At 48.2% G+C, this 108810-nt stretch overlaps 1 protein-coding gene across 4 annotated transcripts; it reads right to left on the reverse strand.

Moving 5' to 3' along the window:
* Positions 1-25159: 25159 nt before the first annotated feature.
* CLDN19 (claudin 19) lies at positions 25160-103152 on the reverse strand. 4 transcript variants are annotated; one of them, XM_043531849.1, is made up of 7 exons: positions 102523-103152; positions 93161-93325; positions 47416-47537; positions 46202-46304; positions 44162-44326; positions 29592-29783; positions 25160-25563 (listed from the first exon to the last, which is right to left on the reverse strand). In XM_043531849.1, the coding sequence occupies exons 1-7, from the start codon at positions 102743-102745 to the stop codon at positions 25472-25474; spliced, it is 1062 nt and encodes a 353-aa protein (XP_043387784.1). In that variant the 5' UTR covers positions 102746-103152; the 3' UTR covers positions 25160-25471. The 4 variants fall into 4 exon arrangements, with proteins under 4 accessions (XP_043387784.1, XP_037737340.1, XP_037737339.1 ...); XM_037881412.2 differs by lacking the exons at positions 25160-25563; positions 29592-29783; positions 44162-44326; positions 46202-46304; positions 47416-47537 and adding exons at positions 84764-85185; positions 87640-87681; positions 88862-89014; positions 90117-90201 and having other exon boundaries at positions 102523-103020; XM_037881411.2 differs by lacking the exons at positions 25160-25563; positions 29592-29783; positions 44162-44326; positions 46202-46304; positions 47416-47537 and adding exons at positions 84764-85185; positions 88862-89014; positions 90117-90201 and having other exon boundaries at positions 102523-103019.
* Between the last annotated feature and the right edge of the window lie 5658 nt (positions 103153-108810).

Genomic DNA, 108810 nt, shown 5'->3' on the forward strand with positions numbered 1-108810 from the left:
CGCTCAGCTCCAGCTCAGCATTCCTCAGCTCCAGCTCGTCCCCATAACTCTTTGTTTGTTCAGTTGTACCTGTACTCAGTTAGCTAACTCAGTTAGTTTGATCCTGGGCCGGGACATTCCCCGCACCCCAGGCTTTAAGTCATGCAGCTCTTGTAGGCAATCTATGCCAAGGAGCGACACACACGCGGATTGTCTGCGCTGCTTGGGAGAAATCCCTGTCAGCGAAAGTGCACGAGCTGCAAGTCTTTCAAGCCCTGGATTAAAAAAGAAAGGGATATTAGGCTCCGGGCCATCATGATAGAGTCAGTGCTGGCCCCCAACCCGGCACGCCGCTCTGAACCTGTACCCGGCACCGCAGTGGTACCATCATCCAGTCGGCACTGCTCTGCATCCATGGGGCACTCCAAGAGGACCGGAAAGACTCTCTCTTCGCAATTCACAGAGGGAATTCTGGGACAGAGGCTAGGCCTATGTCGTGTAGTTCCCTATCCCCACAGTGCCTAGCCTTCTGATTCACATTGAGTGGAGTAGCCCGGCCCCTTTGGAGCAGGCCAGATGGCCAGATGCTGTCTGCGCCCGAAGCCCTCCAGGCAGCCAGGGACGTCACGTCCATGCCGGTGCCCGGAGCTCCGCCCATGCTGGCCCCACACTCCAGAGGCAAGCCGCCACTGGGATCACCACAGCCGCCACCGGCCCAGTACAAGTCTCAGTGGAGGTAACGTTCCCGACACCACTCACCGCCGAGTGACCGTTCATGGCTCAGTCCATGTGGATCGCCCTGGATGCCGGCCAGACTGTCCTGGTGGGTGCCGTCCAACCGGAACTCCTGGCTCCGTGCATCTTCACGATGTGAATATCGACAGGACCATGGCGGACATCGCCAACGGTCCTCGTCCCGCAGGAGATACCGCGGTCGGTCACAGCACGTTCATCAACGCTGTTCCCACTCGGACTCCTGTTCCAAGTCTCCACTAAGGCATCATAAGCCCTGGGTTTCGATCGCCGGTGTCTCACCGACATGGGTCCACCTGTCGAGGCCATTCGCGAACAGCTAGTAGGGTCCGTGCCACTGCTCCGCGTCGAGATGGCAGTCCCATGGCCGACATAGATCATGGAACCGCCGATACTCCTGGTCCAGAGGCAGCTGTGGATCATACATCTGCTCGTCGTCCCCTCACAACCGCCCGTCTACAGGTCAAGCTAGCCAGCCCGAACAGCTGGTCCCACCGGTGCCTTAGCAATTGCAATGGCACCAGGCGTCGTGGCTGCCCCAGTAGTACCAGAGGGCACCATGGCCTCCGGTGCAGCCCCCAGTGGGGGCTCGCTCTGTGGCTGGGGCCTCGGAAGCACCGTCGGAGTCCATCTTTAGATGGCCAGAAAAAAGGTCAGTGGGACCTGTGCCCTGGGTACCGTGCCTGGAGTTCGACCAGGTGGTGGATCCCCGGAGCCGGACGACACTCAAAGCACCACACCGGCCTAGCCCCTTGCGGAGGAGCTGATTGCGGCCCTACCCTGCTCCTTGCCGCAAGAGGACTACCGGGCCCATCAAGACCTCCTAAAAAGGGTGGCAGCGAGCCTCCACCTCCAGGCTGAGGAGATGAGGGCAGATACCTCAGAGCCCCTGTTTAATGTGCTGTCCCATTCAGCACTGGGCAGGGTGGCCTTGCCGCTCCATGAAGGGGTGGCAAGAATTTCAAATGCCCTGTAGCAAACACCAGCCTCGTTGGCTCCCATCTCTAAAAAGGCAGAGCGCAAGTACTTAGTACCCACGAAGGGACACGAGTATCTGTATACCCAGCTGGCGCCCAACTCCTTCGTGGTCGAGTTGGTCAACCACAGGGAGCGGCAGGGGCAACCAGCCCCGGCCCCCAAGAACAAAGACTCTCGGAGGCTGGATACTTTCAAGAGAAAGGTTTTTTCGTCGTCAAGCTTTCAGGTACGAGTAGCAAACCATCAGGTTCTCCTGGGTCACTAAGAGTTTAACCTCTGGCAATCCCTCCCCAAGTTTCAGGGCTCCCTCCAGGAGCACGATAAGAAGGACTTTAAGGCACTCGTGGCAGGGACGGCGGCCTCAGTCCATGTACTATGGGCGTCATAGTTTCTGTTCTCTGGGCTCTCCAGCGAAATGCAGGATCTTCATTGCAGCGTCGTTGTTTTTGTCGAAGGTGTTTGAGTCGGTTTCTCTTTGACGTGGACTATCATTGTCCCAGTTTTGGAAAGCCTCATTTTTTTCTTTCAAGAGAACTGTGATTTCCTCATCGTTTTCGTCAAGCCAGTCGCGGTGAACCCTTTTCTGCCTTCCAAGCTATTTTGTACGGGTGCTTTGAATTCCTCCATGAGACAGTTCTTACCAAGTTATTAGTAGATTTTCTCAAAGGGATGCATGGTTTAATTTAGCAATATCAGGAGACATCTTGATTGTTTTGGGGCATTTCTGGCACGTGGATACAATATGTACATTCACTATTGACCTAATCATTCTATGATCTGTCCAGCATTCTACTCCACGCATGGCTCTGCTGATCCTGACATTCCTTATGTCACATTATTGGACAATGGAGTAAATCTGGTAGATGACATTGTCCGGATCTGCGGTGCAGCCATGTAGTTTTATATTTTTATGCCTGTCTGAAGACGGTATTTTAATTGTCAGGCTGTCTTGCACACTTACTTAAGAGCAGGAGATCATTTTCATTCATTTTTCTAATGCCATTTTTTCCAAACACACCTTGCCACTTGTTATCTTTACCTACTCTTGCATTGAACTCTCTGAGGATGATGAGTTTGTCACTTTGCTATGTTGACTTGATGAGAGATCCGCGTAGAACCGTTCGTTAACGTCGTCAGGGCTTGTTAAGGTGGGCCATGCACTGATGATGGTAGCAAATCGCGACTTATTTAGAGATAGTCGACGTTTCATGAGTCTCTTCTTGATGACTGATCGGAATTCTTTAAGACATTGCAGCAATTCCCATTCCATTGATTCTATCTTCATGTGTTTCTTTTCCCTTCCAAAAGAAGATGTAGCCCCCACCCCACCCCTCCAGCCGGTTCTGTAATAAAGCCCTTGTCTGCCAATCTGGTTTCACTGAGCCCTGCAATGTCAATATCATACTGGGCTAGCTCTTTTGAAAGGAGAGCTGTTGTTCTTTCAAATCGAGAAGTATCGTCTTTGTTTATCATAGTCCCGATGTTCCAAGTAGTGGTGCTTTTTTAGTTATCTTTGGTTTCCGACCGCGCTGGGGGTGATCCACCAGCCATGGTAAGCCCAGGGTCTTGCTCAGCTTCCCTGATGCCAATGGGTCAGGGATGAGCAAACAATGTCGCAGGTGGCCTGCATTGCAGGCTTGTGACTATGACTGCCAGGAATCATCTTCACCTATCTCTTTGCCACTCCCCCGTAGTCACAGGACTTTTGAAGCGAGATGTGCATGAATGACATGTCCTTGAGCTTGATTAAAATGGGAGAGTCTTTGCAGTGGGACAATCTCATTCTCTCGGCTCCTGAAGCTTGGCCCAGTGACACAAAGACGGTGACAACTGGAGCCTTCTTTAGCTGCAGTGGATAGCCATGACTTCTGTCGTGCCCCATCATGCCTTTCGCCTGCCACAATGCATTGCTACACTGTTTTTCAAGCTGTTGGACTAATATATGGCTCTTCTGCCTTGGCTATCAGAAAAGTCTTCATATGTATGGGAGGAAAATCCCTAAATCACCGTCACTAGCGATTATCTTCCCCTGGTTTTGCCCGCCGGCCGAGGTGGTTTACCAGGCTGTGGCCACTGTTGCAAATTTACAGCTACTTGGAGCCACAAGTGAGAACTGTTTGTCCACTGAGGACCAGAGAGGAAAGGAACCACTCAAGGAGTGTGGCAGTTTGAATCACCCCATACACCCAATATTTTTATCTATGAGGTGGAAAAGGGGGTGGAGAGTAAGGTGGCTAAATTTGCAGATTACACAATATTGTTTCAGTTAAGCAAGACGAGAGAGGACTGTGAGGAGCTTCGGAGGGTCTGAACCACAGGGAATATGATGGCAGATGAAGCCTGGTAGTGCTCATGCATGTTGCTTGGTTGTGAATTAGTTTTAACTGCTCATGTAAAGAACCCAGATGCGACTGTGGCCAGCTCAGTAAAGACGGCTGTTCCATGTGCAGACAAAACAATTAAATTGCCTAAGAAATGGGGTAGAAAATAATGCCGAAAATATTATTTCATTATATCCATCAATGTTTCCCAGTTACCTGGATTACAGTGTTTCAGTTCTGGGTCCCTATTTGCCAGAGTTCAGAACAGCACTGGTGTTCAGAAATGGATGATGTGTAGCGGCATGGAAAAACTTCCAGAGGAGGAGAGATTAAAAAGATTGGGATTCAGCGGAGATAACAGAATAATGAAAGGTACAGCAAAAGCAAATCTGGTCCTTCCATTTACCTTCTCATAATACAAGAACCAGGGGACAGCCAATGAAATTGAAAGGTAACAAATTTCAAGTTGATAAGTATTTTTCACAGTAGGCATAATTAGTCTGTGGAATTCATTGCTACCAGATATCAGTGAGGCTGAGAGAAACTTGCTGGGATTAGGGTATAGTTATGGCAGAAGGGTAACCACAATTTGTCCTGGTCCACAGTGATCCTGGTCAGCATTGTGCCAGCTAACTTGGACTGTTCACAACGGGGATAAAAATGATCGTGTATTCTGGCGCAGACAAGGGGTGAAATATTTCAAAGCATTTAAGAAGTTGAGAAATGTAAGACTCATTTTTTAAAAAGTGACTTACTTCACTTAGGACCCCAAGTACAACTTAAATGAGAATTAGATTTCTAAAGGCCAAACTTAATGAGATTTACAAAAGCACCAAAACAGATTAGGATTCTAACTCCTGTTTAAACCAATGGGAACTGGACTGTCATATAGCTTCTCCTACTCATTCTCCCTGTGATGTTTTGGGTCCCAAACGAGCTAAGCCCTTGCCCCTGTAGGAGGAAATGGAGGATTATGTTGAATAGCTGAGCAGATGCCATGCTATGGCTCGCATTGCCTTGTAAAATAAGAAGAGTTGTCATGACAACACTCAGCCATGAAAGCCAGCAGCTGGGGACAGTCACGCTTGTTAAACTGTGGAAATGTCACAGGCACTTCTATCCCCTCTCGAAGAAACGTTCTGAGTAAACCAACATTCCTGAGCCCTGTAACCTCCAGAAACTGCCAAGGGAGGGTCTCGTCAGCTGTCACAAGGATTTCACCAACATAAACTCCCACTGACTTCAAAATGGCAAAACTCTTCTTGACTTTAATGGGTTCCGGGCCTACATAGCCCATGGCCTCTGTATAGGGCCCTGCTGCACGGCTCACTGCACTCTGGGCCGGAACGAAACAGCACTGACTCCAGTTATAACATCCACAGCTGGCTTGTCCAGTCCCTCTCTCCAGAGCCAGTGCAGGAATAAAGGCAACGGGCAAATGATGCGGCTGCCATGGAGCTCAGGGCAACAGGACTTTGCTCTGAGGCATCCACCAGTGGGCTCTAATGCACCACTTTGTCCTCAGACCAATCAGCCTCTGCACGTGCTGTTCTGCCTAATCACCTATTTCCACCTTCTTCCCAGTCCATATCCGGTGCCGTGGCTTCACTTCTGACCTTGTTGCTTCCTGCAACCTACAGCCCCTAAATTCCTTTCACTGCAGGCACCACAGGTAACAGACCAAGAGACATACAGTGGGGAATACAGGCTTCTGTGGGGCTACTTCAGAGTACAGGGCTCCCTGTGGGCACCTCCCTTCCCAACTGCCTCTGTTCCTGCTTCAGCAATCCCAGCAACAAATAGGGAGGCCTTCTTAGCTGGGAGACAGGGCTGGTTTCCGAAGCGGGTTGTGTTTATTGGATGTCGGATGTAGCGCGGTTCCATTCAGCACTAAGGCACCTCCTCCTGGCTGTTGTGGTGATTAGCTTTTTCCACGTCTGATGCCTCTTCTGCTCCTTGTTATGCCTCCTGCTGCAACGCCCTGTGTCTCAGAGTGCTTTCTCTTCGTGCCTTGGCTCTGCTCCTTTCCCCCCCTTTCGGGATAACAATCTCTTTCTGTAGCAACTCACCAGCACAAACACAGTCTGTGTAAAACAAAACAAAACTGTTATTAAAGGAAGATGGAACTCAGCATTTATTTGGGAAAACACAACAATAATTAGTCTATAATATGTAAATCTTAAGTAAACACCCAACCCACAGTGTCTTGGAAGGAGTATTTTGCCTCAGTTTCCCACTTTGTAATGTGAAAGACAAACATCCACCCCTGCGGGTGGTGGTGGGGGAGAAGGCTGTCAAGCAATGCCTCTAGTTGTGATACCACATCCCACATCCCAGTTCTTAGTGATTATGTGGGGCTCTGGTGAACCTCACTGGTGCTGTATTCCCTGTATTATCTTTCACCCCAATGCTGTTCCCACACTCGGTCTACAACTCAGTCCTTAAATGATTTCATCTTTAGCAGTGACTGAGCAGATACACTCTCCACTAAATCTGATGAGTTCTGTCTTTAAACACTGAAGGAGTAAATTCAAACAGCTCCTTACCACTCCTTAAACAAGTCCGTCCATCCACCTAAATTGCAACAGCTTACCGCTCACTTACTCTTGTCTTCTGCTTGAATTTGGCATCCCTACTTCATGCTTAGCAAGTGAGTGTCCACTGCATTAGTACAGTTCTTCTGCCATTTTGTCATACAATAAGAACATTTTATTACTCTTGCATCCCAGACTAAACTGAATTTTAACCCAAAAAGGCCAAAATTCATCCCTTTGGCAAAGCAGATCTGTCTTCTCATGACCTAGACAAAGTAGGTGTCTCTATGCAAATGCTATCTGCTCCTAAGGTCTTTACCCTCAGTCCGTCACTCGATGGCAGGGGAGAGTTCATTCAGTTCCTGCCAGTGTGTGAATCCCACAATCTCTGTTTTCAGCACTGGTATGACAGCAGGCAGCTTGATATCGTAATTTCCTGCCTTGGTATTATTATGATTGGTTATTTATTATTGATTTCTATTACATTAGTCACTGACCAGGTCCTCACTGTACTAACTGCTGTACAAACACAGAACAAACAGAACTTGCAATATGAGTAAACTAAGCAGAAGAAAGCTTCTGAGTGTGTCTCTTTCATTTCACTTGTGGTGCTAGGTACAGAATGAATAAATGCTGAGAATCTGTTTCTTTCCACAGAATTCACTCGCTGCTCTTCCATCACAGCCCTTCACCCTAGACATATTTACCAGCATCAACTTGCCAGGGGCAGGAAGGCAGATAGACCCTCTCCCTCTCACTGGCATGAATGGGAAGGACAGAAATGGTGCCCAACCCTTAGATGAACTATTTTATTTTCTTCTGCAGCAAGATGCCAAAGACCCACATTCTTCAGTGGGTCTGAGCGCCAGGTGCCGGGGGCTGTGGAGTGAGTGTGTGTTTGATAATATGGCCAACCTCTGGACCTGCGACATCCCCATCTCCTATCTCAGTGAGCAGTCTGGTGAGTAAAAGTTCACTTTGGTGCTGTGTTACTGCATGAATCAGGGCAGCATGGGAAGCCGGGTGACTTTGTCCAGCATTTTAATTTAGAACACAAGAAGTATGCAGTCCAACATGTGAGTGTTTTTCTCGAAGGGCCCCATCCCCACAGGATTGCCAGGCTTGGGATCCATGCAAGGCCAGAAGCGTTCTCTAACTCTCATGATTTGGGGCTCTCTGAGATACTGCTAACCACATCCAGAACCTCATGGTAAGGTTGGTCCCCTCTTTGGTGAGGGGACTATCTTTTCAGTATACACATGGACAGCACCTCGCACTATGAGCCCTGATCTTCCTAGGATCTACAGCAATTTAAATAATAATACAGTGAATTTCTTTCTTGCCGCTGAGAGCCAGAGCTTTCCTGCTGAGCAGCAAACCCTTTTCTTGGTCTATCTCTCAGCTAGCCCAGCCCTGTCAACCAAATCATTCCCTGTCGTCATTTAATGTTAGCCTTGGTTTTTGGTTTTTTTCACTGGATGCCCGAGCGACTTGAGCCTAGTGTAACCAATCTCTGCAAATCTTCCCATGTATGTGCAACTGTGTTTTCCAAGCCCCCTGCAAGCATCCACCCTGCAGGGCTACACATATCCACCCACGCACTGGCAGTGAAGTTACGTGAGTTTGGTGCTAGGATTTCTGGAGACATACCCTGGGGAATCTTAGCATCTCACAAACTGGAGCTGATCTAGGAACTAGTTTGCAATGTATTGTGGGAGAACTTGTCTGTCCTTGCCAGGCCTCTGTGTAGAAGCCTGCCCAGCAAATTTAGCTGAGGCACTTTCATCTCTGCACCCTCCTCGCTTCTGTCTCTTTCGGCAGGGCTCCAGTCTCCAACCTCCGCTGTCCTTTCGGAGGTTCCATGGCTTTCTGGTGCCAGCTTTGATGGAATCTGATATGACTGGGGCTTGTTACCATCAAAGAACAAAGAGCTGAGTATGAATGTGGACAGCCCAATGAAGCCCTCTTCTCCATGTACAGCAGCAGACAAAAAACAAACAGACTACGAATGGGATGGAAAATGATCATCATAGTGTTATTATATAAATCAATGATTTGTTCTCCCCTGGAATGCTGTGGGCCGTACCGGTCACCCCATCTCAAAAAAGATATAGCAGAAAGAGAGGAGCTCAGAGACTGATGACAAGAATGATTAGAGGCACAAAGAAAATTCCATATAAGGAGAGATTGAAAAGATTGGGACTATTGATCTTAGAAAGGGAAATAATAGTGGACATTTTCGAACTATACAAAATAAAGAATGGTCTAGAGTAGGTAGATCACGTACTGTTATTTACTTTCACAATAAAAGAACAAAGGGACATTCAATGAAACTGAACGGCAGCATATTTAAAAATGATAAATTCACATCCTTTTTACCTAATGCATAGCTAACCGGTGGAACTAATTGCCACCAGGACTTGCTGAGTACAAGAGTCTAGTAACGGTTAAAAAAAAAAGGATTAGATGCTTATACAGGTAATGATAACAGTGGCCTTAGATGGCCCAGTTTGTTTAGGTTCTCAGCATACATGATACATTAGTATGCCAAGCTCCATAGCTAGGCACACACGTTTAAAAGTGTCACCTTTATCTTGCAGCTAACTTTCCTATGCACAGTGGTGGGTACACATGAATGTGTATTGTCCCCTCCTCTGCCTTGTCTTCAGAAGATGTGAGCTTGTTACAGGCAACTTTACCTCAAGCTGTAGCTGCTCATGCTTTTGGCTCTACAGGTTCAATTTGTGGTACGTCAGCCAAGAGACCATTGCTCAAGCACACTCAAAGTCTTGGTTGTCAAGTATGAGATGGCTCCAACAAGCCAAAACTCATTTTGTCCAAGACCAGGGTCGGCACAGCTCACCAGGAGAGCTATTCCTGTTCCAGATTTCACCCTTCAACTCTCAGCATTTCTATCTGGAGGTTTGTTAAAAAAGCAAAAAAGCCCAATTTTTGACAATATATTTTTTCTACTTTTTCACAGTGCTCTTATTCCAACAGGGCGGAAACGCTATGGCTCCAAGTTTTGTTTCTTTTTAAAATTCAGTTCAGCTGGGGATGAAGGCTGGAAAATTTCAGCCTTAAAAGTGAACTATTCATAAAGCTCTGAGTGTCGGAAAACAGAGGCTTATAATGGAAACATTATGCAACCTTGGCTGCATTGGCTACACGTTGTGCTCTGCTACAGTGCATAGCTTGGCTCTGCCAGCATTTCATGGCTTTTTGCTGTCTAGGCATAAAGTGGTGACCTACACCTAATGTTGGCATTCGCCTAGCAGACATAACTAGTTGTAGCAGCTGTACACTGTGTCACTCTTGTCTTTCCAGCTGTCCTGGTGATTACTCGTGCTTTGGTGATTCTGACTGGCATCCTCTGCCTTGGTGCGGTGCCCTGTTTAATCACAGGAATGAAATGCACCAAGCTGATCAGTGAGCAGGTCCATCAGAAATACAAATTCTCCCTTGCTGCTGGGACCCTTTTCTTTCTGGGAGGTAAAACCAATGTTTTTATTTAATGCAAGCATAGTATAAATAGTACTGGATCTGCATTTATACACTCATCAAAGGGGCTTCAGTATGGTAACTCTAGGGCTGCATCAGGGCACTGTCTGAGGTTCACTCCTGGATATTGACTCAGGGTCCTGGGGTGGGATTTGAAAAGCACAAGGCACTGGCTTCACTCTGCCCCAAGGAATGTCAATTGAAGTTTTGACATTGACTTCAGTAAGAGTGCCACAGGACTCTTTGCCGCTCTTTCTGTAAGAGCGGCATTCAGCCAGCGCGGAAGGCTTTTGAAAACCCCACCCATTGCCTGTAGGCAGGGCTCTGTAGCGCCCTACGGCCTCGTGACAATCCCAGCCCTATCGCAGTCATGGCAAAACTCCTATTGACGTCAAATGAGCCTGGATTTAACAGTAGTGTAAGTCATAGTATCAGTCCATGCCACTTTGTGGGTGTCAATAGGTGTAGCTAGCATGCCAGGAAGGTGGAAAGGTAGCTGGAAAGCAGCCAACTGATGCTTTTCAGACGGTCCCTGCTATTTGATCTTACACCTTCTGACACTCTCTTATTGGTTGCTCTCCTGCTGTCACCCTACCATCATCAGGCCGTGTTAGTTAAACCAATTTACCCCCACTTCCTGGCGCAGAACTCGCACCACCGTTTCTGACTTTGGCCCTGTATCTCTTGGCTCCGTGTGGTCTCTTGAGGGTTTTCGGCTCTTGGGTGGTGCTTATTTACTCTGCTTCACATTTCTTCTCACTCCCTAGAGGCAACACTGCTGTATGAAAACCCAGTGCCACAGTGTAGCTGTGACCGGTTTGTATGTGACAGGTGCTTAGAGCTTCTCTACACTGGTAGTTATTCGGGAATAGTTATTCCTGATTAACTCCATGTCTGGATGCTTTTATTCCAGAACATGAATTAAGTTAATTTGGAATAAGGCACTTGTAAGGGGGTGCAACAGGCATGTGTTGCCAACGAGCAGAAGCCCTGGTGCCTTGGTCCACCCCACCCGATGAAGCAGACCTTTTGGAAAAGAAGTGCAGTTTGGAACTCCATGGAGTTAATCAGGAATAACCAGCTTTCAATTCACACCCAACTTTATTCCAGTTTAATTTTCAGGTATAGACAAGCCGTTATCTAACTGGGAACAATCTCCAGCTATTGCATCTGCGTAGTCCCCAAAGTTGCAAAATGCATCTCAGACACTGGGCTAAGTCAACCCACTGGTGCAATTTGTCTGCTGGGTGTTTTAGAGGCTTTTCTGTTGCTATGGATAAGAAATATGTTTTTCCAAGATCTTTTCAAGGACACATTGCCGGCTGTGCTGACTGGCTACTGCTCCCCCCACAGACGCGGCTGCATTTCAGTGGTGCTGTAAATAGGATAGATAGATCACTAGAATTTCTGCACCAGCTATGCAGCACTCAGCACCTGTCCAGGCTTGGGGCACAAGTGGCAGTAAACGAGGTACATCCCAGTGCCTGGCGCAAGTTTGTCTTGCAACAGCTGCCAGCAGCCCTCGTGGGCATTTGAGTAACCAGGATTGGCTAGATACAGGGTGCCCTGGCCATTTGCTCTTTTCTCTCAGCCACATCTCCTCTGTCCGAGGCCAGGTTGGCATGACGCAGGGGGTTACTTACCATGGTGGTTCTGCACCAGTTCCTTAGGCTCGGGAATCCTCAAGCAACTGCATCTGCCAATCTTAGGGGTGGATTCTGTGAGTTGCTAAGAGTTCTGTGGACATGGGACCATGGTTTGTAAGCTTGGTCAGGTTTACACTGCTACTTTATCAGCTGAGTCTGCAAAGAAATCAGATGAGCCAGTGGCTACAATTAGGTTTACCATATTTCAAGTTCCCAAGTAGCGGACACTGCCAGGAGTGGGGGAGCTGGAGAGGGAGTACAGTGGAGGGGTGCTGCAGGAGCTATTTGGGATGAGCGGGAAGTGGTATTGCGGTGTGCGGGAAGGGTGTGTGTACTGAGAGAGGGCTTTGGGGGGGCTTTCCTGGGCTCAGACTGGAATGATCCAGCTGTCCTCTCCTTTCCTAGTCTCTCTCTCTCTCTGTAGATGGACCCACAACAGCTCTTGCTCCTTTCTCCTGTCTCTCCCTGCTGCATATGTCCAATAAAGCTCCTTCCAAACCTTCCTAGCTGTGACAGTTTTTAACACCCCTCAGCCCTGGGAACAACAATATCCAGAATTCCACCAACTGTGCACTGAAACCAGTACCAGGACAGAGCTGGGCCCGCAGCCTGCGTTAGAGAGGAAGCACACCCTCTTCCAGGTTCCGTGCTAGTTTCCCCCTATGTTTTGGAGAAATATCCCATGTTAAAGTGCATTTCCTACTGTACAGAAATGCAAAGCATCAGTCTAGCATCTATTGGGGTGCAACCTTTTTCCCAGGGGGGTAATGACTGCTTTCTTTTGCAGGGCTGTCAGGAGCAATCGCAGTTCTCTGCTATGCGGTAGACACTGTTCAGAAGTATAGGCTAGAGGTGAGTTTTGAGCTTGGAAGAAGCATAAGAACATAAGGACGGCCACACTGGGTCAGACTAAAGGTCCATCTAGCCCAGTATCCTGTCTTCCAACAGTGGCCAATGCCAAGTGCCCCAGGGGGAATGAACAGAACAGATAATCAAGTGCTCCATCCCCTGTTGTCCATTCCCAGCTTCTGGCAAACAGAGGCTAGGGACACCATCCTTGCCCATCCTGTCTAATGGATGGATCTATCCTCCATAAACTTATCTAGTTTTTCTTTGAACCCTGTTTTCGTCCTTGTAGGAGCATGTTGTGAAGGCCAAGAGTTTCACAGGATGACTGTGCGCTGTGTGAAAAAATACTTCCTTTTGTTTGTTTTAAATCTGCTGCCTATTAATTTACTAATTAATAAAGCAGCCACAAATGTAAAATTATAAACAGAAAGAAAGAAAGGTGAGAGTTAAAATTGGTTAAAGGAATCAATTACATACAATAAAAGCAACATTCTTGGTTCAGGCCTGTAGCAGTGATGAAATAAACTGGTGACTTAAGTCAAGTCTCTGGAGTACATCTACAGCTTGGATGGATCATTCACTCTTGTTCAGAGCTTCAGTTTGTAGCAAAAAGAAGCAGGATTGAAGGCAAAATGGAGCTGTTTCCAGGGTCTTTTATAGCTTTTGCCATGTGGAGGACATCCCATTATTCTTACTGTGGAAAATTTCAGCAACATGCTGGATTTTGGAGTCACATGGGCAAGTCACATGTTCATGCCCAATTTCCCTTAGTCATTGGAGGAAGCCTACATTACCTACACTCCAGACAGCGTGGACAGCGTAGTCCACTCAATGTAGATGGGCATCTCCCATGGTCCATTGTCAACAAAGGATTTCTTGCTTGAACCACTTAATACGAACAATTCCTCCAAGCTACCTTGTGGGCGACCCCCAGGAGCAAATATTTGTAATCCAAGTATAGAACCAATACTTATAACTTCAAATACAGAAATGACAGGATACATGTATACAGATACATGATTCATGTATACAGATAGTATAATCATCACCACCTCACTCGACAACCATTGTACAATATTTGCTGCAAATATATAACAGTGGTTGCAACAATCATCTATATGGTCATATTTTAATCAGATCACATCACAGCTCATGAAGCATCTCTGTTTCCTGGGACTGGCACTGGGCTGTGCTCAGAGGCGTCAGTTACAAGGAAAGGATGAGGCAGGAAAAGACAGCCTGAGATTGTCCAAGTTGCCTGAAGCCTCTGGATGCCAATTCCCATTCGGAGGGGTGGGAAGGGTGGTCTAGTGACTAGGGAGACCTGGATTCAGTTCCTGGCACAGGTTCCCTGTGTGACCATGGACAAGTCATTTAATCTGCCCGGACCCTCAGTTTCCCATTTGTGAAATGGGGATGCCCTTTCCTTACCGTGCACTTGTGTGAGGATAACTGCATTACGAGGCCATGAGACACTGCCGTGATAAGGGTCATATAGGTATGGATTGTTGTAAAATGTCAGCATTACTGCGCCCAATTGTCTCCTTCTGGAAAACAGGGCACAAAGATGCGGAGCCATGGGCAACCCCGGGAAGCTTCTTCAGAGCCTTGGCATTCCAAAGGGACAAACAATGTTCAGCTACTGCGGCTGTTTGCCACTTACTGTGTTGGTAGGGGTTAGACAGAGTGTTTATTCTGAGGACCAAATAATTAATCATGACAAGATCTAATGGCTGGAAGTTGAACTCAACAAAGTTCAATCTGGAAATAGGGTGCAAGAAAAGTTACGCTAATCAAGCATTGAAACAGAATGCTAAGGGAGGTAGTCACGTCTCTGTCACTTGAAGTCTTTAAATTAAAAATGGATTGCGCGCCAAAAGATATGCTCTAGCTTGATGATAAATTGTTGGGCTGGATGCAGGAGTCACTGGGTGAGGGTTCCTGGCCTGTGCTAAGCAGGGAGTCAGCCTGCATGGTCATTATGGCCCCATCTGGCCTTAAATCCATGAATCGATGAAAAAGGCCAGCAAGGCGGGTCTGGGCAGCACATTGACATGTGGGCTCTGGAGCTGCACCTTGGACTCACCTGCAGCTTTTGGTGCTTTGCAGTGTGGAACTATTCTGCTTTCCCTGGTGTCACAGATCCGCAGGATAGGTGCTCTGCTCCTACCCTTGGAACTGTCTCTTGGAGGAACCCTGTGATGTGCCAGATCCCAACAGATCTGACACTTCCTTTGTCCACTGCCTCCTGCAACTGAACTTCTGGGGCTTCGTGTCGTGAGCGCTGTTCCGTGTGTCCACAGACAGACTTGTGGTAGAGACTTGTTCCCTCTTCAGGAATTTGCTCACATTACCAAGTATTTACAGTGATACTCAAGCAGTGCTTTCAACACAGTTGGGTTTATTAGTCAACTGGAAGACAGCATTGGAAGTTCTTAGGTTATCATAGAGAAATGAAGATTAAAACATAGACCATCCTGGTTAGCAAGAGCACCAGCCAAATTGTAGTAAACTCCATTTTCAGACTCTCTGTCTCTCTCTCTGATGTCCTTCCTTAGTACCTGCATGTGACCATTGCAGAACTAACAGAGTACCACAACACAAAGTACCTTTAATAAGAACACCAGGCCTACCAGCCAGGCCTTGGAAGAGACTAGCTGCAGGTTTATGTGAATTCAGAGGACATTATCTGGTCATAGTGGACTATTTTGGTCAGTGAGCCCAGAGTCCTTTCGGAAGCCAACCTTTTATTCCCCCACCTCGTACCTTCCAGTCCTTTGTTCTCAAGCTGGAGTTTCTGCTCAGCTTCTTTGCTGAGAGGTGCGGGAATCTATGAGTCATTGGAGCTTGCATTGTCTCTCTGGCCTCCTTGTTTGTCTGCGTCGGTTTCAAGTAGTTCCATAACGACTCTTCATTCCACCCAGAAGGGAGATGTCCTTTAGCTTTCCCTAAGAGCAAACGTAGTATTCCTCCCTGCCCGGGTAGCCATGCAAAGTATAAGGGAAACTGAGGCAAATGTAGGATTCATAAAAATATTATAAAAAATTCCCATTTCATCACACCTGGCTAATCTTGATTTATGGCTATTGATTTGCAATATTTGAATATAAGAGCTGGCACACTGGTACAGGCCAATTGTCCGATCTCTGAGCATGACAGATTCTTCAGTGAATCCCCACTAATCCCTCTGGTCAATTTTGCAATGCTATCCCAAGGAAGACCATTTCCTTTTGAGGGTGGCCGAAGATAATGGCATGTTCTCTTATAATTTGTCTTACCATAGCACCAAAAGGCCCTCTTCTCCCCTCTCAGGAGTGTGGCTTTTCTGTGTTATGGCAAGTCACACCCAGATCACAGCTGATGTCATCTTTCTGGCCCAGTACTTTACATATAGTTCTTTTCTTCTTCTTTCCTGATGGCAATATTTATAGGAAAACAGCTCCTTTGTTTCTGAAGCTTCATTTTAGCCCAGCTAGTCAGTAAAATACCAGCCAGTTTTGGTTAAAAGCATGAAGCTTATCAGTCTGGTTATCGGTCTAGTTTGGGCATTTTTTATACTATCCGGGTGACAGACATGGAGCTCATATATAATGTTATGAGTGCTAAGACATGATCATTTTATGGACACTCTGTGTGAGTAGGTCAGTCAAAGTTCCTCCAAGCCAATGGCTTGTCAGGCTGATGTGATTAAAAGTACATCAGTTTCATTGTCAACAGTACATAAGGGAGTGAGGTAGCCAGCAATACATCAGACCTCCTCAACCTGATGGTTCAGGTACACAGTTTGCAGCTGGATGAACTGGAAAGGACCTTTCAGTGCGAGATCAAGTGAGATGCAAATCCATATCCTGTAGGATTGTAGTCAAGCACCATAACCATTCAGCCACTGCACCTCAAGAAAGTGGGTGAGTGAGAAGTTATTGTGTATTGATTATTAGAATTTCCTGTATGACTGTAGGGCTCTAAATTTAATTGTCCGAAGTGGAACGTTTAGTATATGCCGTGACATGCCGGGGTATAATCCAGAGCAGTGAGGGGCTGTTGCACCTTCCTTGTAACTTGGGGGGCTTGCTGTTGTAGCTTCCAACCTAGGCTGTTCACAACCAGCCATCAGCATGCAGGCCATTCCCCAGATGTGTTTGTGTAACTGCAGCCTGCCAGTCACACCCTGGCTCTCACCAGCCATGGTTAAATTGCAAGGTGACCACCACACACTCCCAGTCCGGGACTTTCCCCCCAGAAATGTATGTTCTGCACTGTCCAGCCTTGGGACAGACCAGAAATATAAATTTCCTTAAACACACTAGATTAGGTGAAACAAGAAAACAAGTTTATTAACTACATGAAGATAGCTTTTAAATGAGTAAAACTAATGAGGCATAAAAGTCAGAAATGGTTAGAAGAAAAATAAAAATAAAAGACTTTCTAGTGCCTAATATAACAAACTATATTAGATTCAAACAAAATTTTTCACTACATGCTTCCAGCCAAACTCGTCAGGTCAGGACATTTCCCCCCAAAGTCTGTTTCCTTTGTTTTCTTATGTGCGATAGCGGAGGCAGACAGGATGAGAGGAGAGGGATGTTTATTGTTTTTTATAGTTCCAGTCCTCTAGAAAAATATTTCCAACTGGGAATGGTGAAAAAAAGAGTCTGTTGGATTTTTTTTCCACCTGTTTGAGCTTCCTTTGTTTCCCTTTCCTGCTTGATGAATCTGTTTATTGCTTAAACGCAAATTAGGGCAAACATACATTTCTTTAAAAAGAAAAGGAGTACTTGTGGCACCTTAGAGACTAACCAATTTATTTGAGCATAAGCTTTCAAGCTTATGCTCAAATAAATTGGTTAGTCTCTAAGGTGCCACAAGTACTCCTTTTCTTTTTGCGAATACAGACTAACACGGCTGTTACTCTGAAACCATACATTTCTTTGTTCAAGATAGGCCTGTTTGACCAGTTTGGTGCTACATGAGTTTTGAACATGAACTTTTAACATCATACAGAGAAATCTTATAACTTCACATACAATGTTGCCACACATATTCTATAAAGACAATACTGACAAATTATGAGTTTTCAGATGGTACCTCAAAAATCAGACCATGTACAAAGGTTATTACAACAGCGCATAGGGTGTATTCCGTCACACATACCTACTATAATGCTCGAATTCAGTGGGGTCTGTAAGGGAAGGCAGCACCATGACTTCCCAGAGACGAATGCCCAAGCACGCACTTGAAAGGCAACAGAATCCTGGCACTGAGGAAGATGCCAGCTTGTTTTCCAAAACTGGAGGTTACCAGAGCAAAGGCTTACCAGAGCAAAGTGTGTTGATCCATGCACAGAGGAGCTGACACTCTCCAGGAGCTGCATGGGTGTTGTCTGTGAGCTCAGACACAGAGACAAGCTGCTCCAGGGAGAGGCTTTGCAGAAGAGGCTGTCAGGAATTAGTCCTGCTAAGATTCCAGGGTGGGAGACTGCCAGACCCCTGGTAAGCTGGAGATGTGCATAGTGCGTTTTACAATAAATATGTTTTCTGCTAAAGGCATTTATTCTAAATAAGCACAACTTTGCTTGAAGAAGCCTGTTTTGGTCACTGCTTACCACTGTCATTGCATGGCTCAAGCTTTCTCCCTGCTGCCTTGGAGTGGCTTTTCATCTCAGGTGTCTGAGTCCTAAGTTCTGTATCTTAGTACCTGGTGCCTCTACCCAAGGGGGCCCCTCCCAATGCCTGGGACACAAGGGATGCTGGCCCTTGGGGAATTGTTTACTAACAAATAATACACAAGGAGTATACTCCAATAGACAAGGAATAAAACAATTACCACAGTCCCCAGAGTAGCTATACAACAAGAGGGGAAACAGAGAACAAAGGATTAGGGATAAGGAAAGAATAGGAGTAACTAGAATAATAAAATAGCAACAGTACTTTAAACCTTCCACCTCTCAACATTTACAACAGGCCCAAACAACCCAGCTCCCTCCCAGCACCTGCCTAGGCAGACAGTGGATTGAGTGGGTGATGAAATGCTGTAATTATTAGGCAGCTTAAACCTCACCAGCAAAATAAATAGACATAGGATTTCTTACAAGCTCTTCACACCTCCCCCTGAGGCTTCCTGCTCTGGAGCCCAATGGAAAAGGATGCTGACACGGGGCCCTGGTCTGGAATCGCTCCTCAGGCTCCTGGCTTGCGGGTCTCTGTTGAGTTCAAAGCTTCCTTTCAGAGAGGAATGGGAAGTTTAATGGGGACCTCCCAGGCTGCAATGCTTCTCTCTCCACCCCACGGCAACAACACCCAAACCTGGGAGTGAAGCTTATATTTGGCTCTGGGAGTAGCGGCACACTGGACTCTCGGCATTCCAGGAAACGGAGTCCTGCGCCTCTGTAGCCATTGCTGCTGTAGTCCAGGGGCCAATTCCTTAGAAGCTTGGCATAATATGTCAGGAACAACCATCTCCAGAGCGGGTTACCCATTCAACCCAGTGTCTGGTCTCAGAGTGGGAGAAATGCATGAGTCCACCCCAAGAGACATGTGACAGCCCAAGGTCTGAGACTTTGAAGGGATGCACACGGAGTCACCAGGAGATGCCCGAGATTCCAAGGGCAGAAGGGAGGATTGTGCTCCTCCAATCTGACTTCCTGTGTAGCACAGCCAGAGAACTGCCCCACAAGAACTCTGAGAGCATTTATCCCAGTAAACGTACCAGACCCTTCTGAAAAATTCACTTTGGTGCTTATAGCCAGCTCCTTGTGTCCCACCCAGCTCACTGTCTACCTTCCCTTTCAGGTCAGTCTTGGGATCCCAGGGGTGACCTATGAACTGGGCTATTCTTACTGGATGGCTGCAGCGGGCACCATCTGCACCTGTGTGACGGGGATCCTGCTCATTGTTGCCAGCTGTGCCAGCACCCGGACACCAAGACGGTGGAGGAGACATCCACGGGTCTGCCTGCCACCTGCCTCCCAGAGGAAAGGCACCTACCTGTGAGGCTGGAGCTGAGCACTCCACTCCCTGCTAACCACTGGCCTTTGCTTTAGTGCAGGATGCTCTGGAAAACTTAGATGAAATTTTCTTTTTGTCAATGTTTACTGTCCCCCCCCCACCCCCATTTTTGACCAGCTCTGCTATACCCCAGTGCTGTGAGAAGCCCCTCACTCCCTTGGGTGAGCAGTCACATGTACACTGACATCAATGGGGCTACTTGTGCAAGTCCCAGAGTAGTGAAGGGTTTGCACTCTGGTCCAGGGTCAGGGTCAGGATGGCCTGGGGACAGAAGGCAGTGCCAGCCACACTGGGCTCTTTGCTCATTGCTCTTTATGTGCGCGCACGCGCTTGTGTGTGTGTGCAAATGGGAGTACTAGAATCTAGATATCAGTGTCTCAGCAATGAACCGATCAGCCCTTAGATAAGAGCAGTTAGAGTAGTGTGAATAAGCAGCAGTAATTCATTCCTGTTTGCTCTAGCAAGAATTAGACATTCCTTTGTTTTCCGCTCATTTCAGCTCTTTTTTCATATTCATCTATTAAAATGACACATTACTACAGTGGAGGAAACTTCCTATTTACTAGAAGAAAGCATCAAATGGTGCTATTTAAACAAGGCGGTGGAAAGTCCTACAAATGGAGCGCTTAGGAATGACAGCAAATAACTTCTTTTTACACAAAACGTGGAGAAAAAAATCACTGTGCCAGTGATCTCAGGGCAAAGAAAGACTGGAACTGGGAAACATCACAGTATAAATGATACGGGACCGTAGTACTCTGTTGTGCATAGTCTGTATTATTGCAAAATAATTATTAAAATATTGCACTGAATTGCAAAAGCTCTGTAAGAATATTCCACCTGGTTGTGGGCAATAGAACAGCTTGTATGGAAATGCTCCTCCATTGTGAATTGCCAGGTACTAATTTAATAGAAACAGCCAGCTGGGCTCCTCATGTTTCTGCTAGAAGCAGAATGTAATAGGGATCCAGGCTTGTTTTAGGAATAGGAAGAGATTAATATTGTTGGCCTGACTCTGCTCCCCCTTACAGCACTGAGATTTTGGGCTAGGGTTTTCCAAGTAGCCCCTCAAGGGAGTTAAGAACGGGAATCCCATTGGGAACGTAACTCCCTTAGGCTCTTTTGAACATCCTGGCCTTTACCCAGGGGGATTTGGGAGTTGTGGTGGATATCAGCTGAACTTGAGCTCCTAGTGTGACAGTGTGGCCAAAAGGACTAATGAGATTGCGGGCTGCATAAACAAAGGAGTCTCGAATAGGAGTAGAGAGGTTATTTTATCTCTGTATTTGGCACTTGTGCGACTGGAAAGAGATGATCAGACAGGCTGCCAGTCCCTCCTGCCAACTTGTGCGACTGCTGCTGGAATTCTGTGTCCAGTTATAGGGCCCACAACTCAAGAAGGATGTTGATAAATTGGAGATGGGTCAGAGAAGAGCCAAGAGAATGATTAAAGGACTGGAAAATTTGCCTTATAGCGAGAGACTCCAGAAGCCCAAGCTATTTGGTTTAACAAAGAGAAGGTTAAAGGGTGACTTGATCACAATCTATAAGTAGCAACATGGGGAACAAATATTTAATAATGGATATGACGCTGGCAGACAAGGTGCAAGCTCATGCCAAGGCCCTGGGCCTTGCTGAACACATACAATTGCATAGCTGGAAACCAGTCTTGCTTACTTGTGTTTTAGCATTACCAAAATCACTATTCAATGTTAAGTTGATGAAAATGTGTTTAGTGTTTAAACTTTATAAAATGCTTGTAGGGTGCTGTGAGTGGTGATCTCACTTATAACCTCTGTAGCCCGTGGTATAAAGTTATAGTGAGTGTTTGCACAGTAGACCTCTGTAATTGTGTAACTCAACACCCAGGCAAAGAAGCATTGATTAATGTAAAGTGCTCAGCCTGCAGACAAGAATGGCCCATGGAAGGCAAAAGATGTATTGTGTAGCATCAAAGCCCACTCTGTTGATTTCATTCCCAACTCCCTCCAGGCAGGTGAGACCTGCGGATGAACTCATCCCATCGGTTTTGGACTCTGGAGAGGAGGGGGTAAAAATCCCTTACAAGGAGAAACTAATGAATGACTGATCTCTTGGGACTGGCAGCAACCTGATTATTTTGATCTTTGGTTAAAGTGAGCATTTATCACTAAGGCCAGTCTGGGTGGCAAGATAGACTCGAGTGTCCAGGGTGGCTGTCTGTGACTCCATTGTAGGACTATAGTAATACTTTGGGAGTTCACATTTGTTACCGTGTTGGTGAAATCTAATTATAAAACTTGCCACCAGTCTTGGGTCTCGCATTGATGCTGACCTTGGTGGGACACTTCTGAGAGTGCCAATTCAGGACAAATTGCTTAGAGCAGGGCAATTACAGCCCAAGGCTGGGGTTCCTTTGCACACCAAGGAAAACCAAACAAATGGTTTTACCCCACTGGCTAACCATAAGTCATACAAGCAATTCCCTTAGATACTCCAGTTTCCCAGTATCACCATCAGTGCCATTTGTTATGAGGACGAATGGTTATGAAAACTAATGCCCCAGTAAAAGAAAAAAGGTTCTCCTGATCCCAAAGGACCAAGCCCCAGATTCAGGTCAATGTACAAATCAGATCTTACCCACAAATTACGCTGTCGTCAGTCCTTTAGAATTTAAAATCTAAAGGTTTATTCATAAAAAGAAAGCTATAGATGAGAGCAAGGTCTTGGTTAAATGGAATGAATTACATACAGTAATGGCGAAGTTCTTGGTTCAGACTTGTAGCAGTGATGGAATAAACTGCAGGTTCAAATCAAGTCTCTGGAGCACATCCACAGCTGGGATGGGTCATTGTTCAGAGCTTCAGTTTGTAGCAAAGTCCTTCCAGAGGCAAGAAGCAGGATTGAAGTCAAGATGGAAATGAGGCATCTGCCTTTTAGAGTCTCTTCCAGGTGTAAGAACTTACGGTGCAAAATTACAGCAAAATGGAGTTTGGAGTCATATAGGCAAGTCACATGTCCATGCATGATTCAGTTCTTTACAGGCGCAGCCATTGCCCACATGCTATCTTGAACGTCCCCAGGAAGACTTCTTATGTGGATTGGAGTCTCCCAAGGTCTGTCAGTTAAGTGTTTCTTGATTGGGCACTTAACTTGCAAATTCCTTTCTCAAGAAGCTGACCAAATGCTTTACAAAGGCTACTTAGAAGCTTTGTACAATGTTTGCTGCAAATATATAACAGTAGTTGCAACAATGATCTATATGGTCACAGGTTATGTCAGTAACGTCACAGGTGTCTTCCCTTCTTTTTGACAGTCTGCCCTGAGCTTGGCACTCTCAGTTGGGAATCACTCCAGACAGCGGGACAATGGGCTCTTCATTCTAGCAGAGAAACTTATAACATGATCCACTGGCTTGACGCTGACGCTAGACAAATTCAGACTGGAAATAAGATGTAAATTTTTAACAGAGTAATTAAACATTGGAACAATTTACAAAAGGTTGGGGTGGATTCTCCATCACTGACAATTTTTAAATCAAGACACAGTGTTTTTTTAAAAGCTCTGCTCTAGGAATTATTTTTGGGAAGGTCTCTTATACCGAAGGTCAGACAAGATGGTCAAAGTGGTCGCTTTTGGCCTTGGAATCTATGAATCGACATCAGTGGTTGCTGCATTCAGAGAAGTATTTTGCAGCATGCTGTGTGTACATGCACATCTCAACTCCACCAAGAATGTTTCCTTGTCAATAAACTTAACTGATTGGTCCAGTTTTGTGAAAAAAGTATGAGTGTAAAACAGAATGCTTGTGAGTTGGTGGCTCCCAGGAGTTGCACAGGATACATAACCATAAGCAGATCATTTTCCCCATGTCCAGTGCGCCAAACATCAAGGATTTTAAACCACATGTGGTTGTGCTGAGTGGCAACAGCGCCTGGAGGGGTTTGCTGCTGGTTACTACCAAAGATGTCAGGATTCTCTCCCCACTCTGAACTCTAGGGCACAGACGTGGGGACCCGCATGAAAGACGCCCTAAGCTTATTTCTACCAGCTTAGGTTAAAAACTTCCCCAAGGCACAAATCCTTCCTTGTCCTTGCTGCCACCACCAATTGAGTTAGACAAAGATTCAGGAAAAGAACCACTTGGAGTTCCTGTTTCCCTAAAATATCCCCCCAAGCCCTTTCCTGGGGAGGTTTGAGAATAATCTACCAACCAAATAGGTACACCAGAGTCTTAAAAAACAGAACTTTATTATATAGAAAAAAAAGTAAAAGAAGTACCTCTGTAAAATCAGAATGGAAGGTAACGTTACAGGGTAATCAGATTCAAAACACAGAGGATTCCCCTCTAGGCAAAACTTTAAAGTTACAAAAAAACAGGGATAAACCTCCCTCTTAGCACAGGGGAAATTCAAAAGCTAAAAACAAAAGATAATGTAAAGTGCCTTGCCTTATTTACTGACTATTTTTGCAATACTGAGACTCATTTTAGGATGATTTTTAGGAGAAGGCGTTTTCTGACCTGATGCTTCTCTGCTTCCCCAGAGAACACACAAAGAAAGAGCACACATAAAGCCTCCCCCCAAGATCTGAAAGTATCTTCTTTCCCCATTGGTCCTTTTGGTCAGGTGCCAACCAGGTTATTTGAGCTTCTTAATCCCTTACAGGTAAGGAGGAATTCTAGGCTACCCTTAGCTGTACGGTTATGACAAAAGCAATGTGAGAGACAGCCCAGGCTGGAGAGAGTTAAGGTGGCACAGCGGTCCCACAGTCCCAGGCGGCACTCTGGGGATCCCGTCACAGGGGGATGGTAGGTGATATCTCCTCCAGCAAGAGGCAAAGGGGATGTGTGGCTAGAAGAAAGAAAATGGCTGAGAAGGATGGAAGCTGAAGGGCTGGGGGCAGAAAGCAGAAGCCCCGTGTCACTCTTGGGGTATGAGTGTGTGGCCACCAGAAGAGAGGCGAGTCACTGAGTCTGTGGAATTCAGCCAGGCTTTGGTGAGGACAAAGGGCCTGGAGGCAGTCAGAGCTGAAGGGTTCACGATTAGGGAGAAGGCATGGGCCCTGCAGGAGGAGTTCAGGAGAAGGCAAAGGATGGGGGAGCAATGTTGGAGGGAGTGAAACCTTTCAGCGTGATTCCTGTCAACACTAAAGGCACTTTGTGGCCTCAGGAATGACTGGAATCCGTTCCTCTTACCATGTCTGTTTGCAGTTGGTTTTCCTCCCTGCTGCCTATGGGGAGAAAGAACGTAGCCCCCTTCCATGATCAGTCGGGATTTACACTGTACCTTCCATCTGCGGAATTCAAAGTGCTTTACAGCCCAGCCTCCCCTTTCCCCTGGGAGGGCAGTTTGCACTTGGGGCCTGGGTCTACCAGCAACAATCTGCAGAGGGACCTGATGTTGAACATACTCCACTGATACCAGAATCAGGAGAGACCCCTTCTTATGAGAGGGCAAAAGCAGCTTTTCCTGCCGACGCTTTGGAATATTTGTGTTAAATCTCGAAAATGTAACTAGACCAAATCAGAATCCACACTGCTCATGACCGACCTTTATTAAGCAGGTGCTCAGCCTAGCACGTTTATATCATGCTAACGTGACACCATCTTCAACAAACGCCCATATCTTGCCAAAATGATGCCAGCCTCTGTGTGGAGTACCTTAAAGCCCCTTGCAGCTACGCTACACTTACAGAACGCTACAGAAACTTTCATTAATTACCCTAAAAACACATCAAGGTTCTGGAAAATTGAGTGAGATAATTGTTCACGGTCAAAAAGCCACTGTCACAAGCTGGAAGCTGATATGATGCCTCCACTTCAAAAGCAAATCCAGAGAAAATTTCAGGAGGTTTGGGTGCTTTGGAAGAGCAGCAGACAGAGTGTGGGACTGAAGACAGGTATCCTTGGAGGTACAGCTACTTCATTACACTCGGGAGTTTATCATATACATCTGCCCAGTGGCAGTTCTTCCAGATGGGTAGATGGACCTTTGAGGTCTCCTGGAGGGTCTATCATCTGACAGAGAGAAAAGATTTAAAATAATGTAATTGAGAAAGATTATAATCTAGAAAAGAGGTAAAGTCAAGTTGTGACACTACACCGCATATTCTTTGTAGAGATATTGTTATGATATGAATATGGCATAACTAAAATATCTTTTATGCAAGATGGGTCATGTGAGATATCATTGGGAAAGTTATGATTTACTGAATGTGATTATCCTATTTGTGTGCATGTATCATTTCTGTATCTGAGGTTAGGAATATTAACCATGTATCTATTGAAAAAGTGTTTGCACCTGGGGAATGCCCACCAGACAGAATGCAATCAGTCTGGCTGGTTAGTCAATGGGCCATTAGGAAGCACACTAGGACTTTGAAGAGACTAATCTCCCACTTTCCTGAGAAACTTCCTGGGATGCTGCTCCACACTGGAGGGTCATGTGATCCTGTCACCTGGTACTGGACCCCCTTCTTGGCCTGTTGATATTTTTCCACAAAAGGGGTGGAGACCAAAGTGGGAAACAAAGGATTCCCGCCATATGTAAATCCCATTTAAGGCAGGGAAGTGAGTTAATCAGGGCTCTTTTCTTCACTGAATCCCTGCCCAGGATGACTGCTGAGAAGATTTAAGAAACAAGGACTGGGATGCGGGTGGAGAAGAGCTGAGCCAAGCCCGGAAAAGGTGTCTGGTCTGTGACAGAAATGCCTAAAACAACATTTAGGGTGAGAAATTACCACTTGTAATCGGTTTCTTTAGTATCTTGACCTTAGTTTGTGTGTTTGTTTTATTTGCTCAGTAATCTGCTTTGATCTGTTTGCTAATCCCTATAATCCCTTAAAAATCTAACCTTTGTGATTAATAAACTTGTTTTGCTTTCTAAAACCCAGTTTGTGGGATTCATAAGTGGGGTGTGGGGGGGGGAGGCCATGCATATTTCCTCCACATTGTGGGAGGGGGCAATTTTCATGAGCGCACGCTGTATAGATTTCTGTGCAGCGCAAGACAAACCAATTTTGGGTTTGCACTCCAGAGGGGGTGTGTACTTGAGTGCCAGGCAATTCCTGAGCTGAGTCTTCCCATGCAGAGCTGATTTCAGTGTCTGTGTCTTTCTACAGCTGCTTGTGTCTTTAACTGTGTGTCTCTCTCTGTGTGTGTGTGTGTGCTGGAGGAGGCTTGAGGGCCTGGCTCAGCAGGACAGGGTGAGGGAGTCCAGGCTGGTGGAACAGGCGGACTCAGTGGTACCCCAGTACATCAGGTGGCACCCTGAACTGGAGGGGGCAACCTGTCAAACAAGTGACTCATTATTATTTATATTCCCCCAGTGGAGATCAGGTCCTTCTTGTGACACTCCCTGAAGTGTCTCATAGTTGACTTTCAGTGACATGTAGCGTGCATTGACGCTTCCAATCTGGAGCGTATGTTGAATAATCCTGTGCTGAAGTCCCACATACATGGCACCTTGTTCTCCAAACCCGAAATGGGTGAACAAAAACCAGAGCGATGCTGAGCCCAGGGGAGTATGTGTGTGTGACCTGCTCCTTTTACTGTCAATAGGGTGACTCTACCTGATTATGCCGGGGTGCTGGGTTTCCTTTCTGAGCCAAGACAGGTAAATCCATGGAGCAGGTTGTCACAATCTCTCAGTATCCTTGTGATACTGAGAAAGGGGATGGGAGGACACCAGGGTCCATATTGTCAAAGGCAATTTGCAGCTCCCATTGATTTCAGTGCAATGTGTGGGGGCTCAGCACTTTTGAAGACCAGCCACGTGAGGGCTTCTGCTCTGGAGTCAGTAGCTCGGCCCATCCAGACTCCATAGAGGCTCTGGTTGTTGCATTTTTGACAGGTTCTTCTTTCACTGGTTTGAACCAAACTGGGAATGAAAGCCATTACTGAGCCTTCTTTAACATGCACGCTAACGGGAAGTGAGTGTTTTACATACATATGGCGTACAGAACAACACAGTAATCCCTGGTTTCAGAGTGGTAGCCGTGTTAGTCTGTATCAGCAAAAAAACCAAACGAGGAATACTTGTGGCACCTTAGAGACTAACAAATTTATTTTTTGTGGGCTAAAACCCTCTTCATCGGATGCATGCAGTGGAAAATACAGTAGGAAGATATATATATACACAGAGAACATGAAAAAACTGTAACGAGACTAATCAGTTAAGGTGGGCTATTATCATCACGAGAAAAAAACTTTTGTAGTGATAATCAGGGTGGCCCATTTCAAACAGATGACAAAAAGGTGTAAGTAACCATAGGGGGAAAATTAGCATGGGGAAATAGTTTTTACTTTGTGTAATGACTCCCAGTCTTTTTTCAAGCCTAATTTAATAGTGTCCGATTTGCAAATTAATTCCAATTCTGCAGTTTCTCATTGGAGTCTGTTTTTGAAGGTTTTTTTGTTGGAGAATTGCAACTTTTAGGTCTGAAATTAAGTGACCAGGGAGGTTGAAGTGTTCTCAGACTGGTTTTTGAAAGTTATAATTCTTGACATCTGATTTGTGTTCATTTATTCTTTTACATAGAGACTGTCCAGTTTGGCCAATGTACATGGCAGAGGGGCATTGCTGGCACATGATGGAATATATCACATTGGTGGATGTGCAGGTGAATGAGCCTCTGATAGTGTGGCTGATGTGATTAGGCCCTATGATGATGTCCCCTGAATAGATATGTGGACAGAGTTGGCAACGGGCTTTGTTGCAAGGATAGATTCCTGGGTTAGTGTTTTTGTTGTGTGGTGTGTGGTTGCTGGTGAGTATTTGCTTCAGGTTGGGGGGCTGTCTGTAAGCAAGGACTGGCCTGTCTCCCAAGATCTGTGAGAGTGATGGGTCGTCCTTCAGGATAGGTTGTAGATCCTTGAAGATGCATTGGAGAGGTTTTAGTTGGGGGCTGAAGGTGTTCTGTTACTTTCTTTGTTGGGCCTGTCCTGTAGTATGTGACTTCTGGGTACTCTTCTGTCTCTGTCAATCTGTTTCTTCACTTCAGCAGGTGGGTATTGTAGTTTTAAGAATGCTTGATAGAGCTCTTGTAGGTGCAAATGCGGTTGTATCTTAGAGGTTAGCTGTAGACAGTGGATCGTGTGGTGTGGTCTGGGTGAAAGCTGGAGGCATGTAGGTAGGCATAGCGGTCAGTAGGTTTCCGGTATAGGGTGGTGTTTATGTGACCATCGCTTATTAGCACCGTAGTGTCCAGGAAGCGGATCTCTTGCATGGACTGGTCCAGGCTGAGGTTGATGGTGGGATGGAAATTGTTGAAATCATGGTGGAATTCCTCAAGGGCTTCTTTTCCATGGGTCCAGATGATGAATATGTCATCAATGTAGCGCAAGTAGAGTAGGGGCATTAGGGGACGAGAGCTGAGGAAGCGTTGTTCTAAGTCAGCCATAAAAATATTGGCATACTGTGGGGCCATGCGGGTACCCATAGCAGTGCCGCTGACTTGAAGGTATGCATTATGAGAGCAGGGCAAGCATCACAACCAAGGCCAAATGCTAACTAATCTCTTACACAGGGCAAATCCAGAATACATTGACTTCAGTGGAGAACGCTGAACCGAATATAGGCCAAGGAGACTCTCCTGATGTTTCTGAGCTGGCTCTCTATCTAAATTATTTTTCTGCCTAAAGAGACATTATGCTGAACAATAATCAATTTGTATTAAAGCAGAAGACATATTCTGTGCTCTCTAAGGTATGGTCTTGGCGAGGAAAATGGATGGCTGTGTTCTAGTCTAGGCTAGACCACCGCTTGGGGCGTTACCCTGCATCTGCATGAGGGAAAAGGCTGAGTTTACATCAGCTAAACCTAACCTGAAACTCACCCACTTGTCCTAATGGCGAAGGAAACTAGCCAGTGACATTCACATTTAATATTGATGGGTCAGTGAGATTCTTCAGCTGTGACACTGTTCTCCTAAATCTGGGCCAAAAGTTTCAAACTTTGTGTCACTAGGTTTCTGAAGATACTGGACAGTTTGTAAATCTGTTTGTAGCTGATTTGTCCCTAGTCGGCTGGTATTGCTACTACTGACCTGTGAAGCTATAAAGGCAGCAGGTTAGCATGATGGAGGCCATAAAGCAACCTGTCGAACCAACCATTCCCAGCCAGCAAGACCACCCGAAGTCGTAGTGGATCCCCAGGAATATGTCGTGTAATATCAGAGTGGCTCTCTCCACATAGACATCCACCGCATACCACACGGAGCCGACCATGCCAAGGACACCTAGCAAAAGAACAAAGTGAGCTGAGAAACACCTGCACAGAACGCTCCCTACAGACGCCACACCAGCCACTCTCCTTGGGGGAACAGGCCAGGCCAGTCTGACTGGGGTGCCAATCCCAAGGCTTCAAATATCATGAGTTAGACTGCAAAATAATATAATATTTGGGGAGGGGAAGAGAAGAGGAGAAGGGTAGTAAAATCTCTCTGAACCCCTGGGGTTCACCCTGGGGTGAGGGAGCTGCTTTTCTATCCCTCTCCATCTGCCTCCCCTACTATGGCCCTTTTTGTCCCCTCCCTGTCTCCTTGCTGCACCAGGCATCTCTCCCCCACTCACATTCTCCTTCCATGCTCCCCAACAGCCTCCTTTCCCCACCTGTTTCCTCAATTTATCTTCCCACACATTTCCCTCCCTGACCCTTCCCAGCTTCCTACTCCTCACATTCTGCTTCTCTGAGCCTCCATTTGCCTGCATCCCTCAGCCTCTTCCTGCACCGCCAAATTATCCTTCACTCCCTGTCTCCCTCCACCTCCCCCCTTTTCCTTTGCTCCCTTGAACACCTCCTGCTCCCCATTCCACTACACCCCAATCTCTTTCTGGTGTTGTCTCTTTCCCCTACCTCCACCCAATTCCCTGTCCAATTCCCTAACCACAGAACACGAGGGTGAGCATCCTCCTCTGCAGACAGTCTGGCTTCAGCTCCATTGGGAACAATGGGATAGAGTGGCCATCTTTACTAGGTGCAGCCTCACTTTCACCTGCAGGGAAATGGGCACCATCTTGAATAAGGGCAGCCTGTGGCTTCAGCCCCAGTGTGTCAGGAGTTGCAGAAGAGCTGGCCTCTGGGCACGCTAACAAGCACAGCTGGCCTGTGGATGGTTGCCTAATTGTCTATGCTACATGATTGGTCGGAAGAGTCAGCAGACTGGGGCTGAAGTCCAAAAGCAGTAGCTCAGTGGCTGCTCAAAGCAGTTGCCCATGGCTGCAATAGCTCTTATGCCGGCTTGTTCCCAGCCCTGCCCCTGCCTTGGCCCCAGCCTTGCCTCAGTCCGTAGAATCTGCTTCTCACCCTTGGATCTGATTCCTGGCTTCTGACTCCAGCTGGCCCTTGGCTCTGGCATCTGGCCTCTGACTCCAGCTCTGATGCTGGGCTCCAATTCCTGGCTATTGACACCTGCTCTAACCACTAGGCATGACCACTCACATCCCAGTCATTGACAGTTTGAGCAGTCCCTCTGCAAACAATAAGAGAACCAGACCTGATGTGGTGAGCATGACTTCTACAATCCCTCTTTGACGGAGCTAGTGGGAGCCCTATGGACCTTGTAGGCCCAAGTTGCCACCCTGCAGGTGTAGAATGCAGTCCTGTAAAACTCAAGTCATGCCGCCTTCAACCCCAACTGCTGCTCCCCACAAGCCCAAGCTCCTACTGCCTGACTAATTTAACGATGATCACAACAAATTCTGTGCGTTCCTAAGTCAGGGTCATCTCCACTACATGCGTCCGATGAAGTGAGCTGTAGCTCACGAAAGCTTATGCTCAAATAAATTTGTTAGTCTCTAAGGTGCCACAAGTACTCCTTTTCTTTCTCCTATTTCTGCTATGCCCACAGTCACACCCCCCACTGATCAAGCCCAAGTGGGATTGATTATCAGCCTGCTTATCAGGGAGTCCCTGGCTTGGGTGTTTTTGCTCCTGGAAAAATCAAACCCCTTTTTGGGACACCTTGAAGACTTCATCAGAGCTATGGCAGTGACATTCGATGACCGAAGTCATGAGTGGATGGCCAAAGTGTTGCAACAGGGATGCTGGCCCTTAGCTAAATATGCAGCAGAGTTCCAGTGCTTGCTAGTAGAAACCAAATGGAGTCAGGCTGCCCAGCATTATCATTTCCAGCTTGGCCTAATGACCGTATTAAAGATGAACTGGCATGTTGGACTCCTCATCTGGCTTGGCTGCCTTAGCTGACCGATCGAGCAAAACACCTCCAGGAAAAAGGATGGCCCTCCTGGCTCCTACCAGGCCGCCAGAGCTGGTCCCATTCCCAGTCCCTTCCCCATCGTCTCAGCTCATGCTAGTTGAGCATGTCTGGCCCCACCTCTCTGATTTGGAGAAGAATCAGCACCGGACATAGGGCCTCTGTCTGTAATGTGGAGAAACAGGACCCTTTGCAACAAGCTGCCCTGCCAAGGTCTGATCTGCACCTGGGTTGGGAAACGTCAAGCTGCAGTCCCAGTAGCAGCGCTGGGCTGGGTTGGCACCTTCCCCTCTTCCCAGCAGCCCACACCAACACTCAGATACCAGTCCCCTGGTGATAGGCAAGCAGTGTCCAAAACATCTCCAGTTCCCTCTTTGGCTCTGGCACCCTGCAATGCCCAACACCCCCATCGAGGCACTGGTGGAGTCAGTTGCCTCAGGCAGTTTCATGGATCTGGAGTTTTCCCAAGCACATAACAACCCCATCCAGTGCAACCCCACAAGTTAGCAGAGTCCATAGATAGGTCACTCCTTTCATCAGGACCAGTCACCCACCAGATGGCTCCCTAAGAGGTAATTATCCTTTCAGGCTACCTAGGAATCCTCCAATTTGGGCTAATTCATGCATCTCACTCATCAGTTGGGCTCGTTGCCATGACCTGTGCAAGCTCATGGCAGTCAGGCATGATACACTTTGATTCCCCATCTTGCAGACCAGCCTGCTTCCTGAGAGCCAAGCTGGGGCCAGCAACCCATTGTGGCTTACTTGGTCCTCCAGAGAAGTCAGAGATGTGAACAGAGCATCCAAAGCCAAACTTGGCAACCCCCTAGGACCTCCCCAGTGACTCCAGGGATTCCTATTAAATATCAACTCTATGCTGATGTTTCCAACAATAAGAAAGCAAACATCTTACTGCCTCATTGCTGGTATGACAGCCCATCGACCTCCAGCCAGAAACAGAGGGTCCCTCTGGGCACAACTACTCCCTCTCCAAATCTGAAGTACAGATATTCCCGAAACATCTCAAGGAAAACCTGAAGTTCATTCACTCCTCCACATCCCCAGCTGGGGTCCAGTCATCTTCCTGGCAAAGAAGGACTGTTCCCTTCAGCCTTGAGTGCTGAACAAGATTACAATCCAAAACAGGTTCTTCTCACCACTTATTAATGAGCTGTTCAAAAGACTCCACTCTGCCAAGATCTTCACAAAGTTGGACCTCCACAGAGCTTTTAACCTGGGAAGGATCTGATTGGAAGACTGCCTTCTATACCAGCTCTGGTCACTTTGAGTATTTGTCATACCATTTGGATTGTTCAGCACCTCAGCAACTTTCAAGCATTTAATCAATGACACCTTTGAGGACCTTCTGGACCAATTACCTTATAGACTCATAGACTTTAAGGCCAGAAAGGACCATAATGATCATCTAGGCCATAGAACCTCACCCACCCACTCCTGTAATATACCCATACTCTCTAGCTAAGTTACTGAAGTCCTTAAATCATGATTTTAAGACTTCAAATTACCGAGAATCCACCATTTACACTAGCTTAAATCTGCAAGTGACCCATGCCCCAGGCTGCAGAGGAAGGCAACAAACCCCAGAGTCTCTGCCAATCTGACACAGGGGAGAATTCCTTCCTGACCCCAAATATGGCAGTCAGTTAGACACTGGGCATGTGGGCAAGACTCACCAGTCAGACACCTGGGAAAGAATTCTCTGTCGGCTAGACGCGGAGGCTCTGTAGTTATTTAGAGCCTCCCCATCTAGCGTCCCATCACCAGCCGTTGCAGATATTTACCAGCAGCCTCTATAAATGTATCAGATGTATTTACCAGCCCCTCTATAAATGTATCAAGCTCTTTCCTGAAGCCAGTTAGGGTTTTTTTTGCCCCTACTGCTCCCCTTGGGAGGCTGTTCCAGAACTTCACTTCTCTGATGGTTAGAAACTTTTGTCTAATTTCAAGCCTAAACTTATTGATGGCCAGTTTATATCCATTTGTTCTTGTGTCAGCATTGAACTTAAATAACTCCTCCCCCTCCGTGGTATTTATCCTTCTGATGTATTTATAGAGAGCAATCATAGCTCCCCTCGGCCTTCATTTGGTTAGCCTAAAGAAGCCAAGATCTTTGAGTCTCCTCTCTTAAGGTCGGTTTTCCATTCCTCAGATCATCTTAGTAGCCCTTCTCTGCACCTGTTTCAGTTTGAATTCTTCTTTCTTAAACATGGGAGGCCAGAATTGCACACAATACTCCAGATGAGGTCTCACCAGTGCCTTGTATAATGGTACTAACACTTCCTTTTCTCTACTGGAAATATCTTGCCTGATGCATCCTAGGACTGTATTAGCCATTTTCACAGCCCCATCACACTGGTCACTCATAGTCATCCTGTGATCAACCAATGCTCCCAGGTCTTTCTCCTCCGCTTTCAATTCCAGCTGATAAATCCCCAGTTTATAGCAAAAATTCTTGTTAGTCCCTAAGTGCATGACCTTGCACTTTGCACTATTAAATTTCATCCCATTTCTATTACTCCAATTTTCAAGGTCATCGAGGTCTGGTATGATATTTTGGTCCTCCTCTGTTTTGGCAATACCTCCCATCTTAGAATCATAGAATCATAGAATATCAGGGTTGGAAGGGACCCCAGAAGGTCATCTAGTCCAACCCCCTGCTCGAAGCAGGACCAAGTCCCAGTTAAATCATCCCAGCCAGGGCTTTGTCAAGCCTGACCTTAAAAACCTCTAAGGAAGGAGATTCTACCACCTCCCTAGGTAACGCATTCCAGTGTTTCACCACCCTCTTAGTGAAAAAGTTTTTCCTAATATCCAATCTAAACCTCCCCCATTGCAACTTGAGACCATTACTCCTCGTTCTGTCATCTGCTACCATTGAGAACAGTCTAGAGCCATCCTCTTTGGAACCCCCTTTCAGGTAGTTGAAAGCAGCTATCAAATCCCCCCTCATTCTTCTCTTCTGCAGACTAAACAATCCCAGCTCCCTCAGCCTCTCCTCATAAGTCATGTGCTCTAGACCCCTAATCATTTTTGTTGCCCTTCGCTGGACTCTCTCCAATTTCTCCACATCCTTCTTGTAGTGTGGGGCCCAAAACTGGACACAGTACTCCAGATGAGGCCTCACCAGTGTCGAATAGAGGGGAACGATCACGTCCCTCGATCTGCTCGCTATGCCCCTACTTATACATCCCAAAATGCCATTGGCCTTCTTGGCAACAAGGGCACACTGCTGACTCATATCCAGCTTCTCGTCCACTGTCACCCCTAGGTCCTTTTCCGCAGAACTGCTGCCTAGCCATTCGGTCCCTAGTCTGTAGCGGTGCATTGGATTCTTCCATCCTAAGTGCAGGACCCTGCACTTATCCTTATTGAACCTCATCAGATTTCTTTTGGCCCAATCCTCCAATTTGTCTAGGTCCTTCTGTATCCTATCCCTCCCCTCCAGCGTATCTACCACTCCTCCCAGTTTAGTATCATCCGCAAATTTGCTGAGAGTGCAATCCACACCATCCTCCAGATCATTTATGAAGATATTGAACAAAACCGGTATTGAAACCGGTATTGAACCGGTATCATTTATGAAGATATTGAAAAAACAAAAAAATCTTGTGTAATCTGCAAATTTTTTAGCACACTCCCACTTTTTGTGCCAAAGTCATTAATACAACTGTTAAATAAGATAGATCCCATGACTAATCCCTGCAGAACTCCACTAGTAACATCTCTCCAGCCTGACAGTTCACCTTTCAGTATGACCCATTGCAGTCTCCCCTTTAACCAGTTCTTTATCCACCTTTCAATTCTCATATTAATCCCATCTCCTCCAATTTAACTATTAATTTCCCATTTGGAACGGTATCAAACGCCTTACTGAAATTCAGGTAGATGAGATCTACTGCATTTCCTTTCTCAACAAAAAATAAATAAATAAACAAAAATCAATTATCTTCTCAAAGTAGAAGATCAGGTTGGTCTGGCATGATCTACCTTTTGTTGTATTTTATCACAATTACCATTTACCTCAATGTCTTCAATGATTTTCTCTTTCAAAATTTGTTCCAAGACCTTGCATACAATTGTGGTCAAACTAACAGGCCTGTAGTTTCCCCAATCACATTTTTTCCCTTTCTTTAAAATAGGAGCTATATTCGCAACTCTCAAGTCATAGGGCATGACACCCTGAGTTTACAGACGCATGAAAAGTCCTTGCTATTGAGCTTTCAATTTCATCTGCCAGTTTCTTTAATATACTTGGATGGAGATTATCCAGGCCCCCCGATTTAGTCCCATTAAGATGTTTGAGTTTGACTTCCACCTCGGCTGTGGTAATATCTAATTCCATATCCTCATTCCCATTAGCCACCCTGCCACTACCCCTAAACCCTTCATTATGTAAGCAGAGTCAGGATAAAATCGTTCTACTGTCAGTATTGCCTACCTGACTGTTAGCTTCACTGGTATCAGCACTTTATTTCATCTTAATGTCCATTCCCCTACCCACTGCTCTTCCTTTCTCCATTGCTGTGTCCTTTCTTCTTGATTTTCCTCCCAGTCAATATTAGAGAAGACATGGAGATTACATGAACATCTCCTTCTCCTCTGAGTTCCTAATTTAAAGCTCTTTTAATCAGTTATTCCAACCTCCATAACAGAAGTCTATTTCTCTCACTCCTCCGGTGGAGTCCATCTCATGAGAACAGTTCTCTGTCCATGAATGCCTCCCAGTGGTTGAACATCCCAAAGCTGCCCTCATAGCTGCTTGGGCCATCTGTTGATCATCATAATCTTACTGTGTCTTCACTCTCCTTCTCTAGAGACAGGTAGAATCCCGCTGAAGATCCACAGAGCCTCCATATCTTTGAGTGTCTTCCCCAGCCTGGCACAGTCTCCCTTGATACATCTGAGTGAGAATCTAGCAGTATCATTGGTTCCTATGTGGAGGACAATCAGTGGATTCTTTCCTGATCTCATTAGGATACTCTTGAGCCTCAGGTTCACATCCCCTATCTTAGCTCCAAGCAGACAACACACCCTTCTGTTCTCTGGATCAGCTCTGGTGACAGGCTTGTTTGTTCTTTGTAGACCTGTCCCTTCCTGGTGTTGGTGTGGTTCTCCAGCCTACTTCCTGTTCTTTCTGGCTGCAAGTCCTCTCATCTTTTGCTCCCCCTTGCAGTCTTCTGTGAGTCATCCTGTAGCCTCCTGGGGCTCTGAATTCTGACTGTCTCCACTGACTCGCCCCTCTTCTTATAGGACTGGCCTCTCTTCTCTTCTTTCTGGCCTGTCCACCTTCTGTTACTGCCTGATGTACACGTTCTTCATTTTCCAACTCAGCAAACCTGTTCCTGAGTTCTATTTCTTCTTCACTAGCCAGTCTTTTCCTCTACCTGGTTCTCATAGTCACTTGCTTCCACTGGTCACTTTCCTCACCAAAGAATCATAGAATCATAGAATAACAGAGTTGGAAGGGACCTCAGGAGGTCATCTAGTCCAACCCCCTGCTCAAAGCAGGACCGATCCCCAACTAAATCATCCCAGCCAGGGCTTTGTCAAGCCTGACCTTAAAAACTTCTAAGGAAGGAGATTCCACCACCTCCCTAGGTAACGCATCCCAGTGCTTCACCACCCTCCTAGTGAAAAAGTTTTTCCTAATAGCCAACCTAAACCTCCCGCACTGCAATTTGAGACCATTACTCCTTGTTCTGTCATCTGCTACCACTGGTATGAGAACAGTCTAGATCCATTCTTTTTTGGAACCCCCTTTCAGGCAGTTGAAAGCAGCGATCAAATCCCCCCTCATTCTTCTCTTCTGCAGACTAAACAATCCCAGTTCCCTCAGCCTCTCCTCATAATTCATGTGTTCCAGTCCCCTAATCATTTTTGTTGCCCTCCGCTGGACTCTTTCCAATTTTTCCACATCCTTCTCGTAGTGTGGGGCCCAAAACTGGACACAGTACTCCAGATGAGGCCTCACCAGTGTCGAATAGAGGGGAACGATCACGTCCCTCGATCTGCTGGCAATGCCCCTACTTATACAGCCCAAAATGCCGTTAGCCTTCTTGGCAATGAGGGCACACTGTTGACTCATATCCAGCTTCTTGTCCACTGTAACCCCTAGGTACTTTTCTGCAGAACTATCGCCTAGCCATTTGGTCCCTAGTCTGTAGTGGTGCATGGGATTCTTCCGTCCTAAGTGCAGGACTCTGCACTTGTCCTTGTTGAACCTCATCAGATTTCTTTTGGCCCAGTCCTCTAATTTGTCTAGGTCCATCTGTATTCTATCCCTATCCTCCAGTGTATCTACCACTCCTCCCAGTTTAGTGTCTTCTGAAAACTTGCTGAGGGTGCAATCCACACCATCCTCCAGATCATTAATGAAGATATTGAACAAAACCTGCCCCAGGACCTACCCTTGGTGCACTCCGCTTGATACCGGCTACCAACTGGACATGGAGCCATTGATCACTACATGTTGAGCCCAACGATCTAGCCAGATTTTATCCACCTTATAGTCCATTCATCCAGCTGATACTTCTTTAACTTGCTGGCAAGAATACTGTGGGAGACAGTGTCAAAAGCTTTGCTAAAGTCAAGGAATAACACATCCACTGCTTTCCCCTCATCCACAGAGACAGTTATCTCATCATAGAAGGCAATAAGATTAGTCAGGCATGACTTGCCCTTGGTGAATCCATGCTGACTGTTCCTGATCACTTTCCTCTCCTCTAAGTGCTTCAGAATTGATTCCTTGAGGACCTGCTCCATGATATTTCCAGGGATTGAGGTGAGGCTGACTGGCCTGTAGTTCCCAGGATCCTCCTTCTTCCCTTTTTTAAAGATGGGCACTACATTAGCCTTTTTCCAGTTGTCTGGGACCTCCCCCGATCGCCATGAGTTTTCAAAGATAATGGCCAATGACTCTGCAATCACATCCACCAACTCCTTTAGCACCCTTGGATGCAGCGCATCTGGGCCCATGGACTTGTGCTTGCCCAGCTTTTTTAAATAGTCCCGAACCACTTCTTTCTCCACAGAGGGCTGGTCACCTCCTCTCCATGCTGTGCTTCCCAATGCAGTAGTCTGGGAGCTGACCTTGTTCGTGAAGACAGAGGCAAAAAAAGCATTGAGTACATTAGCTTTTTCCACATCCTCTGTCACTAGGTTGCCTCCCTCATTCAGTCACTTTCCTTGACTTTCTTCTTGTTGCTAACATACCTGAAGAAACCCTTCTTGTTACTCTTAACATCTCTTGTTAGCTGCAACTCGAAGTGTGATTTGGCCTTCCTGATTTCACTCCTGCATGCCTGAGCAATATTTTTATACTCCTCCCTGGTCATTTGTCCAATCTTTCACTTCTTGTAAGCTTCTTTTTTGTGTTTAAGATCAGCAAGGATTTCACTGTTAAGCCAAGCTGGTCACCTGCCATATTTACTATTCTTTCTAAACATTGGGATGGTTTGTTCCTCTAACCTCAATAAGGATTCTTTAAAATACAGCCAGCTCTCCTGGACTCCTTTCCCCCTCAAGTTATTCTCCAGGGGATTCTGCCCATCAGTTCCCTGAGGGAGTCAAAGTCTGCTTTTCTGAAGTCCAGGGTCCTATTCTGCTGCTCTCCTTTCTTCCTTGTGTCAGGATCCTGAACTCGACCATCTCATGGTCACTGCCTCCCTGCCAGTTGGTTTCTCCAGCACTTGCACCAGGAAATTGTCCCCTCCACTTTCCAAAAACTTCTTGGATTGTCTGTGCAACACTGTATTGCTCTCCCAGCGATATCAGGGTGATTGAAGTCTCCCATGACAACCAGGGCCTGCGATCTAGTAACTTCCATTAGTACCTGGAAGAAAGCTCGTCCGCCTCATCCCCCTGGTCTGGTGGTCTCTAGCAGAGTCCCACCACGGCATCACCCTCGTTGCTCACACTTCTAAACTTAATCCAGAGACTCTCAGGTTTTTCTGCAGGTTCATACTGGAGCTCTGAGCAATCATACTGCTCCCTTACCTACAATGCAACTCCGCTACCTTTTCTGCCCTGCCTGTCCTTTCTGAACAGTTTATATCCATCCATGCAAGTACTCCAGTCATGTGAGTTATCCCACCAAGTCTCTGTTATTCCAATCACATCATAATTCCTTGATTGTTCCAGGACTTCCAGTTTTCCCTTCTTGTTTCCCAGGCTTCTTGCATTTGTGTATAGGTACTTAAGATAACTCGCTGATCGTCCCGCTTTCTCAGTATGAGGCAGGAGCCCTCCCCTCTTGTGCTGTCCTGCTCGTGCTTCCTCCCGGTATCGCACTTCCCCATTTACCTCAGGGCTTTGGTCTCCTTCCCCCGGTGAACCTAGTTAAAAGCCCTCCTCACTAGGTTAGCCAGCCTACTTGTGAAGATGCTCTTCCCTCTCTTCATTAGGTGGAGCCCGTCTCTGCCTAGTACTCCTCCTTCTTGGAACACCATCCCAGGGTCAAAGAATCCAAAGCCTTCTCACCGGCACCACCTGCGTAGCCATTCGTTGACCCAGCAGTCTTCCCTCAGAATTTTCCAGTCTAGCTTGCATCTGTGTGTGTTAACATTTGCCTTCAGCCTCCTCTTGCCTTCCTTGCATCATCTGCTCAAATCCCCTTCAAAACTCAACCATAGTTTCCAGCTGCATCTCCAAACCTCAGATCTTCTCTTCCATCAGCTCTGTCAGGCAGCACTTCATACAGACAACCCTCTTTTTGGGTACCCGTTCCATGATAATGTACATCCTGCAGCTTCCACATCTGGTCATCTTTACTGTCTCTTCCATTCCTTAGGTCTAAGCGCCTGTCAAGGGAACAAACAAACAAAAACAAAAAAACAAACACCAAGACAAAACCTGACCACTGCACAGTCCTTTCCCCAAACAAACTTCCTCAAACTCCCCCTACTTTCAGCTCTGTTTCTGGCTCCTATGCCACTGTGCCTGTGTCGTTGGCTGCCTGAATGACATCCTCATTTTCTCTGAAAGTTACTTGAAAAAGAATTTGAACCAGTCACTCCTTGATCTGCACAAGCTGGCAACTGACAAGAATGACCCTCATTTGTGTGACTTCATTATTCATTATTTGTGTGAAAGTCAGGACTGCCAGAATCATCATGTGCACACTGTCTTGGAGAGATTCTGCCAAAACCACCTCTACACATTGCTTGTGAAACATGAGTTCAATAAGGACACCTTAGAAGTCCCAAGGGACTCACCAGGGACTCATGGCAGTAACAGCCAATTGTGCTGCACCCAAGGATGTACATGGAGTGCAGCAATTCCTGAGGTTTGCCAATATCTAGTGATTTATTAAAGGATTCTCTAGCCTGGTTGTACCCCTAATGGCACTCTTGCAAAAGGGGGCCTGGTTTGCCTAGTCCACAGAGGCTCCATTGGCCTTTGATCAACTGAAGAGTGCATTCACCTCAGCAGCTACCCTGATTCACCCATGTCCCACTAAACCATTTATGAGTAAGGCTGGCATCTCAAACTTTGCCATAGGTGCGTATTATCTCAACAGGTAGGGCCCTGCAACCAGCTCCATCCCTCTGCTTTTTATTCTCAGAAGGTAATCCCAGCAGAGAAAAATCAACTACACTATTACCAAATTACCTCCACTAGTTAACATGGTCTGGAAGAAGACATAAAATCATCATTGATATAGTTTGCAGATGACACAAAAATTGCGGCATGGTGAATAATGATACAAAGGACTCTAGACTACTTGGTAAGATGGGCTCAAGCAACAGTATGCATTTTAATATGGCTAAATGTAAATGCATACATCTAGGAACAAAGAATGTGGGCTATAGTTACCAGATTGGGGATTCTATCCTGGGAAGCAGTGACTCTGAAAAAGATTTGGGGATGGTGATGGATAATCAGATGAACATGAGCTGCCAGTGTGATTCTGTGCTTAAAAGGGCTAATGCAATCCCTGGGATAAACAGGGGAAACTTGAGGAGGAGTAAAGAGGTTATTTTACCTCTTTATTTGGCATTGGTGCAACTTCTGCTGAAATACTGCAACCAGTTCTAGTGTCCACATTTCAAGAAGGATGTTGATAAATTGGAGAGAAGAGAAGAGTCATGAGAATGATTAAAGGATTAGAAAACCTACCTTATAGTGATAGACTCAAGGAGCTCAATCTATTTATCTTAACAAAGAGAAGATTAAGTGGGAATGTGATTCAATCAATATGAACCTACATGGGGATTAAATATTTAATAACGGCTCTTCACTCTAACAGAGAAATATACACCACAATGCAATGGCTGGAAGCTGAAGCTAGATCAATTGAGACTAGACATAAAATGCACTTTTTTAATAGCGAGGGTAATTAACCACTGGAATAATTTACGTAGGTTGTGGTGGATTCTCCATCTCTGATCATTCTGAAATCAAGATTGAATGAGTTGTTAAAAGATTATTTTGGTGAAGTTTTATGGCCTGTGTTACGCAGGAGGTCAGATTGGATGATCACATTGGTCCATTCTGGCCTTGGAATCTATGAATCCATCCCATAATACCATCCATATCCTGTAATTTTCATATAGTTTTTTTTTAAATCCCACAAACCTATGCAGCACTTTTCAGTCTTTGCCATGTCTGACCAGAAGCATGCGGCTCGCTGAGCTCTGCACTGTTCTCATGAATGTTGCAAGTAGAGAATGCACAATTCTCCTGTATGTGCTGAACCTCAGCAAGTACCACTACAACTCGGGACGTGAAGATTTCTTCTGAGACAGTTTGCTGAGGGACATAGAGAAAAACAATTCAAACTTGTTGGTGTCATTCACAGAGAAGCGGCAGACAGTGGAGTGCCGCTTTTGGGTCTGAGAAACGAGCACTGGGTGCTGTGATCTGAGTCTAATACACGTGTGGGATGGTGAGCAGCAACTACAGACCTTTTAGATGTGAAAGGCCACGTTCCTGGACCTGTGTGCCAAGCTTGCCTTTGCCCACCAGTGCAAGGACACCAGAATCAGAGCTGCATTGACAGTGGAGAAACAAGCAGTCATCGCACTCTGGAACCTTGCAATAGTGGATTGCAAGTACTGGACTGGGCAGAGGGAAATCATTTTGGAGTTGGAAAACCCGCTCTGGGGGCAGTCATCATGCAAGTGTGTAGGGCCATTTACCATCTCCTGCTCCACAGGACTGTGATTCTTGGCAATGTGCAGGACATAGTGGATGGTTTTGCAGCAATGGAGTTCTCCAACTGTGGTGAAGTGACAGACAGCGTGCATACCTCTATTTTGGCACTAGCCTTGTCACAGAGCCCATTAATAGAAAGGGCTACTTTTCTATGCTTATGCAAGCATTGGTGGATCAACAGGGATGGTCGGGGAAGGTATGTGCACCCCCGCATCTGTAAAAACACAGGACTCGTCACAAAGATGCAAGCAGAGACAGTCTTTTGTGACTGGCAGATTGGCAATAACAAAACGCCAAGAGTGATTCTGGGGGACCTTGCTCCCTTGGCTCATGAAGCCGTACACTGGCCACCTCGACAGCATCAAGGAAAGATTCAACTACCAGCACAGCAGGTGCAGAATGACGGTTGAATGTACATTTGGTAGATTGAAGAGACACTGGCAGTGTTTACTCACTAGATTGGAGCTCAGTGAGAAAAATATCCTAATGGTTGTAGCTGCCTGTTGTATCCTGTCTGTGAGACAAATTGGGGGAAAGCTTCTCTCTACTGCTGCCCTATGGCGGTGGTTCTCAACTAGGGGTACGTACCAGCAGAGGTCTTCCAGGGGGTGCATCAGCTCACCTAGTGAATTGCCTAATTTTACAACAGGCTACATAAAAAGCACTAGCGAAGTCAGTACCAACTAAAATTTCGTACTGCAATGACTTGTTTATACTGCTGTATATACTATACACTGAAATGTCCATAAAATATTTATATTTCAATTGATTTATTTTATACTTATATGGCAAAAATGAGAAAGTAGCCATTCTTCAGTAATAGTGTGTGTGAAACACTTATGTATTTTTATGTCTGATTTTGCAAGCAAGTAGTTTTTAAGTGAGATGTAACTTGAGGGTACGCAAGAGAAATCAGACTCCTGAAAGGGGTGCAGTAGACTGGAAAGGTTGAGAGCCACTGCCCCACAGCAATCAACTCAACAAGCATCAGCCCCACCCCCACTCCCTCCAGTTGAGACTATCACAGACACCACAGCTCCATCCTACCCACGCCACACCACAGCACCCACCATGACCTGATGCCAGCCCACTCCCTATTCTTTTCACCTATCCAGCTCCACCAGCCCCAGCCACCACCACTCCCCAGGCCCAGTGGACGCAAATCCCATTCCACCGCACAGGTTTGTTATTGACAAGGCCAATTGCTAGTGCTTTGGAACACTTACTTCCAAGGCCAAGGGTTAAGCCAGCCATGTAGCACATCTTCAGTTTGATGTGGGGCGCTTCCTTGAGAAACTTGATGCAGTCCAGACCCAACAGCAGCGTAATCAAAGCCAAGCCCGCCAGAATGTCAGCTGTGATCAGCAGTGCTCGCGTCACCACGATCTTCACTGAGAAGAGCGAACAAAGCAAAAACTGGACAGATCACAGTCATGACAGTGTGGATTTGACTCCAAACACCTTCTATCACTCTGTGTGAGGCATGCTGCTGTTCTAGGGTAACACATGTGTGCTATTGTAACCCATGGGTGAGTGTTTGTTACAGGTCCCCCTCTGGCTCTGATCCAAAGAGGACATGAGTCTGTTACAAGCCCCAGCTGCCGAGCCTTGGCTCTTTAGCTCAAGCAGTAATAGTTTAGCTTAGCCGTGGAGGTCCCTGGTTCAGTCCTGAAATGTTGTCTAAGAGGGTGATTGTCCCACATTATAAGACCACTGCTTATCATGCTGTGCAGTAGTGTCTCATCATGTCCATCTGTTATCTTATATTTAGACTGTGAGCTCTGGAACTGTCTTTTTATTCCTGTTTGTACAGTGCCTAACACAATGGGGTCATGGGCCATGACTAAGGCTCCTAGGCATAACAATAATAATTAATAATTAATGTAGATATCACAGTATGAGCCATGTCTCGGTGTTGTTGTGTTACTAGAATCAGTCTTCTCACCGCTGCAAGGATTTCACCACGTTCCGCAAGACACAACTGCCTGAATGTCTGAAGAGTTATTTCCCCTTTCCACCACACTTAAAACGATGGTACCAGGCAAATACCCACAATGCGGCGTTTGACAATCCAGGCAGCACAGCACTGTTTGGACGCATGCTTTACTTGTAATGTAGCTGATGCCAGGGGGAATGCCCACCATCGACATCGATGTATGGTCCATTGGTAGAACTTGTGTGTTTAGATAAGGCCTTTGTCTTACAGTGAACAGAATAATGACAAGAACAATTGAAGTTCATCTAAAACGGACTCTGGCAGATCCTCTGCTGGTTTAAATTGTCAAAGCTCCGTCGGCATCATTGGAGCTATGGGAATGGACACCAGCAGACATCTCCTCCACTGCCTTTATCTTAATCTGTAACGGTCTTCACTTGGGGGCTGGTTGGGGAGCTTGGCCTTGTGGTCACAGCCACAACCCCTGTGTGCCAAGAGGGCTGTGGGGAGAGGAGCCCGGGCTCTCCCACTCCACAGAGCTCCGACCCAGGGCCTTTTTGTGCTGCCAATAGTCTGGCAACCAAAGCTGCTTAAGGCTGTCCTCCCTGGGCCACTTCCTCTCCTCCTTCCCTCAGGTCAGCTTAGTTCAAATCTTAGTTTCCTGTTGGGAATTCCAAACCATAATACGTAAGAGGGGCTACCAATGTCCAGGGTCCACAGATGGAAGAGAGGGGGCTATTTCCCTCTCTGGTTGTCTGTGGGGTGGGTCCTCCCTTCCCTCAGGTAGGGCCCCTTTGGGCAGCTATGTCAGAGCCTTTAGGCTTCCCTCTGCTCTGCTGGATCTGTGGGCTGCAGATCTGCTCACCTCCAGCTCTGCCACCCAAATGAGCTAATTCCTGTTTTTTAAGTCCTCCAGTAGATGGAGCATTTGCTGCAGGTGCGGCGGGGTGGGCCTGGCTGAGCCCAAAATAATCCCTTAACCCCTTGTTGTCCAGTATGAGGTCTGTATACTCCATCACACAATCAAAGCTTTTAATGCCATTTAAATGTGACTGTTAAGCAGTGGACTTACCCCTATAAAAGAATCTAAACAACCAAAGAAAAAAAGGAAATTTTTCACATGAAGTTTTACTTCACTTTGGGTTTTTAAGGTTTTGAATGTTTTTATGTGTGTTTTTTTAAAGCATTGGTTGTTACAGTGGGAAGAAGCAAATCATATAGCTTAATGCAAACTCCAAATCACAATGAATTGCTTAACAATGTAACATATGCTTTTGTAAACACACCCTGTTCCCGAACACCCACTCTCATCATGACAAGCAGGACTCACATGGATGGCCTGCTAAAATGGAATCGTACTGGTCACAAGTCCTGATGCCATCTTGCACGTTGGTGACACATTCCCTCCACAGCCCCCGGCATTTGAGGCTGACCTAGAAGAGGAAGAAAGAAAGAGACAGAGACACTCAAGCAAAAAGCATCCCATGATCCTTTGGGGCTAATCTAACCCAAGAAAGCAAAACCTGAGCTACCAGCCAATGGACACAATTTGAAAACTCTCTGTAGTTCACAGTCACAAAACTGGAGATGAAGTAGAAAAGAGCCATGAAAATGATTTGAGGGCTGAAAAAATACCTTACAGTGTTAGTCTGAGAGCTCAATCTGCTTAAATTATCAAAAAAAAGCTTGAGAGGTGACTTGATTATGGTACATTAGTATCTTCATGAGAAGAAAATGCCAGGTTCTAAAGAATCTAGCAGAGAAAGATTTACAAGAATGGATGGCTGGAAGTTAAAGCCAGACAAATTTAAATTAGAAAAAAGGCACACATGTTTGGCAGTTAGAGTGGTTAACCTTTGGAACAAACTACCAAGAGGAGTGGTGGATTTTCTATCTTTTGATGTCGTTAGATCAAAACTTGCTGCTTTTCTGGAAGATACATGTTAGCCAACACAAGTTCCTTGGCTCAACACACGGGTAACTGGGTGAAATTCTCTGGCAGAAGGTCAGACTTTGATCTAATGGTCCCTTCTGGCCTTAAACTCTATGAACCTATAAAATATGTGAAACAGGTTAAATGCAAAGCACTGTGTGCTCACTGTATGGTGTGTAGGATCTACCCAGCTATGCCCAGTCCTTGAGTCATCTTCAACCTTATGGGGTGCAGCCATGAGGCAGGGCAGGGGGAGGAAAAAGATGGTATTACCTGCCCCTTGCTTTGCTACAGAACCCCCATACTGCCCACAGTTCCTAGGACCCTGGTTGAGGCTAGACTTGGGACTTAGCGATGGAAGGGATGTATCAGGATCATTGGCAGCTGTGAACCATCAGTCCAGTACTTTCATGGGCTTGCCACAATTTTTGCTACATTGTGAAATATTCTCCAGATTCTAAGCTTGCATTTAACCTTAAGCTGATATCTGTTTCTATGTAAGACACAGTTATGAAAATACATGCAGATGTGCTGTGATACTTCCTAGATTGAAGCAGCTCCTTAGTCACAGCACTGAACACTGAGCAAAAGACTGTTCTTTTTCTGCTCACCTCCAAGCTATCGTCAGCATTAACCATCCAGCAATCGGTGCAGGTGGCTATGACCAGGAAGAGGGTGGAGAGGAGACCCAGGCAGAAAGCCATCAGCTGGAAGATCACACTCATCTGGAACACTGCAGGACCCCAAAGCACAGTGGGTTGACATTGACACATCAGCCCTGAAGAGAAATGAACTTCCCCACCCTAGCCTGGCACTATTTATGCATCCTGATCCCCCAAAGCAGGCACCAGTACATTCCAACCACACAAGCAGGCAGCATTTGTGCTGCCCACACAGTACTGCTAACTCTGTTTAGAACCAGCAATGAACTCAAGAGATGAAGAATGAAGTCCTGGTTCAACTAAAGTCGATGGCAAAATTCCTCTTGATTTCCAGGCGGCCAGCAATTCGCCCATTGTTTCCAGAACTGTAGTGCAGGATTACAAGGGATCCCTAATAGGCAAATGTCAAACAAAAGTTAGGTAAGCAATTCTCACAGCAAACTGAACACAGCCTCTGCACACAGAATGTGTTCAACAGGAACATTCCACTGCTTGACCAGTCCCCAGCAACTTTAGGGGCATGAATGATTGTGGGTCTGTGCTTGGAGGGGGCGGGGATCAGTTGGTTAACCCATGTGGTTCCAGGTCTCTGCACAGGGGGAGTAACGGGGTTAAACTACCTGCGGTCAGAGTGAGTGTAAGCAAGCGATAGGGGTATACGTTGTTCCACTGGAGAAGCAGAAGTGGACGAAAAAACGACTGAGGCCCTTTTGAAATGGGAAAAGGCTCCTCTGGGGGTGTTCATCATTTCTAGGCTATGTAGCCCGTGGTTCTGGAACTCTACAAACATTTTCTTCTCTCAGCTGAAATTGATCATAAGCAGCATAATAGCAATATACCGGCTTTATTAAAACATAGATGGGTTCCTCTGTGTGTGTGCACACGAATGCACATGTTTATATGTGCACTGGGGTGTTTGTGCATACGTGTGCTCATGGGCATATTAAGAGGAGACAGGTTTTCATGGCCGAGTTAACTCAGGTGATCGGCACCTATGTCTCAGCACTTGCGTTAGCTTAGCGCCAGTGCCTGAGTCCATCGGAATGCTCTTGGACCCCATTCCAGCGCCCCAAAAAAGGGCTGGAATGGTGTCTCATGGCACTTATGGGACTTCTGATCCTCGTGTTCCTGCACTGCTTGTGTGTAGTGCTCACCACTCCCTAGCACCCACAGTGCAAAGCCATACCGGAGTAATTGGGTCCTTACCGGGGCTGCACTCACCTGTGTGTGTTGCTAGGACTTCTGGGGAAACATCCCATGGTTCTTTGTGCTGTAATAGGCTGAGTTGCTGTGACATTCTGTACCTTGGGAGAGGGCCCTGTAACTCCCAAATACCTCATTTATACATGAGTGTGATATTGTATGTAAAGCATGCCTAGTAAAGTATCAGGGAAAAGTGATCTGTGATCTGCTGAAAGTCAGTTCTCTATCTATAGATGTGGATATCATTCATGCATATGAAGTTATGAAAATTGTGTTGTATGGTGGTCACTAAAACATGCTGTAAGTTGGGGAATCAGCCAGATATTAGCTCCTCAGAGGCAACAGCAAAGAAAATAGCCAACACCTGAGTAGGGTGTCAATCAACCCATCAACAACCATTGTCTACCAAGGGAGCGACAATACAATGACTCACCTCCATGAGGCCACACCAGAGGAATTGCTCAACTTTGCCATGAGACTCAGCAATGTCCCCAGACATGCCTGGACTTGTGTTTTCCAAGCACATGGACTGAGGGTGTAAAACAGACACAGTGGCCACATGCTGGGCCTTTCTCTTTCACCCACCCATGCTGCAAGCAATAAGGACATGCTGAAGACTCCATCTGAGGGTACTGGCCCAGATTTCAAAGGTGAAATCTGTGCACTATGAACTGCAATATCCAGTGGGGGTGAGAAAAACTGCTTAGTCTAGATGTTGCCCAGTCTAATAGTGTTGAGAATTTAGACTGCGTGCTTATATTTTATTTTATTTTGGTAACTAACTCTTGACTTTTTGCCTATCACTTACAATCACTTAAAATCTATCTTTTGTAGTCAATAAATTTATTTTACTCTTTATCTTTACCAGTGAGTTTGTATGAAGTGTGTTGTAAATTTGCTCAGGTTTTGCAAAGGCTGCTGTGTGTCCACTTTCCATTGATGAAGAGGTGAACCAATTAATAAATCTGTACTGCCCATCTTGAGCAATGCAAGATGGTATATTCCTGAGGTACAGAGCTGGGAGCTGGTTGGATTTGATGCTAGTGCCTTTCTCTGTGTGATTCATGAGTGGCTCTGGAGCAATAGAGCTGGGTATGGGGCTCCACATTCTGTTGTGCTGAGTGATCACAGTGCCTGGAGGCTTTGCTGCTTGTCACTAGCAAGGCATTGTGAGAGAAAGCCCAGGCTGGAGAGATTTAAGGGGGCACAGTGGTCCCACAGTCCTAGGCTCCATTCCGGGGATCCCGTCACAGTTGCTCTGTGATTCTTTCCCTGTGAATAATGGGAGAAGTTGTCTGTCCTTCTAGGCACATAGTGGGAATTGTGGGAAGGCAATGGAAGACTATCATCAGCACTCAAGTGATTTAGCCTCAATGCAAAATGAGCAAGCTACCAGCCTGAGTGAAAGCGGCACCTGAGCTCCGGCCTCTTCCCAAGCTGGACCAGCAAGTCCAGGTTGAAAGCAGCACTAAACTCACATCAGAACGTTTTGTGTGTAGACAGGAGGAAAGTTAGAGGCAACACCCTACTAGGAGACCAGGCTAACTCTGCAGTGAAGACAGACCCATAGGCGGCGCATGAACCGCTGGCTGTAGGATGACCTTTGGTAAATTGTTCCAATGGTTAATTACTCTCACTGTTAAAAATGTGCACCTTATTTCCTGTCTGAATTTGTCTGTCTTCAACTTCCAGCCATTTCATTGTGTTGTACCTTTTCTCTACAGATCTATCTTTGCTAGACTGAAGAGCCCATTATCAAATATTTGTTCCCCAGATAGTTACTTATAGAATGAATCAGGTCACCCCTTAACCTTTACTTTGTTAAGCTAAATAGACTGAGGTCCTTGAGTCTATGCTTAGAGGCATATATTCGAATCCTTTAATTATTCTTGTGGCTCTGAACCCAGTCCAACATCCTTCTTGAAATATGTACACCAGAACTGGACACAGGATTCCAGTAGTGGTCACATCAGTCCCAAATACAGAGGTAAAATAACCTCCCTACTCCTACTTGGTATTCCTCCATTATGCAATGCATTAGCCCTTTTGGCCACAGCATCGCACTGAGAGCTCATGTTCAGCTGATTATCCACCAGATCCCCCAAATCTTTTTCAGAGTCACTGCTTTCCAGGATTCAGAGTAACAGCCGTGTTAGTCTGTATTCGCAAAAAGAAAAGGAGGACTTGTGGCACCTTAGAGACTAACCAATTTATTTGAGCATGAGCTTTCGTGAGCTACAGCTCACTTCATCGGATGCATACTGTGGAAATTGCAGAAGACATTATATACACGGACACCATGAAACAATACCTCCTCCCACCCCACTCTCCTGCTATTACCAGCAGGAGAGTGGGGTGGGAGGAGGTGTTGTTTCATGGTGTCCGTGTATATAATGTCTTCTGCAATTTCCACAGTATGCATCCGATGAAGTGAGCTGTAGCTCACACTCAAATAAATTGGTTAGTCTCTAAGGTGCCACAAGTACTCCTTTTCTTTTTGCTTTCCAGGAGAGAGTCCCTCATCCTGCAAGTGTGGCCGACATTCTTTGTACAGATGTAGATATTTACATTTAGCCATATTAAGATGCCTATTATTTTCTTGGGCCCAGTTTACCAAGCGATCCAGATTGCTCTGAATCCATGACCTTTCCATTATTTACCACTCGCCCAATCTTTGTATCATCTGCAAACTTCATCAGTGATGATTTGGTGGTTTTTTCCAGGTCATTGGCAAAAACGTTAAATAGTTGAGGGCCAAGAACTGATCCCTGTGGGACCCCACTGGAAACACACCCATGCGATGATGAGTCCCCATTTACAGTTACATTTTGGGACGATCAATTAGTGAGTTTTGAATCCATTTAATGTGTGCCATATTGATTTTGAATCTTTCTACTTTTTTAATCAAAACATCATATACTACCAAGTCAACTGCCTTACAGAAGTCTAAGTCTATTTCATCAACACTATTACCTTTCGCATCCAAACTTTGTAATCTCAACAAAAAAAAAAAAGAAATCAAGTTAGTTTGACAGCATCTATTTTTCATATTTTCTCACACAATGCCTCATTATCTGGGGGTGTTGCTGCATTCATGAAACTCATGGGGACCCTGGTGTGTGTACTCATGCAAACTTTATTTGAAGAAAGAAACTCAGGCAGGGCCCTAACAGAGATCATCAACTGACTGATTGCACACTCTGCAAATTCTCACAGCCCTCTAGTGCTATAAACAAAGGCGCAACTTCCTCTAAACACAACACTTACCGCTCCCTACTGGATTGGTCTGTTGATGCTCAGACTAGGGTTGGGCTTTTCAAAGCCACCTAGGGGCTTGGTTGGATCCATCCATCCCTTTCAGTAGGAAGTGGGCATCCAAATCCCTTAGGCACTGTAAGGGACTGCGGAAGACTTTGTTACAGCCTAGCCAGGGAACTTCTGCTTTCTCGAGGCCGCCCGGTCACTGTAGGACATGGAGAACCAACTTTAACCGGTTTTAGGCTGGTTTTGTCTGTCTTGCATGGCCTGTTGCCAGGTAGCAGAAAGCCCCCTTAGGGAAGTATCTAATTATATATTTATGAGCTGTTTTCGTGTATTGCTTATTATGGCTCGCTGGTTGCCCCTTCGTCGGACTCTGTCTCAGGCAAAGCTCCGGTGTGCTGGGTTCTCCGCCTCCATGACAGCAACGCTTGGAGTCCCCGTTGCAGGTGTGTCACTAACCTTCAATAAAGCCAATAACTCGCTGCTTAGCTGTATGTGGGTCTCGTTTTCCAGAGTACCTCTGCTGGCCTGCGGTGCTTCGAACACCTTGGCCTAGACCATTTGGCGCAGCAAGCAGGGTACTTTGAGAAGCAATGCCACTTTGGCTGAAGGTAGGGGAGGTGGGGAAGCTGCCGCTGTCCCTACAGCGCATACCAGGATGGCCCCCGACGGAGCGCTGGAGGCCGGTAGCGCGGGTTATGGCCGGGTGGGCTGCCCCTGTGGATTGGCCGGAATTTCAACAGGCTCCAGGGTCATGCCCGTGCAGCTGGTTGAGGGGTTACAACGGTTATGGGCGAACCGGTGTTCTGGGATGGAACGGCGGGCGATGGGGGAGCTTGGGTGGCTCCTCCTGACCGCCGTCCGGGCCCAGGATGAGGAGTTGCTTCGCTTACAGCGAGCACTAGAAGGGAAGACTCAGGAATGCATGGCGCAGGCGGAGGCCCGTGCCGTGGCCCAAGATTTGTGACCTCCCAGGCGGAGTGCGTCCAGGAGCTAACGCGACGGTGTGAAGTGTTGGTTGCTCGGGTGGCAACCTGTGACCACCGCCCAGGTACGTGTAGTGTCCGCTGCCCCCTCTTGGGATCCCGAGACTTGGGATGGGAACATTTGGGACTCCTTGTCCCCCGTGGTGGCTCTGGCGCGGCTGGTACGGGAGCTATGGGTGCAGGGAGGCACCCTGCAGCCAGAGCTCATACATACATTTAAAACAAGTGAGTTGCAGGAAATCGTGAAGCCCAGGGAGAGCGTCATGCAGTGGCTAGTGCGGGTCTGGGACAATGGTTCTGCTGCTCCCTTATGAATTTCAGCAATGGGGCGTTCTCTCGCAAGACTCTCAGGTACATGCACAATTGGCGACCCCGCCACAGCCGCAGGACAAAGGGCAACCCATTGAAAGCCCCTCTTTGTACCGCTGGTTGGCGGCTGCAGTGGAGGCGGCCTACTCCTCGATGGGGGAATTGGAAGCACTGGCGTGCCCCTGGAAGACTGTTCTGGAGGGGGTGCAAGTCCTCCGCCAGCTGGGGATGGCCTGGGCTGTCGCCACGGGCGGAGAGGCGGGACTGGACGACATACCAGTGGTGAAATCGATCAAGGCTACCATTTACGCCTGGCTCCTGATGAGTTAAAACCTTCCCTCCTAGCAGTTGTCATGGCAGAGAACGGGCGAGTGGGGATTTGGGAGCCACCCTTATGCAATTGGAGGCGGCGCTGGTGAGTGCTAGGCCGCGAGCCGTACGGGCTGCGAAGGGGCAGCAGGGCGGGGGGCAGGAGAAGGGGGAATTACGAGTGCCCCGGAAGACCTCTTGGCTAGATCTTTTGCAGGCTGGTGTCTCTCGTGAGGACATTCATGGAAAGCCGACGGCGGACCTATACAAGCGCTGGCTGCAGTTGCCCCCTACAAAACGGAGTGCAGGAGGAAAAGGGGAGAAGAGTGTAGAACGAACCAAGCCGGCGGAGCCCTCTGCCCTGCCCGCCGAGTGGAAACTGCCACGCCCCTACTGAGGGCGTGGCGGGTCCTCCGCCCCGTGTGTTGCGGCGGCCACACTCGGTAGGGAGGCGGGGGACCAACGCCCCTATGTACCCCTAGCGATCTGCTGGCCGAGGGGAGGCGTCCAACATGTCCTAGCATTGATAGACACAGGCGCCGAAGTTACCATTTTGCACTCCGCTCAGGCCCAGGGCCGAGCCGCTGTGGTAAAAGGCCTCGGAGGAGCGGAAACTCCGGCATATGAGGTCACTGTCACCCTCACCCTGGGAAAGGCACCCCCGTTTTGGGCCACAGTCTTGGCAGCTGCGATCGGAGGGTATATACTGGGCATCGACGTCCTGCAAGGCCGCTCAGTGGATACCCAGTACTGTCTCTTCGCGTTTGGACATTCCTGGTATGTAAGCGCGACGCGGAGGTGCGGGCGTTGACGATCCTGCCGGGTTCTCCCCGCTGGGAGCCCGTAGTGCTGCCTCCCCCGACAGCCGTAGTCTCTAAAAAGCAGTATCGCCTCCCGGGAGGGGAGGAGGAGATTACCCAGACCATCAGCGCACTATTAGAGGCCAAAGTCATTCGGCCTACCCTAAGCCCGTACAACAGCTCTCTGTGGCCTGTGCGGAAACCAGATGGAACTTGGCGCATGACGATAGACTACCGTGAGTTGAATAAGGTGACCCCCCCCCCCCCGCATTGACAGCTGTTGTACCGGACATGGTAACCTTGATTGAGCGGATTGCGGCGGCTGCCCTACCCTGGCACGCCGTCCTCGATCTCGCTAATGACCTTTTCTCCATCACCATCGATACCGGCAGTCAAGAGCAATTTGGCTTTACGTGGCAAGCTCGCCAATATACCTTTTGTGTTTTGCCACAGGGCTGGAAACACTCCCCGACTATTTGCCACCAGTTGGTGAGCGCAGATCTTGCCCGTCTACAATTGCCAGATACCACCCGTTGTTATCATTACATGGACGATGTGATGGTCTCCGGCCCCTCCCGTGAACTGGTGGCGGATGCATTGCATGCAGTCATCACTGGCCTGGAGGCGGGCGGATGGACTCTGAACCCGCAGAAAATACAAGGCCCCACCCAGATGGTGGTCTTCCTGGGTATCATGTGGGCGGGCCCAGAACGACAAATTCCCCAGAAGGTGAGACAAACGGTGCAGGGGTATTCCCCACTGCAGTTGAAGAAAGGGTTGCAAGCCTTCCTTGGTCTCCTCAGGTTCTGGCGTTCCTTTGTCACCCACTTGGCTTTCCTCATGCGGCCCTTGCAGGCTTTAGTATGGAAGGCAGCGCCCTGGCAGTGGACGCGGAGCCATCAAACTGCCTTCAACCTGTGTAAAGAGGCTCTGCTTGCCCATGCACGGCTCCACACTCCACAGCCAGGGGTCCCCTTCGAGCTCGAAGTCACCATGGTAGCGGACGTGGCCTCCTGGGGGCTTTGGCAACAGGTAGGGGTCCAGCAAAAGGAACCTATCAGGTTCTGGTCCCCCGCGTTGAAAGGGGCGGAACCTGGGTACACCCCTCTGGAAAAGCAGATTTTAGCCGTAGTTTGGGCGCTGCAGGACACGGAGCGAGTGACAGGCCCCACGCCGGTTGTCGTGCACATGCCTATCCCGCTAGGACGCTGGGTGCAAGCGAAGCCGGCCCAAACGCAGACAGGGGTTGCACAGCTCGCAACCCACTTTACGTGGAAGCACTATTTGCAGCAGCGTATGCTATTGGGCCGGCCCTCCCTTTCCACTCCCCATGCCTTGTTGTTGGGGGCTGTCACTTTTGAGCATGTGCCCTCCCTCACTGACGAGCTGCCCCCCATGGAAGACCCTGTGCCCTCCTCCCCGATAGAGGAGGCTCCCCCCGTGGAGCAGTTGTCCACTGAGGAACGAGAGTATGCATGGTTTACGGATGGGTCAGCCTCCTACACAGCCCAAGGGGCCCGGCAGTGGCGGGCCGTAGCCTATGCCCCATATGCTGATGGCCATGGCGTGGGGAACGGCCGGCTCCAGCCAATGGGCCGAACTGCGGGCCACTACCCTGGCGATCGAGGGCGACCCACCACGGGTTTATTTGTATACCGACAGCTGGGTACTGTATAAGGGCCTCTGGACCTGGGTGACGGCGTGGGAGGCAAAGGGCTGGGAACTTGCGGGTCGGCCTTTATGGGAAACTACGCTCTGGCAACAATTACTGTGCTATGCCCAACAAGCCCCTTTGGCCGTGCGCCATGTGGACGCCCACACGAAGGCCAAAACCGCTGAGGCTCACTGGAATGCGGCGGCCGATGACATGGCTCGAGGGGAGGTCTTGCAATTGGCAGAATGGTACCATGTAGAGGGGGGCCACCGAGGACCCCGCGCGACGCAAATTGCGGCCCTCGGCCAAGGCGCCTCTCTGCCCCTGGCGGCGTGTCGGACTGTCCATGCCAGTTGTCCGGTTTGTTCTCGCCTGGCACCTATTGCTCTCCGGGGGCCAGCCGGTAAGATTCATCGAGCTACCGGCCCCTGTCAGGACTGGCAAGTGGGCTACATTGGCCCCTTGCCTTCAGAGCGACGCTGGCAGGATGCCTTTACAGCCCTCGATACCTATACTGGCCTGTTATTTGTGTATCCTAGTGCGACCGCAGCCGCGGCCACCACTATAGCTGCCCTGCAGCAGCTGTGCTCCCGCTACGGGACGCCACACACCCTGCAGAGTGATCAAGGAACCCATTTTACGGCCCAGACCGTTCGAACCTGGCCGCAGATGTGGCAGTGGACTGGCATTACCATCTTCCGTATACGCCTACGGCGAGCGGCCTCATTGAACACCTGAATGGGTTATTGAAGGACCAGATTCGCAGCCTTACCCCTACCCACACGTGGCGCGGTTGGTCGGGGGTACTGGAACAGGCTGCTGGCTGTTGCATAATCGTTCCCTGGGGGCTCAAACACCTTTCCAGTGGCTGACCTTTCCCCCTATGGTACCTACCCACCTTCGAGTTAGTTTACTCCATACACCGGGGGTGATTGACCCAACGCAGGGCGTGGTAACCTTGTACGCGCCTCACCCCTTTGTCTTGCAGGCTGGACACGCAGTAAGCCCCTGGCCCGCCCAGGTGCAACTGCAATGTGAGCCGCCCTGTTTGTTCTTTGTTACACCATTGGCCACAGACGTGCACTTCTATCCACCGTACTGGTTGAGTGCGGACCCCTCGCTGGGCGCCCTTTCGTGCACCAGCGTGGTGACCGAACCTGTACAATGGGAGAGGGGAGGCCCTGTGTAAACTCTCTCCTTTACCTCCCGTAGGTCTGGAAACCAGCACCCCGAGCGAGACTGACTGGCACGTACTGGCTAACGTGTGGTGGACATTACCGCAGCGAGAACCACAAGCCGCTGTAGTCCTGACCACTGGGGAAGGGTGGGCATACGTACTCCCGGAGGGGGAAGACCATCCCCGCATGGTCTCACTTTCCCGCTTGTCGCGACACTCCTTATAAGCACCGCCGCAGCCAGCTCCTCACCCATGAACACCTGGCTGGGGCTGGCTCGCAGTGCTGTGAATGCGACGTCCTTTTGCCTGCCGCATACGTTGGCTGTGGGTGCGGTAATGGAGACCTGTTTCATCAGCGTCTCTGCAGCATCGACCCTGGTCCAGCACTGTTCCCTACTGAAGACAATTGATAAGACTTTTACTTATACAGACTTGTATGCATTGGGGCCAGCCCAATATAAACTGGACGCCTCTACGTATTCCTTTTGGCTTGCCAGTGTAACGCTTGCCCCTTCTTGTATGTGGTTTGTAAATGCTACTCACATTGGGGTGGACCTCACCAGTGGAGACCTTATGTGTAATGAGAGTATGGAGATCTCCTTTGCATATGGGCATATGAAATTGCCTGCTGGGTGGTTTCTTTTCTGTGGCAGGCGTTCTTATTCCTACATCCCAGCCAATAGCTCTGGGAGCCATGCGCTCTTGGTCGGGTGGCCCCCCTTATTTTTCCGTATCCCCCACAGGTGCCTGCCCGCCACAGGAGGGATGCCACTCCCCTTGATTCCACCTGTAAATCGGATGTGACCCTATTCTCCAAGGCCGAAGCTGCGGCCCTGGCCTTTTCCTGGGTTGGTATTCCTGGGCTAGTGGTGCACAATTAGCATGTGGTGGAGCACCTTGCCTGTACCGTGGCAAAAGCCATCAATCTGACCTCTACAGTCCTTGCACTCCTCTCACATGAGTTGGGCAAGGTACGCCAGGGTATGCTACAGAACAGGCTGGCTGTGGATTATTTACTTCTGCGCCACGGCCACCTGTGCCAAGAGTTTGCTGGCATGTGCTGTTTTAATGTAACCGATGCATGGACTTCCGTTGAGGCCGACTTATTGTGCCTCCGGAAGTTAGCAGAGGGCATCCACCAGCAGCAAGGGGATGCCTGGCTTTGGTCCTGGCTTTCCACCTTAATGGGGTGAGTCCAGGGCCTCCTTATAGGCCTCATTTGCCTTATTAGCTTGCATTTTTGCTGTCTTTGTGGTCACGGCTTAATGTCCCAATGCTGTGCGCACTCCACCCATTATGCTTCCGCCTGGTCCCTGACGTCGCTCGAGAAAGTGAGGGGAGGAGTGTAAGGGACTGCGGAAGACTTTGTGATGGCCTAGCTAGGGAACTTCCGCTTTCTTGAGGCCGCCCGGTCACTGTAGGACATGGAGAACCAACTTTAACCGGTTTTAGGCTGGTTTTGTCTGCCTTGCATGGCCCGTTGCCAGGTAGCGGAAAGCCCCCTTAGGGAAGTATCTAATTATATATTTATGAGCTGTTTTCGTGTACTGCTTATTATGGCTCTCTGATTGCCCCTTCGTCGGACTCTGTCTCAGGGAAAGCTCCAGTGTGCTGGGTTCTCCGCCTCCATGACAGCAACGCTTGGAGTCCCCGTTGCGAGTGTGTCACTAACCTTCCATAAAGCCAATAACTCGCTGCTTAGCTGTATGTGGGTCTCGTTTTCCAGAGTACCTCTGCTGGCCTGTGGTGCTTCGAACACCGTGGCCTAGAACAGGCACCTTTGGAAACCTACAGCCAGGAGTACGAGCCTCAAAGTCTCTAAAACGTGCTAATGGGCCCTGAGTGTTCAGGCCTCTCATCAGCTGTGGAGCGACCAGGAGTTCACCCTTCCTGGTGGGAAATGGTAACGTATCTGCTAACAGGCACAAACTAGCCCACTGAGGGAGGCATTTTATTATATATTTGCAGATGTCCAAGCTTCTGAGGTTGGTTTGGGTGCCACTTTTGCAATTATTCCCTTCATGAACCACAAGCAGGGTTTGAACCTGGGGCATTCAACATTACCCCACAGACACCTTGAGCTAGCTGTGTTTCTTTGTCATTTCTAGCGGTTTCGTTACTTATCAGTCATGGATTCTGGGGTTCTGGGCCAGACACCAACTGCCATTGGTTTCCCTTCGTAGGTAAGGTGGGCCTTCTGGTTGGGGAACAGGAGGCTGAAGGCATTAGGCGTGACCCCAGAAGGGAAAGGGTTTAGGCGATAATACCACATATGGTACAGCATCATTTCCTGTGACATCATGTCTGGTGACATCACTTCCAGTTATGTCATCAGCCTAATCTTATTTCTTGACCAATCTTTTATCTCATCCATTAATCTCATTTCAACACAAGCTAGGGTCCACCATTGCATTCTAAGCCTCAATTTGTGGTCACTAACTTTCTTAGAATCGTAGAATCATAGAATATCAGGATTGGAAAGGACCTCAGGAGGTCATCTAGTCCAACCCTCTGCTCAAAGCAGGACCGATCCCCAATTAAATCATCCCAGCCACGGCTTTGTCAAGCCTGACCTTAAAAACTACTAAGGAAGGAGATTCCACCACCTCCCTAGGTAACGCATTCCAGTGTTTCACCACCTTCCTAGTGAAAAAGTTTTTCCTAATATCCAACCTAAATCTCCCCCACTGCAACTTGAGACCATTACTCCTTGTTCTGTCATCAGCTACCACTAAGAATAGTCTAGATCCATCCTCTTTGGAACCCCCTTTCAGGTAGTTGAAAGCAGCTATCAAATCCCCTCTCATTCTTCTCTTCCATAGACTAAACATCCCCAGTTCCCTCAGCCTCTCCTCATAAGTCATGTGTTCCAGTCCCCTAATCATTTTTATTGCCCTCTGCTGGACTCTTTCCAATTTTTCCACATCCTTCTTGTAGTGTGGGGCCCAAAACTGGACACAGTACTCCAGATGAGGCCTCATCAGTGTCGAATAGAGGGGAACGATCACGTCCCTCAATCTGCTGGCAATGCCCCTACTTATACATTCCAAAATGCTACTGGCCTTCTTGGCAACAAGGGCACACTGTTGACTCATATCCAGCTTCTCGTCCACTATAATCCCTAGGTCCTTTTCTGCAGAACTGCTGCCAAGCCATTCGGTCCCTAGTCTGTAGCGGTGCATGGGATTCTTCCATCCTAAGTGCAGGACTCTGCACTTGTCCTTGTTGAACCTCATCAGATTTATTTTGGCCCAATCCTCCAATTTGTCTAGTCCCTCTGTACCCTATCCCTACCCTCCAGCGTATCTACCTCTCCTCCCAGTTTAGTGTCATCTGCAAACTTGCTGAGGGTGCAATCAACACCATCCTCCAGATCATTTATGAAGATATTGAACAAAACCGGCCCCAAGACCGACCCTTGGGGCACTCCACTTGATACCGGCTGCCAACTAGACATGGAGCCATTGATCACTACTCGTTGAGCCCGACAATCTTAGTCACACTTTGGGGCTAGTATGTCTCATGCTTGTTCTCAGGCAAAGTGTGGCTTGTTCCAGGAAACTTTGAAGAAAATCTCTTCAGCAATTTGAGTTATGTGAGCACAAAAAAAATCAGTCTCTAAAAGAAATGTTCAGTCTTTGTTTGCGCTCGGATAGCTCAAAAACAAGTTAGTTTCAACATCCAAGTCTTGGCCTGGCATAGCTGTTGGGTGGGATGCCAGCTTTGCTGTGTTTGAAAACATTTTGTCAAGAAATAATGAAGTTAGAATTGATTAAAAATTGCATACCATGAGAACAGCAGCACTTTGTATTCCTTAAAGGAAAAGTCCAGGGACAGTGCAAAATGCCAGACCCAGACAATCTTGCATCAGTGGCAGGGGAATCAGACTTACTTTGAATGAACATTGTTTAATCAATCCTAAAAAGAATGTGAAACATACTCATCCTATGGACCCAGTCATCCATCCTGTCAGTCTGGCCTGTCTATCTTGGGTAGTTTATTCTAAAGCACTCAAAGTAAGAGAGTACTACATGTTCCTGTGGCGAGGACGAGCAGAGATGGAAGACATTTCTCTCTCTCATTGAGTTCAGTGATAGGGGAGCAGCTAGCTCCGAGTAGCGACTTAAGGTTTTTACAGTTTTTTGTGGGTTTACTCATTTATTTTTGTTTACTCATTAGAGACACCAGGGGTCTGAAATCTGCACAAGATGAACCCCACCCAATCCAGCAGCCTTCAACTTCCTGAAGGGGAGTTCCAAAGAGGATGGAGCTAGGCTGTTCTCAGTGGTGGCAGATGGCAGAACAAGAGCAATGGTCTCAAGTTGCAGTGCGGGAGGTCTAGGTTGGATATTGTAGTTGGGTTACCGTACGTCGACATTGCCTTTTTTTGATCCCCGTCCTCAGTCCAGGAGGATTTTTCAGATAAGAGGCAATGGTCTAGGTTGGATATTAGGGAAAAAAAATTTCACTAGGAGGGTGGTGAAGCACTGGAATAGGTTACCTAGGGAGGTGGTGGAATCTCCATCCTTAGAGGTTTTTAAGGCCCGGCTTGACAAAGCCTGGGCTGGGATGATTTAGCTGGGGTTGGTCCTGTTTTGAGCAGGGGGTTGGATGAGAAAACCTCCTGAGGTCTCTTCCAAATCTTGTATGATTCTATTATTCTATGATCCCCTTCAAGGAGATCTCCTGAAGGTCCCCCCTTTAGCTGCAGAGTGACTGTTTATCACCAGGGCCAAGGGCAGCTGGGAAGGGGTGTCCCTGCCCTCTACTTTCTCTTTAGTTTCACTGAAAGCAAGCTAGTGACATCAATGTGCCAGTCCTATTTCCCATTAGGCTCCTGGGGTCTCCTCGCTGGAAGCTTGGAAGTTTCTTTTAGCTCACAGTCCTGCAGGACAGAGGGAAGCAGCCCATAGGACCTTTCCTCTGGAAGCAGCAGGGCACTTAGTCAGTGACAGTCTGTGACCCGCACTTCCTGGGGATTTCTCAGTCATGGGGAATAACCGTGATCCCTGATCCTCCTCATGAATGGGGCTCAGTGGGCAGGTGACATGGGCCAGCTGTTGGCAAAGGATAGGCCCAGTGAACCAGGCAGAGCATGGATCAGCGGCTGTACACACATAAACACCAGCTAATGCACACACGTGTGGCATCAGAGAGAGAGACCCCAGGATGTTCAGCTAAAGGAGAATGCCCATCCCCTGTAGTGCTTTCTGGGTGTACGTCCATTGTGGCCCAGCCCTGAGGGGGAGACATGGCGCCTCGTACAGTGCTCTATCATTGGGACCCTGAGTAATACTACTACTAATTATTAATAACCTTAAGACTATCAGGCAATATTCCATGCAGCAGATAGATGTGGTACATATGCCCTCCCTGCCCCGCACACACCCAGCTGGCCAGGCACATTATATTTGCATGTCCCAGTAGACCTATAGGGTACAATAGCTATTGTTAAGAGTGGCTGTTTTACATGTTCAATGCTGTGACCCCCCCCCGGGGGAAAAGATTCCTAAATCCTCAGTAACAAGGCTCCTGTCTAGGCACCACCTGAGGCAGTCCGAGTAACAAACCTGCCAGGGCTTTGTATCACAGGATTAGGCAGTGCAAGGAATAGCATGTTTGGTACAGAACAGGAGAGGCCAGGCCATGGTGCTGTTAAACTGACTCTTGGAATGGGTCAGGATCAACAGCCCCATTCAAAGGAATTGACTATTGCTTAACCCTCTGAAATGTACGGGCCTTGCTGTGCAATAGCCTGCTTACAGGAGACTGCTAGGAGGGCACAGAGACTGTGGTGGTGGGACTCTGCACTTGCCCAAGACACACAGGCTGATTGTGCTATGAAGAGAAGGCAGAACATGGTGAGTGAAGGTGCGGCTGGCTGGGCATGGTGCAAACAGCAGTGTAGATCAGGGGAATGGGACGACTGTTGCCACTCGCTCACTTCCAGTGCTCCCCATCCCACGGTATTCGCTGTACTGATCAGATGAGGATTCCCCAATGAGAAAGCCATGTTCTCTAGTAGTGAGGCATTGACAAATCTACTGGAAGATGCTTGCGGAACAATGCACAGGCGAAGGGTCCCTGTGTGGAGGTGGACAGAAAAAAAGGAAAAGAGAAAAGGCAAGAGGGAGGCAGTTGGGAAGAGATTCCTACAAGGCTAGTTGAAGTGCTACTTGCAGCAATGTGGAGAGAAATGTGTGTTGCAGGATGATCATATGGTCTACTCCAACAGCCAGTCCTATTCTACCCGGATTTGATCAAACAAAAGAACGTTGAGTGTGAAGTACAGGAGAGAAAAATGTGCACAGCTAAGAGTGGTTGTTTGAGTGTCTTGTTGTTAAGATATTGAACAGGGGCTCAGGACACCAGAGTTCAATTCCTGGCTGTGCCACACAGTCCTTCTGTGACCTTGGGCAAGTCACTTAGTATCCATACCACCCCACCCCCTCCATATCGTGATCACACTTAAGATACCACTAAAGGACTGTGGGAGGGGACTTAAAAGTCAAAAGAAAGAGTGGGGCATGATGTCTGGGAAGCAGCGCATCTGAGAAAGATCCTGAGGTCAGAGTATGTAGGAAGCTAAATATGAGCTTGCTGGGAGATGCTGTTTTTATTGGGGGTGGAGTATGTGTGTGAAATCACACACTTGGTAGGGTGACCAGATAGCAAGTGTGAAAAACTGGGACAGGAGCTGAGGGGTAATAAGAGCCCATATTAAAAAAAGCCCATCCCTATAAAATCGGGACATCTGGTCACCCTAACACTTGAAGACGTAGCACCATGGTTTGTTAAGAATGGAGGCAAAACTAGTGAAAAAAAGTCGGACACAGAAATAATTCCAAGTTTGGAGGATAACTGTCAGGAAAGGTGGAGGGAGCTAGAGGAGAAGGTTCACAGGAGACATGAGTCAGGGTGTGTGGATGACAGGCTATAAACCCTTTGGGGAATAGCATGAATAAAGCCCTCAAGGGGATGAGGTGCAATGGCCTGAAGAGGAAGAAGGAAAGTTCAAATGTGTTGAACGATAAGAACAGCTGAGCCATAGAATAGATTCCAGGGATGGCCAGTGAGTCGTCATCACTGCAGAGGTTCTACATGTGGCTGGATAAGGATGGAGTGAGGTGAGAGTCCTGCATCTCCTTTAGCCTGGCCATCTATGGTGTCTGACATTCCCGCTGATCGCATGTGTACAGCGTTCTGCTGCAAGCATAAAGGAAGTGACGGGAACTGGAGTCCAGACAGTGAATTCCCAGAATTTTCCGACCTCTGCCTACCCCAAAGGAGAAAACCCTCCCAAATCACATGAGCCACCCTGATATCTGCCTCATGCAAGACAGCCCAGAATAGTGCAGGAACCACTGCATCCGGGTGAATTGGACCAGCTCAGTCCAGATCAACAACAGGCACTTCCATTTTGAGGCTGCACTGTGATGCGCCAGAGCCTCAGCTTTCATTTTAAAGAGGAGGTCTTCAGCCCTGGTGGTTATAGAGAAACCTTTCAAATGTGTCCCACAGCTCTGCCCGGTGCACAAGCTGCCCCCTGCCACTGGCCCACCTCCTTCTGTTGCAGCTCAGGGGTAGCACCTCCCCAGCCCTGTTCAGACCCTCTAGCCTCACCCAGTGCAGCAGATGACCCAGCCCTCATCCTGGCCCCTCACACAGAAGGCGCCTAAACTGCCTAACACCCAAGCAACCCAATAAAACAAAATAGCAGCATTAACCCTCACAGGCCAGTAAAGGTGAGCTCGCACTCTGCAGGCCCCTGCCAGTGAACTTGTACGAGGTGGCGGAAAATCCTGGCCCTACTCACTGGCAGCATTTCTGCAAGAAACACAAACACCTTTGGAAGCTGCCAACAGATTAACAGGAGCAACTGGTTGCCTGCTAGACACTGACATTCATTTTTCTGTTCTCCGAGTCTCTTAAAGTCCAGTTGACTGTATTTTATCCAACCTGGGTTTATCACAGTACCAGCTGCAGGGGACAGGTTGCCCGGATATTACCTCACCCATCTTCTCCCTCTATTATCCTGGGACCATCATGGCTACAAAAAGACTGCAAACGACACCCGAAGGGTAAGTCCGTTTTGTACCTCTGAGAACCCTGTGGGGCTGCTCATTGCATGTCTTGAGCTGAATCCCCCGGTGATAATCCAGACTCAGTTCGCTTGAGGAGTAAGCAGAAGAGCTGAGAGTGTTCACGCATTGATATAACAAAGTGATCTGCAATGGATCTCCAAGAGCTCCATTCTTAGCATCCATTCCAGTGTATGAGACAGTATGTAATAACTCATTGTAACGGGAAACAAACTTCAAGCAAATCTTGTTAATTCAGCTGACTCCCTTATGATTGAACTGTCTTGCTTTATGTTTGACTATGAAAACTGGAAGTTAATTAACACATGTTTAATTCCCAACTTTAACACAAGTTTAACTCCTTGCCGATCTCTTATGTGAAGCTGCTGTACATTTTATCCCAACCCCACCAATGTCATTAAAAGCCATACAAAGACCTTAGACTTATGCAAGATTGCCTGAGAGTAACTGACAAAATAGAGGTCAGGGAAGAGGATGGGAGGGCTAACCCAGACTTGTCCTGCTGACAGTAATGCCCCCCCTTAGCAATGAAGAGGAATTTAAGAGGTTACCTTTACTGTGCTCAAGTCAGACTCATCCTTGTTGTTCCCTGGAGGAGGGAATGGAGAAATACCCACAGACTAGGGTAAGAGAATTTGTTTCAGAAAGTTGTAAAGGTAAAATGAGTTTGATCCAGAAGAATCAGTTGGGGGCCTGGAATCACCTGACTGAGTCTGGAGAAAGCAGAGCCCCCCTGGGACTGGCAGCACTCAAAGCCAACACCCGGGTTAGACCATTTTAAGTTTTTCCAAGTCATGTCAGATGTGCTTTGCATTGTAAGATGTGACGTGCGGCCTTGTAATTAAAATGGTAATGGGTCAGAAATCAAGTGCCATGTCCATGTGCCGGAGTCCGCAGGAGCTGGCTGGTGGTTGTGGGGAGACATCACGCTTGCTAGGTAGGGTAGTCTCAGCCCTGAGTTAAAATCAGGGCAGTCTTCATTTCACCATCATTGCCCTTTATTATTTTTAAGTGCGCCAAAGCGTATTAGATATCGAGATCCAGTGCAAGAGGAAGAAAGACAAGGCCACAGCCCTGAGGGGCTTCCAGTCCAATGTAAGAGATGAGTCAATGTGACATTGGCAGGGCACAGGGGGAGGAAGGATAAAGATGATAACCATAGGAGTTAATGGAGTCTCAGTTGCAGAGTCATAGATTTTAAGACCAGACGGCACCAGTCCGACCTCCTGCATAGCCCAGGCCATACAGTTAAGGTGTGTTCCCATCTTGGGATCACGTACAGATGTTATGTTTATTGTAGTTGCCATCTCGTCTGTGAGCATTAGACAAGGATGTGAGCGTGAGGGAGGGTCTGAATTGGGAGAGGCGAGTGTCATGCTCTGAATCAGCTAATTACTCTTTCTCCAAATTGTTAGGTGCCACTTGCACCAGTCAACAAGCGTGTGACTCAAAGGGGCATTGTCAGCTCACCTTAGTATTCAAAACCAAAGTCTGCATTTTCAAGCACCGCTTAAGGCTGCCGGGTGACAACACTGCGCTTCCCTCTCAGTGCTATTTGCGTGGCTCCCACCACTGCAGGATCTGAGCGCCTAGTCATCTTCCTTATATTTCCTCTCACAGCGCCCTGCAAGGTAGGGAAGTGTTGTTACCCCATTTACAGATGAGGAACTGAGCCGCTAAGGCTGCAGCAGGACAGAGCAGGGTATCAAAGGCTGGGCTCTTAAGTCTCAGGCTAGTACCCCATGCCACCGTGAACATCCTTCCTCTTCCCTGATAAAGCCCAAGCATTTCTGAGTGAGGAACTGGAGAAGGTTCTCACAAAAGATGAATGCCTCATACAAATCTTAAATCTCAGGGAAAACTTCCTAACAGTAAGTCCAGTAGGACAACAGTCCAGACACCTATGGAGGTTGTGGAAGCTCCTTCACTGGAGGCTTTCAAAAGGAGGCTGGAGAGCCGTCTGTCTGGGATGCTTTAGACACGACAAAACCTGCATCTCAGCAGGGGGCTAGACTAGATCACTGTGTGAGACGGGCTCCCCCCAGGGTGCAACCTGGAACTGGGGTACCACTGAGCCCTCTGACTCACCAGCCAGGGCTCCCTCTCACACTGTGCTGCTGTGACAAGCTGCAGACAGCTCCTGATCCTACACTCCCACCAGCATTCACAAAGGCAGGGACACATCCAGCTGTAGTTACCTGCAGTCTCTGGCCAGCCATTGTATGAACCAAGAATAGAGATGCTACAGCCAAAATACCTGCAGGTCCCCAACCTAGGACCCCAGAGCTGTACCATCCTGCCCTGGTAAAAGCTTGAACAGTATGAATTTATTACTTAGTCCGCCCCTCCCTCGATGTGAAGAGGACGATGCACAAGCCCTTGTTAAGTGAGCTGAAATTTTTCACCAAACACTTCACTCAAAATCACACTGGTTAAGATAAAACATAAAACAAGTGTATTAACTAGAGAATGGTTGATTTTAAGTGACTAGAAACCAATCACAGCAGGAAATTAAACAAAAACGCAATCTAAGACTTTTATAAATTAGATCTGATTTGTATCAGCAATATCTCACTCTGGCTGATGGTACAAGCAGTCCACCAAGCTTCCATACACAGGCTAGAAATCCCTTTAGCCTGGGACCAGCGTTTTCCCCAGTTCAGTCTTTTTTCCTTAGGTGTTTTCAGGTGTTCTCTTGTGTGGGAAGTGAGGCCAAGAAATGATGTCAGACCCCATCTTTGATAGTCTTCCCATATGGAGGGAACCCCTTTGTTCTAAGCTAAGTTCCCAGCCCAGTTTGTGGAAAAATACAGGTACCAAAATGGAGTTCAGTATCATGTGATGTGGTCACATGCCCTTGCATGCCTCGCTGAGTCACAGCAGCCACTATCCCAAGCCTGTTGAAATGTCCCCATATGTGGACAAACCTTTTCCATGGCCACTGCCTTTGTTGATGGGCTATTATCACTGTCTAGCTTCTTTATTGTTGTACATGAACGACTAGTTGTGGGTGTTACCCAGAGCAAGCACATTTGAAATGAAGATACATAGTCAATATTCATAACTTCAGATACAAAAGCAATACATGCATACAAATAGGATAATAATATTCAGCAAATCATAACTTTTCCATTAACACCCCACTTGACATATCTTGTATAAGGTGCATCATAATTATGGCATAATAATATCGTAATCATACCCTTGAGCACATGGCCCCTTTTAAGGACCTACTCCTTATGGCCAGCTACTAGAGATGACTTGGATGAATATGGGGTACAGTGTCACATAGTGTTTCTAGCGGTGCCAGTCCCTGAGCTCTCCAATGGTTTTGGAAGGCAGCAAGCTGGTCCCTGGTATCTAAAAGGTTGAGAAACACTGGACTAGGTGATGCTTGCAGTCCCTTCTAGCCCTTTGGTTCTATGAAATAGGTGAGTATGTTGGTATCTCAGCCCCAGCTGGGTAATGATGTTGAGCTTTCATTAATAAGGTTTATGGTGAATAATACAAGATTATAATAATGTTGCCCCTTGGCCTGAGCCAATATTTGGGCTTTGCTTGGTTCTGTAAGGAGGAAAAAAGAAAAAGAGCCAGATATTTCTTCAGTGCAATCTTGTTTATTTACAAAGAAGGTACAAAAACCCGAACACAGGAGGACCAAACAACAAAAGGCAGTTTCTTTGCTCGCAATTTTCTAAACCTGCCCTAAATTCTTTGACTCAGATTCAGGGCCTCCCACTAACCTGCTCTTTGGACTAAGTATTCCAGGCTATTCTGAAGGCCAAAGAGGGCAGTCTTCCAGCCATGAGGTTTTGACACAGAAGCACCTCTAGTTTCCAATTACTATTATTATTATTGACCATTTATATGCATGCCCTCAACCGGTTGGAGAGTCAGCTGTGCATGGTGTTGTATATATTGAGGTAGACACAATCCTTGCCCTGAACAGGTGACAGTCTAAGGACTTGCCTACATGGAAAAGGGAGCAGCAGTGCAGCTGCAGTGCTTCAGTAAAGACACAACCTAAGCTAATGGGAGAGGTCCTCCTGTCGGCCTAGCACTCCACCTCCTCCACCATTGGGGGTTAGGTTGATTTAACTGCATCACTCGGGGTGTGGATTTTCCATACCCCTGAGCGATGTATTTACATCTACATAATTTCCTAGCGTTGACCAGGCCTTATAAAATAGTGGCAATTTCTTAAATATGTCTTAATTCCTGTGCTTGAAAACTGCCTCACGCACAAGCCAGTGTCAAAATCAACCTGTTTCAGTGTCTATATGGTGATATGATTTCTCAGGCTGGCAGAGGAATACTAGGCAAATTGACATACTTGACAAATTTTTCCAAAAGGAGCCATTTCCCAGTCATTAATCTCCATAAATCCTTATTTTGCTTATTCAAAAATTGTCAAGGTGTCAATGAGGAGATTAATCTGAAAAAGAGAAGGCAGAAGGATTTCTATTTTTGAAGGTAGAAGGAGGAATAAAATCAGCTCCCCATGATAAGCCACATGTCTGTGGACGGGGGCCTAAAACCCAGCTCCTCCTTAATACAGAGAAGGGGTTTAAACAGCAGCTCCCTACCATTGCACTGTTGAGTCCAGGGTTCGCTACTTACAGAAAAAGCCCACAGTAGCTAGTACATTTTGGACGTACATTTAGCTAAAGTACACTCTTCATGCACAGTAAGTGTTACCCACAATTGGGCCAACTTGTAAGCTTAGGGAGGACGAATGATCCACCAGAGTTTGGCGGAAAGCAGCACATTTATTATACTGATAGCTAAGCTCCAAGGAAGGGGGGAGGGTCACACTCACACTCGCATACTCACACTCCCAGGACAGGCACAGCACTGGAGATGTCAGGATTCTTCAAGGTAAGTGTATGGAGGTAAATCTTCCTGAGGCACAATGGAATGCAACGCAGCAAGCCACTGGCCAGGTGGTCCCGGCGAAGGGCCTTCACGGGAGGTAGAAGCTTGTGAGTACACACCCTTGAGCACATGGCCCCTTTTAAGGACCTACTCCTTATGGCCAGCTACCAGAGATGACTTGGACACGTCTGGTTGGTCACACTCCACCTCAGGCAGTGTCCATGCAGTGTCCATGCACTGGGTGTGTGATCGCTGCCTAATTAGAGTGCCAGACACCTCCTCGACTTGGGAGCTCTTCTGATCTTCCAGTTGTTCAACCAGCCCATTCCTCCCACAAGCATTCCAAGAGGGCAGGGGAGGGGGAAAGCCACTTCACAGGTATTCAGAGAGGGAGAGGAGACAAAAGGGGGGGAAAGTGTAACAGACCTTTTGAGCATACAGGTTTTCAGGGCATAGTCATACAGAGGTACAGATCACTGCTGCTCCTACAACACTCCACAGGTGTCCACTCGGGGACCACAGAGCAGCTAATGCACCTTAAATTTACACTCTAGCTTCCTGTGCATTAACGTCCCCCATAGACAAGTCCTCATTCTCACTCTCTGTCCCAATGCCTATTTAGTTAGTTAAGTATTTCATACTCGGTGGAACAGCTTTCACAGGAGAGATTGCAACCTACGCTGGAATATCACAGTCCGCAGTGAATACCACAGTCCAGTGATTTGGGTACTCACCTGCTAATCAGTAAACCTGGGTTCAAATCCCTTCTCCATATCAGGCAGAGGCGGGAGTTAAACTGGGCTCTCCGACAGCCTGAGTAAGTGTCCTAACCCTTGGGCTAAAGATTATTACAGGGGGGAGGAGTCCCCGTCCTGGCCATTTTGGGTGGCATTAGAAAGGCACTGCAGCTTTTCTTACAAGAAATGGCTTGTGTGTGTAACTCCAGGTGAGGGCTCTTGGCTGTGAATCCCTAGGAGAGCAAGGTGCCTCCTTCCAGCCTGACCTTAGACACCTAACTCCCAGTGAGGGTGGGAGCTTGGGATCCGTCCTTCTCCATGGCATCTGTTACTGCCCAGCTTAGGCAGATACTTAGGCATCTCCCCACCATACGCTCACTTTTGTGGATCCCATTCTTAGGCACCTCTTTCTCCCCATCCATTGCATAAGGAGCCTAGTGCCTAATTCACAGTTTGTGGAGTCTACTGGCTAGATAGGCTCAGTTAATAGAGAATTCAAAGAAGATAATGTAATTAATGCCAATCAACATGGATTTATGGAAAACAGATCCTGTCAAACTAACCTGAGATCTATTTCTGATGAGATTACAAATTTGATTGACAAAAGTAATAGCGCTGACGGAATATATTAAGGCCTTGTCTACACTACACAGTTTTGTTGACAAAAGTCAGCTTTCGTTGACAAAAAAGTGTAGGGATACACACTGCAATGCTCCTTCCGCCAACAAAACTCTCCTGTTTTGCTAAGAAAATAAAACCACCTCAACAAGAGACAGCAAAGTTATATTGACAAAGTGACAGTGTAGACACTGGGCTTGGTTTATCGCTGTAAATGGCCTCCAGGAGGTGTCCCACAATGCCCATCTTGACCGCTCTGGTCAGCAGTTCGAACTCTGCTGCCATGGCCCAGGTACACAGGCATCATCCACCCCTCCCTTTTTAGAGGCCCAGGAATTGTTGAAATTTCACTTCCTGTTTACTTGGCATGGAGACCTCATATCACATCTTCCCAGCTGACCATGGCGGCTCCATGCAGCAAATGCTCTCCTGCTTGGAGCACACCCAAGTTGCTGGATCTGCTAGCACTATGGGGAGAGGAGGCTGTGCAATCCCAGCTCCGCTTCCGCTGTAGGAACTTCGATACCTACAGTCAGATTTCTTGTGGCTTGGAAAAGAACAACAAACAGGACGTAGTGCAGTGCCATGCGAAGATAAAGGAGCTGAGACAGGTCTACCAGAAGGCAAGGGAGGCAAATGGTCGCTCTGGTGCTGTGTCGAAGACCTGCAGCTTCTATAAGCAGCTGGACGCCATCCTTGGCGGTGACTCCCACCTCCACTGCCAAGAGCAGACAGTAGACTCAATCCTGAGGATGAAATCATGGACAAGGAGGTTGGAGGATGATGCGGAGCAGATGGCAGGGTCATCCAGTGGTGTGGTGAGTCAGGACCTCTTTTCCACTCTGGAGGGGTCTAGTCAGTCCCAGCAGTCCATCTCTGGTGTGCATGACGCAGGAGAGGAGCGCCCTGGTAAGTGATCTTTTTGAGTTGATGCTGCTCAGTTATATGAGGTAAAGCTGGCCTTTGCTCTGTATAGTCTAGAAGCAGGTGAAGGGACAGAAATGTACAAGATCAGCTGTGTTTGAGTGTGCTCCACATTCCTCTGTGCAGCAAAGCAGTGCACTGGAACAGTGTTGATGCACACTGGGATTTCATGGAATCCTCAGGCGAGATCTCTAGGAAACTTTCCTGGAGGTACCCGCAAATCCTCTCCTGAAGATTGCTTGGCAGAGCTGCTTTGTTCCTTCCCCCTTTGTAGGAAACTTTCCCATGCCAATCAGCAATTGCTTGTGCAGGGACAAAAGTGGCACACAGATGAGCAGCATAGGGCCCAGGTCTGAAGCTGCACGCATTGGAACCGCACCCTGAAAGAAATCTTTCCTGATCCCGCTTCTGGCCTTCAAGCAACCCCTGAGTCTCACCAAGCTCATCATTAGAAGCAAGCTCCTCACAAACTAGGACTCACCAACTCAAAGCAACCCCAGGCCCTGCCATAACAACAGATGCAAAACCAGCAGACATATCTATTGCTGTGACAATCAATACTCCCCACAACACACTGCTCAAGTTCCAGGGATCCAACACATGCATACAGCAACATATGGATAGTACATCCCATGCACTAAATACCCGAATTACGACTATGTGGGTGAAACCAGACAATCGCTACACTCGTATGAACTCACACAGGAAAATGATAAAAGACAAAAATACCATATCACCCCTGGGCAAACACTTTTCACAAAATGATCAGTCCATATCTGACCTCTCAGTCCTCGTCCTCAAATGAAACCTGCACAACACTGTCAAAAGATGAGCTGGGAGTGTAAACCTGTCATGTACCAGTTAACATTCTGTACACAAATTCTCAACTAAGAAAATAGTTTTATAATATTTTAAGGGATGTCTGGGAGAAAGTAGTATCTGATCTTTATTATGATAGTTTGAGGATAAATCACCTAAAAAATGCTACATGACACATAAAGCCTGATCATTGACCCCCTGGTTTAGTCTCCTTGAGGTGGAAAATTAAAAGTTGACCTCCAGATTACCATGGCTCTCTTTATAGTACTGATAATTCCCCCCACAGTTAGCTAAATAGGAAAGCAGCACTTGCTTCCCAAAATTCCATTGGTTTGTAATGCAGAATGAAATAAATTGAGCTCCCGGCTTACACAGATTTTTAGTTTAATGCAGAGCATGCAGGAGAGATTATTTATTGATTCCTGGAAGTGAAATACAGTGAGAAAAGTCAGCTGCTTAACAGGGGTGGCTATCTAATGAAGGTGATGCCGGAAGAGGTCTTACTACATGTTGGAGATACTCTGAAGATATTTCAGGAGCAGAAGTTGATGAAGAAGGGTGTATGCAATTTTTTTTTTGTAATGGAAAGGGAAGGTTAGTGGTTTGTTCCAGAATGTGATTGTATTCTGTGAGATACCACAGTAACGAGTGTGAGTAGCTGGATAGCTAGTAAAATGGATTAAAAACCATGTGAATCCAACAGACCTATGCTGTATATGAAGTTTTACATTAGAAGAAGTGTCTAGAAAATGAATACTCCAAGCCAAGGCACAGCATCCTGAACTCTTAATTTTATTGTGACTAGGGATAACACCTTGGGAGTGGTGGCACCTCCAGCTAGCTGATATATTTTAGCAGAAATTTTTTCCTGCTTTCCTCTCTGCCTTTTTAAAATTTCCCCACCTTTGAAAAAGATACAGAGCAGCAAAAGGAAAAACAAAATTCTCTGCCACTCAGCAACTTTTCCAAAGTTGGACAAGTTTTGAAAAATTAGAATTAGAAATTGGGGGAAAAAAGTGAGAGAATCCCCCCCCCCCAAAACCCAGATATCATTCATCCTATTGGATTCATAAACAACAAAAACAACAATGAAAAGTGCAGTGAGGACAAGGTACAAAAAAAATTAAAAATTTTAGATTTTTTTTCCATTTTCAAAAATTGAAATTAAAAATGTAATACAAAATGAAAATTTTATTTTGTTTTGTTTCAACATTTCATAAGGGAAAAAACCCCAGGTGCTTCCACCAGTTCTTGTGGCATCTTTGAATCTGGAGTTGCAGCTAGCAAGAGATGTGAAGGGTAACAAGAAGGGTTTCTACAAGTATGTTAAAAACAAGATCAGGAAAAGTGTAGGACCCTTACTGAATGGGAGAGGCAACCTAGTGACAGATTATGTGGAAAAAGCTGAAGTACTCAATGCTTTTTTTGCCTCGGAGTTCACAGACAAGGTCAGCTCCCACACTGCTGTCCTGGGCGACACAGTATGGGAAAGAGGTGAGCAGCCCTCAGTGGTCAAAGAACAGGTTAAGGACTATTTAGAAAAGCTGGACATGCACAAGTCCATGGGTCCAGATCTAATGCATCCGAGGGTGCTGAGGGAATTGGCTGATGTGATTGCAGAGCCATTGGCCATTATCTTTGAAAACTCATGGTGATCGGGGGAGGTCCTGGACTATTGGAAAAAGGCAAGTATAGTGCCCATCTTTAAAAAAGGGAAGAAGGAGAACCTGGAGAACTACAGACCCTGGTCAAACTCACCTCAGTCCCTGGAAAAATCATGGATCAGGTACACAAGGAAACCATTTTAAAGCACTTGGAGGAGAGGAAGGTGATCAGGAACAGTCAACATGATTTACCAAGGGCAAGTCATGCCTGACCAACCTGATTGCCTTCTATGATGAGATAACTGGCTCTGTGGATATGGGGAAAGAGGTGGACATGATATATCTTGATTTTAGCAAATTGTAAATCTCAATCCCAAGAGACAGTTGCATCCACCTGTTATGGGGATTGTACCTGCACCCTGTGATGGGCATCAATGGTCATTCATAGTGGTAATCCATAGTAAATCATATGGATAACGAATAATCATTGGGGGAGGGAAAGAATGTTAGACAGATTCTATATCCTGCCGGGTAGGGCCCTCACCTAGAGTATAGGTGACCCAGGTTCAAGCCCTTCCTCCTGTGACTGTGTACTTGTTTATGCAAAGTGGAACAGCTGCAACAGCCTCTAGTGCTTATGGCACTCACATAAGAGAGTGAAAATGTAAGGTCAAATACCTTCTCCTTAGTGGAGGGGGAGGGACTTAAACTGGTGTCTTCAACATCAAAATGCCTGGAAGCTTAAATGAAAAAATTCACGTAGGTCAAAACAAAGGGTTTTATTTCACCGATTTTTTTTTTAACTTTCAATTAGCCAAAAATTTGAAAAAACTTCAGTTTTTGGTTCAACATGAAAAAAACTTTGTCTTTGATGTTCCAGAATTGCCAGGGAACTGAAGAATTCCTTATTCAGCCAGCCCAATGGGAACCTGCTCTCTAGGCAATTAGATAAGGTGATGTGGTGCCCTTATCAAAGGCAGCTCTGTTCCAGCTCTGGCCACCGGGAAGCCACAAGTGAGTTCTGATTCCCATATGTCATCCAGCCTTGTCATGCACAAGCTCCCAGTGGAACTGTCTTAATGGCAGTCAAATGTTCATGTTCTGTCTAGTGCTACACAAATATATTATTATCATTCCTTTAACAGTCACACCATTTTTAACTCTTGGTAAGGTTCCAGACTCCGCCGTGGCTGCTAGATGGCACTGTCAGATATCTTGTTTGCTAAGGCGAGACTTGAACTAGCCCTTTGTTTTGCACTTTGTTCTTCTTAGGATGGCTCTCAGCCAGTCAATTCCGAGTCTTGGGGCCAGTTTAGTAGAGTTGCATAGAACACATTGTTGTGGGGGCAAAGATCTTAGTGGCAGTTCATCAGTTGAGAGAGAGGCCTTTTTCTCAGGACTTCCCTGCAGTACCATCGCTTATCCAGGAGCCTGAGTTCCCAGGGCTTCATCACTATAGCGCTCATTTATGAAGGCTGACTTAGGAGTCAATACTTGGATATTTTTCTCTTTTGCTCTGATGCAGATTTTCAGGCACCCATCGCAACGTTCACATTTGTAAGTGGATATTAGCTTTTGCCTCAGCCAGAGTAGAATACATATGCCATGCCTGAGGCCTTGGGTCTCTCTCCTATCCCCAAGGCCAGTAGATAGTCACTGTGGCCCAGATCCACAAAGGTACTTAGGTGCCTAAAACCCAGATTTTGGGGCTATTGTAATAATTAAAACTGCTGCTTGGCTGCTGCCTAACCCTGCAGGTGCCTAAATGTTCAGAATAAACGTTCCCAATGTGTCTACATTTCTGCCTCTGGGCATTCACACTGCTGCATCCCTCTAGGCGCCCTGACGCCTAAGCCCCAGGATGAGCCACAAACTGGGGGAAGGAGGACACACCGTCCTCTGCCTATCTTGCCTGTGGGACACGATCTGGTAGACGTGCTCAGAGCATGCTTCCTGCATTGCAGCCCTTTAAAATCTAGAAGACAAGGTGGCGCTGTCTCCTTTATAACTTGTAGCCCTGTGGTTAAAGCACTCACCCAGGGTGTGTAAGACCTTGGTTTGATTCCCATCCCCTCCAGTGGGGAAAAGGGAGAGAGGGCCTGAACCAGTGGGCCATGGGATATTCTGAGCCCTCAGTCTCTCCTGGTGAAGCTATTCCACTTTGGATTCATACTTAAATTGCCATTGGGTGAGAATGACTCTAAAATCTGGCGGCTAAAGCATCTGTTGGCAAGATGGGACAACTCAGGGTCCAGTCCCCCTGGTCCAATGACAGTTTAACTATTTGTACACAGTGGAACAGCTTCAACAGGGGACATGAAGGAAGCCCCAGGGAAATGCTGTCAGACCATGGTGCAAATTTCATGTCTAGTTTTCAAAAAATTGTGGGAGTTGTGTGGAGTGAGGCATGGTAACAGCTGCCCACTCTCATCCAGAAATGAATGGTCTGGTGGAAAGATTTCATGTAACTTTGAAAGCTGTATTGAAAATGTATGTCACCACGTGAGAGAATGACTGGGATGTGTTACTCCCTTGTTAGTTATTTGCATACAGAAATGTACCCCAAGAATATACTGGCTTTGACCCCTTGATCTCTTGTATGGGAGACAGGTGAGGGGACCCCTAGATTAAATCCAAGGCTCTTAGGAGGGTAGCACTGAGGAGCTAGGACAGAATGGATGGGAGCATGTCACACAATGAATAAGCGACGATGGAACAGAACCTTGAAAGGAGTCAGGAATCGCAGATGACTTGGCATGACAGGAATGCTGAAGAAAGATGGTTTGATACTGGTGATTTGGTGTTAGTGCTGATTCCAATGAGGAAAAACAAAATGCAGGATTGTTGGGAAGGACCGTGTGAGGTGCTAGCGAGAGTGAACCAAGTCACTTACAGCGCACTGTAGCCCCAGGGCAGGGGAGATGTACAAACTGTACATGTCGACAGATTTAGAGCTTGTCAGGAAAGGGAGATGGGAGTCAATGTGATTTGTTGTGCTGATGAGGGAACGTTTAATGCCCCTTTAATTGATTTGAAGAGGTTCCTGTGGAGAGCACTGAGATGTGGGAGAGTCTGAAACCCACCCAGAAGCAGGCAATGTCAGCCCTTTTAAAGCACCACAAACAGGTAATTCCAACCAGCCAGGTTTAAGGGACAGAATTCTACATTCCATTGAAACTACCCTGCTCCTAGCAAAGCACATTGTTCTAAAGGAGATATGCAGAAGCAAATTCAGGAGGTGGAAAGCCTGCTGGAAATGGGGGTGATTACTACATTAAAAAGCCCCTGGGTGTCTCCTATTGTGATGGTAACTAAAAAGGATAAAACCATGAGGTTTCGTGTGGACTTTATGGGGTTAAATTCTATCACCCAAATTCTATCACCCATAGCCCACATCCTGAATAGAGGACCTACTGAATCCCTTGGGGTGAGGGGGGTGTACAAAGTTCATAAGAAGTCTGGACTTAACTTGTGGGTATTGGCAAATTTCCTTAGATGCTGATGACCAAGAAAAATCCGCTTTTATAGTGAAATCTTGCCTATATGAGTTTAAGGTTATGCCCTTTGGATTAGTCAATGCAGAGGCCACCTTCCAGAGGCTTGTCAAGGAAGTGTTGCAAGGATTAGAAACCTTTGCCAGGGCCTAATAGATGCCTTGGCGATTTTCAGTAGCTTGTGGTGAGATCACTTGACCCATGTAGGAATTGTGTTACAAAGGCTGAGAGAAGCCAACCTCACTGCGATGTCTCCAAATTCAAGGGCGGCGGAGGGGGGGGGGGGGGCTGCAGAGGTATCTTACCGAGGACACAGGGTGGATAGTGGGTTTGTTCACCCGGACCCTTTAAAAGTAGAAGCTATTCAGGGTTGGCCTGCCCCACAAACACAGAAGCCGGCTCAATCCTTTATTGTTCTGGCCAACTCTTATCGTAGGTTTGTAAAGATGTTTAGTGACATTGTGGGCTCATAACAGACCTTAAAAAAAGTGGAAACCAGAGTCGGTGGTGTGAACAAAGGCCCGTGAAAAAGGCTTTCGGAACATAAAAGAAACTTTGTCTAAAGAGTCTGTTTTGGTCAGTCCTGATTTCAGCAAACCTTTGTGCTGTGCACTGAGGCTTCTAGGTGAGGTGCTAATGCAGGATGGTATGGGAAACAAGCGATATCCCATTGCCTGCTTGAGTAAAAAACTGACGCCTACTGAACAGAACTATGCTGTCATTGAGCGGGAAGGCTATGCCATTGTTTGGGCTGCTAAGCAACTAAAACCTTATTTATATAATAAAAATTATAAGGTTTTGACATATCATGCCTCTCTAGTATGGTTCCATCAAGCTAAGGGCACCAATTCCAGACTATTAGGGTTCCAGACTATAGTCCATCAGATGAAATTCGTGTTGATAAATGAAAAGTAATGCACATTGGAAAACATAATCCCAACTTTATATATAAAATGATGGGGTCTAAATTAGCTGTTACCACTCAAGAAAGAGATCTTGGGGTCATCGTGGATAGTTCTCTGAAATCATCTACTCACTGTGCAGCGGCAGTCAAAAAGCAAACAGAATGTTGGGAATCATTAAGAAAGGGATCGATAATAAGACAGAAAATATCATATTGCCTCTATATAAATCCATGGTACATCCACACCTTGGATACTGTGTGCAGATGTGGTCACCCCATCTCAAAAAAGATATGCTGGAATTGGAAAAGGTTCAGAAAAGGTCAACAAAAACTATTAGGGGTATGAAATGCTTCCGTATGAGGAGAGATTAATAAGACTGGGACTTTTCAGCTTGGAAAAGAGACAACTAAGGGGGGATATGATAGAGGTCTATAAAATCATGACTGGTGTGGCAAAAATAAATAAGGAAGGGTTATTTACTCTTTCTCATAACACAAGAAGTAGGGGGTCACCAAATGAAATTAATAGGCAGCAGGTTTAAAACAATAAAAGGAAGTATTTTTTCACACAACGCACAGTCTCCCTTTGGAACTTCTTGCCAGAGGATGTTGTGAAGGCCAATTTCTTCAAAAAAGAACTAGATAAATTCATGGAGGATGGGTCCATCAATGGTTATTAGCCAGGATGGGCAGGGATGGTGTCCCTAGTCTTTGTTTGCCAGAAGCTGGGAATGGGTGACAAGGGATGAATCACCTGTTCTGTTCATTCCCTCTGGGTCACCTGGCATTGGCCATTGTCCGAAGACAGGATACTGGGTTAGACGGATCTTTGGTCTGACTCACTATGGCCATTCTTACGTTCCTATTATGGTGGAGCCTAGTTCTGCAGGAATTTGACATGGAAATAGACCATAGCAAGAGGAAAGAAAATATAGTGGCTGATGCCTTAGCAAGACTAGGGGGATTCTAGGATATCAGTGACACCCCTTCTGACATCAGTTTTGCATTGGGGGGTGTGATGCTGTTGGACCAGGTGCCAGCTATTGTCAAGGCTGTAGGCATCAGTTGAGTGCTTACAAATTCATAGCTAGAAACCAGACCAGCTCACCTGTATGTTAGTACTGTGGGAGCTAGATGTTAGACTTGTAAGGATGTATTTAGTGGTTTGACTCTATAAAAGGCTTGTAAGTTGCTGTATGCCTTACTCTGACTTGTAGTGTCTGTAGCCATGCTATAAGGTAATATGAAAATTTTGCTTTATAATTGTAAAAATGCCTGCTCTGAACTTGTGAAGTCACACAGGAGGCGTGTTCCCCCGGCCCATTAAGGAGGACTATCAAAACTAAGTGGGCCATTGTAGGACAAAAACTTTGCTGATTGCCCCATCCACCCATGAAGAAGTTGCATGCAGATATGCTCGTTCCATCAGTTTGAACTCTGGGTGAAGGTCATATAAAAATGCTCACAGGAAGAAATAGTTTGCTGTTTGGATCTCAGAAGGGCTGGAGCTAAGGGACAAAAGCAGAAATCCCTAGGGACCACCTGGGTTAGCCCTAAAAGACATTCAGTGCTGACGGATTACTACATCTCTGTCACCTTTTGGAACCATAGACTGTAACTCATTTGTGCTTATATTGTGCCTGCTTTAACCTGTAAATAACTCTCATTTCTTTTTCCTAGTTTATAAATCCTTAGTTAGTTTGCTATAGGATTGGCTACCAGCATTGTCTTTGGTGTGAGATCCAAGGTACAAATTAATCTGGGGTAAGTGACTGGTCACAACCTGACTATTTGGTGTAAGTGAGCATTTACCAGCTTGCCTCGGTGGCAAGATAGACTGGAGTGTCCAAGGGGACTGTCTGTGGCTCCAGGATAAGATTATTGTAGTACTTTGGGAGTTCACATTTGTTACTGGGTTTGTGAAATCTAATTATAAAACCTATCACCCATCTGGGATGTCTGCCCTGAGGCTGGCACTCGCGGTCATGAACCACTCCAGAGAGCGTGGCACTGGCTCTCTTCAAATTCTGCCCATAACTGTCAAAGGGAGCTGAGCACTTGGAAATCTGAGCCTTGCTGTCCGGCGTGGACCAGTGTCTGAGGCCTAGATCACTGAGTACTGAAATGCTCTAGTAAAGAGGTACTCCTAAGGACCTAGTCTCTAGCTAATCTGAGCCCCACCGAGCTCTGATTTACTTTGCAGACGGAATTGCCAAACGATGAACTGCAGAGAGGCACAAATATCTCACAGCTGTTACTGTAGCCAGCAGCTTACTGGTCAAAAACATGTTGCCAACGCAGTCAAGACAAGCAAAATTGCCTTCTAAACAGCTATTGCAGCACCCCATAATGTTACCTGACAGGGCTGTGTGTGTCGGGCTGCTGAACCTACAGCCCATCTTAAAGCAAAAGTCTGTTTAAATTAGCAAAGCACAAATCATCGCACCCAATTAGGCACAATCCAAACTCTGAATCAACTGAAAAGAGATTATGTGTTTTATGCACAGCATCTTAAACGACTCCATGCAGGCAGCCTTGGTTAATTAAGGCTTTGTTTAGTCACCGGACTGAAAAATGTCAGTAAATAGGGAATGAACATTCTGGCTTGGAGAGGCCAATTAAGGGAGTTAGTCCAAGAGTGAGTCCTAGGAACAAAGAGTTTGGGCTGAGCTGAGGGCCAGTGAGCTGAGGGCCAGCAAGTCAGTGAGCAGAGATGAGATTGAAAACCAGTACAAGGATCCCGATGTTCGGGCCTGGCCAACTGCAGACTTCTACTGCTCCCACCACCACAGATCTCCTCTGCCTTCCCTCCTCCCACTAGTGCCAGCTCCCCTTTCCTTCCTTCTCCTACAGCTCCCACCCGCCCCACTTCCTCCCATTGCCCTCCCCTTTGCCCCTGTCATGCCTGCACAAATCCAGATTCCAGCAGCACTTCCTCCTCCTCCCTGGCAATGTATGCCCCAACCTGGCGCTGCCTCTGCCCCCATCCTCTCTGCCCCTTCCACCACACCTCCACCTCTCTGTGCCCTCCCACTGTAAGCTCAGACTTCTTCCCACGCTGTCACCCTCCCTTTCTCTGCCCCAAATTGTTCCCATGTGTGAAGATCACCCCAAAGTGCTCCACCCTCCGTGGTCATGCCAAACCAACCCCCCCAGGCTCACCCTAAATTGGTCCTTCGTGCATGCTCACTCTCGCGAGATCTTTCCCAAACCCTCCCCCCACTATGTTCTCCCCATACACTGGCCCTGAGTAATCATCCCAAACTCCCCCTCATTATCTCACCCTAAAGCACTGTACCCCCTTGAGGTGCTCTTCCCTTGATCCCCCCCAAACCCATCCACCATGCGCTCCCACTAAACCGCTCCAATTTAAAATCAACCCTAATTTTGAAATTGTGAATGAAAAGGAGGAAATTATTAATATTATATTCCCGAGAGAGGTGAAAAACATGTATAGTAGAAAAGGGAGGAAAGGGATAGATAATAAGACAGAAAATATCATATTGCCTCTATATAAATCCATAGTACCCCCACATCTTGAATACTGCTTGCAGATCTGGTCACCCCATCTCAAAAAAGATATATTGGAATTGGAAAAGGTTCAGAAAAGGGCAACAAAAATAATTAGGGGTATGGAATGGCTGCCATATGAGGAGAGATTAATAAGACTGGGACTTTTCAGTCTGGAAAAGAGACGACTTAGGAGAGATATGATTGAGGTCTATAAAATCATGACTGGTGTGGAGAAAGTAGATAAGGAAGTGTTGGTTACTACTTCTCATAACACAAGAACTAGGGGTCACCAAATGAAATTAATCGGCAGCAGATTTAAAACAAACAAAAGGAAGTATTTCTTCACACAACGCATAGTCAACCTGTGGAACTATTTGCTCAAGAATGCTGCGAAGGCCAAGACTATAACAGGGTTCAAAAAATAACTACATGAGTTAATGGAGGATGGGTCCATCAATGGCGATTAGCCAGGATGGGCAGGGATGGTGTCCCTAGCCTCTGTTTGCAAGAAGCTGGGAGTGGATGACCGGGAATGGATGACTTGATGATTGCCTGTTCTGTTCATTCCCTCTGAAGCACCTGGCATTGGCCACTGTCGGAAGACAGGATACTGGGCTAGATGGACCTTTGATCTGACCCAGTGTGGACGTTCTTATGTTCTTATGTAAAAGAACCTCAGTAAGATTGTGCGACCAGCATCAAATAGCAAGAGCCTAAAAAGCATAGTGATCCCATTTCACTATGCATTATTACAATATAGCTGGCACAAATGCTAATCATTGTCTGCATTGGGATACATTTTCTCATTGGAAATGTAGTTGAAGGTTTTCTTTTTAAAAACAGTAATCATTTTATGACAGTCATTTTTGTAACTTGCTCTAAAGGCTTAAAAACTAGTAAGCGGCTCTGAAACTTATTCACCACCACAGGAAGCGTATTGCAGGGCCCAACTCTCCTGAGCCCCAATTCTATGTCATAGCCGCAGGGCGATCATCTGAAACAAACACAGCTGACCATGTCTTTAGAGACTGTACCATTCAGCTGTGTTTCACAGGGCCTTGTAGAAGTCTTCCACTCTCACTGGCTGCATAGTCAGGAGAGCAAGAAGATGAGACTCTGTTTTTCTGGACAGTAGTGTGGTTAAGTAAATGAGACAGTTCTCAGTTGTGGTAGTGCATGAGCTCTGCCAGTAGGGTTATTGTGCAGATCCTCAGATCCTTGTCTGTAAAATGTGGGGAACGATCCCCTAGTCCTTGCTCAGTAATAGGGGCTGTGAGCAATTAACACCAACCCTTTGGACAGGTGAGACTTGTGGTGGGCCCCCGACAGCCTGGGTGCCATGCTGCGATACAGTGTTATTTCAGCTCCATGCCAGGCTGCAGCGATATCTGCAGCACATGTCCAGGTGTGTTTATTTTCTCTCTCATTTTGTGATTTCCCCTCCATTTCTGTTAAATAGCTAATAAAATATTGATGACCTGAATTGGCTTTCTGAGCGACAAGCTACATCATCTAGGCATGGGCCTCCCATTGACTTTCAGTGAGGCTCAGGGCTTGTCTACATGGTCAGTTAGCAAGTGCCAAGCTGGGGTGTGAATCTACACTCACTAGCCTGCAGCATACTGTTGGTCTGCAGCCTGCTACCGTGCATTAAAGTGTGCACCAGCTCACTCTCATTTCAAAGTGGAGTAGATCGAACCCTTAGGCTTCCAGTGGGTGAGTCACTTTTCAAAATGGGACTTAGGCCTAGCAAAGCCTAAATACCATTAAAAATCTCAACCTTCCCGCCTTGGAGAGAGATTGGACTCTGACCTTGGGAGACCCAGGAGCAGGGAACTAATTGGGAAGAACGTATAGGTTGCAATCTTCTTCCTTAAATCACACCACAGGAGGATTTGCAAATCACCTGAGAGGTACAAAGCCTGGTTACAAGAACTTTCTGGGGGTTTGCATAAAAGGAGCTGTAGATTTTAAAGAGTAAAAGAGAGACAAGCATTTAGAAAGATGGCAAAGACCAAAAATATTTTATTAACTGTTGAGTTGTGATTTTTAGTATAAACAATCAAAAGACATTTGAAATTCAAACCTGTATAATTCCCCTTGAGTAAATTTTGGACCATAGAAAAGTTAATACAATTTTCAATTAAAAGAATAAAAACATTCTTACACACAGTGCTGTACTCTTTGTATAAAAAGATCTTTCAGAAAATGTATCACAGGTTTCTTTTAAAATCCTTGCTATAGTAGTGTCACTTAAATTTTTTGGACTTTTTTTGAAGGAAACACAATAAGCTGGGTTCAGACAAACAACCACTGCTCTCCCCTGATGGGTGAAGACAGACTATAAACACTGCTCTCCCCTGATGGGTGAAGACAGACTATAAACACTGCTCTCCCCTGATGGGTGAAGAAGACATTTTTACATTGGGTCTGAAATTCAAAAGAGAGAGAGAGCTGTTAGTGCTGAGTTATGCAGAAAAAACAGCAAATAGGGCAGAAAGACCATACACTGCTCCCTTCCCTACTGATCTTCAATGCACCCATCCACCCAGGTTTCAGCAAAACACCTGATAGTTTGACAAAATTCCGCTTGAAAAATTAGTTTGAATTTGGCATAGATTTTTAAAAAACAAACCGCTCCTGTGGACTAAAAACTGGCTGCAAACCAAGGAGAATGAGAATTTAATGATATAAGAGGCTGTGTCTAGAGGCTATGAGGACTGATGTTATAACCAGTCACTTTAAATAGCTGCATATCATGATCTGGAGAAGGGTGTTAAACGCTAATTTGATTTGCAGATGCTACTAAACTGGGAGGTCTGAACCATGTAAACAGAAATAACCCCAAGGGACCTACAGAGATTAGCAATGTGGGCAGGAAGTAACAATAGAGAACACCACTTCGAAAAATGCAAAGTGGGCATCTGGGGGGGTAAATAAATCAAAATATTCCATGGGAGCCATTGGCTTCCCTAACACAGGGAGGTACTGTCCATCTTTAATTTAGGGCCAGATTTTTAAACGTATTTAGACTCAAAGATGTAGGTACCTTAGAGACTAACAAATTTATTTGAGCATAAGGGATGAAGTGAGCTGTAGCTCACGAAAGCTTACGCTCAAATAAATTTCTTAGTCTCTAAGGTGCCACAAGTACTCCTGTTCTTTTTGTGGATACAGACTAACATGGCTGCTACTCTGAAAGACGTAGGTAGACACTAGTCATCTAACTCCCATTGATTTCAATGGCACTATTCCCGAGGGCACGTTCTACCCAGTGCGACTAAGGGGTCCAGAACTGGGCCCTATGTCAATATCTCACAAGCTGTTTCTCAGAGAAATGAACATACTGAGATGCCTTAACAGAATTCTTGTCTGTCTATTTAACAGAGCAACTTTTGTATTTGTCAGGTGACCTGCCCTCAAAGACCAAGTGTTACTTTTCCAGAGTATCAGAGGCACTTTAAAAAAAATATTGTTATGCTGTTTCTGAAGTGAGTGAGAATCAGTAGAGAATTGACACTGGTATGTGACCGATTTAAAAGTTATCAATATCTTTCTAACTAGGCAGAAGACTGTAAAACTCAATTTTTTGAGGCCTGGCATAAAAATATGAGTGTTTCCAGGGGCTAAGTATATTACTGTTTTAACTATTAAGTGTATTAACACCACTGACAGTCATTGAAAGAGTCTGTCTAACCCTAACCATTTATCTACTTTAGGACATTTTCAATATTACTCTCTTGTTAGACAACATGTTACAGCTAAAATAGGGGGTGTCACATATGCAGAGACTGTAGTATACAGTAGTATAAGAGGCTACATGTAAATCTAGGGTTGCAGAAAAGATAGGCTAGGCTACTGTATTTGCAAAACAGTACTTGATGTGGTTAATGACTATATCAACGTATATGCACAAGGGGGCAGAGTTAAGGTTGCACAGGCAATTGGCACTTCTTCACTTAAGTGCTTAACTGTGCAACCTTAGTGACATTCTCCTAACATGGGTCCATCTCCAGGACTTAAAAGTTCCAATTCCAAAACACCTGTAAGAAACTTGTGTTTGTTCTATAATCCTGAGCTGTTTGGCTGGGTGCCCTCTGAATGCTGACATTCTTCTCTGAAACTACCAGAATCCAGCTGGCTTGACCGAGGGCTGCCAGCTGCTGAGAACCCTTATTCTATATTCCTTCTGATGCTCCTGGTGTAATCTGGGTGTGCCGGGATGCTGGGAGAAGGGGCACTGCCTGAAGATCTACAGGGAGCTTTGGGGCGTTTTGCAGGAGAAGGGGCCTGCTCAGCTGAGTTCCTCACCTGCACTGGAGCAGAGGCCCTGCCGCTGTATCAGAATTCAGGAACTCCAATAGTCTGACACCTTTTCCATTTGTGGCTCCAAAGCCAGTTAGCAGCAAATGAAACATTTCAAAGCCTGGAGGAGACTTTACAGCCACTTCGATTTTCAGGTTCCTAAGCTCTGTTGTCTAGCTATGCTCCCATGGAGTTTAGGAGCTTCTCAAGCTTCACGAACTCACCCTCCTCCTGAGCTAGTTTTGCCAGGCCCTTGGTTTCGGGAACTGGTTTGGAGCAGTCACTGGACTAAGATGTTTAGGGTCAGATTTCAGAAGCATTCCAGTGTTCTCCTTTGGAGGGACAGGATCCTCCATTGTTTGTGGAGGAGCTGCTGAGTACAAACCCCTTTTAAAAGTCTGACCTGGAGCATGTAGCTAAGTTGGCTACATCCTTCCTAGGATATGTACTTAGCAAAAAGAAAAACAAATGTACTGCACATGCTCAAAACCCAGTTTTCAAATGCTCAGAACTTAGCCAAATCAAAACCCTTCCCCCCGCCCCAACAAGGCCAGATACTCCTGCTCTCTGAGGACTCACCCCATGCCAACTTTCAGTTGTCAAACCTCAGCCAGTTCAGCTCTAAGACAAAAAAAAAAAGTTTGTCTATAATTGACAGTGGATTTCTTCTAACTCTCTGGGTGCTCAGCCTTGCAAAAAACTTGTTTTGGGTATAAACCAAAGCTGCAGAATTTCAATCTGAAAGGCGAAAGCTTTAGAAACACAGGGTGCCTGTCAACAGGGTGTATAAAGGTGCAACCTTAGTTTAGTACACATGGCTACTACACCTCTAATGTCAGTATATAAATCAGTGGTAGACTCTCTCCTGGAGTACTGTGTTCAGGTTCAGCCAGGCCATCTGAAGGATAGAGTAGAAAAAGGCCACAGAAGAGCAACAAAACCTTCAGAGGCTTGGAAGGATTAGGAACTAAAAAAGAAGTGACATGATAAAAGTACCTCGAGTGAATAATGGCCCAGAGAACATCTGCCAGACCCTCCTATTTCCCCCCTCGGAAAGAACCAGGGGAGACCCAAGGAAATTAAATACAACAAAATTTAGACTAAGAAGAAAGACTTGTTTTTACACAACACAAAACTCAGTGGGACTCAGTGCCACAAGATATCATGGAGATTGAAAATATATTGGGATTTTTTTTTTAAAACAGACATTTATATAGAGAATAGCTGCATTTACATGAGTTACGATAAAAGTGTATATGGGATGAATCAACCCGTGTCTGCCAGGAATTAGGAAAACACTTCCTCAGTGATGAATGATGGGTTTTGGCCATTCCTCTGAAGCATCTGGGACTGGCCTCTGTCACAAACAGGACGCTGGCCTAGATGAGCCCCAAGTCTGCGCCAGCCTGGTCATTCCTATGTTTCAATGTTCTAGCTGTTTGGCCGGCCAACGTGGCAGAGGCCAAGCAATGCTGGACCAGTGATAAACCTGGCCGTGAGGCCAGCGTAGACTGAGCTAGTAGGGGAAGAACCTGACGATGGCTGAAGCAAGAGCTATGTCGAGAAGAACATTTTAGATGCTTCTGCTATAAGTGGAGCTGCCCCCCAGGCTATTAGAGACGCCCCCGAGAAGTGTGTGTGTTTTTGGGAAGGCCCACCCAAGACTGCCTGAGCAGCACTGAAGAAGGATCTAGTGTCTGTTGCACTGACGAAGTGGTTGGGAACACCACGGTCTCTAGCACATGCTTGAGAAGGAAGGGAAACGTTGGGCGGCGGGTGGGAAGGTGGGGGTCAGACGTACTCCCTAGCTGTTGAAGGCTGTGACTGCCTATAGTACTGCTGTCCTCTCCTCTCCTCAGGGGGGGTGGGGCAGGAGCAGCACAGGAAGGAGCCTCCCAGCATGGTCAGGCTGGCAGCTGCCCAGCCAACAAACAAGGCGGAACCAAATTCGTACCTAGTGTGAGAGAGAAAAGAGATGGTGGAAACAAGGGAGAAGGTGGAGGGACTGGTGCTCCACCCCTCTGCCGGGGGCTGGGAGGGAAAGGGACCCCATGCCCATTCACCGACACATCACCCAGATGCCCCACATGGGCCCTCTGTCTCTTCTGGGAGAAAGAGGCTGATGGAGCACTGGGCATTACAGAGAGGAAGACAGGCCAGACCTGTTCCAGGGCCAGCGCCCGGACAGAATGCACTGGATCACTGATGGACTGATTTCATAATGTCTGGAGGTAGGGGAGGGAACCGGGCTTATTCAGCCTTTTCACACGACACACATCCCAAGCACGTTGAGGGGGAGGGGAGGAGACCCGCCTGGCCCCCGCAGTGTGGCTCCCCAGGCAGAAGTGGTGTTGACAGCACAGGCGGTGGCCTGGATGGCAAACGACAGAAATTCACAGCTGACATTCGATCAGGGAGGGCTGCGAACCCCAGTGAGGACAGAGAGGGAGACGCTGCGGAGAACAGCAACAAAGGGTCCCACGTGGGGAAACACTGGTAACCCCTCCAGGGAAATAACAGCTGAAACATGGATACAGTGAGTGACAGGAAAAGGACCATTTGTGCTTCCGAGGTCCAAGGGAGAATCAGGGCAGTGGCACTGGCAGGAGGTTGCTGCTGGTAGAACAGGGGCTTGTTTGACAGAGTGACTGAGTCTCCTGGAGAATGTATGGTGGCATATGGGAAGGGGGCTGGCACTGCTGGGGGACAGGGGCTTGGGGCAGGAGGCTGGCACTGCTGTGGGCACGAACAGAGGGGCAATAGCACCAGAGGAGAGCATAGGGTCGCGTGAGCCACGGGCTGTGGCTAGCTCTGGCAGGAAAGGACAGGGCAATGCAGGGAATAACGCTGTGTGTACTGTTTCTTTCAATTTGTATCATGAGGCTAGGGAGGAGTGGGGCTGAGGCAAATGGGCACCAGATGGCACCATGGACAGGGGCACCAGGCTCTGAATACGATGTCCGTGGCTGGGTACCTTTGTCACAATGCCACTAATGAGCTAAAACACAAGGAAAATGGCTTCCCCCTAAACAGCCCATTTGTTTAAAGGCTCTTACCGGGCATTAACTGGAGTGTTGGGGTTGAAGAATTCATAGGTCACCTGTGTTGCATACCATGAAACAGCTGTTAAGGTGCACAGACCTGGGAATATACAACAAGAACCAAAGAATCAGCTTCCGGAGGCCTTTTGGGGAAGTTTTCCCACCATAGACTTTACAATTGAATACAGTCATTCGCTTTTAAAAGCTATTTGAGCCCTTTAATATTCTATTCTTCATATTCTCTGTGGCTACGAAGTTCCATTGGTAACACTAAATGGGACTCTCAGGGCTCATCTACGGACAACCATGACCCAAAATGACGACACTGGTTTCATTCGCACCTTTTGTTATTTTGGTGAACATTGTACACAGACCCACCATTACACATGTAATATGAGGTAGGAAGGGACTTTCCAATAAAGGGCTAAAACTGTCACCAGGTTGCTTAGAAACAAGGAAGCAGATTCTAAGAGGCAGCTAGCCAGATAGGAGTAATAGGTAGTTAATGTGACAGGACTAAAATATGCTTTCAGTTTACATATGTGAATAAGAACATGAGAATGGTCACACTGGGTCAGACCAAACCCCAGTATCCTGTCTTCCAACAGTGGCCAATGCCAGGTGCCCCAGGGGGAATGAACAGAACAGATAATCATCAAGTGATCCATCCCCTGTCGCTCATTCCCAGCTTCTGGCAAACAGAGGCTAAGGACACCATCCCTGGCCATCCTGGCTAATAGCCATTGATGGAACTATCCTCCATGAATTTATCTAGTTCTTCTTTGAACTGAAGTCAGCTGAGTTACTCCATGTGGAACTGGGACCAGAATTTGGGCCACCATTTTTAAGAGACAAGATCTCTTTGAAGCAAGAACAAATATAAGGTGCAAAACTGTCAAACTACTTCTCTTTCCTGTTGCAAAATGGCTCTAAACAAAGAGGATCCCAGACCAGAAGAAGGTGGTTTGACCCTCCTGTTCTTAGAGACAGCTTTATAACCTTGGGAAAGAAGTGAATCTTTTCCAGACTGGATTCAGAGCAGTACTGACCGCAGATTTGGACTCTACAGGCATGGCAGAATATTCATTTTAAGAACACCTGGACCTTTGCTGAAATTGTTAATGGGGAATCAACACTTAGAAGGGATGTTTCTAGTGGGTTCCCATCGGGACCCGTTATTGGCCCAATGCTATTCATTATCTTTATCATTGATCTGGAAGAAAAATGAGGTTTTCAGATGACACAAAGATTGGTGGGTTGGTAAATAATGACAAGGATGGGTCAGAGATACAGAGCAATCTGATCGCTTGGGAAACTGGGTGCAGTTACACAACACCATTTATTACAGCCAAAGGCAAAAATCACACCTCAAGGAAACAAGAATGTTGGTCAGACTTCTGTGGTTGGGGAACTGTGTCCTGGAAAGCACAGACTCAAAGTGGGTCATGGTGGGTAACTGGAGCTAAAAGGGCTAACATGATCCTTGGATATATAAACAAGAGAACATAAAGCATGAGTAGGAGGAGTTAATACCACTGTATAGGGCAGGAAAGAGACAAATAATGGGCGCTGTCCAGTTCTGGTATCCTGTTGTGATAACTGGGCCTACAAATTTACCCTAATTGTGGGTTCAACTGTAAGAAGTGAGTGTAGGTTCGTCAGATGTCACCATAACCTGTAACAACAAATGTTGATGGGGAAAAGTAGAGGAAGTTATTTTCAATAAAGAATCTTATAAACAGGTGCAAGAAAACCAGACAGAGACTGAATTAGTCTAAACAAAAAGGCCTCCACATATAACCCATGTGTTGAGATCATGCCTGGTAGACAAGAAAATCTGGGTCTGAAAATTAATGACTCAAAATAGGTGTGTCAGAAATCAGACCTAACTGGTGGATGAAATAATGAGTGGATAGGCTATTCTGCCCACCACTCCCATTTACAAAGACTCTGGGGGGGAGTGGGAAAGAGCAGATGGTGCTACTAAAGCAAGCTTCACCATCATGGCTGCCACCCCATCATCTCCTGGGACCTCCGGCCTAATCCTGAAAGATGTCCTGACCTGACTGGGTCAGAGAGAGGGACCCAGACCACACTGCTTGTCTACCGGCTCCAACTGAATCCCAAACACCACCTGGGATGGAATGGGATCAGACTTTAACAACAACCCAACACTGGTCCTGCAGCAGCATCCAGCCTGGTCTCGGGTATCATTTCTTATTACACTAGTGTCTAGGGGACCTAGACACGGATGGTTCTATTATTCTAGGTGCTGTACAAACACATGACAAAGAGGTGGCCCTGCCCCAAAGAGCTTTCAATCCAAGTTACACATTCGTAGCCAGGGGCCTCATCCGTACATAAATCGGGGATGGAATTAACTTTACAAATTCCCCACCTTGCACTGAACACTTTCAATAAACAAGCGGGATCACTGGCAGCAGAAGATGCTATTTTCCTGAGGGAGAACCCATGTCAAAGCCAAAAGAACCAAGATGAAACATCCCAGCATCGGCTGGCAACAGCCCATTTCAATGCTGGGCCTCCCCAAAACACCTTAGCTGAGAGGCAGGTCTGAAGCACCTGTGCTAAACTGCTGTAGCTAAATGGGCCTTCAGCTGAGCCTGCCCGCCTTGGAGAAGCCAGCCGGCTCCATTAGACACAAGTGCCACTTATCTAAACCCCACCCCCTCATCTTACAGTCTTCCACATCTCCCAGAGAAAAATGAGAGATCCCCTTTTAGAACCACTGAGTAGGTGGATAGGCGGATTTCAGATCCCTGAGGCCATTCTGCTAGACCCAGACGTTGTATCTACAGGCATAGCATCTACTAGAAATAGAGGAGGATGTTTATTAACCCCCTGCCTGTGATCACACTCTCTCCCGCAAGGGGAATAACTCACATGGACTTTGAGGCTACCTTCCCATTCAGAAGCTGTGACATGTCATCAGATCTCCTGCCCCACGCTAGTGCTAACCAATATCACAGCAGACAAGTTCAGACTATCATCAAATGGCAGGAGTTTGTGGGTACAGGGAGCCCTGGACTTTGTCTTACCTGCTATGAGGAAGAGAATGCCACCGGCCACAGCAATCCGGCTTTTGATAACAGGGTTCTCGTCCCCCACTTTGGTACATTTCATTCCCACCACGCTGACAATGACCCCCACAAAGCCCATGAGGATAGAAACCACCATGAGCGCCCGGGAGGTCTGGAGGTGAACTGCAAAGCAAGAAAAGTGCAAGTCACTGGTGTTGCAGAGCAGATTAACCATGCAAAGAACCAGAGCCAGAGAAGAGAAGGGGCATCACTGGTCAACAAGAGCAGCACCCGGGGGAAGAACAGTGCCTTTCAAGTCCCTGCACTGGTGAGTGCAACTATTCGCATCCCTAAGTAGCAGTTCTGAGGTGCCAGCAGCCCTTCCCCGTGGCCATATTGTCTTGTGGCGTCTAAAGAGCCATTCCCCCAGGTTTGCTGCTCTGTGGCACTGAGGAGCCATTCTGCACAGTGGTAACATCATGGCCAATCCTGGAGCTGTTCTCCACCAATCAGGTCACGTCACAAGCACCACGATCCTCTTCCTTACCAGCCACGCTGCTCTCTGGAGTCCAGAATCCAACCCCGACTCATCAAGCTCCCAGCCCCAGGTGGGGGCTTTGGAGGCTGTGTATATTGGGGGGGATTTAGCCTCAGGCATTGTGACCAGATGCAGTTCCCCCTCTCCTCTCCAAGGGTCGCTTCAGGAGTGGAGCACAACCCTGCAGAGAGGCCCCATCCCGTGATGAGCTGCCAAAATCTTAACAACCGGTTCCCTATAAAAAGTTCTGATGTAAGGGCTGTGCCCCAGTATGTATTTTTTGTACCAACAGGGTTACCATATGTCCGTATTTTTCCGGGAGGAATTTTTAAAATTTAAAAATTCCTCCTGGACGGCGATTTAAGAACCAGAAAGCCTGACCTGTCCAGGAAAATATGTGTGTGTGTTAACCCTGCCTAAAGTTCTTCTTCAAAAAGATGGGCCTGAGCTAGAAATGAGCTCTGTTTCACAGGTGTGGGGCCCCGCCACACCTTGGGGGTGTGCTAGGGGGACCAGATGTCCGGATTTTATAGGGACAGTCCCGATTTTGGGTCTTTTTCTTATATAGGCCTCTATTACCCCCCACCCCCTGTCCTGATTTTTCACACTTGCTGTCTGGTCACCCTAGGGTGTGCACATATGTGTGTCCCAGCTGCTCCCTGCCCCTCTCATTGAAGCAGGTGTGCAGGGTTACTGCCCTGGGAACTGCAGGGCACCAGTGGACGTGGGGCCAGCTGCAGACAGGGGCTTGGGGTAGGGCTAGCTGGAGGCAGTGGGTGTGGGGCTGGCTGGAGACAGGAGGGTGTGGGGGTAGCTGGAGGCAAGGGGGTGTGGGGCTGGCTGGAGGCAGGGCAGGGACTGACTGGAGGTAGGGGCTGGCTGGAGGCAGGGGCTGTGGGGCTGGCTGGCTTTGGGCAGGGCTGCAGGGGGGTGCAGCAGGGGTTGGCTGAAGACGGGGGAAGTGGGGCTGGCTAGCTTCGGGCAGGGGGGTGTGGCAGGGGCTGGCTGTGGGCAGGGCGGGGGTGCGGCAGGGGCTGGCTGCGGGCAGGGGGTGCGGGGGTGGCCAGAGACAGGGGCTGGCTGCGGGCAGGGCAGGGGGTGTGTGCAGCAGGGGCTGGCTGCAGGGAGGGGGTGCGGGGGTGGCTGGAGGCAGGGGCTGGCTGCGGGCAGGGCAGGGTGTGCGGCAGGGGCTGGCTGGAGACAGGGGCTGGCTGGAGGCAGGGCAGGGGGTGGCTGGAGACAGGGCCTGGAGGCAGGGCAGGGGGTGCGGCAGGGGCTGGCTGGAGACAGGGCAGGGGGTGGCTGGAGACAGGGCCTGGAGGCAGGGCAGGGGGTGCGGCAGGGGCTGGCTGGAGACAGGGCAGGGGGTGCGGCAGGGGCTGGCTGGAGACAGGGGGGTGCGGCAGGGGCTGGCAGGCAGAGCGGCTCGGAGCAGCCCAAGCAGCAGGACGCAGCCCCGGCCCAGCAGAGCAGCCGGGGACCCACCCGGCAGCAGTGGGAGCCCCAGGGCCAGGGATCGGGGGAGCAGCAGCACCATGGCTCGTGCCCAGGGCCAGGCGGCAGCCCACGTGGCTCCCGCAGCGCAGCGCCCCCGGTGGCCGGAGGAGGAATTACATCACTTCCCGGCTGGAGCCCAGCAAAGCCTCAGCGCCCCCTGCAGGGACGCGAGTTAACAACCGGTTCTAAAACGGCTTCAAAATTTAACAACCCGTTCACGCGAACCGGCTCCAGCTCACCACTGGCCCCATCCCACATCAAAGCACAGCTCTGTCTACATTTCCAAGCAGGAGGAACAGATGGCGCGGCCTGCCCAGCCGCCTCATGTGTCCTGTGCGGATTTGTTTCCCCTGGCACGTCGATCAAACACCTCAGTCTTCTCAAGACACCTGAGCTGATTTCTTTCACAACAGGTGTCTTTAGAGCGTTTTGCTCTGCCCTCCCTTTCCCCTGCTCTGTGTCGCTGGATGGTTTCAGGGGGATTTTTCACTTCTCTATTTGATACTATTGGGGTATCTGGCAGAGCCCCCATGCGGGAGGAGAAAGACGACTTTCCAAATATATTATCCCTTATTCCCTTTCAATCTCCCCCTTTCCGTTTCTTATGCAGCCCGTTAATTACACTGCCCATTACATGCAGGGGGAGGATCAGTGTGGCCAATAGCTACTTCTGTCCGAGGAGCAGCTGCTCGTCTGGAGTGTTAAATGGTTACTAGAAACTTGCAGTTATCAAACACACACACACCAGCATAGGGACACCCACTTCTCAGTAACTTCAATGTCAGTTATGTGTCTGAAATCCCCTAAACAGCTTTGAAAATCTCGCCTTAGAAAGCCAGAATTAAGCCTTAGGCTGCAGCCATCTTGGAATAAAAAAGCCCCTGAACTTGTGCAGTGAGACCCTACCCTGGCCATCTTCCAGCCCTGCTCTGTCGTCCTTATTCACAAGGGCTTTGAGGGTGTGGAGTTGTAGACAAGGCTGTTCTCGGCCAGTGCCATAGGAATGCACTGAGATTGTGTCCCCCAGACATAAGGGGGAGAGATAGCTCAGTGGTTTGAGCATTGGCCTTCTAAACCCAGGGTTGAGAGTTCAATCCTTGAGGAGGCCATTTAGGGATCTGGGGGAAAAAATGGGGATTGGGCCTGCTTTGATCAGGGGGTTGGACTAGATGATCTCCTGAGGTCCCTTCCAATCCTGATATTCTATGATGGCTCTGGGTTTGTCCCACAAGATCGTTGCTTAGACTTGATTGTTTTTAACACCTAGAAGCTGGGCTAGAGTTTCAAACCTGCCTGAGTCAGATGGACAGAAGGGGCCGGGAGGCCATCATGAGCCGCGAATGTGTCATAAAACAGGTGATAAACACCAGCGCAGATTGGTGGGGAAGGAACTGCATGAATTGACCAGCTCCAAGTACTTTCTATGCGCTTGTGAGCTCAGAAAAGATGGACACAAGAAATGTCTTAAAACAAAGCGAAATGCCTAAGTTTGGGGCATGGACCACGGACATTCCGTGAGACAGAAACCAGAGACTTCGTCAGGGGCCAATACCTTCAGCTGTGGATTCCTGGGAAACGCTCAGATACACCCCGGTCACCACCCCACGAGCATAGGCGTGCGCACGGGGTGTGCCCAGGCACACCCTAATGCAGGGGAGAGCTCTGGGGGGCCGGGGCTGCATGCTTCCACGGGGCAGCGTGTCTGGCTCTGCGCTGAACCAAACGCTTCTAGAAGCCTCATGATTAGGGGGGCCAGGGTGTTGGATAATGGCCAGGGGCAGTCAGGGGACAGGGAGCAGGGTGGGTTGGATACATAGGAGGTGAGATGGGCCGTGGTGCCCATGCTTCATGGTTCGGCAATGTGGGGTGGGGCAGCTCCCCCCTCCCCGGCATCCCTCCCCACGCTGCCTCCATTCCCCCCTCCCAGAGCTGACCCGGTTCCCAGAGTGGTGGGGGGGGCAGTGCCAGAGCTGCCTGACTGCGCCTCCCCAGCAGGGAGAGGGAGGGAGCTGCAGGCAGAGAAAGCAGCAGGAGTCTGTCACTGTCAGACACAGACGGGGGGCGGGGCGGCATTGTGGGGGCAAACAGATGGAGCCAGGGGCAGGAGAAAGTAATAGTGATGGGCACCCTGGGGCTGGCATAAAATGCACAGTACAGAGAGGGCTTCCTGGGGAGGGGGGGTATACCAACACTCCCTTCCCCCACAGACCAGACCCGGGCTGCAGCTGGCTCTGTCCATCACTCCCCCCACCCCACAGAGACCCACACAACCCTCTGCCCCCCTGGAAGATCCCCATCAGCCCCTGTGCCCCCATCACCCCTCTCCAGAGAGTCCCCCCTTTGTGCCTCCAGAGACAGCTCCCCTCCCCCCTGCCTCCCCTGCTCCCCAGCTCCCTACAATCTCCCCCTTTGCCTTCCCCGTCCCGCCCCCAGCTCATTGGCCAGGAGGCTCCCAGGCTGTTGGCCAGCGCAGCCAATGGGAGCTGCACCTGAGGCAGGGGGCCTGCTTGCAGATGGTGCCTCCACAGCACAGGGAGGGGGAGCCACAGGTGAGCAAAGCCCGGTCGTCATCATCACAGGCCCAGCAATTCTCTGGGTATTTAATTTCACTGAGGCAAGTAATTCAATCGACTCTTCCTTTCCAGACAGTTTGTGTCTTTTCTTGTAAGAAAGCTTACAATTTCTTTGCAAAGAAGGCCAGTTATAGTTTTTCACTTGAGAAGTATATTTTCTGGTTGTTCATAAGCTCATTTATTTTGTTAACTCAGTTTCATAGGGAATTTTAAAAGTCACTTGAATTGTAACTGTTTTTTTTTCCATTGGTCCAAAAACACATGGAAGATGTGCAGATTTTTATTTCTGTGGGCCAAACCATGTAGAAATGTAAATGTCAGAGCTAGAAAAACTCTGCAAGGGTATGGGTCCCTCAGGAAATTGTCCTCAAGTCATTCATTCTTCTGGGCACTCCATTCTATTGTTCCCTCTTACACTGAGAGGGATCAGTGTCTCCACCCACAGGTTTCAGAGTAGCAGCCGTGTTAGTCTGTATCCGCAAAAAGAAAAGGAGGACTTGTGGCCCCTTAGAGACTAACCATTTATTTGAGCATAAGCTTTCGTGAGCTACAGCTCACTTCATCAGAATAGCTCATGAAAGCTTATGCTCAAATAAATTTGTTAGTCTCTAAGGGGCCACAAGTCCTCCTTTTCTTCTTTCCACCCACAGGAAGACTGGGCCAACCCTGCAGTCACTCTGCCTTGTTCTCTGTCTGCTCCCTCTACCAGCCCCTTTGGTCTCCCTGGGATTTCCCCTACCATTACTCCCTCTGGGTCTTCTTTCTCTGGAGCTTCTCCTGAAGTAAAGTTGTCATTACAGGTTCTTATCTCTGTAATGCATTTAATTTTGATGTATTTATTAAGTGTTAATTAATGCACTTTAGCCCTCTGTATAAATTAATCCTCTTCTTTCCATATGTTTTGCCCATAGGGTTTTCGGCAGCCCTAGGTCAGCCAGCAACAGCACTTGCGCCTTTGCAATGGGGTGAAGGAAGGGGACCATGAGATCCCTATCGATGTGATTTGCAAGAAGTGTTATCCTTACTCAGGGTACCAAAGGTGTCTAAATGATATAAGTGCCTTGTAGAATCCCAAAGCAAGCTCGTTCTCATTTCTCTTATAATAATCTCATCTACAGTATACGCACCTTTTTCATTCATTCTGAGTTGATTTTATTGTTAATTATTATTATTGATTATTAACTAGGTTACTGAGTTCTTTCAGTGTGGAAAATCGTGTGCTAAATGTTCACCTTTAAAAAGCCCCCCTGGGTGCCCACGCCCGTGCCCACGAGCAAGACCATGGGGCGGCTGAACCAGCTCAGTCCGCAGCGGGAAGGTCTCCCGTGGGTGGGCTGCTCATTTCCTGTTTGGTTGCCAGCCCGTTTTACCTTGGCAGGGAGGGGAAAGGAGCCTGCGATGCGACGCAAACCAAGAACGCAGCCCGCAGCTGGGAGCCCAAGACGCCCCCTGCCAGATTTGAAATGCGCAGGTTGCTGGCCCCGCCTGAGCGCTGCACATGGGGCATGTGGGGGGGACACGGCCAAGGCCCGCTCGCTTTTGCACCGAGCCGAGAAATTACCCTCCTGGAGCTCGCTTCACCTCGGAGGGTGCCCGGGTGCAGGGGGCTGCTCCCGCTCGCCAGAGCTCAGCGCTGGGTTTGTTAACATCGGCCCGCCCCGGCCAGCGAAAACCAGGCGCGCAGCCTCCTGTTCCGCAGCCCGAAAACCAGGTTGGAAAATCCCCCCCCGGGGCAAACATGAGCGACCAGGAGAACCCTGCTGAGAGCGGAGGAACCAGCATTTCCTCTTCTTTGAGCTCCCACTCGGTGAGTGACCCCCGTGTTCCGCGGCACAACGAACCGCTGACAGGGGATGGATGTGTGAACGGCGCCAAGGGGAAGCGCTGCTCGGCTCTGACTGCGGTTACCTCCCCCCGGCTGAGCACTCACATGGCTCCCAGACAGTACCACCCCCCCCCCCCGCACCCCCCCCCCCTTGGGGCCTGTTTTCACTCATTTGCCTCCCGGTCTCGCGTCGTACCAGGCGGTGGAGGCTGCGTCTCACAACCGCTGCACCAACACAAGAAGGAGACCCCAGGGAAGGGATGGGAGTTACCAGGATACGACCGGAATGTGCGACTCACTCCTCTCCTGCAAACTCAACTCATCTCATTTCCCTGCTGGCTTCAAATCTCCAGCAGCTACTAGCAGGGGCAGGCGGGATTTGCTGGGTATTTTTAAGCCCAGGCTTGTGGTAGGGACACAGGGACAAATAGTTTCAACTCTCCTCGTTTAAACAAATAGCTCGTTTCCATTTTACACATGGCATCTGGCTGGCTCCTGGGAAGGGCTCAGAGCTTTCTCCCAGGGTGCGGCTGCTGTGGCCCAAACTCACTCTTCGACCACTTCTCCGGGTGTAGCCGATTCCCTCCGGGACGTGTGTTTGCAGAAGAGCCCGGGGGTCAGACACGGCCTCTGTCGGCTACAAAAGAGAAAGGCCAGCGAGGGCGCGAACTGCTGGGAACGGAGAGGGAGTCCCCAGGCTCCTCGCCCACAGCAGCCCCTTTCCGGGCGCACCAGGGGCGCTTTCAGCACAGACCCAGCCCGGCTGCGAAGCAAGGCCGAGCAGGGGAGACAAGGAGCGTCTAGTGTAAAGGAGGCGATAGGACGGAGTATAATGGGCTGCGAAGGACGTTCCAGTTCACAAGGACGCACTAGTGACATTACAAAGGCAGGGGAGTTTTGAATGAACCAAGCGATGCTTTGAGAAGAGTAAAGGGTAACTGTGGGTCACTGTTCGCAGTGCTGTAACCCGTAATTAACTCCCGCTGGACCCCTGGCAACCCACCCCTTTCCTTGCAGGCCAGCGGCTTGGCTACACTGAATGCTCCTGCGGCTGGCAGGGCTGCAGCTGTGCCCAGTGTGTGACTCCCTACACCGCCAGTAGGTCTCCCGTCAGATGATCCACCCCTCCCAGATGCGGCGGTAGTGAGGTGGACAGAAGAATTCTTCCTTCGATCTAGCGCTGTCTATACCGGGGTTAGGCCGGCATAGCCACATCGCTCTGGGTGTGGCTTTACACAGACATGCCGACGTCAATTCCCAGGGGAGACCGGCCCCAGGGCGCTGGGGACGAAGCACAAAACCCAGCCTGTGCCAGAGGCGAGAGGCAAAGGGACCGGGTCAGGCGCTTTCTGAACTAGATCAAAGTCCGGAGGAGGACGAGGGAGGAGAGCTTTTCGCTCTTGTGCTCCAGGGGCTGATCTGGGCACCAGCTACATTCAGGGTGTCGCTCCCTCTGTCCCAAGATTTTGTCGGGGCCCTCTGAGTGCAGATGAAAGGGAAGATTTGGCATTTGAGCTCAGCCAGGCACGTCCGACAAGGGGAAAGGGTTGGTCGAGTCTCTGCTCCTGGCTGTGCCACAGACTCCACGCGTAACCTTGAACAAGTCCCATAGGTCCAGATGCTCAAAGGTGTTTAGGCCCCTACCTCCCACCATGGGACTTTGGGAATCTGGGCCTCAGTTTCCCATCTGTCCTCTGGAGATAACAGCCCTGCCCTGCCCCCCGGGGTGTTGTGAGGACAAAGGGGCGGTGCCGGGGCACTGCAGAGATGGGGGCAATACACCCGTCAATCCACCCCCACGCCCTCCACTGCCGGGGGACCCGCCCCCTCGGCTTCCTGCAGCCGCTTCAGCGCGCTCCCGGTCAGGCTCCCTAAACCCGGGCTTCCCCCCCGGAATGACAACTCCTTGCCCGGGGGCTGCTCTCCATGGCGTGGAGCGCACCGCAGGGACCCCGCACCCAGCGCCAGTCCTACCCTGGCAGGAACTGCCGGGCCTGCCGCAGCCACGGGCCAAGCAAACAAGCTCCCGCCGCCCCAGGCTGGCAGGGGGCCCCCAGCCGCACTCCCACCTGCCCCCCAACTGCAAAGCCCCGAGGCGGCGCCTTCCGCGGGGTCTGAGCGTCGCTGGCCCGACCCAGCAGCGTCCCACGGGCAGAGCTTAGCCCTCAGCTGCCCCGCTCCGCGCCGGCAGGGCCGTACAACGCGCCCGGTCCTGTTCGCCCCGGGGCTCGGCCGGACCCCGGCCCGCTCCAGCTCGCTGCCTCCAGTAGCCGGAACACGGTGTCCAGCGGGAGCGACCGGACACGGAGCTTGGGCTGCACCTGCACAGATCGCCCCGCTCCCCGGGCCCCCTTGACCCTTCTCCCCGGAGCGGCCCCGGCTCCCCGTGCCCCGCTCCCCCCGGCTCCCGCCCGCCCCGCTCCCTGGGCCCCCTTGACCCTTCTCCCCGGAGCGGCCCCGGCTCCCCGTGCCCCGCTCCCCCCGGCTCCCGCCCGCCCCGCTCCCCGGGCCCCCTTGACCCTTCTCCCCGGAGCGGCCCCGGCTCCCCGTGCCCCGCTCCCCCCGGCTCCCGCCCGCCCCGCTCCCCGGGCCCCCTTGACCCTTCTCCCCGGAGCGCCCCGCGGGCCCGGCTCCCCGTGCCCCGCTCCCCCCGGCTCCCGCCCGCCCCACTCCCCGGGCCCCCTTGACCCTTCTCCCCGGAGCGCCCCGCGCCCCGGCTCCCCGTGCCCCGCTCCCCCCGGCTCCCGCCCGCCCCGCTCCCCGGGCCCCCTTGACCCTTCTCCCCGGAGCGCCCCGCGGGCCCGGCTCCCCGTGCCCCGCTCCCCCCAGCTCCCGCCCGCCCCGCTCCCCGGGCCCCCTTGACCCTTCTCCCCGGAGCGCCCCGCGGCCCCGGCTCCCCCCGGGTCCCGCCCGCCCCGCGCCCCTCGTTCGGCCCGGCGGGACTCACCGTCCAGCGAGAGCAGCGAGTCGTGCAGCTTGCACTGGACCTGGCCCGTGCTCTGCGAGGCGCAGCTCATCCACAGCCCCTCGTACAGCCCCACGGCCGTGATGATCGCGTCCCCCGCGTACGAGCTCTGCTTCCACTGCGGCAGCGCCGCGCTGCAGATGGTGCCGACCCAGCCGCCCAGCGCCAGGAAATAGCCCAGCAGCTGCAAGCCCGCGTTGGCCATGGCGGCTCCCTCGGGCACTGGGCGCTGGAGCCCAGGGGCAGGCGGCTCCGTGCTCGCTGCCCAGCCCGGCCCTGCGCTCGGCCCCCGACCGCCCTGATGGGGGCGGGCAGCAGCGCGGCTGAGCCGGGGGCCGCCCCCGCAGGGCAGGAGCCGGCCGGCGCGGCCCGCACCGCCCCGAACGGGTGGCTGGGACCCGGCCCTGGGGGCGGCCAGCGGCTCTGCAGCCGGGGTGGGACCTGCCCGGCCCACTCCAGGCCGGGGCACGGGGCGGGGGCGCTGGGTCCTTCCTGGCTTGTGAAAGGGGGAAACGGAAGAGGAATGTGGATGCCGGAGCCACCCGACCCCGCCCTGAGCCAGGGCTGCTGGGGGAACCCTTGGGGAAGGGGCTGTGAGCGGGCCCCTGAGCAGCGCTCCCCCGACTGCCGGTGCTCCGGGGGCTGCTGCTGCCGGAGCAGCGGTTCCCCTCCCACCACAGCCAGGTGGGGGGGGGGGGGGGGGAGAGGGAAGGACCCCTCCTCTCTCTAACCCTTCCCTTGCTGCACGGGTCAGGGCCGCTTTTCGCTGACGCCAGGGTTGACCGGGGTCCCCCTGAAGGAAAAGCGGGAGCCGCTGCAGTGTGCGGTTAAGACAGGGGGGTAGCTAGGCTACCAAGGTCGGGTGATGTGAGGTCAGCTTACAGCCGTGGGAGTGTGTATGCCACGTAGGTCGGTGCATGCACACTTCTCGGGTGCTTCCATTAGCACTGCCTGTACGCACTAGCAGGGATAAAGTGAGCTGTAGCTCAGGAAAGCTCATGCTCAAATAAATTGGTTAGTCTCTAAGGTGCCACAAGTCCTCCTGTTCTTTTTGCGAATACAGACTAACAGGGCTGCTACTCTGAAACCTGTCACTAGTAGGGGTATGTCTACACAGCAACTAGAGCCCTGCTGCTGGGCTGTTTCTTTGCTGTGTAGGCTTCCAGGCTCGGACTGCATAGAATCATAGAAGATTAGGGCTGGAAGAGATCTCAGGAGGTATCTAGTCCAACCCCCTGCTCAAAGCAGGACCAACACTAACGAAATCAGCCCCAGCTCTGGGAACCTTCCATCCCATAGGGCCCTAGAGCCCAGCTGGAAGTCTACACAGCAATGAAACAGCCCCCCAGCCCAAGTCAGCTGGAAAGGGCTAGCGGATGATTGAATGTGCTTTTGGTAGACTGAAGGTACGCTGGTGTTCTCCCTTTTGTTCTGTGTGGACTGGTAGGGGTAAGCAGTGCCACATGGTATGCTGGGAGGTTGGGGTGTATGGACAAGTGACCATGGAGTTCTCTAAGGACTGGAAAGGTTGTTGAGGCCAGGGTCTTTGGACATGTAGGTCAACAATGTTCTGCAACATTTAAGTCTGTTGCCTGAGCAAATCCAGCTGCTAGCGGTGTCCTGACAGTGACCAGGCCCATATGCCACGAGCCTGTTGACTGCAATGGTGCCAGCCAAATTCATCACAGAGTGGTGTGGGACATTCTCGTATCATGGTGGAAGAAACCAGGTTGTCTTCCCTAGAAATCTTCAGGAGCGGATTGCACACTATCTCCATTAAAGTTTCAAGAGGATAAAAGGGACATCTTTCTCCAGATAAACACAGTGCTCTGCATGGTCCCCCTTGACTAACCCCCAAAACCAAAGAAATGACAAGTGGTTGACAACTCTACCTCTGTTTGGTCTCTCTCTGCTTGAGCACAGGACACTGCTCTGGGTGGATGTGTAAGCCGGCTGCCATTCTACTCTTAGAATTTGTTCCTAACATTTTATTGTGTGACATTATAGCAGTAAAGCAACCAAAACTCAATACCTTGTTCTCTAAACTAGCGGATGAGAGCAGCCCCATTTTTAAGTGGGGAGGGAGAGCAGGAGGAGGGGAAGAGTGAGGGAGGGAGAGAAATGAGGTTTCAGGGAAATGAAAAGCAAAAAACCCACTATAAGGAATAATGAATGTGCACACTTACCTGAGCTCCCTTGTCTTTCATCAGTGGGCCCATCCTCACTCTCCCGCTGGGACTGACCTGACTCTGGCAGCTGTCCTCCTCCTCCTCCTCCTCACTGTTTATGGCAGGGGGTCTCTGCCTTGGGTTTCTCCAAAGTGTTCACACTCATCTGCTGGTTCACACTCATTTGCGGTGTGTTGTAAAAGCAGCAGGTCTATGCACCAGCACCAGTGAGTGGGGACTGGGAATCAGCTCCCTGACACCACCAGCCTTTCAGACACTCAAGCACTCTCCTCTGGTCTATGCCAGCCCTGTCTCCACCTTGCAGGTTAACAACAGGTGCACCCCTGTCCCCGAGTCCCTTTGAATCATTCCCCTGAATATTCAGCCCCTGACACTGGCTACTCACAGAAATCCCACATCCTCTGCCCCCAAGAGAGCAGTGTACTCCAGTTTACCAGTTTCACCTGAAATCACCACTCCTGTGAACTACACAGCACATGTGAGCACTTATGATAAAACAAAAGTAGGGTGTTACCTAGAAACAACTTTCCACACAAAGATGGACTACAAGCCGTCAGGAACAGTATCCCCGATAATGTCACGGCAAACCTGGTGGCTGAACTTTGTGACTTTGTCCTCACCCATAACTATTTCACATTTGGGGACAATGTATACCTTCAAATCAGCGGCACTGCTATGGGTACCCGCATGGCCCCACAGTATGGCAACATTTTTATGGCTGACTTAGAACAACACTTCCTCAGCTCTTGTCCCCTAACGCCCCTCCTCTACTTGCGCTACATTGATGACATATTCATCATCTGGACCCATGGAAAAGAAGCCCTTGAGGAATTCCACCATGATTTCAACAATTTCCATCCCACTATCAACCTCAGCCTGGACCAGTCCACACAAGAGATCCACTTCCTGGACACTACAGTGCTAATAAGCGATGGTCACATAAACACCAACCTATACCGGAAACCTACTGACCGCTATTCCTACCTACATGCCTCCAGCTTTCACCCTGACCACACCACACGATCCATTGTCTACAGCCAAGCTCTACGATACAATCGCATTTGTTCCAACCCCTCAGACAGAGCCGAACACCTACAAGATCTCTATCAAGCATTCTTACAACTACAATACCCACCTGCGGAAGTGAAGAAACAGATTGACAGAGCCAGAAGAGTACCCAGAAGTCACCTACTACAGGACAGGCCCAACAAAGAAAATAACAGAACGTCACTAGCCATCACCTTCAGCCCCCAACTAAAACCTCTCCAACGCATCATCCAGGTTCTACAACCTATCCTGAAGGACGACCCATCACTCTCACAGATCTTGGGAGACAGGCCAGTCCTTGCTTACAGACAGTCTCCCAATCTGAAGCAAATACTCACCAGCAACCACACCCCACACAACAGAACCACTAACCCAGGAACCTATCCTTGCAACAAAGCCCGTTGCCAACTGTGTCCACATATCTATTCAGGGGACACCATCACAGGGCCTAATCCATCAGCCACACTATCAGAGGCTCGTTCACCTGCACATCTACCAATGTGATATATGCTATCATGTGCCAGCAATACCCCTCTGCCATGGACATTGGCCAAACCGGATCGTCTCTACGTAAAAGAATAAATGGACACAAATCAGACGACAAGAATTATAACATTCAAAAACCAGTCGGAGAACACTTCAATCTCTTTGGTCACTTGATTACAGACCTAAAAGTTGCAATTCTTCAACAAAAAAACTTCAAAAACAGACTCCAACGAGAGACTGCTGAATTGGAATTAATTTGCAAACAGGATACAATTAACTTAGGCTTGAATAAAGACTGGGAGTGGATGGGTCATTACACAAAGTAAAACTATTTCCCCATGTTTACACACACACCCCCGCCACCATTCCTCAGACGTTCTTGTCAACTGCTGGAAGTGGCCCACCTTGATTATCACTACAAAAGGTTCTCCCACACCCCCACCCCCCACTCTGCTGCTGGTAATAGCTCACCTTAAGTGATCACTCTCCTTACAGTGTGTATGGTAACACCCATTGTTTCATGTTCTCTACGTATATAAATCTCCCCACTGTATTTTCCACTGAATGCATCTGATGAAGTGAGCTGTAGCTCATGAAAACTTATGCTCAAATAAATTTGTTAGTCTCTAAGGTGCCACAAGTCCTCCTTTTCTTTTTGCGAATACAGACTAACACGGCTGCTACTCTGAAAAAAGAAACAAGAGAGTGGTGGAAGCAAACGATTACAATATAAAACAATAAAACACAAACCTGAGTCTATATTTATTAATAGTTACCTTTCCTATCTAATAAAGTTCACTCTGTTGCAGAGGTGGTTGGCTTCACAAGAACCAGGATCCAGTTTTTCATGAAAACATCCCCCCTTCCCAAGGTGTCTCCTCAGTGAAAAGATATAGAGGGCCTTTCCCCCCCTCTGTATTACACTGGAACTGTCTCTGGTCTCTATTTATAGAAAGGGTGATCCCCTGTATGTTGTAATGTTTCTTTTTTTTTTTTTTAAACCTCAATTCTGGCAATTGTTCCAGTTGTCTCTGATGGCTTTCCATTGATAATCTTAGAATGGAGCAAGGCTAGCCAATTGAACCTTGCATTGCATCACTGGCTAACCAGAGTTGGGTGACAACTCCCTCCTTCCTGAATGGGCTATCACAGAAACATACTATCCTGGGAACTAACTTTTACTCTAAGTCCATAAAGCAGACTTGCAGTATAATTACATTATTTCTGAAATATTACCTGTACATGCATCTCACACTGATTATGAATCTTGACAAGTTACAAGCTTTCAGTAGTTACCTTACAAGTTACTTTATATGGATAAATATTCTTCAAAATATGTGTTTGGTGTCAGTGAGTTTGTGAGAGTTGGGGTCTGCAAAGAAGAGGGGACCCTTGCCAAGGAACCTCTGTGTAACAGTGACCCCTGGGCAGTGGAGTTCAAAACTGTGACCAAAATGGTCACTGTTGAAGGAACCAGGGCATTCTGGGACAGCTGCTAGAAGACTGTGAGGGTTGACACAACTAATGCAGTGTCTACACTCACATTTCATCAACCTAAATAGGTAATAATAATAGGTCAATCATGGCTCTGCGCTGTATGGGTATGTCTTCACTACCCACCAGACTGGCGGACAGTGATCGATCCAGTGAGGATCGATTTATCGTGTCTAGTCTAGACATAATAAATTGAACCCCAAACACTCTCTGTCGGCACCTGTACTCCAACACTACAAAAAGCGCAGGCAGAGTCGACTTACCGTGGTGAAGACACCCCAGTAAATCGATCTAAGTACGTTGACTTCAGCTACGTTATTCTCTTGGCTGAAGTTGCATAACTTAGTCCTGGTCTACACTACGAGTTTAGGTCGAATTTAGCAGCGTTAGATCGATTTAACCCTGCACCCGTCCACATGACGAAGCCATTTACTTTGACTTAAAGGGCTCTTAAAATCGATTTCTGTACTCCTCCCCCGATGAGGGGATTAGCACTGAAATCGACCTTGCTGGGTCGAATTTGGGGTAGTGTGGTCTCAATTCGACGGTATTGGCCTCCGGGAGCAATCCCAGAGTGCTCCATTGTGACCGTTCTGGACAGCGCTCTCAACTCAGATGCACTGGCCAGGTAGACAGGAAAAGACCCGCGAACTTTTGAATCTCATTTCCTGTTTGGCCAGCATGGCAAGCTGCAGGTGAGTGCAGATCTCATCAGCAGAGGTGACCATGATGGAGTCCCAGAATCGCAAAAGAGCTCCAGCATGGACTGAACAGGAGGTACGGATCTGATCGCTGTATGGGGAGACAAATCCGTGCTATCAGAACTCTGTTCCAAAAGATGAAATGCCCAAACATTTGAAAAAATCTCCAAGGGCATGAAGGACAGAGGCTATAACAGGGACCTGCAGCAGTGCCGCGTGAAATTTAAGGAGCTCAGGCAAGCCTACCGAAAAACCAGAGAGGCAAACGGCCGCTCGGGGTCAGAGCCCCAGACATGCCACTTCTGTGATGAGCTGCATGCCAGTCTATGGGGTGCAGCCACGACTACCCCACC

Source organism: Chelonia mydas, chromosome 18, assembly GCF_015237465.2.
Source record: "Chelonia mydas isolate rCheMyd1 chromosome 18, rCheMyd1.pri.v2, whole genome shotgun sequence".
In the NCBI taxonomy this organism is placed as follows: Eukaryota; Metazoa; Chordata; order Testudines; family Cheloniidae; genus Chelonia; species Chelonia mydas.

Coding starts and splice junctions, on each gene's coding strand:
- CLDN19 (XM_043531849.1), bottom strand. CDS start 102,745: ATGGCCAACGCGGGCTTGCAGCTGCTGGGCTATTTCCTGGCGCTGGGC. Junction 93,326..102,522: donor CTCGCTGCTCTCGCTGGACG/GTGAGTCCCGCC, acceptor CTTGCTTTGCAG/TTCACCTCCAGACCTCCCGG. Junction 29,784..44,161: donor CTTAACCCTTGGCCTTGGAA/GTAAGTGTTCCA, acceptor TTCTTTTGCTAG/GTGTCCTTGGCATGGTCGGC.